This window comes from Cryptomeria japonica, chromosome 2 (genome assembly GCF_030272615.1).
Source record: "Cryptomeria japonica chromosome 2, Sugi_1.0, whole genome shotgun sequence".
NCBI lineage: Eukaryota > Viridiplantae > Streptophyta > Pinopsida > Cupressales > Cupressaceae > Cryptomeria > Cryptomeria japonica.
In genome coordinates, this window is record NC_081406.1 from 428,347,699 (window position 1) to 428,491,877 (window position 144,179).

Consider the following 144,179-nt stretch of genomic DNA (forward strand, 5'->3'; position numbering starts at 1 on the left):
ATAAAAATAATAATTTTTTTTTTTGTCTTTGCTGCTGTGAGCTATTTATTTTTAACAGTGAATGTTTTAAAAAAATAAAAAATTAATTTTTTTGAAGTCTCCGGGAGACTGGCGTTTTTTGACTGTGTTTTACACAGTAAATATTTTTTAAAATAAATGAAAACCCACGTGGCGGGGAATAAACCCCCACCACGGGGAGGTAGGGGCTGCTACCATGGTAGCGGACTGCTACCAAATGGTAGCAGCGTTGCCAATGGCAACCGCTTGCTATCTTTTGGTAGCAGCGCTACCATGGGTAGCGTGAGCTCCCAAGGGGAGGGGCCCACGTGGAGGTCCATGTGGGTACCCTTCCCCCCCTTTTATGTTATTTTAAAAAAAAAAAATGTTTTTTTAATTTTTTTTTTTAATTAAAAAAAAAATATAATAGTTTAATATAAATTAAATGTTAAATTTTAATAAAGTTTTAATTATGATTAATTTGGCATTAATTATAATTTAAGATTAATTTGATATTAATTAATTGTATAATGGTATATATACGCTAATTAATATTCAGATTTCATTTTATGATTAATGCATTTTTTTCTACTTAAATAATTGAATTGCTAATTTCGCTATTAAATATTAATTTGTTATATTTTATTAATCTTGGATTAATAAATATATACATTAATTAATAGTTAATTTGGGTATTTGTCTTATTGAGGAAGTATCTTTTTGGAAAAAGATAGAATATTACTTTAATTGGAAATTTTTTGAGATAAAATATATTTTTAGTTGGTAAGCTTTAAATAGTACATCATTCAGGAATATATATTATTTGAAGATTCGAATGTTAATAGGTCATCTGGAAATGTTAAAAATGAATATTTTTGTCGTTGGACATTATGAATTTAAACGATATGCTATTGGTATAATTGGAAATTTAATTAAGTATCGTTTGAAAAAATTGTTAAGTTCTTGATGTGTTCATTTAGTAAAATAAATGGTTTAATCATACTTTTCCTCTATTTAGGGAAATAGACAAATGGTACTATTGCAATTAAGGTATTGTAATCACCTGGTAATGATGATTTCCTGTTAGTGTATTTTGGAAACTTAGATCATTTAGAAAAATTGATCGACATTTAATGTTTAAACCAATTTGGTAAAAGATTGTATCTGCTGGTTATTGCCTATGCGAGTTTAATTTCTGTATTCGCTTTTTCTTAAGTAATGGCAAGCCTTTCTTTGTTTGATTGGACCCTATCGTATCGTTGATTTGGGTACCTATTTCTATCCTCAATCTCGAGTTGACTGTTATTTTGTTGTGGTGTTGTATTGGTCATATCCTTTATGTGGGTGTCGAATGATGATTTGTGGTTGACCATAGTTGGTCAGGTCTCTAGTTAGAGTACCATTAGTAAGTGTACCTCTTTTGAGTCATGTTTGACCAGATGGATGTTCCCTCCTTTTTGAACTCTGTTTGCTTGACCATGTGTATTCCTTGGTTTTGAGTTCGTCTGAGTATAGTCTAGTGTCGTATGGGAAAGTGGCTTTTGATTGGGGGCCGCGCCCAAAGTGGTTGTTGGGTAACCCATCGAAAGTGAGTCTAATAAGTGATAACCTAACTGTAGATTAGAATATTAATCTCTAAGTAAGATAATTGTGCCTCACATATGGGACGAGTGCTAACACAGACTCGACATGTTGTGAGAAGGCCTGAAATGGAAAACCATCATTCTTGTCTTCACGAAAGGATGTGTGGATCCACATGAGGCTTGGATGGACTGGAGGTTCGGATTAGGTTGCGAGGGTAACCTAGTGTATGGGGCCGGAACCCATGAAGACCTACCATGGTAACCATACCAAGTTGTGTGATGACACTTGTCCCTACCTTCGCTAGTTTGTGGTTGTATTGTCTTGATAGGAGCACGTTTGTGAAGTCATCCTGTTGTCTATGCCCTTGTGAGTACCTGGTTTCATGTTAGACCTTGGGTGGTGATGACTTAGTTTTGCTGATGCTCTAGTGGACCTTTGTATTTGCTTGATTAAGTTCAGTTGGATCCTTTTGTTTTCAGGGATCATTTATGTATTTATTGATCGATGTGGTCGTTTGTATATTGGTTATGTTTCACCTTGATGGCAGGTTTGTAAATAATGAGAACCTCATGTATTCTCAACTTTATTGATTATCAGAGGGGTCTTGTAGTTGAGCAGACCCGGAGATGTAGCCCTTTACGAGTGAACTCTGAGTTCAACTTGGTGTTATGTGATGCTTTTGCTCTTAGGTTTCATGTTTAGTGTTAGCATGTATGAATGACATTTTGATAGAATGTATAAGTGGATGAGATGAAATTAATTTTAAATGCATGTATGGAGTCCTCTCTTAGATGCAATAAATTGGATCATGAATGAATGTAGCTTAGTATAATGGAATATATTATGTTATTGTTAAGGAAATTAAGTATACATGGAAAGAACTCATTAGTTTATGATGAAATTAAAGTATGTTATTAAATTAGATGCATGGCTTATATTTTAATGAAAAGTATGAATGAAGGGTATAGATAAATCTTAATGGATGAACCTTATATTGTGATCTATATTTTCATCTATCTAAAAGAAATTATCCTTGTTTAAGAATTATCTCGTTATAAGATAATCATCTTATTGGATTTATTAGTGTGAGTTAAGTTAAATGTGTAATTAAGTAATCATGTTGGGAAACTCTGTAGGTGTTAGATGATGTCTTCCACTATGTAATCTAAATTTTGATATCTCGTTGTATCTTAATGTTGTGTTTATCTTTAAAAAAAAAATTATTGCACTCTACTCTTGTGTTATGGTTTAATTTCTTCGGGGTTTCCTAGCGGGGCATTACAAGAGGTAATCTATTTCATCTCAATCCTAAAGTTAGCAACTGTTTGATTGCAAAATTAGATGATAGCTGGCTTTGGCATAGGAGATTTTGTCATATACATTTTGACAATATTGTTAAAGTAAGCAAGTCTAAGATAGTAAGAGGTCTGCCTCAGTTAGACAAACCGGTTAATGCTCTTTATAAAGAATGTCAGCTAGGAAAGATGACTTCTTCAACTTTCAAGAGAAAGTCCTTCTCAGCAGAGAACTTGTTAGATTTGGTTCATATAGATCTATGTGGACCAATAAGAACAAGAAGCATTCAAGGTGATAGATATTTCATGATCTACACTGATGACTGTTCAAGGATGATGTGGGTCACATTCTTGAAGGATAAGAATGAAGCTTTTGGTAAATTCAATGCATTCAGAGCCTTAGTTGAGAAAGAGAGTGACAAAAAGATAAAATGTCTAAGAATGGATCAAGGCAGTGAATTTACTTTTGTGGAGTTCACTAAGTATTGTGATGATAATGGTATGAAGAAGCATCTTTCTGCACCAAGGACACCACATCAAAATGGTATAGTAGAAAGAAACAGTCGGTTAGTGGTTGAAGGTACTAGGAATATGTTGATACAAGGAGGTGTAGCAAAAACATTTTGGAAAGAAGCTGTAAGTACAACTGTCTACACAATGAACCAAGTTCTTGTGAAAAGAGGTAAGGACAAGACCCCATATGAATACTAGTATGGGAGATCACCCAATGTTAACTATTTTAAGATATTTGGAAGCAAATGTTTTATTAAAAGAGGTGATTACATAAGAAAGTTTGAAGCTAAGAGTGATGAAGGCATATTTCTTGGCTATTCCACCAAGAGTAAGGCCTATAAATGCTTCAACAACCAAACTCATAAAATTGTTGAGAGTGTTGATGTTCGTGTAGATGAATGTCTCGAAGTTTTAGATGGTACCAGTTCTGAGAAGAATGATGAAGATCCTTGCATTTTACTTTTGGAACCTGAAACTATTAAATCAAAAACCGGCAAAGAAAATATTGATGTACTTGTTCAACCGGAACAAATAAATTGAAAAGAAGATGATAATGAAGAAGTTGAACCTGAAGAGAATGATCATATTATTCCTAGGTATGTGAGACTAAATCATAGTCCTGAACAGATAATTGAAGATAAGGATGTCAGTGTACTAAGTAGAAGGAGAATAAGAGATAACTCTTGCATGATCTCCACCTTTGAACCTAGAAGTGCTAAGGAGGCATTTGGTGATGATCATTAGGTGAAATCTATGGATTAGGAGTTGGATCAAATTGAGAAGAACAAAACTTGGACCTTGGTACCTCGACTGGTAAACAAGAATGTTATAGGTACTAAATGGGTGTTCAGAAACAAGTTAAATGAAGATGGTGTTGTAGTTCAAAAGAAGGCAAGACTAGTATGAAAAGGTTATGTGCATGAAGAAGGAGAAGATTATGGAGAAACTTTTGCACCAGTTGAAAGATTGGAAGGTGTCAGAACATTACTTGCATTTACATCTCATAAGAAGTTCAAGGTATACTAGATGGATGTTAAGTCTACATTCTTGAATGGGATACTTGAAGAAGAGGTTTATATAGAGTAGCCTGATGGTTATGCATTGATAGATAAGGAAGACATGGTATGAAAATTGCATAAAGCTTTGTATGGATTAAAGCAGGCACCCAGAGCATGGTATGAATGACTTCATACTCATCTGATGAAGATAGGCTTTGCTAGAACCAGTGTTGACAACAACATTTATCTCAAGTCTGAAGGAGATGAAATACTGGTTAGTGAAATATTTGTTGATGACATTATATTTGGAGGTAATGATGACATGAGTAATTGTTTTGCAGATGAAATGAAGAATGAATTTGAGATGTCATTAGTAGGGGAAATACAAAATTTCATAGGCTTATAGATACAACAGATGAAGAATGGTATTTTCATTACTCAATCCAAGTATGTGAAAGAGGTTTTGAAGACTTTCGGTATGAGTGACTATAAACCAGTTGGAACCCCAATGGTTATAGGTTGCAAATTTTTCATGGAAGATGCATCTAAGTCTGTAGATGGAAAGCAATACAGGTCAATGATTGGCAAATTACACTATGTTGTTCACAGTCGATCAGATATTGGCCATGCAGTTGGTATTGTTGCTAGATTTTAGAAGAATCCAAAGGAGGCACATCTGATGGCAACCAAGAGAATTTTTAGATATCTGAAAGGTATAGTTGACTATGGGTTATGGTATTCATATGGTGAAAATTTTAATTTGAAAGCATACACAGATGCTGATTGGGCAAGAAATATTGATGATCGGAAGAATACTATGGGTGGAGCATTCTTTCTAGGAGGGAGGCTAGTTTCATGGAGTAGTAAAAAGAAGATTTGTACTTCACAATCTACTGCTGAAGCTAAGTATGTAGCAGCTTATATGAATTGCACACAAGCTATGTGGATGAGGAACATTTTGGAAGGTTTGAAGATGGAAATCTTAGAACCAATAAAGATTTTGTGTGATAATAAAAGTGCAATAAACATTTCAAAAAATCTTGTTTTGCATGTAAGGACTAAGCACGTTGAATTGAAATATCACTTCTTGAGGGAAAAAGTTCAAAGTAAAGATATTGTCTTGGAGCATGTTTCTACCAAGGAGAAGCTTGCAAATATCTTTACTAAACCTCTGCCTAAGACCACTTTTGAGTATCTTAGAAGTCAATTGGGGTTGTCCCTCTTCATGAAGTTAGTTGAGCATGATGCTGATTACATCAGTCCCTGAACCACTTGCAGAATTTTACATGGATTGATGAAGAAGTGGATGTGTTCCATAGGGGGAGCATCAAGTTGCAGAATGATGTTGATGCACAGTGAGAGCAGAATTACATTTTTTTTTACTCACTTTGGCATTGATGTCAAAGGGGGAGAATAATTATGTGTCTAATAAGGTGAACCAATGGTGGGTTGAAGACAAACAAAGCAAGGTGAATACTTGGTAATGTAAACCAGGATTCCTATTCACCAATCTCAGTATCAATCAGAGGAGTTGATAATTGTATTGCCATCAATGCCAAAGGGGGATATTGTTGGCATTTTGAGTTTGTTGGTATTTTGCATAGAGATTGCATTAATGATATATTGTCATTGATGTCAATAGAAGTGTAATGGTAATCATGTTATTGCTGATATTGTTGTTTTTTATATTGGCTAGTAACCAGTAAGAAAAGCTTTGTGGAAGATGTTGTAAACCGGTATGTAAAGTTTGTAAGTTGAACTGGTCAACCGGTGTAAAGGGTTAAACCTTTCTATGCAATGTAGCCGGTAAACCCTATCAGTTGTTAAACACTAACCAATCAAGTTTGTTGGTTTATTATCTAATGAGCGTTAATGATGGAGACATGTGTGATCATTGTATGAGGATAAGCTCAAATTATTTTGGCATGTTTGTTTTTGTCTAGGGAAGGAGCAAAGAGGATTGCATCTAATGCGCAGTACGTGATGAGTTACAAAGTCTGATGAAGCAGTGATCATGGAGCAGTTAGAATTTTCTTGAAGAATGTGAAGAGATTGTCATGACTTCTAAAGGTCAAGATTGTACTGACTTGTTTGTAATATCGATGATGAGAATTAGGTTTGTGTTGTGTTAATGACCTAATTGATTTATATTTAAGGTTGATGAAGTTGTTTGTACAGGTTGTTGGCAAGATTGATAGAAACCTATTGAGTGTGTAGTTGCCTAGCCAATGAATGGATCTGCACTTTGAGTGAAGGAAGATTGAAGCTTAGAAGGATTTGATCAAGCAAATGTAGTGCTACTCAGATAGATCAAGAAAACCTGTTGTTTTCTAACAATTAGAGTAGAAGTGAAATCCCTTAACCGGGTAAGCTCTAACAAGATTGGTTACTCATTAAATACTCTAACAAAGTGGTCCATTACCTTGGATTCTTAAATCTTCCAGCGAGGTTACTCCTAACAGGGTATTGTGCTTTTCATCAAGGCATATTTGTAAAACCCTTAACCGGGTGATTCCTAACCAGGATTAGTTCTTAACAGGATTTATTGTAAATCTTTAATAGGCTTGGCTCCTAATAGGGCAAACTTTAGAAGAGTTCAGATAGCTATCCTTGTGAGTCTCATCTCACCGTGGTTTTTACCTATTTGGGTTTTCCACGTATAAACATTTGTGTCAAGTGGTGAAAATTTTTGTGGTTATAATCTTATTTGTTGATTTGGTTAACTTCTGATAAGGCATGATAACTAGAAGCATTGAGAGATGAATATGTTGAGTTATGATTAAGCATTGTTGATGTTTACAAGATTAGAGTTTTTTACTGTTAAGTTCTTATAATAGTTAAACCGGTTGATGTCAAGTATTCTTATGAATATTGATCTTGACTAAGATATGTTTACTTTGATTGAATTTGAGTTTAGGAACTTTGTATCAATTTTTCAATATACTGATTCACCCCCCCCCCCTCTCAGTATTCTATTGGATACTTATTCCTTCATCATACCATCAGTCCTTAAATCTTTCAAATAGCCTTTTGTCTTTGTTTTGATCATCTTGTGTGGCTACTATCGCTGGTTTAGACTCTTTTTTAGCTTTATTCTTTTTGGATGAGGCGTGTAATGTTAAGATTTCTTCCACCTTAGGTTTATAAGAACCTAAGTCTATCTCAAGAAACAATATTTCATTGTTTTCCCCATATTCAGTGATCGTTAATTTGAGCTTTGGTGTATTGTTAATCCTTATCAAATTTGGAACTCCTTTCCATGGCAACACATATGAGAAAAGTCAGTGGAGATATATTCATTCAATTTTCTCAACCAATCTCTACTCAGGAGCATCCTATAACTATTTGGGATATCAATGACATAAATATTGATACAACTCTATACTCTAGGGTTCGGTGCTAGCTACATGTGAATACTATTTAATTCTCCAACTATAGGAACTTTGGTTTTGTCCAACTAGGTGACCTTTTTGTTGGTTCGTGTGGGTCTCACTCCTAGTTTCTCACACATAGCGAGAGGCATCATGTTGATGGAAGCACCAAAGTCTTCTAAATAGTTATGTATAAGCTTCCCAAATATTCTGACTGATAATAAGAATGGAGGGGGCTCATCTTTTCCCTGGTAAAGGACCACTAGATGTTTTACTTGATCGCTAACAAATCCTTGTTTTTGTGAAGTCTGTGGGAGCTCATTTGTCAAAATCTCTTCCTCTTGGAATATATGTGTCCCCAAGAACTTCCTCTAGCATGATATCTTCTTATTTTGAATTCCCTGATGATATTTGTACCATTCCCACAAAATTAGGAGGTTGTTGTTGTGGAGCATCAATCGACATTTCTTGTATATCTTGAATAACATTTGTGTTCACCAAAGCATTGGATACATTTATGTTTGGTATGTTTTGTGAAGTACTCCTTGGGGCTGCAACTTCAATTAGACTATTTAGTAGTATCTCTCAAATCTCTAGAATTTCCATTAGCTCGAACAAGGGCAAATTGACCTTCATCTTCTTAAATTCTTTTAGTACGTATGAACTTAGTCTCTTCAACACTTCTTTGGGGTGACTTTGTGCTTGAGCTTGTGACTATCCAACCTGAGGGGTTATTTGTTGTCTTTGTTCAACTGGTGGCATTGTAGCTTGTCTCGTCCCATTTTCTTGGAAATTTGTTGATGATATTTAGGTGAATCTCTTGGAAGAGATGACACATCAATAGCATTTGGATTTGGTGGAGTTTGAAAATTATTCAGAGGAATGGATGTGGTCAAAGGTTCATTTTGGTGGACATTCCTTTGATACACCTTGAGTGGATTTCTAGACATTTGCTAAAATGCTTGGACTTCTCTGGTACCTTATACTAATACACTATTATTTAATGGGGGGAAATTAAAACCATTAATTACAACTGGTTGGTATGGTGGAACTTGAGTTTCTAGCCTAGCTTGATACTGTGAAATATCCACTAGGCCATTTGTGGATGCAGGTGGGAATCTTTGATTAGGTTGGTAAGGCGCATATTCTTTGACACTCTCAAGAACAAGGGCTTGGTCATATATTGGTGTGGGGACCAAATTGTTGGCTTGGTTGGCATAACTGATATAGTTAAAGACTCATGACTGAACCAATAGAGGATAGAAGACTATTTGTGATGAAGAGGTCGAGATTTTGTGATTAGATGACCTGATCAGTTATTTGTTTTGTTATTGATGGAAAATGATGTTAAATGATTTTAAATAATGTTTCTTGATGTTTGGTTTGTCATCTAAGTGATTCAGTCTACCAAAGACAGAGTTTACTGACATTTTACGGAAGATTGTGAAATAGGACTTTAACCGGTATATGTAGAGATGTTTTACTTGAAGTGGATGATTGGTGATGATTGGTGATTTGCGGTTTGAAATATAAGCTTTTATCATGGTAATGAGTATCTGACTGGAACTACATCTTGTGATGACTATCGAAAGGCATGTTTCTAATTTATAATGAAGTTTTGCCAAGGTTTAAGAAGGGTTTTAGAACCAGTGATGAAATCATCAAACCGGTAATAAATTTTGGTATGGCGGTGATCGACAACAAGTTCACATGTTGATGATAACGCAACACAAACTACATGAAATGTTTGAAAGATGTTTTGGCATGTTTGGATAGAAAATTTCTTGGGAATGTGCAAAGTGCTTAGCAGAGTGAGCTAAGGGTTTGACTTTGTACTTGATCGACTTGTCGTGATGAATTATGATCATTCAATGATTGATATTGATTTGTAATTGATTGTAATGATCCACATGATGATCTTTAATGAGTTGTAAATATTTGTGCTAATCTATGATATAATTTAGGGTTTAGTGGTCGACCTAGTGGAAAGCATTGTTTATGCTAGTTTAGTTGATGTTTATTGTGTCGATGATCTTAGAGAAGAGTATGAAGCCATACCAGAGAAGAGTGAGATCTGCCTGAGAGTTATAGATAGTGAAGCATAACTGGATCTGATTTAGCAAGCTGAGAAGTGCAAGTAATAGATCACTTTTTCACTGTTGTTCTCTAACAATTACATCAGATTAAATTCATTAATCGGGTAGGTCTTGATAGGCCTTAATCTTGTAAATCCCCTAACAGGGTAGCTCTCAAAAAGAGTGGTAAATCATCTCATGAGGTTGATCCTAACAGGTCATTAAGCTCCTAACCGGGCTACACATCTGAATCCCTTAACTGGGTGACTCCTAACAGGGCGTGTTGTAAGATCCTAACAGGGCTAAGCTCCTAACAGGGCATACTTCAAAAGAGTACAAATCTTTGTGGGTACTAACTCCCACTGTGGTTTTTCCCTATTTGGGTTTCCACATCAAAAATATGGTGTTCATTTGTGGAATTATTTTCATGTGATGTTATTGATTATCTTAGTTTATTCATTATTTTTTAATACACCAGTTATAGCAGTTTATCAGAGATTTATTAGTGATTACTGGTATTGTTTAATGAATTGGCATATGTGGTAAATGAAGTTAGATTTATTGTAAGTTTGATTTGGGTTTAAAGTTTTAAATTGGTATTAATATTGAATTACCCCCTCTCAGTATTAACCAGATCCTTATAGGATTAACAATTGGTATCAGAGCATTGGTCTTCTATGTGAAGAAAGCCTAACCACTTGAGGGAAAGATTCTGAGGTAGTCAAGATGATGAAGAAAGAGGGTCCTAATTTCAACAAGGATAACTACAAGATCTGGAAAGGCAAAATGAAAATCTACATCAAAGGTCTTGGTTCACAATATTGGAAGAAAATTGAAACAAAATATGTTCCTCCTACTACTACTCCCTTGACACCGGATGAACTCAAAGAGAAGCAAGATAAAATGCAAGCCTTAGAAGCTATTGTTAGTACTTTATCTAATTCAAAATATATTGATGTTCAAGGATTGGAAACTATAGGTGAGGTTTGGGAAAAGTTAGATATATTCTATGGAGGAGATGAGCATGTTCAAAGAGCTAAAGAGGAAAGCTTGAGAGGAAAGTTTGATGATATGAGAATTCGTGAAGGAGAAAATATTGCACCGTATGGTCAGAGAATCAAAGAAGTTGTTGGTGGCATAACGAGTGTTGGAGGTAAAATGGATGATGATGCAATAGTAAGTAAAATGCTTAGAACTCTTCAACCTCAGTATGCTATAAGAGTATTTGCAATCCAAGAACTTAGATCTTTTTCAAAGAATAAGGTAACTATTGATTCAATTATTGGTAAGCTTACAACTTTTGAGTTAAACAATTTTGACAATAATGTGACAAAATCTATTGAATCTTCCTTTAAAGCTTATGTTACCGATTCATCTGCTAGAAAAGGAAAAGATATATGTCAAAATCATGAGTGTAGGTCAAGTCATGGAAGTTACCAAGGAAATGAAGACAATGAAGATCAAGTGATGGAACTTGAGGCGCTATTAGCAAAAATATTTCCAAGAGGCACTGATAAGTATAAAGGAAAGAAACCTTTGAAGTGTTTCTCTTGTTGTAAAATTGGTCATATTGCTACTAATTGTCCTAATGTTGACAAGAAAGAGAAATTTAGAAAATATAGAGGAAAGGGCAAAAAGCAATGTTATGTTGCAGTAGATGAAGGTGTGACCGATGAGGAGTCTAAAGATGAAGATGATAATGAGGAAATTGTGTTTGTAGCCATGAAGGAGGAATTGACAGATGAAAAGGCACTGGTATCTCATTTGGAGAATAGTGATGAATGGATTATAGATAGTGGCTTCTCACACCACATGACCAGAGATAAAAGTAAGTTCATAACCCTTGATGAATTTGATGGTGGTGTTGTTAGATTTAGAAATAACTCTCTGTGCATGGTGAAAGGTAAAGGTTCAATTTCTCTAAATGGGAAGAGTAATGTTGATTATGTGTTTTCGGTTGATGGTCTAAAGAATAGTCTTTTAAGTGTTGGTCAACTCAATGATACATGTTATTTGCTTGAGTTTAAAAGTGGAGTATACAAATTTATTGGAGGTAATGGTGAACTGATTGCTATCGGGAAGCAAACTAGAGGTAACTTATTCCATTTGAATAGTAATACTAATAATTGTCTGGTTGCAAGAATGGAAGACAATTGGTTGTGGCATAAAAAGATGTTGTCATGTTAATTTTGATAATTTGGTTAAGATAAGCAAGTCAAGTGTTGTAAGAGGATTGCCCCAACTTATTAAATCAAATAGTCTGATATGCAAAGATTGTCAAATTGGTAAGGTGACCTCTATTTCTTTCAAGAGAAGAATTGTACCTATGAGAATATTCTAGATTTGGTACATACTAATCTTTGTGGTCCTATGAGAATAAAGAGTTATTATGGTGATAGGTATTTTATGATTTTTACCAATGTGGGTGACATTTTTGAAGGAGAAATCAGAAGATTTTTTTTAAATCACTTAAAGCTCTGGTTGAGAATTAAACCCATAAGAACTTGAAGTGTTTAAGATCAGACCAGAGAAGAGAATTTGCATTTTATGAATTTGCTAAGTATTATGATGAACAGGGTATCAAGAGATAGATGTCAGCTCCAAGGACACGACAACAGAATGGCATAGCAGAAAGGATGAACAAAACAATAGTTGAAGCTACTAGAACCATTCTATTACAGGGCAATGCACCTAAAATATTTTGGAGAGAATCAGTCAGCACTGATGTATACACTTTAAACCAGGTACTAGTAAAAAGAGGTAACAAGAAAACACCCTATGAGATATGGTATGGAAAAACTCCTTGTGTAAGTTATTTCAAAAAATTTGGGAGTCAATGTTTTATTAAGAAAGATAATTACACTAAGAAATTTGATGCAAAATCTGATGAGGGAATATTTCTTCGTTACTCTACTAAGATTAAGACATATAAATGTTACAACAAGAAATTAAGAAGATTATTGGAAGTGCTAATGTGAAGGTAGATGATCTCTTTGGAAAGTCAGAAGGTACCAACAGATCTGAGCCTGAAAAAGGTGATGAAAAACTTCTAATTATTGAACCGAAAGCACAAAATAATGAAGAACTAGCAAATAGAGAATTAGGTGTTCAACTGGTAAGTGATGACAGCGATGAAGAAAATGAAGAACAAGAAGAAGAAGAAGATACAAAACCAGTACCAATATTGCCCAAGTATGTCAGATTAAACCATTCATAAGAGCATATAATTGGTGATAAGAATGTTGGTGTGTAAACAAGGAGGAAAATAAGAGAAAACTCTTGTTTGATATCTCCAATTGAACCCAAAATAGTAAAGGAAGCACTAAAAGATGATGATTAGGTTAATGCAATGAATGAAGAACTAGATCAAATTAAGAAGAATCAGACATGGTCACTTGTTCCTAGACCGGAGGATAAGAATGTAATTGAAACAAAATGGGTCTTTAGGAATAAGTTGGAGGAAGAAGGAAAAATTGTAAGAAACAAGGCAGGGTTAGTCTGCAAAGGATATGCACAGGAAGAAGGTGAGGATTATGGAGAAACCTTTGCACTGGTTACTAGATTAGAAGGAGTGAGGATGATGCTAGCATTTACTGCATATAAGGGATTCAAAGTTTATCAAATGGATGTCAAATCAGCCTTTCTAAATGGGATTATATAAGAAGAAGTCTGCATTGAACAACCAAATGGATTTTCTCTATCAGATGATAAAGACATGGTGTGTAAATTGTATAAAACACTATATGGTCTAAAGCAGGCACTGAGAGCATGGTATGAGAGATTACATGCACATCTGATCAAAATTGGATTCCAATGCACCAGTGAGGACAACATCATTTATTTGAAGACCGATGGAGACAAGATGCTGATAGCAGAAGTGTTTGTAGATGACATAATTTTTGAAGGAAATGATGATTTGTGTATGGATTTTTCTAATGTAATGAAAAAGGATTTTGAAATGTCTCTAATCGATGAAAAGAAGTTCTTTATTGGGTTACAGGTCTAGCAATTAGATGGTGGCATCTTTATTTGTCAGAGAAAGTATGTCAAAGAGGTGTTGTAGACATTCAGCTTGGAAGACTGCAAACTGGTACAAACACCGATGGTGACAGGCTGCAAGTTGTCCAAAGAAGATGATTCTCCCATTGTTTGTGAAAAAGAGTACAGGTCTATGATTGGTAAGTTGCACTATGTTGTTCCTAGTAGGCCGGACATTTCTCATGCTATTGGATTAGTTGCCAGATTTCAGAGAGAGCCTAAGGAGACACATTTGGTGGCAGTGAAGAGAATTTTTCAGTATCTCAAAGGCACAGTAGACTATGGTTTATGGTATCCTTATAAAGGAGATTTTAATTTGGATGTCTTTACTGATGCAGATTGGGCAGGTAATGTGGATGACTGGAAAAGTACAATCAGTGAAGCCTTTCTTCTTGGTGGAAAATTAGTGGCATGGACGAGCAAGAAACAAACATGTGTTTCTCAATCTACAGCTGAAGTAGAGTATGTTGCTGCATCCATGAATTGCATGCATGCAATATGGATGAGACATGTGCTAGAAGGATTCAAAATAGATATGTTTGAACCTGTGACTATCTATTGTGATAATAAAAGTGCAATAAATATTTCTAATAATCCTGTACTTTATGCTAGAACCAAGCACATTGAATTGAAGTATTGTTTTCTAAAGGAAAGAGTTCAATAAAAACAGATCAAGATGGAATATGTGAAGAGTAAAGATCAGATAGCTGATATCTTTACTAATCCCTTACCGAAGTCTACCTTTGAGTTTCTTATAGGAAAACTAGGGGTTAGACACCTACACCAGAAGAACTAGAATGATGGAGAGGCATCAATCCTGTGGACCTAATGTTTATTCTTTATTAAGGATTGATGAGGTGCAAGCTACTCCGTAGGGGAGCAACTCAGATGTAAAGTTTTGATTTAATGATCTGGTATAATGATTGGATATAATGTTCTGATTTGATTAGTAGAGATGATGTTGACAGAAGATCGATGATGCACCTACACCTTTGGCATTGTTGTCAAAGGGGGAGAAGAACAAGATTAGAGAAGTTGGAGAAGACAAACGAAGGAGACCAATAGATGATATGATACCGACAACAAGTAGCAGTGATAATGTAATAGTGATGGTGTTGCAATCTGACTGGTATATCTGATTGGTGTTTCCATCAATGCCAAAGGGGGAGATTGCTGGCATGATTGGCATAACTGATATAGATGAGGTGATACAGTTAAAGACTGATGACTGAACCTATAGAGGATAGAAGACTATTTGTGATGAAGAGATTGAGATTTTGTGATTAGATGACTTTATCAGTTATTTTTATTATTGATGGCAATTGATGTTAAATTATGTTAACTGATGTTTCCTGATGTTTGGTTTGTCATCTAAGTGATTCAGTCCACCGGAGATAGGATTTACCAACAATTTACAAAGACTGTGAAATAGGACTTTAACTAGTATATGCAGAGATGTTTTACTTGAAGCGGATGATTGGTGATTTGTGGTTTGGAATATAATATTTTATTATGGTAATGAGTATCTGACCAGAACCGCATCTTGTGATGACTATCAAAAGGCATGTTTCTAATTTCAGATGAAGTTTTGCTAGGGTTTTAGAACTAGTGATGAAATCATCAAACTGGTAATGATTTTTGGTATGGCGGTGATCGACAACAAGTTCACGTGTTGATGATAATGTGGCACAAACTGCGTGAAATGTTTGAAAGATGTTTTAGCGTGTTTGGAGAGCAAATTTATTGGGAATGTGCAAAGTGATTAGCAGAGTGAGCTAAGGGTTTGACTTTGTACTAGATCAACTTGTCATGATGACTTATGATCATTCAATGACTAATATTGATTTGTAATTGATTGTAATTGTATACACATAAAAATGGCTATGAGAAATTAAATAAATATTTTATATTTATTTAATAATTATTCTTCTATTAAATAGTTAATTTGAAAAGATTAATTTATTTAATTCATTTCATTTCCTTCTATTAATTAATTTAATTGAAACATTTTATTAATTAATTCGTTATATCCTTTTCCTCTAATCAATTAATTAAGTATCTAATATTTAATTATTCCTCTAATCAATCAATTAAATATATAATATTTAATGGTTACTCTTCTATCCTATAGTCTCAAATATTAAATAATTTCTTAACTATTTAATCCCTTTTCCAACTCACCTTCCATCTCCACTTCATCTTTAAATTGTCAACTCATCCATCACATGGCTAAATTAATTCAACAAAATTAAAATAAATAAAACAATTATTAGCCACTTATCTCCAACTTCCAAAATAAATGAAATATTGTGTACATACACATATTTCCTAACCTTCTTCTATATTCTCTCCAACATCCCTATATCTTAGGAGGACTTGAGTCCACTTGTCCTCTCATTCCTACATCTTCTCCAACTATCCTATATTCTCTCAAGTCTTCCCCTCAGTCAAGGTGAGATGAGTGACACTTTTCTTCTCCTTCCCCCTTTCTCTCAACCTTCAACTTCTTGCTCATAGCCATCCAATCTGCAAGATTTGATCATGACCGTTGATCTCTGCCACCTAAGCTCATACACTCAAAAATCTATAAAAAGAGGTCTCTTAAGCCATTTTGAAACTAATAGAAAAATGACTAATAGCTAATTATATAGTCATCTAGGAGTCTTCATTTTGCATCCGTAAGTTTGAGTTTGAAGCAAATAGAATTTTAGAGTTTTGAGCATAAATCATTTTCATAACATTTTAGCTTAATATCATTTGCATTATCATAGTATCAGTTAACTATCAGTCCATTCTTCATATGCCATCTTGGAAGTTACCAGTGCTTGTCTGAGAGAAAATCATCTGCAACCAGGAACAATGGAGTTAGGACACAATGAGACATAAATCATGAAGGTAATAATATTTTTATTTTATGTTTATTTCATGTAGTTTCATTGGTTGAGTTTGGATTTCCTATAGCATTTCCTTTGTATTTTGTGAAACTAATATGTTGCAGGTAGTATTTTGAAGATGAAATTAAAGTCAACACAGTAATGATCCACATGATCATTTGTAATGAGTTGTAAATATCTATGATGGTCTATGATGTAATTTAGGGTTTAGTGGCCGACCTAGTGGAAAGCATTATTTATGTTGGTTTAGTTGATGTTTATTGTGTCAGTGATCTTAGAGAAGAGTGTGAAGCCATACCAGAGAAGAGTGAGATCTATCTAAGAGATGCAGATAGTGAAGCATAACTGGATCTAATTTAGCAAGCTGAGAAGTGCAAGTAACAAATCACTTTTTCATTGTTGTTCTCTAACAATTACATCAGATTAAATCCCTTAACCAAGTAGGTCTTGATAGGCCTTAATCTTGTATATCCCCTAATAGGGTAGCTCTCAAAAAGAGTGGTAAATCCTCTCATGAGGTTGATCCTAACAGGTCATTAAGCTCCTAACCGGGCTGCACATCCAAATCCCTTAACCGGGTGACTCCTAACAGGGTGTATTGTAAACTCCTAACATGGCGTACTTCAAAAGAGTACAAATCTTTGTGGGTACTAACTCCCACTGTGGTTTTTTTCTATTTGGGTTTCCACATCAAAAATATGGTGTTCTTTTGTGGAATTATTTTCATGTGATGTTATTGATTATCTTAGTTTATTCATGATTTCTGAATACACCAGTTATAGCAGTTTATCAAATATTTATTAGTGATTACCAGTATTGTTTAATGAATTGGAATATGTGGTAAATGAAGTTAGATTTATTGTAAGTTTGAATTGGGTTTAAAGTTTTAAATTGGTATTAATACTGATTCACCCCCCTCTTAGTATTAATCGGATCCTCATAGGATTAACACAACTCATATCCTGTCACTGGATGATCCTTTGTATTTCTTTTCTCATTCTTAAAAATATATGTTGCTACTTGAAATTCAGGATAATTTAATTTGGAAATGTTGATCAGTGTTGTACAGTTTGCACCATCTTGATAATGTTGCTTTGGCCAATAACACCTTATCAATGGGATGATTATCATCAACAAATTGATTATCTAAGGGAGATGGTACAATATCATTGATGGGTCCAATATTCAATGTTTTATTTTGGAATCCTTGATTGTTATTCCAGAATCCTTTATTATTCCCTTGATAATTCTGATTTTCTCTTTGGTAATTTTGATTCTCTTTGGTATCTAGAAGAACTTTTACCTTGATAATTCCCCTAAGTTGACTGATAATTCCTTTGCATACTTTGTATTTGATTGTTCTGATTTCTCAAATATGTGACGTTAGTTGAAAATTTCCTAACTTGGCCAATTAATTCTTTCATTTTATCCTTCTCCTCTTGATTTTGGACTGAGGTCATTGTACTTTGAGGATATTATGGCTGTGAGGGTGGTGCTTGAGAAATAGGCCCTCATGGGTGAAGGACAGATTGATTATTTGGAGTAGGAATTAGATTGATCATAGGAGTATGTTGATCCAACACTTGATTGATATCTTTAATTTAATTTTGGGCAACAAGAATTCCCAAATAATTGAGCAGCCTTGAAATAGTACCTACTCCCAAATCATTGCTAATTGTAACAACTACAAACATATGCTTCTTTTAAATTGGTTGGGACCGGATTCTTTGACTTTACAAACATAGCAATAAGACAGTCTAAGGCCACATAATATACTTTTAGTGCTTTAGCATTATCCAAGTTGTAAGGATCTTGCAACCTTGTGGAATCTATTGTTGAAAGTGTTGATTGGTTCATGCAACTATCTTTTCACTTCCATAAATTATCTATATAGATCCATTGGAGAAATTAGCACCCTGAATTTCTCTAAGAATGCATCCTTCATTTCTTGCCAATTGTCAATAGAATTAGCTAGCATATGGATACACCAATACAAGGCTTCTTCATCAAAAGTATAAAGGAATAATCTGCAGGTGACATCCTCTTCTTGGACATCTCTATTCTGGAGGAGATATTAAAAAACTTAATATGTTCCTCTGTATTGTGGCTCAAATCACCCCTTCGAAACTCGGAACAAAATTGTTTTGGGTCCTTTGGCATGTTATGGTAAACTGGTAATGACCATAGGTGATGCATTTGTTGGATACCATGCCATTGGAATGTTTGCCTGATATACTCCTACTTGTATTTGTTGAGCAAATGGTGGTGGAGATGCTGATGTCGATACTATTTGAATTGGTGTGACTTGCATTGATGTTATGTGAACTTCTGGGAGTGGGGTTTCTAACACCAGGATTTCTTGAGTATCTCTTGGAATTCAAACCTCTGAGGTAGGTGTTTGAACACAAGCTTGAACAATGGAACAAACTAGAATTATCTTCTTCAATAGGTATCTCTTCCCTTGATGAACCTTCTTCTTGACTTATCGCGGCTATTATTTTCCTTTTGTTGGTTTTGGTAGAAGACTCTAATTCTACAAACTTTTTAGATGAACGTGGAGTTGATCTTAGGAGTCTTTGGAACTTGCCTAGTGAAGGGGAATTTGTGTGATCCAGGATGACTTTGCTTAATCTTGTCAAGGTGGTGCGGGAGAAAGTTGAGGAGATGGTTCAATGGTTTGTGGTGGTAGCAAACTGTTCTCTTCGTATTTCAGCACCAATACTGTAGTCACATAAACCTGTCTAGTTTAATTAAATGAACATTTTCTATTTATTTGATTAAAAAATCCACTAAGCCATCAGTTAATTAAATTAATATTTAATTAATTCATCTTCAAACATTCTCCTATTAATTAAATAAATTATTCAATTTATTTTAATTAATTCATTAAATCAAATTCACAATCAATTAAATGAATTAATCATATTTATTCAATTTAATCCCCCTTTCCTCTTTTAAATAAATTAAATAAAACATTTATTTAAGTCATTTATCCCCCCCACTTACATTTTCCAACAAATGCAACTTGCACACATTTATTGAAATTAATTAATTTATTTTAAATAAAATTCCTATTTTCCCTCACCCACCAAATCCACTTGCATTCCTAAACCCCCTTCTAGATTCTTCTAACCCCTTCCTAATTAGCCTAGTCCATCCCCTAATTATTGTCACATTCCTAAGCAACTTGGAGTAACTTCTCAAAGACTTCAAAGTCTTTGAAAAGCATTTAATGCTTTGTGTGTTCAACAATTTAACCTCTAAAGCCTTTCAAAACCACTAATGGCTCTTACATGACCATTTATGGCTCTTACATAACCATTTATGGTTATTTCAACTTGCACTCATTTGTCTCCTCAAGCATTTATTGCTTTGACCATGGTTATCCTTTTTGCCTTTGCACAAGAGTTTATCCATTGGATAAAAGCTTTATTCTTTGAATAAAGAATTTATACACTCAACCTAACTGTCATGCCCAAACTTTTGGGCACGAACGGAATAATTTTTTTTTAAAAAAAATACATAACTTAATTACGATTAACTTAAATTAAAATAATGCAACTCTAGTTTGGTCTTAACTATATTTTGCGTGAATTAGATAAGTAATTTAATTTGGTGATAAAGTTAACTAAGTTATAAGCGAGCTAATGTTTCCCAAAAATAGTTATCACTAATCTTCCATTAATAATTAATTAACTCTCATAGCAATTAATCTCCAGCTTAATATACGATCTTTAAAATTAAATGTCTAATAATCTCTTAATGACTAATTAATCCTTGGCTTATTTTAACATTACGAATAATTTACCTACCACTTGACTAGAGGGTCAAATTAATCCCATAATAGCATTTGTGCCCTAAAATCATATTAATGAAGGCCAAGATTATTTTAACTTCTAAAGCTTCCCAATGCAAGGGTGATTGTTAATATTCCTCCCTGGCCCTAACTCAAAAATAAATAAATCTAAATCAACTCTTAATTAAAAACCCAAAAGAAAACTTTTCTTAATTTTATAACTAACTAATTTGATTTCCAATGAATATAGGAGTTAAACTATATATATATATATATTTGTGTGTGTGTGTGTGTGTGTGTCCTTATGAAGATATTCCAAGAGAAGGGGGGGGTTTTACTTTATTTTATTAATTAGCCCCTTTTTAAACATTCCCACACACATACCTATTTTAAAAGTCTAAATGTGTTTTGCCCTAACTCGAAAATAGGGTTAGGGCATGTGTGTAAAACAACATTCACAATTCCCCTTTTTTTTTTTTTGCGTGTGTGCTATTTGTGTATGCTCCCATTCTTTTTGTGTGTGTGTGTGCAAGTGTGGACACAGCCGAAGGAGGGAGCGGCGCCCATTTTTTTGTTTGGGGTTCATGGCGGCACGCAGGGCTGAACCGGACTGGGTTCATCATTTTCTTTGGCATGGCGGAGGGTGGAAGGGAGTGGAGGAATGGAGAAGACGGAGTGGGGGGTGCCAGCAGTGCGGGGTACCGCGGGCTGCGGACAGCGCCACCCGCAGGCTGCGGACTGCGCCGCCCACAGTCTGCGGGTTCCGCAGGCTGCGGACTGCGCCGCCCACAGTCCGTGGGTTCCGCAGCCCACAGTCTGCGGGTTAATATAAAATGCAAAACCCCTCTTTTTGGGTGTTAAAAATAACATGCGAAAAACTATTTTTTTTTTTATTTCTTTATATTTATATATATATATATATTTTCATATATATATATATATATATATAAAATAAAGGTAAGAAGTATATATATAGTTTTATGGGCAGATTTTCACATAAAAAGAATGACTGATATATATTTATATATAAATATATATATATATATATATATATATATATATATATATACATATATATTTATATTTTGAATGACTTATTTAACAAGAAGATTATTTTTTTTCTCCTCCCTTTTTTTTTTGTATTTTTAAATCTGTTAATACATCTCTGTTTGTTTTATAAGCATATTTTCAAAATAATGAAGAAGATATATATATATATATATATATATATATATATATATATATATATATATATATTTGTATATTACCCTTTTATAACTCATTTGGGCAAGCTTGAGAGATTATTATCCTTGTATATCTTCTAATGCATGCAAGAATTTCTTACTACTTATTGCAGATTGAATAATGGGGAAAAATATATTCTTTTATTTTCTAAATAAGGTTGAAATAACATATGTTGAATATTCCTATTTTTTTTTTTGTTTAAGATCTAACAATCTGCAACTATTACCTACAATGCATAGAAACTTAAAATATATTCATTCTTCTTGTAATCAAATTAACTCTAAGAACTAAATGCTAATCTTTCCATTTTGATCCATTAAGCTACTATCTTATGATTTGTTTTCTGTATTAAATGGAAAAATAATGACAGTTTTCTTTTATTTGCAGCAGCATAATAACATAAAGAACATGTAGTAATAAATTACATTTATTTGCAGAATTTATAAAAATGCATTTACTTCTTTTTTTTTGTAAAACATGCAGATTTAATACATTGCTTCTTTCTTTTGCAAAACTAACTAAAGTAGGAAAGATATATATATTTCTTTAGCAAATGTAGATACAAAGTAAATGTGAATACAAATGGGTTTGAAAACCCAACAATATTTTTCTTTTCATGGTAATATGAATAAAATCACTACACTTCTTTTCTTGAAAATAAATACAACCTAGCTCACATTCCCCCTTTTTTTTTTTCTTATACAAGCTACAACATTGAATACATTTCTTTCTTTTCCTTCAACACTTTTCTGCAACACAAAATAGCAACAAGCTCTTTATTCTTTCTTTTCCCATCCCAAGCAACCTGCAATAAAATACAACTTTGACCATGGAGAGCTCACCTCCCAGCCTAGGCTTACTAGAAGCCACCCCCAAGCTTGGAGAACCAAGCACTAGACGGGTTACAAGCAAGCAAACAACACAAAAAATAAGCAAGCACTCAACATACATCTTCCCATCCCAAGCTACACTTTCACCACACTTTGTGATGATCATTCTACGGGTGGAAGTGGACCAAATACCATTGGGGAGATTGCAAGCCAAAATACAACTCAAGCCACCTCATGGCAATACAAATGCAACAAAATATACACCTCCATACCTTATGCCCCCCAAAGGCTCAAAGGCCATATTTTCTCCCCTTATGACCCCCAATGCATACATAAGGCTATGCAGCAAGGGTCACAAAGGACACCCTTGAGATCACTCTCCATAAGGAGAGCCTCTCACCCAAGGCTGTCATACTTCTTCCACCCCAAGACCCTCCTACTCTCCCAAGAGTAGGAGATCTTGGACACTCCCAAAAACAAGAACACAAAACAAAAAGAACATAGAAGGAAAACTTACATTTTCTCCTACAACAATTTACATATACACAACTTTTCAACAAGCATTTCTTTCTTTAAAAAAAAACAACTTAAACAACATAAACAAAAGAGGAATATAGAAAACCAACCTTATTCTGCCAATAGGTATGTTAGATTTTGTTGGGGATGAGCTGCCCAATCCACACAAACTTTTCTCCAATCTTTCCCAAAAATTCTATTCTACAACTAATTTTCAAAACAAGTGCATAATCTCCAACAATGGAGAGTGGGTGATTACTCACTAAGTCCCTAATCCTTGCCTAAGAAGGCCTCTCACACACTTCCCAACCCCTTGGGTGAGGTGAGAGTTCCCATTGGTTGCTCTTCCCAAACTCTTACACATTACTAAAACTGGAAAGGGAAAAGGTGAGAGAAGATGGGGAAGAGAGTTTGACATCAAAAGGGAAGGTTGTCTATCCTAGGAGGAACTTTCTAAGTTGAATTTTCGTTCACCTTAGAAAAACCACTTTTTCAGGTGACTAAACAGTCACATGGGAGTAGTCACATGTTTCAAACTACCCCTAACCCATAGGTATACCCTTTGGACCTTTGGAAAAGCCCTAAAACTGACCCTAGGAGTCCTTTTAACCCCTTAGAAACCCAACTGAAGTTTACCTACGGGTCAAACTTGAGTTGACCACTCCTAAGGCTCCCTACCCAAGGCAAATTTGGGACCACACTCATGTGTTTTGAATGGCTTTGGTAGAAACAAAACTCCCTCCAAGAGACAAGTCAAAATCAATGACACAAATCAGCACGTGTCAAGTGACACAATAAAAATACAATATAAAAATCACACATGGAATTTGTCTCTTGTAGGATTACACATATACATAAAAATTAATTTTAACACTCATGCATCATACACTTCACAAATAAAATACATTACAAACGGGGTGTTGTCTCTCCAAATAGACAACCCTTGGCTTAACAAACGTACATTGGTCTAAGTTTGGTTCTCCATATAAATTCCATGGTCACATGGATAATTTTCCTGTGCATCTCAATTAACACATTAGTAATTCCAAATAATCACAATTATACATTATTAAATACATGGATTTCATTGCACATCAAACACTCATACATTGGCAACAATAATTCAATATCTCATTCAATGAAATTCGATTTCACATAAGCAATTAACATAATTCTCAAAATTGAACCATTCATAAAATAAGCATCATTTTTCTATCATCAAAATGAAGTCCTGCAATTCCAATAACGACAATCACCATTTCAAAATAATTCTATTCTAGCAACATATAAAGTTTGATAATCATCATGCATAAAATAAAGCATCAACATATGTCAATGTGATCCAAATCATGGAAATCATATAGGTTCTAAATCCATCAAGCATAAATAAAGCATCCAAAATAGTCTCAATATGCAAATAACTGAAAATGTAAAACTGAGTCGGGGTAGGGCCTCACACCCTCCCCCTCTAGGCATGAACTTCCTCCTAGAGTTCATAAAAAAGGTGGGGGTACTGTGATCTCATACGTGCTGCATCCTCCCATGAGACTGTGACCTCATCATAGCAATCCCACTAGACCCTAACCTGGTCCAGCTCTCGACCTCGAAGGCCCAACGTCCGGCGTGCCAAAATTTGAATGGGCTCCAAAGCTAGGTGCCCATCCGACTCCACCTGCAAGGCATCCCAATCTAGAATATGAGACTCATCATAGATATACTTCCTCAAAACTGAAACATGAAACACATCGTGGATGTGTGACAGGCTAGGTGGCAATGCTAGATGGTAGGTAACTGGTCCTATCCTCTCAAGGATCTCAAATGGTCCTACAAATCAAGGTGTGAGCTTAGAACCCTTTCCATATCGGATTGGACTCTTATGCGGTCGCACTCTCAAGAAGACTCTGTCTCCAACCAAGTAGCTACGATCTATCCTCTTTGCATCTGCATATATCTTCTGTCTATCCTGTGCCTCTCTAAGACGCTGCCTAATCAAATCCACCTGTTGCTCCATATCCCGAACTATCTCTGGACCAATAGCAACTCTGTCCTCTATGCGGTCCCAACTCAATGGTGTCCTACAAGGTCTGCCATATAATGCCTGATAGGGTGGCATCCCCAAGGACGTGTGATGCCCATTGTTATAGGCAAACTCTACTAAGGGAAGGTACTCTTCCCATCTAGTCTGGTGATCCATGACATACATGTGAAGCATATCCTCTAACACCTGATTAACTCTCTCTGTCTGGCCATCCGTTTCCGGATGGTAGGTTGTACTGAAATTGAACTTGGTACCCATAGCTGCTTGTAATGCCTTCCAAAAGGAAGATGTGAAGAGGGAATCCCTGTCAAAAATGATCTTACGTGGAACACCATGAAGTCTGACAATGTCTCACAAAAACACCTGTGCTACTACTGGTGCTGTGAAGGTGGTACGAACTGGTGAAAAGTGAGCCACTTTGGTCAACTTGTCAACCGTCACTAAGATGGCATCATGGCGACGAGAGGACATGGGGAGACCAATGATGAAATCCATGGATATAGTATCCCACTTCCACTCTGGTATAGCATGAGATTGGAGCAACCCACCTGGATGGCGGTGCTCCACCTTGACTCTCTGACACTCAAGGCATCGGGCTACCAACTCGGCAATAAGCTGTCGCATTCCTGGCCAATGGTATAATTCCCTCAAGTCTGCATGCAACTTCTTGACCCCGGGATGTGTTGCATAAGGAGCTCTATGAGCCTCTGTGATAATGAACTCCCGCAATCCCCCGGAAGAAGTTACATAGATGTGTCCTCTATGGTGTAATAACCCATCGGAATCTAAGGAATAATCCACATATTTCCCTTCTAAAGTTTCCTGAGATCGTATAGCCTGACGAACCTCTAAATACCATCTGTCCTCTGGCAACTGCTGCATGATCTGATCTCTCAAATCCGTGCTCATAGACATGGTGTATACCTCATGACATCCCCTACTCAAAGAATCTGCAACCACATTTTCTTTTCCTTTGATGTAGTGAACGTCAAAATCATACTCGCACAAGAATTCCATCCATCTCCTCTGACGTGCATTAAGATTCAGCTGAGTGAATATGTACTGAAGGCTCTGATGGTCTGAGTGCAACTCAAAATGATGACCCAAAAGGAAATGTCTCCATCTCACAAGTGCATGCACTACTGCTGCAAGCTCAAGGTCATGAGTAGGGTAATTAAGCTCATGAGTCTTGAGTTTCCTAGACTCAAAAGCTATAGCTCTGCCACCCTACATAAGGACTGCTCCTAAACCCTCTAGGGAAGCATCTGTGCAAACCATGAAATCAGCTGAAGGATCTGGTACTACCAGGATAGGTGTGGTAGTAAGTGCCTTTTTAAGTTCTTGAAAGGCCTTCTCGCACTTCTCCGTCCACTCAAATTTCTTCCCTTTGCACTGAAGAGAAGTAATAGGATGAGCAACTCTAGAGAATCCTTCAACAAAACATCGATAATAACCTGCTAAGCCCATGAAGCTCCTAACCTCTGTCACACTGGTAAGCACTGGCCAATCCATAATGGCTCTGATCTTCGATGGGTCCACTGAGATCCCATCACCGGATATAAGATGACCAAGGTACTTGACCTCTGTTCTAAAGAAAGCACACCTCGACAAACTGCCATACAACTGATTAGCCCTCAAACACTGCAAAACCTCTCTCAAGTGCTCCTCATGCTCCTCCTCATTCTGTGAATAAATCAATATGTCGTTGAGAAACACAATCACAAAACGGTCGAGGAATGTGTGGAATACTCCATTCATGAGACTCATGAAAACTGCTGGGGCATTCGTAAGACCAAATGGGACCATGGTGAACTCATAGTGGCCATATCTAGTGCGAAATGCGGTCTTGTGGATATCGCTATCCACTATCCTCAACTGATGGTACCCTGACTTTAGATCAATCTAGGAAAATACTTTGGCACCCTGAAGTTGGTCAAATAAATCATCGATCCTAGGCAACGGATAATGGTTCTTGATGGTTACTTTGTTCAACTGACGGTAATCCATGCACAATCGGAGAGATCCATCCTTCTTATTTACAAAGATAACTGGTGCACCCCAAGGGGATACACTAGGGCGAATGTGGCCCTTCTCTAGGAGTTCCTCAAGCTGTATCTTGAGCTTATTAAGCTCATTTGTGGTCATTCTATATGGTGCTCGAGAAATTGGTTCGGCTCCTGGAACAAGGTCTATATGAAAATCAATCTCTCTACGGGGCGGCATACCTGGTAACTCTGAAGGAAATACATCTGAAAATTCTTTAAGGATAGGATGGTCGTCAATAGATGGTTCATTTTCCTCTTCTTCTTCTCTATCACTAATGGTGATGGCAAATAACTGACATCCCTTTCGTATGCTCCGCTTAAGCTGCATGGCGGAGATCATATGAAGGGACACGGGTCTCTGAATTCCAGTGATCACTATGGGAGAGTCATGATCATCCTCACACGATCCTTTTCAGGCGACAATCCATCTTGGCTCTGTGGGCATAAAGCCAATCCATGCCAAGTACGATGCCATAAGATCCGAGTGGTGTAACTCTAAGGTCTACTAAGGTGGTGGTATTACCAATCTGAAGCTGACAACCCTTAACCTTTGATTCCACTGACACTCTAGCCCCTGAAGCTAATTCCACTTCCCAACTAACCTCTTGTCTAATTGCCACTAGCCCACAACGCTCCACAACCAATGGAGATATAAAAGAGTCAGTAGCTCCTGAATCAAATAATATAGATACACTGCTACCTCTGATCATACCTGCTACCTCAATAACCGTGGCCTGATGCTCTGCTTGGCGGTTGTCAACCGCTGCGAAGACCCTATGGGACTTGCCCATATCCCCAACTGTCAGCTCTGATGCTGCCATCCTCTGATTTCCTACCATCTGACCCTAAGGACACTCTCTCGCCATGTGTCTCATGGCTCCACATGTGAAGCAAGCGCCACGTGCCTGAAACTGCACTCCCTGTGGTCTGGAGAAAGACTGTCCCCCTGTCCTACTAGAACCACTGTACCCACCTCTGGAAGACTGCTGAGTCCTCACTGGAGGTGTGTAAGGAGCCTGAGATCTTTGATCTCACCTCTGACCCTGTGACTGTCACTGCTTGGGCTTTGCGCCCTGCTGACTCTGTGGAGGCCTTTGCCTCTAGTTTTGTTGTGACTACTGCGGAGGAGGGGGTTTGGAGAACCCTAATGAGTGTCTATTGTTACCTTTCCAATGGGGTTTCTGAAACCCATAAGTCTGTGGTGTAGGGTTACAGTTTTGGAACCGATCCTTCAAGTCCTGTGGTCTGACCTGAATCTCCTCGGCTATCAAAGCCTTCTCCATGGCAACCCGAAGGCTCCCTAGAGCGGCCATCCTCACTGGTCCTGCTATGCTAGAATTCAATCCTCTAATAAATCGGTTGACAAGAAGCTTCTCATCTTTCAGGTAGTCTACATACGGCAAGAGTTCAAAGAACTTGTTCTCGTACTGGGTCACTGAAAGACCCTTCTGCTGGAGGTCATGAAAGTCATCCACCCTACGCTGTCTGAAATGCTCTGATAAGTACCTCTCTCTGAATCTCTCTATGAAAATCTCCCAAGTGAGGGTCTCTATCTCTAAGCCACACTTATATTCTTCCTGTCTCCACCATGTGGAGGCTGTTCCTCATAGTAGGTGTACCGTTGCACGTGCTTTTAGATTGCTCTCATAAGAGCGCAATGCAAAGCACCTATCTAGGCTTAAAAGACATGTCTCTACTTCTACCCCATCGGTAGATCCCCCAAAAGATGGTGGCTGAAGACACATAACCTCTCTGATTAGATCCCCTGGATCCCGGCATGCCCTCTCAATATACACTGGTGCTACGGCTGGAGGTGGTGCTGGTAGGTGAATGGACTCGGGCTCATGCCCAACTTGACTCTCTACGGGATTAGGAGGTGGACTCCTACTCCATTCCCGTTCTACTATTCTATGGCTCCCTGAGTTTTGGTTCTCAACATTATGATCTACTACCGGAAGCCTATCCTGAACTATGTCAATCAAGTTCTGTAGAGCTACCAAGATGTCTCGGTTTGGGTCAACTGATCATTCGGGAGGAGCTGCTGGGTTCACTTCCTGAACTGATTCCTCCCTAATGACCTCTTCACGTGCCATGCGTTCACGCCTAGGGCCTCTACCACATTTGCGAGCTTGTAGCGTAGTTGGAGGCATCCTTTTTAAGAAAATAAAATAAAATGAAATAAATAAATATTCTAGGAGAAATATTTTAGCTAATTTAAAAATGAATATAATAAAATTGAATGTAATTTAATTAATCAAATAATTATAGCGAAACGTAATGGAGTAAGGTTCCTAGTGTTGGTAACCTTGCTCTAATACCAAAATGTCATGCCCAAACTTTTGGGCACGAACGGAATAATTTTTTTTTAAAAAAAATACGTAACTTAATTACGATTAACTTAAATTAAAATAATGCAACTCTAGTTTGGTCTTAACTATATTTTGCGTGAATCAGATAAGTAATTTAATTTGGTGATAAAGTTAACTAAGTTATAAGCGAGCTAATGTTTCCCAAAAATAGTTATCACTTATCTTCCATTAATAATTAATTAACTCTCATAGCAATTAATCTCTAGCTTAATATACGATCTTTAAAATTAAATGTCTAATAATCTCTTAATGACTAATTAATCCTTGGCTTATTTTAACATTATGAATAATTTACCTACCACTTGACTAGAGGGTCAAATTAATCCCATAATAGCATTTGTGCCCTAAAATCATTTTAATGAAGGCCAAGATTATTTTAACTTCTAAAGCTTCCCAATGCAAGGGTGATTGTTAATATTCCTCCCTGGCCCTAACTCAAAAATAAATAAATCTAAATCAACTCTTAACTAAAAACCCAAAAGAAAACTTTACTTAATTTTATAACTAACTAATTTGATTTCCAATGAATATAGGAGTTAAACTATATATATATATATATATATGCCTATAAATTTTATATGTGTGCTTATGAAGATATTCCAAGAGAAGGGGGGGGGTTTACTTTATTTTATTAATTAGCCCCTTTTTAAACATTCCCACACACACATACCTATTTTAAAAGTCTAAATGTGTTTTGCCCTAACCTGAAAATAGGGTTAGGACATGTGTGTAAAACAACATTCACACTTCCCCTTTTTTTTTTTTTGTGTGTGTGTTGTTTGTGTATGCTCCCATTTTTTTTTTTTGTGTGTGTGCAGGTGTGGATGCAGCCGAAGGAGGGAGCGGCACCCATTTTTTTGTTTGGGGTTCATGGCGGCACGCAGGGCCGAACTGGACTGGGTTCATCATTTTCTTTGGCATGGCAGAGGGTGGAAGGGAGCGGAGGAAGGGAGAAGGCAGAGCAGGGGGTGCCAGCAGTGTGGGGTACCGCAGGCTGCGGACAGCGCTGCTCACAGTCTGCGGCTCCCGTAGGCTGTGGACTGCACCGCCCACAGTCTGCGGCTCCCGCAGGCTGCGGACTGCGCCGCCCACAATCTGTGGGTTCCGCAGGCTGCGGACTGTGCTGCTCACAGTCCGTGGGTTCCGCAGCCCACAGTCTGCGGGTTAATATAAAATGCGAAACCCCTCTTTTTGGGTGTTAAAAATAACATGCGAAAAACTATTTTTTTTTTATTTCTTTATTTATATATATATATATATAAAATAAAGGTAAGAAGTATATATATAGTTTTATGGGCAGATTTTCACATTAAAAGAATGACTGATATATATTTATATATAAATATATATATATATATATTTATATATAAATATATATATATATATTTATATATAAATATATATATATATTTATATATATATATATATATATTGAATGACTTATTTAACAAGAAGATTTTTTTTTTTTTTTCTCCTCCCTTTTTTTTTTGTATTTTTAAATCTGTTAATACATCTCTGTTTGTTTTATAAGCAGAGTTTCAAAATAATGAAGATATATATATATATATATATATGTATATATATATATATATATATGTATATATATATATATATATATGTATATATATATATATATATATGTGTATATATATATATATATATGTATATATATATATATATATATGTGTATATATATATATATATATATATATATTTGTATATTACCCTTTTATAACTCATTTGGGCAAGCTTGAGAGATTATTATCCTTGTATATCTTCTAATGCATGCAAGAATTTCTTACTACTTATTGCAGATTGAATAATGGGGAAAAATATATTCTTTTATTTTCTAAATAAGGTTGAAATAACATATGTTGAATATTCCTATTTTTTTGTTTGTTTAAGATCTAACAATCTGCAACTATTACCTACAATGCATAGCAACTTAAAATATATTCATTCTTCTTGTAATCAAATTAACTCTAAGAACTAAATGCTAATCTTTCCATTTTGATCCATTAAGCTACTATCTTATGATTTGTTTTCTGTATTAAATGGAAAAATAATGACAGTTTTCTTTTATTTGCAGCAGCATAATAACATAAAGAACATGTAGTAATAAATTACATTTATTTGCAGAATTTATAAAAATGCATTTACTTCTTTTTTTTTTGTAAAACATGCAGATTTAATACATTCCTTCTTTCTTTTGCAAAACTAACTAAAGTAGGAAAGATATATATATTTCTTTAGCAAATGTAGATACAAAGTAAATGTGAATACAAATGGGTTTGAAAACCCAACAATATTTTTCTTTTCATGGTAATATGAATAAAATCACTACACTTCTTTTCTTGAAAATAAATACAACCTAGCTCACATTCCCCCTTTTTTTTTTTCTTATACAAGCTACAACATTGAATACATTTCTTTCTTTTTCTTCAACACTTTTCTGCAACACAAAACAACAACAAGCTCTTTATTCTTTCTTTTCCCATCCCAAGCAAGCTGCAATAAAATACAACTTTGACCATGGAGAGCTCACCTCCCAGCCTAGGCTTACTAGAAGCCACCCCCAAGCTTGGAGAACCAAGCACTAGACGGGTTACAAGCAAGCAAACAACACAAAAAATAAGAAAGCACTCAACATACATCTTCCCATCCCAAGCTACACTTTCACCACACTTTGTGATGATCATTCCACGGGTGGAAGTGGACCAAATACCATTGGGGAGATTGCAAGCCAAAATACAACTCAAGCCACCTCATGGCAATACAAATGCAACAAAATATACACCTCCATACCTTATGCCCCCCCAAAGGCTCAAAGGCCATATTTTCTCCCCTTATGACCCCCAATGCATACACAAGGCTATGCAACAAGGGTCACAAAGGACACCCTTGAGATCACTCTCCATAAGGAGAGCCTCTCACCCAAGGCTGTCATACTTCTTCCACCCCAAGACCCTCCTACTCTCCCAATAGTAGGAGATCTTGGACACTCCCAAAAACAAGAACACAAAACAAAAAGAACACAGAAGGAAAACTTACATTTTCTCCTACAACAATTTACATATACACAACTTTTCAACAAGCATTTCTTTCTTTAAAAAAAAACATGTTAGATTTAGTTGGGGATGAGCTACCCAATCCACACAAACTTTTCTCCAATCTTTCCCAAAAATTCTATTCTACAACTAATTTTCAAAACAAGTGCATAATCTCCAACAATGGAGAGTGGGTGATTAGTCACTAAGTCCCTAATCCTTGCCTAAGAAGGCCTCTCACACACTTCCCAACCCCTTGGGTGAGGTGAGAGTTCCCATTGGTTGCTCTTCCCAAACTCTTACACATTACTAAAACTGGAAAGGGAAAAGGTGAGAGAAGATGGGGAAGAGAGTTTGACATCAAAAGGGAAGGTTGTCTATCCTAGGAGGAACTTTCTAAGTTGAATTTTCGTTCACCTTGGAAAAACCACTTTTTGAGGTGACTAAAAAGTCACATGGGAGTAGTCACATGTTTCAAACTACCCCTAACCCATAGGTATACCCTTTGGACCTTTGGAAAAGCCCTAAAACTGACCCTAGGAGTCCTTTTAACCCCTTAGAAACCCAACTGAAGTTTACCTACGGGTCAAACCTAATTTAACCACTCCCAAGGCTCCCTACCCAAGGCAAATTTGGGACCACACTCATGTGTTTTGAATGGCTTTGGTAGAAATAAAACTCCCTCCAAGAGACAAGTCAAAATCAATGACACAAATCAGCACGTGTCAAGTGACACAATAAAAATACAATATAAAAATCACACATGGAATTTGTCTCTTGTAGGATTACACATATACATAAAAATTAATTTTAACACTCATGCATCATACACTTCACAAATAAAATACATTACAAACAGGGTGTTGTCTCTCCAAATAGACAACCCCTGGCTTAACAAACGTACATTGGTCTAGGTTTGGTTCTCCATATAAATTTCATGGTCACATGGATAATTTTCCTGCGCATCTCAATTAACACATTAGTAATTCCAAATAATCACAATTATACATTATTAAATACATGGATTTCATTGCACATCAAACACTCATACATTGGCAACAATAATTCAATATCTCATTCAATTAAATTCGATTTCACATAAGCAATTAACATAATTCTCAAAATTGAACCATTCATAAAATAAGCATCATTTTTCTATCATCAAAATGAAGTCCTGCAATTCCAATAACGACATTCACCATTTCAAAATAATTCTATTCTAGCAACATATAAAGTTTCATAATCATCATGCATAAAATAAAGCATCAACATATGTCAATGTGATCCAAATCATGGAAATCATATAGGTTCTAAATCCATCAAGCATAAAATAAAGCATCCAAAATAGTCTCAATATGCAAATAATTGAAAATGTCAAATTGAGTCGGGGTAGGGCCTCACACTAACCTTGACCTTAACTCCTAAGTTAACTCTCAGGTCATGTCAAGCATTTAAAGCTTATTCCCTCTCCTCTCAACCTATCTCACATTGACACTTGTCATCTTGGGATTGGGTTGAAAGCCTTCACATGGATTGATTATCATTCAATCCTGACCCTTGTTGAGATTACTCAATCTCAACTATCCATTGCTCCATTTTTCCTATAAATAGAGCCCATTTCTTCATAATCCAAATCCTGAAAACTTGTATGCATCTAAGTTATAGAGAATTTTAGAGAGCATTTAGCATAAATCACTAATATCTTGTCATTTTGGTTTAAAATAAATCATTTTAGCATCATGGCATCTAGTATTAGCTTTTTATTCACATTTAGAGAAAATACTTCAATCTCAAACCTCCATAAGCATCCATAGTGCAAAAAGTTGTTGAGAGCTACACTAGTTTGGAACTTGGAGAGGAGAGGAACAAAGGAGAAGGAGCTAAGAGCATGTTAGGAGGTATTTGGAGATGCCTCATCATATTTACTTTCCTAGTTAAATATTCTCTCATGCTTTTAGTATCTCTTTTGATATGTCTGCTTAGGTTAATCTTTGGTTGAATAACACTAACTTTAACACTTGTTTCTTGTTGTTTGTGTGTGTTATACTACCACAGGTTTTCATCTAACTTGTCAGTTTTGCAGAGCATCATTTGGTGAACTGGACGTGAATCCAAGCACCCAAAAATAATTTTTTTAAAAACCAACTAACATGTTTGAATGTTGAGCTTGACACACAGGTCGCGCTTTAGTAGTTTTGATAGTGTTATAGCACTATTGCAACTTGATATTATAGCGCTATTATTTTTACAATAGCACTGTTATCTTAAGTTTGACGCTATTGACCTTTATTTAGCGCTTTTGTAGCTTAAATAGCGCTTTTGTGCTTGTTCTGGTGCTTTTGCATGTGCTATCAAATTTTTTCTTTTAGCGTTTTTGTCTCTGTATTAACTCGTTTTTGTTAAATAGCACTTCTATTTTCACACAGACTAGCGCTATTGTAACAAAACATTGTAAAAAAGATCTTGTAACTGAAAAAGTGATTTTTTTAGGCTTGTGGAAGCCCCCCCTAGGTTTGGATTTTACTAACCATTTGTTTCTTGTGCAGGTCTAAACTAACTCCTTTAAAAAGAAAAAAATTGTTTTTGGTGCTCTAAAATTGAACAAAAGCAATTTTTCATTTCTTGCAAGCTAGGATCACTTCTTTTTTGGTGCTCTAAAATTCAAAAAAAAAAAAAAAAAACTTTGTTTCTTGCAAGTTAGGCTTAATTTTCCTTTTGGTGCTTAAAATCAACAAGGCAAATTTATTTCGTGCATCAAACTAAAAATTCACAATCAACACTTCCATTTTGGTGCAAATAAATTCATAATTAATTTGTCTTACCTTGCAAAAATGATTTTTTTACTTCATGCAAACGTGTTTCAAATTAAGTTGACCAGGATTTCAAAGTTCTAGTTTACTCAAACATTTTGCATTTGAAGTTAAAAAGAACACCATAATTTTAGGAGCAACATCTCCAATTAGATAGAAAATCATTGCAATGACAAGTTAAAATGAACAAGTGAATTTTGTTTTTGGCACACTTGTGCAAAAGAGTTGGTCGAGTGGTCCTACTTCTAACACACACTATCCTCTCCCTTGGCTTTCATGGTCCTAGGTGCAAGAGAAAAGTGTTAGTAACACTCAAATTTTTATCTTTTTAAGAGAGGCATGCCAAGAGACACATCACTCTTGGGAATGACCTCGTGCGGTAAATCCTTCGAGCTGCTATAGAAATCAGGTGAGAGTGAAAGTTGTAGCCTTGGGTATAGCTATTCCTACAGTGTAACTTGCCAAAAGGACAAATGGGCCCCACCACAAGTTATAAGGCTCTTAAGTGAGTCACTATAGAATGAACTTATGTCTAAAGACATCAAAAATTACTAAACACCTTTAAGTAGTAGCCCACCCGTTCTATTGATTAAGGATATTTGTGATATAATTTAGTGCAAGAGCATTTATGGTTTTGCTCCCAAGATACTCACCATACATATTTCCTTGAGTAGAACATAGCTTTTTGAAAAGTCACTTGTGGCTTGATGAAAGTGGTGACTCCCCCATCATAGGGATCATCTATTTGTTATGCTCGTGCAATACTTAGTATATCACATCCTTACCTGCCACAGCGGGATTCATAAGGTATGTAGTACCAAAGTTGAAGAAATATCAAGATGTGGGCTGAATTTATCGCAACTGACCATTTGACCTTAGGGATACAAAGTGTTTGAAGTGTTTTTGTTTTAGTCAAGACCAAGTGCAAATTGAGCCGACTTCAGGCTTTGGAAAGAAAAACACCTAAAATACACTTAAAAGGAAAGAGTCATAAAAAGTCCAAGGATTGGGTTGATCTAGACCCATACTCATTTGTGCCTTTAAAGGCAACATTCTTGTGTTTGTGTGCTTGCTTTGTTTTCTTGTCAAAGAAATATCATAAAATCCAAAAATCAGAACAAGTATTCATCCAACCAAACATTTTTCAAAAAAAAAAACCCAAAAGATCAAAACCAAAGAACAAGAGTATCAAACTATATGACCATTCTTCACATCTTGAGAAAGAAGAATCTTCATCAACACATCAACTTGAAAAGAAGACCATTGAGCTCAAAGGCTTTGATCAAAAGGAGGAAATTCTTCTATCTAAATAGACAAATCTTTGTCTCTCATAGAGCTTTTTTACGTCACATGCGTCTATACCTTCAAGGCAAATCAAACGAATTTGATCCAAAATTGAACCGCAGAGCTTTTGTGCAATATAGAGCTCTAAGTTATCACAAAAACCAGGGAGGCAAGATCAATCCCAACTTCTTCCCAGACATTTGTATCACATAAAACGTAGCTCAAGAAATGCCACCAACGCTCGAAAGAGAAGAGGTAGAATTTGTTCCATTTGTGACACAAAGCTTTTATTGAAGTTAAACATTTCATCCATTTCTCACCTTCATGTCATCACTTCATTTCAATTCTCTATTACTACTTACTAAGATTGCCATTAGTCTTATGTTTAAAGTTATTCTATATATTCTAGTCGGTTACTTCTACCGAATCTTTCAGTCGGTTATAGAAGAAAGTAGTCTCAAAGCGTAGTATACACCAAACACTCTACCGAGTAACACTCTATGTCTACCGAGCAACAAGAATGATATACCGAGTGAAATGTGTTACCAGATTCACTGAACCTGGACATATATGGGAAACGTGTTACAAAGATCAAGGAACAAGTAACCGTTATCACATTGGAAATTGCACTTAAAGATTGTGTATGATTTTGAGGTCATCTAACCAATGAAATATTTTGCATGGTTATTCATTCGAGAAATCATGTTTGTAAGATCGAAGCATGGACCAGACCACCGACATAAGAGATCTATTTATACAGCATGAATTCAGGATTAGATAGATGTGCAAGTATATATGTGCATGTGTGTGTGAAGCAAGACATATACAAAAAGGAAAATCATGAGATATCACAGAGTGTTATGACTATTACAGTTGGCAGAGAAACACAGAGGTCACCGAGAAGGATTTCAGAAAATAGTCAAGGAACAAAGTAAATAGAAGGGTTTACCAAGTTAATATATGGATTATCGAGGTATGTTATAAGCAAGGTAATCTTATTTTGAGCACATAGAATCTGCTATAACATTCCAGATGTAAAGTTGTAGATATTTGTAAAGATTTTATTGTAATATTTTGAGTTGTAAGAAAAACCTCTAACAAGGTAAAAGAATCCTTTAGCAAGGTAGATCTAACAGATCTTGATACTCCTAACAAGGTAAGCTATCAGAAATAGCTAAACATTTATCTCTAACCAAGCAACCTTTATTATTGCAGTAGTGAAGTTGTGGGTGTCATCCCCACTGCAGTTTTTCTCTCTAACCAAGAGTTTCTGCGTAACCAAAATATATGTGTTATGGAGTGAATCATGTATGATTGTTATTTATTTGTTTCAGCATTATATTATGTTACTGCACTATTCAGTTTATGCTTAATAGTAAAGTTATTGTTGAAGAAATTTTTTGAAGTACTGATTCACCCCTCCTCTCTCAGTACATTAGCTTTCCATATTGGGCCTAACACTCTCAAAACATTAAGAGGTTCTTGTCCTAAATTCTCTTTTGGATATTGCTTGAAATCAAACACAAACAACAAATCACTTTTAGATTGTTTCTACATCTAGGATAAGCTCATCCTAAGAGACATATCTACGCAGGTTAAAACTAGTCTATGAGCGAATCCTCTCATTACTAGGTAGTTAAGTCTGTAACACATCTCAAATTTCTCTACACCTTATCACATCAAACCTTATCAAAACACAACAAGCAATTCAAAGAAATAATTTTGGTCACATCTACCTTTAAGTGCTAGAGATCCACATGCAAAACAATTCACCAAACATCAATCTTTCATTTCATCAACAACTCATCATCATTTTCACCCAACTTCAACAAAAAGTTATAAACAAAATGGCTCATACCCGATCACAGTCAAGGCAATGAGAAATAGAAATTGAAGAAGAAGAGGAGGAAAATATCAATGAATTTCAAGAAGCACTTGGAGGGAATGCAAATGACAAAAACCCAAGTACTCCTACTCTTGCAACAATAGAAAGGGCTCAACACAACCCTCTCTTTAACAGATTTTTTGACGAAATACTCAGGAGCAATGCGGATGCTCACTTTTTAAAGCTTGCTCAAGAAGGAGCCAAACTCCCCTTTGACTTTGATCTTGCACAACTAAGACAAGCATCAGAATGACAAAGTCACAATGAGGAAGAAAGAGGTAGAGATCACATCAGGTATAATATTCCTCAAGGTAACCCACCACCACCTCCTCCTCCAAATGACATAGAGATGTTGTGGCAACAAGTTGAAAATCTCACCCAACAACTTCATAGTGGCGTAAAGACTAATCAATTTTCACTCAATGACATTTGTCCCTATCCCTTTGATAGGAATCTTTATATGCCACCTTTTCCACGAGGGTTTGAAACACCCAAGTTTGAAAAGTATAGAGGAAAAGGAGATCCTCGCGATCATGTCAAATAATTCCATTCAGCTTGCCTCAAAGTGGCATACAAAGATACGTACCTCATGGGCCTTTTTCCCCAAAGCTTGGGAGGAATAACCACATCATGGTTTTCCTGATTACCAGGTGGCATTAGGACATTTGAAGAGTTAGTCCAAAAATTCTTGGCACATTACTCACACAATATTGAACGTGATATCACCATGGCTGATCTGTGTAACACTAAACAAAAACTAGGTGAACTATTCTCAATCTTCCTACAATGATGGCATCAAATGTCTAGCAGACGTTCTCTTCAATTGCCTGAACAAAAACTAGTGGAAATATTTATTTCCAACTTAAACGAAGAAACAGAATTTCACCTTGATGTAAAAGACACCGATTCTTTCAATGACATGATCACCAAAGGCTTGAAATGTGAGCAGGCCCTCATCAAGAAAGGAATTATCAAAATATACAATGAAACAAAGGATGGCCCTCACCCACGCTTCAATAGTGACAAACCAAGCTTCTGGAACAAAAACAAAAATATTGTTGACGATGGGATTGTGGATGCAAGAACTATCAAAAGTGCACAACCTATAGTATGATTTGTAGGACAGAATCCCCCACCTCAGACTAACATAGTTGCTCCTCCAAATCAAGGCCGCATCACATCTCAAGATGAACCTAGACTAGGTCAACAAAAAGCAAAGTGAACATACACTCCCTTAGGGGAACCCATCGAAACAGTATTATGACAACTAGTTTCTCAAAATCTAGTAACCCTACCTAAAACATCAAATTATGAACCTCAAGTCAAACCTTCATGGTGGAGGGATACTAAACATTGTGATTTCCATCAAGGAAGAGGACATAAGACAAGCAATTGCCACAGATTGAAAGATCTCATTCAGGATCTTATTGACTGAGGTGAAATCGAGATTGAAGGACATGACCTAAAGACAACGAACAATGATCATCTTATGTTTAAAAATCCACTTCCATCACAAGATCAAAGGGGTCTTTCCACTTCCAAGAGAAACACAAATACCACCAATTATACACAAGCTGTGTATAATTATACTGTGAATCACCTATACGATGCCAGTGAACAAATTGCAACTATAACCATCAAAAATACCAGTTCCACTTGCAATGTTGTTACACATCACAACAAGATTACTATAAAAGTAGCTCCACAAGGCACCCCATCTATCCCAAAGTAGTATAACCTTGTGGAATAGTTAGACAAAATGCCTGCACTGATATCTATCTTAGAGCTATTGCCCCTATCTCCATCTCATAAAATAATCTTGGATCAAGCTCTCCAAGAGGCGTCAGTCCCTGCTAACTTGAATACAGATCAGTTCCAAGCCATGGTTGGAAATCTAAGATCATCACCTTGTCTCACTTTTTCCAAAAGTGACAACTCTTCCTTCCAGCAACCTCATAACGCCTCACTACACATTGAAGGGTTTATCAACTAGCATAGGATCAAGTGAGTCTTGATCGATAATGGAGCAAGCCTGAATATCTATACTCTATGATTAGTCATAGCTTTGGGATATGCAATTGAATCAGTGGATGCCCGCAAGAAGATCACAATCAAAGCCTATGATGATGCAGAGCGTTCATCCAAAGGAGTTGTGGTACTACCAATCCGAGTGGGCCCTGTGGTGAAACACATTATCTATCAAGTCCTGGACCTTCCTCCGCTATACAATTTATTATTAGGAAGACCTTGGATACATGCCATGCAAGTTGTTCCATCCACCTACCATCAGTGTATCAAGTTCCCACATAACGGTGTAGAGATCACAATCCTGGGCGATGCAAATCCCTTTGCATATTGTCATAATATAAGTCATCAACCAGAGATTACCATTCCCAACAATAGAGAAGCCATCTCCTCCACCTCATATGTAAGTCTAGCCTCTCTTGCCAGTTCAAACACCACTATACCTAAGAAAGAAAAGCTCAAGATGAAAATAGCAGAGGAAGGTCCTGGGGAATACAATTTGAGCCAACTCTTTTGTGTGGGACAAATGCCTACTTCTCCTAGAATGCATGGTAAACCTCAATGGTTACTTCAAACACCACTGATCAAGCCAGCATGTACTTTGACGCCTTTCATCCTTGGAAAGAGTCAAGAATAAGAAACCCGAGATGAGGACTTAGCAGAATGGATCTATAAAGATCCCATCACCACCAATATTCCACAAGCTAAGCTTCCTACATATCAGTATGGAAAAGGCCTTCTCATTATGTAAAGAATGGGTTATGATGGTCAAAGTGCTTTGGGACCTTGCAAGCAAGGAAGACATGAACCGTTGTAGCCGAAATTAAAACCCAAGGATAATACAGGACTAGGCTTTCGAAAGATCTTTCCTAAGCTACGATTCAAAGGAAAACCCAACAAACCTCTATATCAACCTATTACAAAGAGGTCACCTTTGATTATAAAAGAAACATCAAACACCATAGCAACTCCCCCAGTGAGGCCAAAACTCCCATCACAACCACCTACAATACCCATCATCCCACCACTCAAACTAGTGATCCCATCTGTAGCAACAATAACATCAATAGCACCGTTAGCAGCAACAACTATATCAAAACCCTCAACAGTATCTACAACACCAGCAGTTCTAGCAGAAGTAGCAAAATCAACACTACCAATGCTCCCCGTATCGGATTCATTGATCCCCATAATCCTTCCTGCAGCACCGATCATACCTGCAGTATTTAACTCACAAGACATCCCAGTATGGTATAGTAATCGGATACTAGAAAGTGACTCAGATACTGACTCACGTGAATGGGAATTTGATTCCATATAGCTTAATACTTCAGATGAGGAAGGAACATCATTACCTCCACCTTGCAAAGACATTATTGTTTACAGAGAAGAACAGATAAAGACCTCTTGGGTTCTTGAGCTGGAAACATCTTCCACAGACCCTACGTCACATCCTATGCCAGATTCTGACAGGGAGAGTACCATCAATGACCTTCACCATAATGTCTTGACCCTCACTGACACATCTAACGAACTTAACCTAATCGATGAGGTAATGCCCATTATCCATCTTGAACTCATCGAATGGAACCAACCTAATCCCCCATGTCTTGACCATTTCCAAAATGATGAGGCAATCATTGACTTCTTGGAGCTATGGGATAACATACCAAGTGGGGATCACAAAGCTGGATTCACCATTGAACTTAATAGCACATCATACTTCGGGGTAGATACCAAACCTTTCAACTACAAAAATATAACAATAAAACATGGATCTTCCTGTGAAAACCACACTATGGCATTGTTTGATCCAACAAAAGTAAAAAGAAAGAGCATATCCAATGGTGAAAACCTCTCTGAGGTGCTAGAGGATGAAAGGTTTAACATTCTCCCTGCTAGTACATAACAAGAATATTCATTGATTCTCATCGAGGAAACAAAAGAATACAATGTGAGGACTCCTGAAACTCCTCACCACATACATCTGGCATCTCTCCTAACTCCAGAGGAACAACCTAAATTTGTAGAGTTATTTCAAAAATGTCAGATCAACTTTGCATGGTCATATGCAGACATGCCTAGGCTTGATCCTGATTTAGTCATGCATCACCTCACCATAGCAAAAGGAGCCAAACCTGTCAAGCAGAAGCTTTGTAAGATACATCCTCAGATTGTAGTACTCATCAAAGAAGAACTTAAGAAACTCCTGGATGTTGGTTTCATTAGACTAATTGATTATGCAGATTGGATATCCAATGTTGTGCCTATTGGCAAACCAAATGGGGGCATCTGTATTTGTACTGAATTCAGAGATCTAAATAAGGCATATCCTAAGGATGACTTTCCCCTACCAAATATCAACATCATAGTAGATCTAACAGCAGGACATGCCATGCTTTCACTCATGGATGGCTTTTCAGGATACAATCAGATAAAAATCGCACCAGAGGATCAACATAAGACAACCTTCAGATGTCCATGGGGCACATACTACTGGAATGTAATGCCTTTCAGTCTCAAGAATGCAGGAGCGACCTATCAATGAGAAATGACCACCATCTTCCATGACATGATGCATACTATAATGGAAGATTATGTTGATGACTTACTAGCAAAATCACTCACCAGAGAAGGTCATCTAGACATATTAGAAAACATCTTTGATAGACTGGAACAATATCATGTTTGACTCAACCCAAAGAAATGTGTCTTTGGAGTAACCTCAGGGAAGCTTCTAGGATACATTGTCTCAAGCAAAGGTATTGAGGTTGATCCAGCAAAAGTCAAAGCAATCATGGACATGCCACCACCAAAGAACATCAGTCAGCTAAGGACATTACAAGGACGGCTTCAATCCATCTGAAGATTCATTGCACAACTGGCAGATAAGTGTCACCCCTTTACACATCTGCTACACAAAAACATCCACTTTCAATGGGATAACAGATGCTAGCAAGCATTCCAGATGCTTAAAGACTATTTCATGAATACACCATTGTTGATCCCACCAGATCCAAGCAGACCTCTATTACTCTATATATCAGCAACAAATACGGCATTGGGTTTACTATTGGCACAACACAATGCAAAAGGAAAAGAGTGTGTTGTTTACTACATCTCTCGCACACTGGTTGGCTATGAACTCAATTACACACCTATTGAGCGAGCTTGCCTAGCAGTAATCTTGGCAGCCACTAAACTAAGGCACTATCTATTGACACATAAAGTATAGCTGATTGCAAAGATTGATCCACTCAAATACATACTCAATAAAGCAGCATTGACAGGCTGCTTGGCCAAATGGGTGATGATTCTCAGTGAATTTGACATCGAGTATGTGGACCGTAAAGCTATCAAAGGTCAAGTTATTGCAGATCAGTTGGCCGATGCACCACTCATAGGCGATCATCCTCTCATTTCCAATTTTCTAGATGAAGAGATATTCATGATCATAATAGCACAACCATGGAAACTATACTTTGATGGTTCAGACACTAGGCATGGCTCGGGGGTAGGCATTCTGTTTATCACACCTCAAAGTGACAACATCCCGAAGTCTTACAAACTCACATTTCCATGCACAAACAACATAGAAGAGTATGAGGCCTTGATCATAGGACTCAGGCTAGCCATACAATGGAAGTTACAATAACTACAGGTATATAGCGACTCCCAATTGGTCATTCAACAAGCAAATAATGAATATCAGACTAAGGATGACAAACTCATGCCATACAAGCACATGGTGGACAAATTAAAGGCATCATTTACCACTATCACCTTTGAGAAAATACCAAGAGATCAGAATCGAGTTGCTGGCGCTATGACTACCATTGCATCTCTCCTAGATCTTCCACAGAATTCAACACGCTACGAGTTCTTGGTAGAATAGCTTTGGATCCCTGCTTATGATATCCTCGAATCCGAGATGATATGTTGCCTTATCGGTTTTGAATCCCCATGGCACGGTGAGTTCTATACCTGCCTCCACGAACACACACTTCCTCCTAACCAATCGAATAATCAACGTAAAACCTTCATTCGCCAAACCGCTCGATACACCATCATTGCCGAAACCCTATACCGATGCAGTCTTGATGGTACTCTCCTTTGATGTTTGGAACAGGATGAGATAACAAAGGCCTTGGAAGAGGTACATGAAGGAATTTGTGGGACTCACACAAGCGGTCGGTCACTCGCCATGAAACTCTTGAGCACTGGATACTACTGGCCATCTATGGAAAAAGACTCCTACTACTTTGTTAGAAAGTGGAAGAAATGCCAAGTTCATGGAGACTTGATACATGCACTAGCATAGGAATTGCAACCCATCACAATACCATGGCCTTTTTGTCAATGGGGACTTGAGCTTGTGGGTAAAATCCATCCATCTTCATCCAACGGCCACAAATTCATTATTACCACCACCGAATACTTCACAAAGTGGATCAAAGTTGTTCCACTTACCCAAGTTACAGGCAAGAAGATCGCCTCATTCATCCTCAATTATATCATTTGCCGGTATGGTGTACCTATGTCTATCATCACAGATAATGATCTTCCTTTCAAAAATCAGGATGTACGTGAACTCTATGAGAAATTTCAAATCCAACACCGCTTTTCCACTCCCTATTACCCACAAGGCAATGGTCAAGCCAAAGCATCAACTAAGAACATATTGAGGATCCTAAAGAAGACAGTCAATGATGCCAGTCATGATTGGCATGTTCAATTGAATCCATCACTATGGGTGCATCGAACTAGCATTCAGACCCCTACAGATGCAACTCCCTACTCATTGGTCTATGGTGTAGAAGCTATTTTACCTATTGAGGTTGAGATACCATCACTATGGGTTTCCTTGCACAATCTCATCAATGATAAAACATACAGAGTATCCCGTCTTCAGGACTTAGAGCTACTTGAAGAGAAAATAATAAACTACATACAACCACCTCAAAGCCTATCAGCAACGCATGAGCAGAAGCTATAATCATCGGGTTAGACCTCATACATTTGAGGTAGGTGATCTTGTTCTTCAAGATAATCCTCGTAACCAACCCAACCGAGAACATCAAGGAAAGTTTGAATCAAATTGGCTGGGTCCATATGTTATCACTATTGTATTTGGGTTAGGGGCATATCAGTTGGCTACTTCAGAAGGAGAACCGCTAGCATATCTGATCAACAGCATGCACCATTTTTGGATACAATCACGACCAAGTACTCTGATACATCAGCAGTGCATCATGCAAAAAGTATAAATAGCCTTGCATTCATCTATCATGATCATATCATCGTCATTACATTTAGTTGCATTTGCACCAAGTACATTTCATATCATTTTAGTTGTTTAAAATGCATATAGTTCATTATCATTTATTAACATTAGTCTTCTTATATCATTTCATCATTGCATAATCATGATGTTTAGATTCATTCATATAAACCAATTGTCCTTGATTGTATTAGCCATTTACTATGCATTCATTTAGTGTCAGTTATCAATTATCATTTTATCATCCTTTATTATCCTTTATCATTTACCGTTGCATACATTCATTTATCTATTCATTAGTTAAAAAGTGCATTTATTCATCCATTATTAGTGTCTTATTATACTCATTTTAGGATTCATTTAAATTGCATTCATTATCCCTTTTTAATTGCATTAAGGTGCAGTTATTAACCATAAGTTGCATTATCATCACATTATCATTTTACTTAATCATATTTGGGCATTTGGAATCATAAAACCATTTGTTTCCAACATTGGTTCATACATTATAAATATATGCATTCATTTAGAAATAATTATTTAAACATTTGTACTTTACATTTGTTTATCCATGTTACATTCATTTTTCACCATAAAGATGCATATCCATAAAAAGAGTCATTCATTCAAAGCATTGCATTAACATCATTGCATATCATTATCCCATCATTGTGCTAATATAAAGTACAAACTACTATCTATACCATCATAAATCATCATTTTGTTATGCATACATAACCATCATGACATTGCATACATCAGACATTCTATCCCAAAAACCATCAAAAGCACACATACATTAACCGACATCCACATGTTAGTATCCAACATCATACAACATGCATATAGACATCATATAAGCATAAATCATCATAAAAACATGCATATAGGAATCATCTCATAAACACATACATATAGAAAAGTACAAGGAACCCTCTAAGCATAAAATCCATACATATCAACATGCATATCATCACAAAAATATGGGATCTCCTCATATATATCATCTCATGTATCAGAGTACAATGAAGTCTACAAAATCAGCTACCAAGAGCCATCCAAGACATAGTCCAAAATGACAATATAAATACATGCATACAAAATACTCTCTCAGATGCCACTCTGACTAGATGTTGCACCACCATCACCACCTGCTCCCCCACTAGTCCCTACACCATCCGACCTATCTCTCCGTGGAGGCCCCATCAAACCCCCACTGGCTCCTGCACCACCTGACACCTCTCTCCATCATGGACCCATCACACCCCCACTGCTCTGCATCCTCTGAGACCACTCTGACCTGGTCTGCCGCATCTGGGAATAGATCAGTGCTCACTGACTAGCTGGCACCACCTGCTCATATAATCCCCACCAATACTCTATCTTGGCCTGTGCTTGTCCAAACTGTCTCATCACCTCCCCAATAGGACCCTGTGCTCCTACTCCAACCCGGACTCTCTCCTGCAGCTCTGCTAATCTCTCCACCACACTATCCCTCTCCCGCAACACTACAGTTAGCTCTAACTCTCGTGCAAATAGCTGCACATCTCTCACTACAACCTCCGCCTCTAGATCCTCTACCTATGTCTCGGCTGTTGTCAGTCACGTCTGCAAATATGCTAGCATATGATCCTGTAGATCACCACCCCCTGATGCTCCCTCCCCTGTATCCATAGGTGCCTCACCTGTAGCTCCCTCTCTAATGGCTCCCTCCCCTCTATCCATCGATATCTCCCTCTCCATACCTTGGCCACCTAATCTGACTCCTCTCGGCATCAACGGTCCCTATGATATCCATAGTGGCAATCCACCTCTCCCTCTCCATTGGACCCAACCACCTAAGCCACCTCCTCCTCCACCATCTCCTCCTCCTCCTCCTCCACCATCCCCCCTCCTTCTCCTCCTCCTCCTCCACCTCCACCATCCCCCTCCCTCATCCACCTATCATCAGTCCTCGACCTCTTCCCCTCCTCTATCTTCATCCCCTCTCCTCCACAAAATCAAGAATCAGCTCTGTCAGATCTGATATTCGAGGAATCGGATGAGCCGCCATATACTGCATATACTCCTCCGATACCCCTGCATCTACCACCCTCGGCTGTATATCCCATGGCCTTGCCTGAAGCATCTGGAACTTTGCCAATGCTTGATCATAAGGAAGTACTGGCCCCCATGCATATCTCTCTTGGACCACTCTGGCATACTCTCCTGATCCCCTAGGTAATCTTTGCTACTGCCCAAACTATCTCATCACTGTGCCCGACACCTGTCTCTCTACATCATAGCATGTCCTCCCAATAAGGAATTGGGTCATGAATACATATGGAAATGCCTCTGCATCATCCTCCCAGGGCTTGTACTCAATGTAGGGTCTCCAAATCACTGCATCCAGATCATCTAGCGCCCGCCGCCACCACTCTAACTTCCCTAGGTGGGGCTGACTCATCATATCACTGTACATAAACATATAGGGCTGGTCAACTACCTGGAATCTAAGACTCACTGGTCACGTCACTGGTAAGTGCTCCCATGCCCATATATGCAGCAGCGTCACTCCCACTACCAAGGAGCCTCTCCTGCGGTACACTACCTCATGCATCTCCAGATACATGTGCGCTAACACGCACTGTCCCCAGGCCAATCGGGTCCCCTCTATCATCATCTACTTTATAACCTATCCCCAATCAATGGCCAGACCATGTGATCGTCTATCCAGATAGAGTAGCCCTCCCACGATCCCAGACAAAACTGCTGGTAATGGCTCATATAGGGTAGCGATATCCTCCCAGGCTAAAGAACCATCATCAATATACACGTCCTCCTTGAAGAATCTCTGCACCGCTAGAGTCCCTCATGATCTATCATATGTGACCAGCTCACCCCGAATGGGAATATGCAGGATGTGCCACACATCCTCCAGTGTCACAGTCATCTCCCCCTGTGCTAAGTGAAATGTGCATGTCTCACTGTGCCAGCACTCTGCCAAGGCTGTAATCAAACCATGATTCATCCGAATCACGGGCATATGCATCACATCATACAACCTAGTCATTGCAATACAATCAATCTTGGCCTCTGTCATTCGATCACGTAGCCCCTATGTAGTCGGATGTCTCTCGTGCAACTGTAAGACATGTAGATCTTCCTGCACACGTGCATCAACCATTATCATCAGTTGTTTTATTTTCAAACTTTCTTAAGTTTAAACCTAGACTATCAATAGATACTTTGATCAAGTATCTTCGGGTCTCAACGGGTAAGCAATCATGGCACACCTAGACTTCAACAGGCATTTATCCTAATGACCTAAATCTCATTAGGGCTGCTATGGTTCAAAACAACTCTCACTTCACATCCCTATCCATCAATCATTGACATCGAGAGATTTTTGTTCACACAAAATGGGGCATCTATTTTCCTAAACAAAAGGGCTATCTTGCAAACAATAGTGCTACTTTCTAAACAATAGCACTAATACCCTAACAAAAGTGCTTAATCAACCATACAAAAGTGCTCAAACTACAAAAGCGCTACCAGACCTATACAATAGCGCTGCCTCACATCAAAAGCGCTCAATTGACCCCTCAAAAGTGCTAAACACACAATAGCGCTCAAAAATCCATACAATAGCGCTCATATTTTCACAAGCACTCAAACAATAGTACAATAGTGCCATTGCGGCACAAAAGTGCTAATTCATTGGACAACAGCGCCAAAACATCGTTTTAGCGATATTGTCCTGACTCAACTTGGACTCAGCGAAAAACATGTGAAAAATGCATAAAATTCAAAATTTCAAATTTACCTACCATTGGTCTGTAGTCCTCTGGCCACTAGAAGTGACGAACTCGCTCAAATCGGTGCTCTGCAATGGGTACCGGCATCTTGACTGCTGCTCGCTCCTCCAAAATGTCACTATCAGAGCTCTAGTTTCACTATGGTCGCGGATTCAAATGACCTTATTTTCACCCCTTTCTCCCCATATAAACCCTTCGTCGTACCCCTAACTTTCCCCCGCTCATCGCCGTGGTCCCCATGAACTTCCCGAGCCTCCCATTTCTCCATTTTATCCCCGATTTCTTCTATTTTTCACCAGTATTACTAAATTCTTCTCTTCTATCAACCTGTCAATTTTCATTCTTTTTCGAGAGATCGCCCAATTTTTTGAAATTTATCGGCCCATCCCTCGAGGGGGCATACCACCCACTAAATTAACATTTATGGGGCATTTCTTCGCACCTATTTTTCTTTCTTTGAAATGACGCGATAAACCGCACCATCTCAAAGAGGGGCAAATGTAGTCACATAAATCTGTCTAGTTTAATTAAATGAATATTTGCAATTTATTTGATTAAAAAATCCACTAAGCCATTAGTTAATTAAATTAATATTTAATTAATTCATCTTCAACCATTCTCCTATTAATGAAATAAATTATTCAATTTATTTTAATTAATTCATTAAACCAAATTCACAATCAATTAAATGAATAAATCATATTTATTCAATTTAATCCCCCTTTCCTCTTTTAAATAAATTAAATAAAACATTTATTTAAATCATTTATCCCCCCCACTTGCATTTTCCTACAAATTCAACTTGCACACATTTATTGAAATTAATTAATTTATTTTAAATAAAATTCCTATTTTCCCTCACCCACCAAATCCACTTGCATTCCTAAACCCCCTTCTAGATTCTTCTAACCCCTTCCTAATTAGCCTAATCCATCCCCTAATTATTGTCACATTCCTAAGCAACTTGGAGTAACTTCTCAAAGACTTCAAAGTCTTTGAAAAGCATTTAATGCTTTGTGTGTTCAACAATTTAACCTCTAAAGCCTTCCAAAACCACTAATGGCTCTTACATGACCATTTATGGCTCTTACATAACCATTTATGGTTATTTCAACTTGCACTCATTTGTCTCCTCAAGCATTTATTGCTTTGACCATGGTTATCCCTTTTGCCTTTGCACAAGAGTTTATCCATTGGATAAAAGCTTTATTCTTTGAATAAAGAATTTATACACTCAACCTAACCTTGACCTTAACTCTTAAGTTAACTCTCAGGTCATGTCAAGCATTTAAAGTTTATTCCCTCTCCTCTCAACCTATCTCACATTGACACTTGTCATCTTGGGATTGGGTTGAAAGCCTTCACATGGATTGATTATCATTCAATCCTGGCCCTTGTTGAGATTACTCAATCTCAACCATCCATTGCTCCATTTTTCCTATAAATAGAGCCCATTTCTTCATAATCTAGATCCTGAAAACTTGTATGCATCTAAGTTATAGAGAATTTCAGAGAGCATTTAGCATAAATCACTAATATCTTGTCATTTTGGTTTAAAATAAATCATTTTAGCATCATAGCATCTAGTATTAGCTTTTTATTCACATTTAGAGTAAATACTTCAATCTCAAACCTCCATAAGCATCCATAGTGTAAAAAGTTGTTGAGAGCTACACTAGTTTGGAACTTGGAGAGGAGAGGAACAAAGGAGGAGGAGCTAGGAGCATGTTAGGAGGTATTTGGAGATGCCTCATCATATTTACTTTCCTAGTTAAATATTCTCTCATGCTTTTAGTATCTCTTTTGATATGCCTGCTTAGGTTAATCTTTGGTTGAATAACACTAACTTTAACACTTGTTTCTTGTTGTTTGTGTGTGTTATACTACCACAGGTTTTCATCTAACTTGTCAATTTTGCAGAGCATCAAATACGATCAATGATTTCTTCTCCTTCCTCAAGAACAAAGCACATTCGTTGCTAATAGGCATAGCCTCTTTTTTATTTGCTAGAGTGTATAATTTTGAGAGGACGTTCTCTTTCTTATCATTGAGACTCAAGTCTAGTTGTACTATAGGGTCAGGATCTCTACCTAGTCTAGGAGGAGTGATTGGTAGTCCCATTTTTCATCATTTCTCTAATTGAGTGGCTAATTTCAGAGAAATTCATTGTATATCTCTATGAATCTATTGTTGGAGGGCCAAAAATCTTTGATCCTTAAAATATTTTTTGATTTTTTCTTCAATTTTCCAGCCTCTCTCTTTTCTTCAGCAATAACATAGCTTACTTGTCTGAATTGAGTGTAGTCTGTCTTTGACTTCCAAGCAAGCAAACACAATCGATCGATAATGTTCATCTGGTGTAGTCATGGTTCTGGTTGCTCAAAAGGTATGTCAAAAGGAAACTGATGCGACAACACCATATTGCTTCATGCCTACTATTTCAACTTGTGAATAATTAATTATAGAATCTTCACGCCAATTTGTGTTGTGTGTGGAAAAAGTTCTGGATAACTATTGATATGATCTCAAGTTGACAATAATCAAGACCTCCTTATAGCACCAATTTATGGTGGTGTACATTTTATCATATACTGAACATTAGAATAAAATACCCCAAGGTTATTCTATCCTCTTCTAAAAAACCACCGCTTATGCTAAGATTGTAAGAAGATCATATGGCGATTCCAAGGTCTATATGTGCGAACAAGTGACTTTAGTGGGATAGCTTCTTGGGTAGTTTATGCTAAAAATGTCAATGGGGACATATTCTTATCAGCTGGTATCATTCACAAGCTGGACTTAAGTAGGTTTAACAATTTATGCTCTATGTTTTTTATTTTTTGATTTAGGACTTAAAAATAAATAAAAGAGGATAGTGTTTAGAAATTTTAACTAATTCTAGGAACTCAAGAGACGGTATAGACTGGATGAAACTAATAACAATACTATGTTTCACCACACTTGGGACAACTACGCAAAGTATGTGGAATCTTCTAGGATCATGCTTATGATTTTCACACTTAGGAATAGTACCAACGGTTGAACAATATTATTCCAAGTAGAAGTTAAACATCCACATTAAGGGCTTAGGCTAGCTTTACACATTGAATGGAAATCATCCATCCAAAGAAAGTATGAGAAAAATATCACCAATCTATACTATCAAATCTATCATTCATCTAACAATTTCAAAGCAAATAACTTAAGCAAATTTAGTTTGTGCTGAAGGGAATATACAACCATGCAATCATTTAGAAATAAAAATATTTCCAGACAATACTGCTAATGAACTTTTATTACTCAAATATCTCTATGCAACAATTTCATAAATCTCTCCACAATAAAATGAAATGAGAGAATGCGTTTATTTAGAGTTTCTGAAAACAAATGAATGGCTAAGATCAATCTAAGATCAATGATTCAGATCAAGGCAATCTAACCCTAATCAAAGTTTCCCAGAATAACACCTAATATCAACTACAAATGAGACAAGTGGCACAAGATGCTATCTTTTAGGATTGCACCCCCTTCTTCTGATATTAGATGAACCTGGACACAATCTGGTAAACTTCCTCCATTGTGACATGTGGCAACATGTTGATCCCAAATTCTAATCCTTTCAAGTCATTTGCACATAGAGAAAAAGTGATTTCCCAGTCAAATTCTTGTTTCTGAAAAGCATCTATGATGGACAAGAGGTTTGATGCCTTAATCAAATTGCTTTTCAAGACTGGTCTTGTGATGGCAAAGAAGATGTCTTATGTTCTTGACCTTTAGATTCTCCAACTACATTGCCCTTTCTCAGATAGTTTCTTTCCCAAATATCTCTGCAACTATAAGAAAAATCTTGTCCTGAATTGCCTTTATCCATTCTTCTATTCTATCAGCATCAACCTTTACCTTTCACAATACTTCATTTCATGCAACCAGTGTCCAATACAAACTGTTGAAGGCATAGGCAACCTCTGCTTCAATTATTTTTCCATCAACCAATTCTTGTGGTGGGACTCCTTTCAGCTCTATAAGGAATGAGATAATTATATCTTGGATATCCTAGAAGTCAGCCCACACTTCTACCATGTTCACAATCCTAGAAAAGTAGAGAAGAGGGTTGTTCATATGTTGATGCTATTCCTTCCATGAATGTGGTTGCTTCTTTTCTTGTACTTTCCATCCAATCTTTGGTCTCTCTGGTTGTCACCGCTTCTTCCTCAGAACCTTTAATTGTGTCTTGTGAATTCAAGAGTGGGAGAGCTTCTGGATTTTCTTGATGAAGTTGCTTAGTAGTCAAATGTTGAATGTAATCTTTCAGGCGCTAAACTTCCCTCTTGTACTCATTCTTATTTCCTTCTTCCCTATCGAGTCTTGCCTTCATGGAAGCAATTGAATTATCCAAGTCTTATTTTATTTGAGTCTTCATTCTTGGTCCCAAGTCATAGGTAGTAATATCATACTCATGGGGACCAATATCTCCCTTTTCCTTGTCTACCTTTGGTATTGCAATTTATACTATCCTACATCATGTTTCATCTCTCTGGATGGTGGAAAACCTTCTCACTAGCTTCTTTACTGCAGTTTTATCTAATCTAGCTAAGAAATCATCCATGTCATCTTCTTCTTGTTCTTCTACTACTTGTGTTTTTACTTTCAATCTCTCCCTCAACCAATCAGGAACAATGGGCTGCTCAATGCTTTCTACTTCTTGGTTGCTTTCTATACATGTTGTAGACACTTAAAATAATTATTTTAATTATTTTTAATTCCTCACATAATTAATTTATTAATTAATTATGCAAATTCTAATTCTCCTCAATATTAATTAATTATAATTAATATTGTCACTATAGTATGTGATTGATTTATTTAATAAATCAACCCTTCTTTTTATTCTTCTAAAAATTAAATCTTCTCAAATCCTCCTCTTAGCTAATTAATTTCAATTAATTAGTTAACCTACATGATTCCTACAAATCATCTTCCTAATCCATCATTAACCTAATAAATTCTTCTAGAAACTCCCTAAACTCACTTAACCTTATTCTTCTAATTTTTAATTCCCTCCACTCATTCTCTCTCCTAGTCAAATCCTCCTACAAATCTTATCCCACCTAACCTTTCCTCTAATCCCCCTCCTAATGAGTTTCTAGTGGCTAACCATCATGATAAGCCACAAAGTCAACTCCTTGTCCCTTCCATCCAACTACTATCCTTAAATGCTCTTTTCCTAGGTGAATGTGAGATTTTTCAAAATCTCACATTCGTCTAGGCATCTCATCTCCCAAGGAATTTTTAATTCCTTCTTATTCCTCCAATCCCCATGATCATCCCTTTTTGAAGAATTTTAAATTCTTCCTCCCCATTCTTCAAGGAATGTCCCATCCATTGCTCTTCTCAAGGCACTTTGGGAAGGCTTCCCAATGTACCTTGAGGAGTGTGGAGACAAGAAATGCCTTTAAGGCATATCTCTTGGTCTCCACACCCTCTCTTGGGCCTTGTGTGAGCTCACAAGAAATCCCGACCCCCCATCTTGGGTCAATCCTAGCCATCCATTTTTCCTCTCCTCTTCCTATAAATTGATGAATCCATCCCTTCACTTATCATCTCCAAGTTTAGTAAGCTTATGCTGTTAGTTTGAGCCTATAAAATCACCATTGCATCCTTACCATGCCAAAATCATCCCTCATCCACACTTAGTCATCTCATCCATATCATTCCTCAAGATCCATTTTTATTCAATTGTGCACAATATTGGAGAGCCATCCACATCAAGCAAGCAAGGACCAAATCAACATCAAGTTGGAGGCACATTGGGCACACTTCAACTCCATCTAAGATCCATCCGAAGGAGAAGGTAAAAAGGTTGTGAGGTATATGCATCTTATTCATGTTTTCATTTGATTTGAGTTATGTCTTTTCATTTCATGTGTTTTGATGTTTTATTTGCATGTTTACTATCTAATCTGCTTCACTCTCCTTTTCACCATCTTCACATGCAATTCCCTAGAGAGCGGAAATCATTCACTCTTGAAACTCTCCTTCAACATCCATTTCATTTTTTGATTCTAGGATTTTTTTGTTAGTAGGAGACGGTGGTTGTTCATCTTCTTGATGGACTGATTCTATATTCTTTTCATGGACTCGAAAAGGAATTTCTATTTCTGCCAATGACTAATCAATGGGAAATACATCTATGTTTGTGGATGTGGAAGAATGAGATGGTTCCACCCTTTGTTTCTTTTGAATGGGTCCTTCATTCATAATTGTCTTTCCATTAGTTTTTGAGGAACTTCCCACTTCTTTTTGTTTTTCTCCTTTATTTTGTTTGGCACCTTGGGAAGCTTCAGTATTTGAGGAACATTCTTTTGCTTCTCCCATAAAATTATATGTCAATTTTATATTTCTTCTTCTCAGCCTTTGAATCTGATAATCAACCCACCAATGTGAATAATTTTCTGTTGGTCGCATTAGGGTAGCTATGTCAACATGTTCAAGTTTCAACCATTTGATAGGAGGGATAGACGCATCCCCATCAAAGCATAGCTGAATGCACTCTTCACTTTATTCCACTTGATCTAGCATAGGGAAAAGTTTAACGATCCTGATTAAACAAATTGGCAACCTAGACCACATCTTTTTCTTCACAACATACTCATCAATAGCATTTTCCCAATAGTCTTCTATATCCACTTTATGCATAAATATTTCTCCATTCACTGATTCAATATTGTTGCGAGGATCAAAGTTTTCCCTAGATTGGTAAAAGGTAAAAGAGTACCATTGCATCTCCAATCTAGTTGTTTTAGCTGCTTGTGTTGAAGGACAATATTTTAACAAGTTTCCAATAAAGAATGAAAAAGAAATAGTAACATTTTGTCTTATTCTCTTGAAGCTCTAACATGATTCTAATTGTCTAAGAACTTCCAATAGAACCATCTTGTTGGTTGGAGAGATTGGAAATCGGTAAGGACATCTAGTGAAACCTTAGATTCTGATATAAGTGAACTTTGGAAACTAGATAAATTAGGATCCGTACTTGTTGATTAGACTTTTTGATTTAGGGGAGTCTTTTATGATTACCTCCTTGCAATGTTCTTGTGATATACATGAGGAATGCATCATTCACCCATTTGAAATGACTTTTCTCCTTGAGCTATAGCTGAGGATAACAATCATATGGTTAGAATTCATTCTCACCACCTTCAACTGTGCCTTTGCAAATTAGTTTTGAATATCTATATGTTGTAGCCAATAGATAGACTATGTAAGAACTCATATAAAATATCTTCATCATTTCCAAGTTCATCAACTCTTCATGAAGATTATGTGGGACCAATTGAATAACTTGGTTCCTGAGGTGATTTCATCTATGAAATAATACATCCATGTGTAGAATAGTGTACCTTTTGGGCCACCCATTATTTTGTTCAATAGCAGGATAATATCACCATATTCTTCCTTGAAGTAAGGAAGCAACAGATTCTTTGTCCCTTTCCCTTGAGGTCTTTTATGATCTAACCAAGACCTGTTAACATTCACAACACAAATTTCAAACTAACTATCATAGACCCTCTTGGTTTGCTCCTTGTTCTTATATGTGGCCTTACTAGGGATTGGTATGCCAAATATCTCTTGAATGGATAATTCTGAAATATTAGCTAGGACTCTTCCATTTGGTGCAATTATCTCTCTTGATTGTGCATTATAGTGCAAGGCACATTCAACTATTAGCTCAATGCATTCCTTGGCTGGTGGAAATCCAACTACCTGGACAATTCCATTGTGCATCATTTTGCGAGCAATAGGTGTAGGAATGTGTCCATCGTGCTCATACATTATTTTATTAAATTCATCTAGATCAACATGTCCGAGTTTTGTTTCAGTGATGTTCTTCCATTTGGATTTGATCTTGGATTTAAACTGTGCTCCCTTGTTGGCAAACTTCACCGGTGGTGTCATGCCCAAACTTTTGGGCAAAATGGAACAACAATTTTTTTTTTATTTATTTTTTTTAAAAACAACATAAATACACTAAAAAATCTACATTAAAAAGTGGAATGAATAAGTTTTGTCTTAACTAAAGGTTAACTCAGGATTAAATAGAATGGTTTCCTAAAGTTAATTTAATCAACTCCATCATTATAGCGTCAACATTTAGAGTAGACTAATTATTCCCTAAAAAGGGTTGTCATCACAACTTAATTAATTAATTTCCCCTAATTAAAATTCTTCAAATAGAATCAAGAGATATTAATTATCTCAATAGTATTTAAAATACTCAAGGCTAAATAAAATAATGTTAACTCATATAAAAATAATAATTAATTGAACATACGCGATTACGCTTTTAAATTAAACTAATAGAGTTAACTAAATCAAATACAATACTAGACTAATAAATTCATTTTATATTAAAGTCGAATTTCAAATCCCCATAGATATTTAAATTTTAACTATTAAATATTTGGCCAACAATGACCTCATAGGTTAAAATTTTAAAGTATAAATTAAAAAAAAAACATTAATAAAATTTTCAAAACAATTTTGACCCAAATAACCATATTTAATTAAATATGTAAACTAGCTTATATATATATAATTATATATGTGTGTGTATACTTACACACATTCTCCTAAATAAAGTCTATATTAAGCACTAATTTTACCCTAGTCAATTTAGAAGTTATGTATTTCTATATATTGACTATAGACAAATGGGGGAAAATTCTTTTCAAATTTTGAAAAGAATTCCTCCTCATTTTATTTTATTTAATATTTTAATGTGAACCCTAAGTAGGGTTGATATATCTTTTATAGAAACTCTTTTCTTTTTATCTTTTATTTTCTATTGAGCTAACCCTAACCCGAAAGTGGCTTAGGGCTACTAGTTCTTTTTTTTTTTTTTTTTTTGTGTGTGTGTGTGTAGGTGAAAGAGGGAGAACTAGGGCCAAAGAAGTTTCATGGAGGACCGAGGATAGAATGGCATTTTTTTTTATGGAGGTCATGGGGTTGTTTGGAGGGAGGTAGCAGCAGGTTTGATAGGGAAAGCAACGGTCGCTGCGGGTGGCCACCCACAGGACGATCGCGGCCCACAGTGGCGAACGAGACTGCCCCTGTGCGTTGCGGCCCATAGTGCAGCCCGAGCTGCCCTGTGGACGCACCCATAAAGAGCTCGCGGGCTACATGGAAACCCTCATTTTTCTGTTTATCTTTTATTTATTTATTTCAAGTTAAAAATAAAAATAAAAATACTCATATATATATATATATATATATATATATATATGACTATGTGAACATGCAGATATATGGAATGAACTAGAAACATAAAATTTTCACATATTTCATTTCCAGAATATAATATATCAAAGAGGTATATATATACATCTAAAAATGGTCAATGCTTGTGGAGTCATATTTTAATATTTGTGCATTGCCTTATTTTAGGGTTTTTGTGTCGCATTAACATTTCTTCTATGTTGCTCACTTGGTCTTTATCATTTGGGAGCATCAAGTCCTTCTTCTGCATTCCTCATTTTTATTGCTTTCGAATTAGGTCTTATCATGTCGCATCAATGTGCGTGCTCATTTATGATCATTTTGGACATTGTCAATTCTAATCGATGATAGAATTAGGGTTTTGTCCTCTTGTCAATCTTTCAATCATCTTTAGCTTGTTAGTAATCATTTGTGATTATCAACTTGTCAATCTCATCATTTTGCGATCGATTCATCATCGATCCTTATCCTTGTCAATCTTGTCATTTTGCGATCGATTCATCATCGATCCTTGTCCTTGTCAATCTTGTCATTTTGCGATCGATTCGTCATCGATCCTTGTCATCTTCAATCATGTCAATTTGGATCGATTAGTCAGTGTTCCTCATCAATTGGCACCTATCAATTTGATCTCCTTGTCAATCTTGGTCAATTTGTCATTGATTTTTGTCAATCAATCTCAATCATTTATCAACATTGGTCCTTTGTCAGTCAGAATCATGATTGAACCTACATTAATTTCTTAATGTCTTGACCTAATTCCTTGTCCTCTTATTTCTAGGGTTTTATGATTTGTTCATTTAATCCTTTTCTTCTTCTTTGTGGGTTAAATAAATCTATTTATTTAGTCCTAGGTCTCTTTCATGAATTAATTAATGGATGAAAACCTATTAATTAATTCACCTAATTTATATTTCATCTTTTTCCTCAATTTTCTAATTTACTAATTTCTCCTAATTTCTAATTTCTATTTCTATTTCAATCTTGTCATAATTTGTCATAATGTTGCCATTCTTGATTTGAATTTTCTTTCAAATCTCTTCATGATAATCTTGTCCTCTCTCCAATTTGTCTATAAATTGGATGAGTTGCTTCAATCAAATGGATCAATCAATCAATCACATTTTCGAGTAGCCTTATGCTGCGAATTTCATCTCTCAACAACTTGCTTTCTACTTGCATTTTGCACTTGTAGGTGAGATCAACATCAAATTTGAAGGTGAAAGAAGAACAATGGAGCCACATGAAGGAGATATTTGCGTTGGTTTGCTTCAGTTTCATTCAATTTGAATATCTTATCTTTATGTCTTCATTGATTGGATTAGGATTGCTTTCATTGCAGTTTTAGGTTTTGTGATTGTCCTAGTTGCTATTATTTTGATGCTTCCCAATTTCCTGATCTACATTTTGGTGAACCCGACATGAAATAACCCCTTTACCATGTTTTGAGTGCTTTTGAGCTGTTTGCAAGTGAAAAACTCAAGAAACAGGGCGACTTAGAGCTTTCTGGGCACTTTTGCATTTGTATTGATGGGTTCTGTGCCTGTGTTGAGGCATTCTACGCCTGTGTTAATACTTCTGCGCCTGTGTTAAAAAAAAAAAAAGAGTTTTTACTTGCAAATTTGTTTGTTTTCATTCTGTTTTCTGCATTCTGGTTTTTCTTTGGTGCTAATTCTCTGTGTAGCATCTTGGTGTTACGTGTGACGAAGACTAAAAATGCAACTACTAACGAATCTTATGCAGGACATGGTCAAAGACTCTCATTAAAACATCTTGCTTGCAATTTTTAAAGTAGTTACACATTTCATTTCTTAAAGGTTAATGAACACCATGCATGCTTTGTCTGTTTTTAATTTGATTGCATTTTTTAACCCTTAGAACTGGGCCTGCCTTCTGATTTGCCTGGTACTTCGCACAGACATTGGTGAGAGGGAACAACCCAAAGTGGTGACAGGCTAAAGCCAATCTCTTCCGAACCACTCTAAATAACTGTGGATGCAACGAAAGTTGTAGACAACGGGTGTTGGAATGGTATTGCGACAATTTATTCGCCGGATCAATACCCACCCGAACGGATGCCCTTACTAGAATCTCTTGTTTTTAGATGCCAAAATCCTTCTATCTGTTGGCTTAGGCATTGTGATACATGCATGACAAAGACACCTCTCATGTACTCCTCAATTAGAGATAGCAAGTTCTTGGGAAGTGATGCCCCTTGAACTCGAAGCTTGGTATGCCCGAGAAGTGAGTGCACTGTAAGGGGGAGCCAGTGCTACCAAGCATCTAGCTATCCGGCTGAGTGTTGTATTTTATGGTTAGAGGATTCAAAAGATATTGCCCTTGCCAGCCATAGGATTTTTTGTGAATGTGCTTGATTGTCTTGAGTCAAAGTCAAACAAACATTTTGTCTTCCGTGATTGTCAAAAGTTAAATAAAAAACAAACTTTCAAAAGTGCTCATAATCAACTTGGGTTTTCAAAATCAACAACCTTCAATTCAAAACAAAATCCAAACAGAAGTCCAAATTTGTCCAAGTATTCATCCAACATTTGAACATGGCTTGTCAAAACATTGAATATCTTTGTTTCAAAATTCATGTCACTTTAGCCTAGGTTTTGCATAGTCCAACTTAGGTCCTAGGACATATTGTCATTTCCCTTCATTTTAGTCCTTTTCATTGCAAGCATCCTCATTTTGCACTTAGGTTCAAAATCATTTCCCTAAGTTTGCATTTCATTGTCATATCTAAGCTAGATTTCCATTTAGGTGACATTCGTGCATTAGCCTTGTCATGCTAAAATTAGGTCTTGCCTAGGTTGCATTTTGCATATTCCAAGTCATTGGTCTTCGCATATCCTTATCATTGTATTGTCATCTTGTCTTGGCTTCCTCTTGTCATATCATATCCTAAGTCATTGTCATAATCATTTCCTTCTTGCATTTAGTCTCAAAAATTTGGTTTGTCAAACTTGAAAAATCAAAACTTTGGATGATACCCTAAGTTGTTGTTAGGGAGTCTTGACCTTGTCTAAAATTTGTCCTTTCATTAATATCATTTTTGTCAAACCTAGCTTAGTATCCAAGCATATAGGTGAGACATTGTCAATTTGTCCTATTGTCATTTGGTCCTTTGTCCTTTAAGGTCTTGGCTTCATTCCAACTTCCCAAGGTTGAGTCTTTAGGTTTGCATTCCAAAAAGTTTATCCAAATCTTGAAAAACAACAAAAACATAGGTTGCATTCTTTCCATAGATTGCATTTTCATTTATTTAGGTTGCATTTAGTTGCATATCATACATCATCCTTTTAAAATCAAAAATCCCAAAAACATTGCATAGTGACATGTCTATTGAAACAAGGTTCCAAGCACCAATGATGCAACAAAGTTTGACATATCAACCGACAATGCAATCGAATTTTAATCCAAGGCAATCACAATTATATCCAACCCAACAACAAGTCAATATCGGTCAAACTTTTTATGATGAAACAGGGCTCCAAATACAAAAACTAGAGGAAAATCTAGTTCGAGAAAAAGAGATCTTGGAACAAAAAGTGAAAAACAGTGAGAAGATTAGATCCCAAATGTCCAAAACATTTTAAAATATTCAAGGTCCAAACCCAAAATTTGAGCCAATTGATGTAAAAGCTCTTATTGAACGATCAGACATACCAACTCTCATCTCTCAAATAGAGATGATGAAACAATTTCAAAAAACAAGCACAAATTTCAATCAAGTCCCAAACCAAAATTCATTTGGTCAAATTTCATTCAATCAAATCTCGAATCAACAACATTTTCAACCATCACAACCAATTGTTCAACAGTTCCAACATATACAACCAACACAACCAATGGTCCAATTTCAACAATATGTCCAACCAACTATACAATGTCCACAAATAGTTCAACCAATGGTGGAATATCAACAAGTTCAATCAACATATCAATGTCAACAACCACAACCAAACATTCAAAAACAAAATTTGCAACATGCACCAAGCCAAATTTTGAACATGTCAAACCAATTTGATCAACATCTAGTTCGAAATCAAAACATGACATCAGACCAGAACCAACTCCTTTCCAAACAAGTTCAAATTCCAGATACAACTATGTCAAAACCTCGAAAGAAAGGTGGCCTTATTGCAAGGATCTTAAGGAAATTACCAAGTGAGTTCTTTGAGGAAGATCAAGATAATACACTTATGTCTAGCAATGCCTCATCCCCCCACAAACAAATTGACTCTCCAGTGGCATCTATCCCTACACCTTTAGAAGTTTCACAAGAACCTTCCATATTATCCTCATCAAACAATACACCCAAGGATGAAATTATCCAAGGGCTATCCATAATTGATTGCCAAGATAATCCAATTCATGATGCACATCCTTGTCATGTTTCAGAAATACAAGACCCAATGCCACCATGCACTTTATTGCCATTACCTGTTTTAGAGGACCCCATTTGAAGTCCCTCTTCCTCATGTTCAAGCATTGATTCCTTGCCAGAATCCATCACAAATGTTCAAAGTGCATTTCCTTCATGCCAAAACATTGATCCCTTGTCAGAATCCCCCATGCATATCCAAAGTCCAACCCCATGTCAAGAGGATAATTTAGAGCATGAAGAAACGTGTCTTAAAACAGATCAAGATCAAGATCCTGAAACCTTATCATCCCATCCAATTGTTGACCAAGACCCCATGTTCCCAGACACTCACGATGATTCACTTATTCCTATCAATTCTATCCAAGAACACAATGTCCTTTCAAATCCCATTGACATTCCACTTCCTAAGAAAGATCAAGATATCCCTGCCATCCTTTCCGATGATCCCATTAAAAGTCAAGAGCAAAGCACCTTTAAAAAGGATTCCAATGATCTTCCTCCTTGTCAAGATCAAATCATTCCTTCAGATCCTCCACAAGATCCACTTGTTCCTCCATCTCCACGTCTTAATACTCTATATACACTCTAAGATCGCATTTCTTTTGATGATCCCATTATTTCTCCCATTCCATCTCTTGAAGAGTCTGTCATTGAACCATGTCCACTACACAATCCTAGCCCCCCTCATGATCCTAATCCCCCTCATGATTCTAACGTGTCAGTGCAAGATGTTCATGAACCCCCTATATGCACAATGGGTTCTTCCTCTTTGGTGCAATCCAATCCACTTCAAGATCTCATTATTTCTCTCATATCATATCCACCTCATAATGGACTCGCATCTTCTTCCCAAAGAAAAGAGTATCCTACAAGTCAAGATATTCATAAAGGAAAAGGAGTAGACCTTCATGAGAAAGAACCCCTCCATATCAAAGAAGATCTTAAGGGTCATGTCTACACAACTCATTCTCAAGACATTGGTATCCCTCCATCAAAATCAAAACATACACCTTCCCCATCATACTTTCTAGCCATCTTAGGTCCTTATATCCCTTTGTCCTCTATGCAAGGTTAGCAAAAGGTACACATCCTTGAGTAAATTTCATCCATGCAAAAGACCTCCACTTCATTCCTATCCATCCATGCATTCCTTTCCCCCTCCAAGCAATTTGGATGCCAAGGATAAAAGTCATAAGTCTAGAAATCCACATGTATTCAAGGAGCAACATGTCCAATATAATCAACATGTCAAAGCAAAGAAAAATATGATCCAGAAAGAAAAGGAAAAATCCAAAAGGCCACAAAGGCCCATTGCTCAAAAACAAAAGTCAAAATATATATGGGTTCCTAAATCCCTTGTGCAAGTAATGCACTACAAGGAACCACAAAAGCATGAAAAATCAAAAACCATGTGGATCCCTAAGCAGCTTCTTGAAGCACAAAAGGAAAAATCCAACTTGGCATCCAAAATTGCTATTCCTCCATCCAAACCTCTCAAATTTGTTCCTCCGTCACCTCCTTCTTCCATTTTGGGTCCTTATGTCCACAAATCCCTAGCTATTCCTTCATCAAAATCTCCATATCCAAAACCCACTCTTCCTCCATTAGTCCATCACCCCTCAAGGTGTGTGCCAATTTTGATCTTGCCTTCATTTCCATCCACTAAAGCCCAATTCTTCCAATACCCTATCCATTATCCAATGCATATTTTTCATCCTTCGATCCCTTTGATCCAATCATTTACATAAATCCTTGCCTTAGTTTCATCTTATTTTCCATGTCCTTACCCCACCAACATCTTTGAGCATACTTTTAAAGGTCATGGTCCATTTTTTTTTAAGGCTACTATCCAAACAAAAAGATGTTTGAGTCCTTCTTCCATCCCCTATCATGTGTCCATTTTTGACTAAAATGTCAAAATACAAAAGAAAAAGTGAGAAAAAAGAAAAAGAAAAAGAAAAAAGTAAAGCAAAAATAATTCGTCCACTGGTGAAAACCTAGAAAACAGGCACCTTGGGCAAGTACCGTGATGAAAACCTGGCAAACAGGCATCATGTGTAATCTATGAACTTCTTGCACACCACACTTGGGGGAAGGTTTCCTCCTTCATATCCTATTGCCCTTCATTATCCTATCGAACCCCTATCATTACCCTCCATTATCATATTGTCCCTCCTGTCCATTTCCTCTTTCCACCTTTGATCTTGACAAGGTTGAGGATCGTCATGAGCATCATGCATCTTGTTTGCAGCTTTTAGTCCATCATAGCTTTTGGTCTTTATCCATTTGCTTATTACAACCTTTCATCCATATTCCCTAGCTTATTGCAACTTTCTACCACTATCCCTTAGCCTACCTTGACCTTCAATCCATGTCCCTTATCCATTCTTGGTCTTGCTTATCCTATCCATATCTTATCACTATCCATACACTCTTTTTCATTCCTTGATCTTGATCTGACATAAGGACGCAAAATTTAAACATGGTTTCAAAAACCTCTTGACATGTCCCTCATGCCATGTTCCTGCTTTACATTGTCATATCCAATCTTTTGTCCCATCACGCCATAGCCCTTGAAAATTGCATCCGTATTGTCTCCATGATAAAAGGCCTTTGTCTTCCCTCTATCCACCAACATTTCAGCAAGCCTATTTATTCACCTGTCATATTCCTTGCCTTGCTAGACACTAGGGGCAAAATCATGAAAAAATCCCTAAAAATCAAATAATGTCCTGAAAAAAAATCCCTAAAAATCAAATAATGTCCTGAAAAAATCCCTAAAAATCAAATAATGTCCTGAAAAAATCCCTAAAAAGTCAAATAAAGTTCTAAAAAAATGAAAAAAAAAAAAAATTGTAAAAAACTCAAAATTCCTACAAAGTGAAAAACATCAAAATCCAAAAACAATTTCTTTGGCATTTTGCATTTTGTCAATAAATGGTTCCCTTTGTGCATAGATAGATCGCTGAGCATACATCCAACTACAATTAATCAAACATTGTGCTTTAATGAAATCACACATTAACAGATAAACTATTCAACCAAGCAAGCATTCAACCTGATCACAGTTGTCACATCAATCAAAATAGCATCAACATTACCATTGGTCCTTGTCAACATTATCATGGGTCTTATATAGGCTGTGGTATACTTGAAACCAGACGGTGTCTTGTCTTCGACAGGGTACCGCATTCCTGAAACCAGACAGCATGATCATTCTTGTTTTCCACTTTTGACAATGACGATCAAACTGTTTGTTTGACTTGGTTGAATTTGTGCATCTTATCTTTTTACTAATTTATCTTTGGCTTTGATCATGTTCCTATGTTGCTCAATGATGTCACTGTGTGATTTAGAGTGACCGAGATGGTTCATGGTCCCTTTCCTTTTTTGTTGTGTTTGTTGTTTGTGGAATGTTTGTCACAAACTAGGGCAACTATATCATTGGGTGTCTGTGATAAGTACGTTCGCTTTGTGAATGCCGCACATACCTCGACCCTTGATGTATGCACCCTAGGATGCTTCACTCATTCCTTGTGTGTGATGTGTCTATCTTTTGCAAAAGGGGTTGCATTCCAGCTCTGGCCTTCAATGCCATGATGCTCTGCATCCGCTTTGCTACAATAAATAAAGGTTTTCACCTACTTATGTGCATTTGTGAAAGAAAGTTTTCCTTCATCTCTAACTGTCCTTTGTCTAATTTCTTCTTACTAACATTTCTTCCATCAGTTTGGGTAGTCCGTTCGGTCTAGTTCTCCGATCTCCAAAAACATAAGCTGCATCCTGCATTCATTGATTAGTACATTTGCATTATATCAAGTCCATACAAAAGCATTTTATCCATTTCATCTTATAAATGCATCCAAAAACATAAACACCATTCATACATGTTCCAACGATAGTACATAGACAGTGCATAAGACATCCATACATGGAACGTAAACATAAGCCATAACACATTGCATCCCATCATATAGCTGCATATCATATCATATATCAAAACAATATCGAAGTACAAAATTGGACTGTCTGTCCTAAGTATGACCCATAGGCTGAGTACATAATGTCAAACTATATATGTCTCTGTCATAAGGAGCACATGCCTCTATCACTGGGTGCTCCCTCTGTCCTCCTCATCCTTGCTATGTCTCGAGGATGAAGCCCCTCCTGTCCCTGGTCCTAGCTGTGGTGGTCTCCTAGGTCCACTCACCCCCATGCTGCTCACTAACCTCTGAGAGTGTGGCCTTCTCTCTGTCCTCGATCGTGACCGATATGATGCTGCTCTCTACTCTGGTGGAACCGCACTCTCATATAGAGTCCTCAAATGGTGCATCTCATCTCCTGCCTCTAATAAAATCTATGCCATCTCACGTGCACTAGCATCCCTAATCAACCCAACATACTCGGTCACTCTGTACTCTACTTGTTGTGCCTGGGCTATCACTGTATCTAGAGCCTCTGTCAGCCTGGTTATCTCTATCCTCAAGAAGACATTCTGTCTCTCCAATGTAGCAATGTGATCATTCAGACTTGCTATGGTGGCCCTGCATATCTCCATCTCCTCTATGCTAGCTATCTCCTGCCCTATGGGTATATCCTGCAATGACTCATGATCTACTGGATCTGGCTCATCTCTCTGCATGAACCTAGGACTTTCCTCTCCTTCATCGTCCTCCTCAGCCTCATCCTCGTCCTCCTCATCCTCATCCTCATCCCCCTCATCCTCATCCTCCTTATCCTCATCTCCCTCATCCTCATGATCTCCCTCATCCTCATTATCTCCATCCTCATTATCTTCCTCCTCCTCTCCAGTGAGTGGGAAGTCCTCCTATCTCCTAGGTATTGGAATATCGTGCAAACCATCACTCATACTCCTCTGTCATCCCGGCATCTACAACATCTAATCTCCAATCCCACTATCTCTGCTATAGCTGTGTGAAGTTGGTATATGCTATGTGTGGCTGAATCATCCTCCCCCACTGACTCGTCTCTCTGTGAGATCAAGCAAAGTGTGCAGTCCCTATTGATACATCCTGCCTCTCTCCAAATTGTCGTCTGACTCTCTCTGGTGATTCATCTTAATCACTCTCTGGTGATTCACTGGTCATCCAATCAGGTATCTCTCCTGTCTGCAATATGGTACTCATCACTATCATCTGACCATCTAGGGCAATCATGATATGGCCTCCATGTGAAATCTCTCAATCTGTCTAGCTCATGTTGCCAATACAATATGTATCTGAAAGGACCTTGTCTCAGCGTTCCCCCATAGCAATATACATATGGTTGATGTGGTACTACCTATCTCTCTGCAATCGGCCGACATATGGCTATGTGCTCAAATGCCCATACCTGTAAAAGTGTGACCCCACAACTCAAAGTCTATACCCTCTGATATGCTATCTGATGCAACTAAAAATATAGCATGGCAAGCACACATGGTCCCCATGCATATACAGTCCCCTCTATCGCCATCTACTCTAGCACTCTTCCCCATCCAATACGGAATCCATGTCCTCATCTGTCACCTGCTAACAGGCATGCCATAACCACTGCTATCACCACATATCGCTAATCATACTCTGCTGCCATGGTCTCCTAGCGGATCTCCCTCTTTATGATATCAAGGTCATCTACGTCGCACTCGAATAATCTGCACAAAGAATCTCTCCCTGTCACTGGGTCATACACCACCATCTCCCCATGAATTTGAATGTGGAGGATATGCAACACGTCCTCTAGTGTCACAGTCGCCTCTCCAGTCGGAAGATGAAAAGAGGAAGTCTCTGAATGCCATCACTTGGCCAATGCGGTGAGAAGTCCTATATTTGCCCTAATCTCGGGCATGTATGTAATATAGTATAATCCAAGTCCTACTAAGGTATCTTTGTCTGTACTCCTGAGTTTGTGTCGTAACATGAAGCAGTCGGGTCTGTTCTCCCGCGCGATCAATGGATACTATCGACTCTGCATCACAATTGGGGCACAATTTGTTAGTTTTAGGGTTTTCTCCTAAGGGCTGAATTTCCTTGTTTCATGCACCAATCAGGGTTTTTCTTATCTATTTTGACCTATCCTACCCTTATCCCTCTTTTCGAGATCATCCGCGAGTTGCTTTTGGTCAAATTAGTGTCCTAAGTGCACAATTGCGCTTGTGTACCCTGTCTTGCACCTATGCAGCATCAAGTTGTGCCTATGTACCTTACACAGGCGCAAAACCTATTTACACAGGCACAAAATGTGCCCACACAGGCACAAATCTGCCTTTTTCCCTCCCCTGTGGGCCCCACAATGTCCCACAGTCAAGCAAAATTCATGAAATTGAACATATGGGTTTTTGAGCTACATACCACTGTTCTGCGTCATCCGGTCATTTGTAGGTGCATACACGTTCCCCAAGGTGATCTGCCATTGGAATGTTCACCATCTCTCTGCAAGGGTCCTTTTCCTGAGCAACAACTCCTCCACTTTGGCCAGTGCAAATGAACTCTTTTCATTCTCCTTGTCTCTTATATAGATTTTTGTCATTACCTAGATGGACGTGCATGCTCTTTATCTTATGATGGTCACAGTCTTTTGCTTCTTCCACTGCTTGTAATTTGTGCATCCGACCTCTGATTTTTGATCCGTTCGAACCAATCATCTTCTATCATTCTTATCGATCACTTGGCCTATTTTCTAGATTTTTTCGGCCAATTCCTTGAGGGGGCATGCATATGTCATTGTTATTGTCTAGGGCATTTTCATTATTGTTCTTTGAAACAACGCTTAGAATTGCATTGTCTCAAAGAGGGGCAAAATGTAGACATCTAAAAGTGGTCAATGCTTGTGGAGTCATACTTTAACATTTGCGCATTGCCTTATTTTAGGGTTTTTGCATTGCATTAACATTTCTTCTATGTTGCGCACTTGGTCTTTATCATTTGTGAGCATCGAGTCCTTCTTCTGCATTCCTCATTTTTATCGCTTTCGAATTAGGTCTTGTCGATAGCAATCTTCAGTCATAATTTTGGTCGATCTTATCATGTCACATTAATGTGTGTGCTCATTTATCATCATTTTGGATATCGTCAATTCTAATCAATAATAGAATTAGGGTTTTGTCCTCTCGTTAATCTTTCAATCATCTTTAGATTGTTAGTAATCATTTGCGATTATCAACTTGTCAATCTCATCATTTTGCGATCGATTCGTCATCGATCCTTGTCCTTGTCAATCTTGTCATTTTGTGATCAATTCGTCATCGATCCTTGTCCTTGTCAATCTTGTCATTTTTCAATAGATTCATCATCGATCCTTGTCATCTTCAATCATGTCAATTTGGATCGATTAGTCAGTGTTCCTCGTCAATTGGCGCCTATCAATTTGATCTCCTTGTCAATCTTGGTCAATTTGTCATTGATTTTTGTCAATCAATCTCAATCATTTATCAACATTGGTCCTTTGTCAGTCAAAATCATGATCGAACCTACATTAATTTCTTATTGTCTTGACCTAATTCCTTGTCCTCTTATTTCTAGGGTTTTATGATTTGTTCATTTAATCCTTTTCTTCTTCTTTGTGGGTTAAATAAATCCATTTATTTAGTCCTAGGTCTCTTTCATGAATTAATTAATGGATGAAAACCTATTAATTAATTCACCTAATTTCTATTTCATCTTTTTCCTCAATTTTCTAATTTGCTAATTTCTCCTAATTTCTAATTTCTATTTCTATTTCAATCTTGTCATAATTTGTTGTGCATTTTGCATAGAAACTTGTCATAATTTGTCATACTCCTTGCATAGCAACTTGTCATTTGTCATAATGTTGCCATTCTTGATTTGAATTTCCTTTCAAAACTCTTCATGCTAATCTTGTCCTCCCTCCAATTTGTCTATAAATTGGATGAGTTGCTTCAATCAAATGGATCAATCAATCAATCACATTTTCAAGTAGCCTTATGCTACAAATTTCATCTCTCAACAACTTGCTTTCTACTTGCATTTTGCACTTGTAGGTGAGATCAACATCAAATTTGAAGGTGAAAGAAGAACAATGGAGCCACATGAAGGAGATATATGCATCAGTTTGCTTCAGTTTCATTCAATTTGAATATCTTGTCTTTATGTCTTCATTGATTGGATTAGGATTGCTTTCATTACAGTTTTAGGTTTTGTGATTGTCCTAATTGCTATTGTTTTGATGCTTCCCAATTTCCTGATCTACAATATATATATATGCCTATGTGTATATTTATATATAAAGGAAGCCCACATAATATTGTTTTTCTTAAGAGGTCACAACAGCTAGATGAGAAATCTAAAGACATTAAACTTAACTCTTATTAATATAAATATATATGTATATATATTGGAGAATATATATATATATATATGTATATACTTATATTCTTAAATGATTTACTCAGCATTTCCAAGCTTATAGTAGGATGTTTTCAAATAAATAGAATAGGATAATTTTTCTTTCTATCAAAATACATAGTTAACTTTTCATTTAAAATAACTAGATCTAAGTTTGTTTACTTTCTACTATACATGTAATTTTAGATTAGGAAAAATATGATAGTTTTAGGATTTATTTACAGCTGCAACTAACTATTTTAAAAATCCTCTAATCAATAAACAATAAGATATAATGCAGTATTAATGATAACTCTAAGATATCTATTTATTTTTCCTTTGCATCTGAACTATAGACTTAAGCAAATATTTCATTTCTATTTAAAGTGACTACTTTATTAACATATAACTTTGCATTTCTTTTTTTTTTATAACACTTAGAAACATAATATAATATCATTCTAAATCTTTTTTTTTAATTTAACTATAAACATAAATAAATATTTCTTCCCTCTTAATAAAAATACTGCACTACTAGCATTTAGATAATTTCTTTTCTTTTTCTTGTAGAATAACATAAAAAAAAATGAAGCAACTTTAAATCTACATCTATTTCCCCCCCCCCCCCCTTTTTTTTTTCTTTTTCCTTTTCAAAATGCATTCAAATTTGCTTATTTAATAGAAATAGGATGCAAATTTGTTCCCTTCTTTCTTAAGCAATAAATAGATATAAAGGAATAAATCAAATTATTTTTTAATTTTATTTCTTGTAATGAAACTAACAAATAAATATGTTCATTACATCACGATCCCGTTCACAAAAAAGTAGGGAGATTACAAAGTCAAGCCTCTCATTTCTACCAAATGAGGGCTTACCAAATATATTTACTTTTCTTGCAACTAAATACAATACAAATATAGGATCAACCATAGCTTCCTTTCCATTCTTTTCCCAAGCAAACCTGCAATAAAAACTTGTAGGTTGTGACCATGGAGGCTCACCTCCCAACCTAGGCTTACAAGAAGCCACCCCCAACCTAGGAGAACCAAGGCTAAATGGGTTACAGTCAAGCATAAACACATAAGCAAGAAGAAAACACAACACAACACTCCCAACCCAAGGATGAACAAAGTCACTTAGTGACTATAACTTGTGGGCTGAAGGTGGACCAAATACCTAGAGGAGAAATCTGCAAGTAGAATAACATATTGTCTTTGATAGGCTTCCAAGAAGAGTAACCACAAGTTCCAAACTTGTCCCAAAAATTCCTTATGTCCCCCAAGGCATACAAGCCAACAAAATCCCCTTATGACCTCCATTGGATAAACAAAACACTATGCAACAAGGGTCCCATAACCCCTTGTAAATCACTCTCTTCCAAAGTGAGCCTCTACACTCATAGGTTGTCAAACAACCCTTCACCCCAAGGCCACCCTACCCTCCCAAGGGTGAGTTTGGCCTTGAAAACACTCAAAAAAAAAACTCAAAAATCACAATAACAAAAGGAAAGAACACATAGGAAAGAACTCAACATCTTCCTAACACACCAAGATATCAACAATGAAAATAACTATAACAAGTAATCTTTTCAAAAATACAACAACATACATGAGCTAGAAAAACAACCAACCTTAAATCTGCCAAAAAGATGTTGAATCTTGTAGAGGAGCTACCCAAATCCACTGTCTTTTCCCCTCAAGACTTAGCAAAAAATCTTCCAAAAACTTACAAAAACTACTCAAAAATATAAGTCTCTAAAAATGGAGAGTGGGTGATCAAACTTCTCCCTCCCAAACTATTCCCTAAGAAGACACTCCTCACTCTTTCCAACCCTCTTGGGAAGGGTGAAGGATGTTCATAGGTTGGTCTTCCCAACACCTTACAAACTCTCTAGCTAAGGCACCTCAAAAAGGTAAAAAGGAATGGGGAAGAGCAATGACACTCATGAGGAGGGTTATTTAACCTAGGTAGGCTCCTCAAAAGTTGAAATTCGGCCAACTTGGAAAACTCAACTTTTGGGGTGACTAAACAGTCCCTAGGGAGTGGACATGTGGCTAAATTTGGCCTTCATCCATAGGTACATCATATCACCTACTAAAAATGCCCCTATCTTGACCCTAGGAGTTAGTTTAACCCTCTAGAAACTCACCCAAAGTTTACCTACGGGTCAACCCTGAGTTGACCTTTCTAATGGCTCCCTATCCAAGACTTCCTTGGGACCATACTAGGATAATTGAAAAATTCATTGGTAAAACAAATATCCTCCCAAGGGATGTGCCATTTCATACTCACTTTACAACGCATGTGTCAAGTGACACCACAAAAGAATTACACATCACTAAAATACACATGGCAATGTCTGATTTTTTGAAATTTATAAATTAAACAATTTCCAATTTAAACACACATCCAAGCAGAACATTTACAAATTAAAACACATTTACAAATGAGGTTTTGTCTCTCTAAATAGACAACCCCTTGCTTCACAAACACACATAGGTCTAGGCTTGATTCTCCGAATAGTTTCCATGGTCACATGGAATAATTTTCCTGCACATCTCACTTTGCACATTAGTAATGTCCAAAAATCACATATAATATTATCATATGAAAAGAATACAATTTAGACATTGCATACAATTTCAATTATAATAATCAAGTTTTCAATTATCTAATAACATCCACATAAAATAATCTACTAAATGGAATCATCATAATCATCATGGAATTAAATCGTTTATAGAGCATGCATCCATAATTTTTGAGCATCAAAACAAAGTATTGCAAATAAAAGTAAATGACATAATCATATCAATGTTATCCAAACACTAGATCATATAAAATCTATGTCCATAATGCATCAAAATATAGTATCAATAGCAGGTCTAACATGAATATAACCAAAATGCTATGATGGCTTAGGGTAGGGCCTCACACCCTCCCCCTCTAGGCATGAACTTCCTCCTAGAGTTCATAAAAAAGATGGGGGTGCTGAGATCTCATCTATGTTACGTCCTCTCATGATGTCGTAACCTCATCATAACAATCCCACTGGACCCTAACCTGGTCTAGCTCTAGACCTTGAAGAGACAACATCCGACAAGCCAAAATGCGGATGGGCTCCAAAGCTAGCTGCCCATCCGACTCCACCTGCAAGGCATCCCAATCCAGAATATGAGACTCATCATAAATGTACTTCCTCGAAACTGATACATGAAATACATCATCGTGGATGCGTGATAGGCTAGGTGACAAAGCTAGATGATATGCAACTGGTCCTATGCTCTCAAGGATCTCAAATGGTTCAACAAAGCAAGGTGCGAGCTTAGAACCCTTTCCATAATAGATTGGACTCTTATATGGTCACACTCTCAAGAAAACTTTGTCCCCAACCATGAAGCTACGATATATCCTCTTTGCATATGCATATTTCTTCTGCCTATCTTGTGCCTCTCTAAGGCATTGTCTAATCAAAATCACATGTTTCTCCATATCATGAACTATCTTAGGACCTATGGCTACTCTATCCTCAATGTGGTCCCAACTCAAAGGTGTCCTGCAAGGTCTGCCGTATAGAGCCTGAAAAGGTGGCATCCCCAAAGAAGTGTGATGTACATTATTATAGGTAAACTCTACCAAGGGAAGGTACTCTTCCCATCTAGTTTGATGATCCATGATGTACATATGGAGCATGTTTTCTAATACCTGGTTTACCCTCTCAGTCTGTCCATCCATTTCTGGATGATAGGTTGTACTGAAGTTGAGTCTGGTACCCATTGCTGCCTGTAACGCCTTCCAAAAGGAAGAAGTGAAGAGGGAGTCTCTGTCTGAGATAATCTTGTATGGAATGCCATGAATTATGACAATATCCCGCAAGAATACCTATGCCATTACTAGTGCTATGAAGGTAGTCCGAACTGGTGAGAAGTGGGCTACTTTGGTCAACTTGTCAACTATCACCATGATGGCATCATGATGACATGATGACATAGGAAGACCAATGACAAATTCCATCGATATAGTATCCCACTTCCACTCTGGTATTGCATGAGACTAGAGCAACCCACCTGGATGGTGATGCTCCACCTTGACTCTCTGGCACTCAAGACATCGGGCTACTAGCACAACATTGAATTACCGCATACCTAGCCAATGATATGATTGTCTCAAACCTGCATGCATCTTCTTAACTCTGGGATGTGTTGCATAAGGAGCTCTATGGGCCTCCAACACAATGAAATCACGCAATCCTCCGGAAGAAGGTACATAGATGCACCCTCTATGGCGTAGTAGTCCATCAGACTCTAGTAAATAGTCTACATATCTCCCTTCCAGAATCTCCTGAGATCGCACTACCCAACATACCTCTAAATACTACTCATCCTCTGGCAACTGCTACAATATACAACCTCTCAAATCTGTGTCCATAGACATGGAGCATATCTCATGACGTCTCCTACTTAAGGCATCTGCAACTACATTCTCTTTCCCCTTAATGTAGTGAACATCAAAATCATATTCACATAAAAACTCCATCCATCTTCTCTGACGAGCATTAAGATTGGGCTGAGTGAATATGTACTGTAAGCTCTGATGATCTGAATGAAGCTCAAAATGATGACCCAAAAGAAAATGTCTCCACCTCACAAGTGCGTGCACCACTACTACAAGCTCAAGGTCATGAGTAGGGTAGTTAATCTCATGATTCTTAATTTTCCTAGACTCATATGCTATACCTCGACCCTCCTGCATAAGGACTGCTCATAATCCATCCAAGGAAGCATCTATGCATACCATGAAATTAGCCAAGGGGTCTGGCATAACAAGAATAGGTGCACTAGTGAGTGCCCTTTTGAGATCCTAAAAGGCCCTCTCACACCTTTCTGTCCACTCGAATTTCTTTCCCTTTCACTAAAGAGATGTAATAGGATGTGCAACCCTAGAGAACCCCTCAATGAAGTGTCTGTAGTACCTTGCTAGACCCATGAAACTCCTGACTTCTGTCACACTAGTTGGCACTGGCCAATCCATAATAGCTCTGATCTTCGATGGGTCAATTGAGATCCCATCACTGGATATAACATGCCCTAGATATCTGACCTCAGATCTAAAGAATACACACTTTGATAGGCTGCTATACAACTGATTGTCTCTCAAACACTGTAATACCTATCTCAAGTGCTCCTCATGCTCCTTCTCATTCTGAGAATATATCAATATGTCATTGAGGAACACAATCACAAATCAGTCAAGGAAAGTGCAAAATACCCCATTCATGAGACTCAAGAATACAGCTGGAGCATTTGTAAGACCAAATGGGACCACGATGAAGTCATAGTGGCCATACCTAGTATGAAAAGCAGTCTTGTAGATATCGCTCTCTACAATCCTCAACTGATGGTACCTTGACTTCATATCTATCTTAGAAAATACTTTGGCACCCTAAAGTTGATCAAATAAATCATCGATCCTAGGAAAGGGATATCGGTTCTTGATGGTCACTTTGTTCAACTGCCTGTAATCCATACATAACCAAAGGAATTTGTCCTTCTTCATGAAGATGACTGGTGTGCTCTAAAGGGAGACGCTAGGATGAATGTGACCCTTCTCTAAGAGTTCCTCAAGCTGCATCTTGAGCTCATTAAGCTCATTTGTGGTCATCCTATATGGTTCTCTCAAAACCGGCTTAGCTCCTAGTACAAGATCTATGTGAAAATCAATCTCTCTGCTAGGTGGCATACCAGGTAGCTTGGAAGGAAACACATCTACAAATTCCTCAAGGATGGGATGATCATCTAGGGAAGGATCCTTCTCATTCTCCGCCTCTCTATCACTGATGGTGATGGAAAACAACTGACATCCCTTTCACATGCTTTGCTTAAGCTACATAGTGAAAATCATACAAAGTGACACGGGCCTCTGAATCCTTGAAATCACTATGGAGGTACCCTGATTGTCCAAACACTCAATTTTTTTCTGGCGACAATCCATCTTGGCTCTATGGGTGTATAGCCAATCCATGCCAAGAATAATGCCATTGTTGGCAAATGCACACTCCAATGAGAAACTATAGGTGATTGAAGGTATTTTCATTGATGGCAACCTTGCAATCCTATGATACCAGTAGGCACCGACACTGGCAGACTCAACACCGGCACACAAATCACCAGCACCGAAAATATTGATCACCGGTACCATGTCTGACGGGAATTTTGTTTAAATGTATTTTGTATTTAATTGTAAAATATTTTGTAAGCTGACTTGGTGGATTGTAATATGACTCATATATGTATGAGATCATTGTAGATCATTTAGAAGAAGTGATAGATGGAAGGATTAATGCAGACCTAATATGCGAATTGTATGGCAGATATTGGATAAAGGTTTATGTATGTAGCAGAGCTTAAACCAGTACTGAATCTAGCATAGTAGATACTGATCTGAAGCAGTACAAGACATTGGATTTGTATAATCCATTTTTGTAAGTCAGTGAGACTTCTTTTGTAACTAAGCAGTGAGCTCTAGGCACTTGGCCTTCCTGCATGTGCAGGCCCCTATTGTAAATAGTAATATTCCCTTATTGGCCAGTAAGCGAATATTTTGGGTCATAAATCCCACTGAGGTTTTTCCCACATCGGGTTTCCTCATTAAAAATACTGTGTTATGGTGTGTCTCTTATGTTGTGATTATTTCTCTTATTTACTATATTATTTTTGGTTTACCGGTACACAGTTTTGATATTATTTTCATGTTATAATTCAAATAAATTCTTATACCGGTCAGATACTGATTGACCCCCCCTCTTAGTATCTTTGGGAATCCTAACAATTGGTATCAGAGCTGCTTGGTCCTCTATTTTCAAAATCCTAACTTGAGGAAGATCTTGACACTGGTAGAGATGAAAAACTTGAGAAAGCAATTGGAAACAACTCTTTCGGACTATGATGCAAAAAAAGTGAAGAATATCAAACTTGAAGATGATCTGAAGGCTACATAGGATATTATTCAAGGACTTAAAGAAAATTTCACTATAGCAAGTAATAAGAGAAGATAACTTTGTGAAAAGATGCACAATGATGAAGATGAAAAAGAAACTCTTAATGATCTGGTAAACAAACTGAGACAAGAAAATAGTACAGTGAAGAATGAGATGCAAGATATGACTATGAGATTTTGTAAAGAAACTGAAAATCGGAAGAAGAATTTAGACGACTTGGTTAGAAGACTAAATGATGCTGGAAATGAAAACACAAGATAGTCATGAAAATGATATGTTGAAGACAGATTTGATGCATACACAAAATGACATAACTCAACTCATGAGACAGAAAGGAATCTTGGAGAATGAACTAGCTATTGCAAATCAACACAAAGAAAAATTCAAGAAAAGTTCAGAAGAACTTGATGACATGCTGAAGAATCAAAAACCAAATGGTGATGCCAATGGCCTTAGATTTGAAGTTGGTGAAAGCTCCAGTATTGCAAACAATCATGATCATAGTAAACCGATAAGACAACCTAATGATTATAGATTTAATGGGAAATGCTTTAACTATAACAAGTATGGTCATAGAGCAAATCAATGTATATCTATAAATTATCAGAACACTTATACACCCACCGATCAATGTTCTAAATGCAACAAAGTTGGTCACAATTCAGAAAATTGCAGAATGAATGTAAGATGTTATGTGTAAGGACCCACTTGTCCTAACCCTAGTTAAACCAAACTTAAACTCACTTTTTTAATTAAAAAATAAATTAACCATTATTGCATATGCAAAAGCAATGATTATCAACATGAAAGTAATAGATAAGTAACTGAACAACCATGCAACTCATAAATAACATGTAGAAATTAAATGTGCATGCAAAAATAACAAACTAAAATTACGCATGAGGACCGAATAGAATGCAAACCATAATTAGTTAAGATGTCAAGTTATGTGTGCACATGTGTAGCGTAAATCGTATGCATGAAATTATTACAAATTAAATTAACATGCAAAAATTCATAATTAAATAATCTACCAGATAATTAAATATGACCATGCATGCATGCGTAAATGAAAACTAATCTAAGAAAGTAAATCATGCATGTTAGTGGGTTAGTATGTTAGTAGTTTTTTCTCTTATTTTCTTTGTTAGTTACATTGCATGGCGACTTCCTATCGCTTTACATCAGGTTACCTTATAGGTCCTTTTTCATAACTTCTACATGCGACCATTCTAGTCTTTACAATGAAATAAAATACACATCTTTAATTATTACATAAAATTTTATCTAGAATCTCTGACTTTCTCTGTCTCCAGATGTGTCGCCTCTGCTTGACCTGGATAACCTCCTCTCGTAAACCGGATGACAGACATATGACCCAAGCATTTTATCTGCCCAACCAAATGAAGTACAAGCTTCTCGGTGCTCTTGATAAGCTCTCGTCCCTCACGACGGAGTATCCTAGCAAGTCGGTACCAACTGGCAATAAAGGAATCCTGTGCAATCATGTAGAACTAACAACCCATCCTGGTTGAACTAACTACATGTGTTATGGTAGGGAGAAAAATAAATAAATAAATATGATGGCCATCATTACCCTATTGGGGAGGTGAAGAAAATCACCCTTCCCTGGTTAGCCCATAAACAAGCACTCTCGTTCCATAATCATCCCTCATAGACAGAAAAATAATTAACCCTCCGCAGATTAATGTCAGAATAATATTATTATATGTTTTCTTTATAAATTTTTATAAATTTTCCCTTTATAATATAATTTCCTCAAATCAAAATTAAATTTTAATATTTTCAATAATTCTAAATTAAGAATCTCTATTTAAGTTAATATAATATTTAAAATCAATTCCTAATATATATTTATTAATATTTTTATTTCTTTTATTCTTTTCTTAAAAATTCTTAAATCAATCTTGAAGTTAGAATTTACCACTATCAAGACTTTTCAAATATAGTCGTAATGTTTCAGTCGTTTCTTAGAAACCTAGATTCCAATTTCTCTAAAATTTTCACAGTAATCATAAATATTTAAAACGCAAAAACCCAGTAAATTTCCCCAAAACCCAATTTATACTTTTTAAGATACATCGAGAAGATGGCATTGACAACACAACTGACATATCAAACAAACAAGCATTAAATCCATAATATCCAATTTTTAAAGAAAAAGATCAAATTAAGACTCAAATTAAATATGAAAAATAGATGAACCTGGCTGTGAGAAAGAAGAATTCCAGGCGTTTCCCAAATTTCAGACAATCTCTTCAATCTACCTTGTCGACTTCATAGAAATCACATGAATCAAGAAGCTCAAAAAGAATTGGAATGATCAAATAAGAGTTTTATCCCTATATTTATAAATATTAAATTCTCTAAAAATAAAATTTAACTGATTGCATGATTAAGTTCTAAAAATAAAACCAAATTTTTAATTATAAAATGTATGATTAGAACTCACAAAATAATTCTTAAATTAAATCACAAATTTGTTAGCATGATTTTAAAGATTTAGTTTTAAAGAAAATAATCTACTAATTTAATTATTTAGATTTCATCATGCCTTGCATGTCGTCTATATTTTTAGCACATAATTTTCCCTAAATTTAGTATCTTACTATTTACTCATGCATTGTATCTTGCATGTCGAAAATATAATTTATAATCTTGATTATACATATATATTTAAATTATTTTATTAATTAATATTTTAATAAATTTCTTGAATTAATCCCTTTTTTTTCTAAAATTAGTCCTCTAATTATTTACAAGATGTTATCTCTTTAAATAGCTTTTATTTATTTTATAATTTAATTATCAAATAACTTATATTTTTTTAATTACTCACTTTTAAATAATTATATTATAATTAATTTCTAGCTTGATTGTAATATTAAATACTTGTATATTTAATAATTTATCCTTATTATTATTTTATTTTAATTTTAATTATTTTATTTTATCATTTTATATTAAACTCCCTAATTTAATTTACTAATTGCTTGTCTAATTGGGTACTTTGCACAAGGTTCCAATACTTAGGTTGCTACTAGCGAGCTAGAAAAACCCCTCCTCGGTCATATGTCTGCCTTCGACGATTATCCTGCAACTTACTCCAACTCAAAAAAAGGTCATCAGATCATGATAATAAAATGCATTATTCATATTATTAGGTTTAAAATCTAATTAAAGCATTAATATCATTAATGATCATAATTGAAAATAATACTTCATCATCATTAAATAATGATATTATAAAATAACTGACCATCATTAATGTCATTAAACCACAAAATACCATCTAACATCATGAAAAAGCTAATCAAATAATTACGTAAAATGTCAACAATATAAGTATCTGGCATAGTAAAGTAAATCTAACTAGGGTCTAAGTCGAGTCGTGACATTATGTTTGTGGAAGATTTGGACATCTATCTAATCAATGCAGTACACAACCCGATATAGAATATGGGAAAGCTATTCAGAAAAAACAATGTGACTTGTTATGCTTGTAACAAGATTGGACATATTGCTAAATTTTGTAGAAGCAAGACATCACTAGCAAATAACAAAGGACCCAGCTTGAAAGGTAAAGAAAAAGTTGAAGAGGTAAAGCAAGAATTCTCAAAACAATGGATCAGAAAGTTAGATCAGAATGTTGATGGGAATACTCCTCCACTGGCAGAACATAGTAGCACTCCACCGGCAGGAGACTCTTCATCTAACTGAAGGAAAATCCTTTGGGGGTTTAGCAACAAACTGAAAAACATGTTAATATACCCTCAGTTGATGGTGAGAAGTTGAATTACTTCTTTACCGGTGGATGAGTTAAGTTATGACTTAACCAACAAGCACTAAATGTTGTAGTTGGAGAAAATAACATTATAAAGTAAGTGTTTTGGCTCTTTTTTCATTCACCGAACATTCAAATCTTCGAGAGCGTGAAAATTCCCGAGCGAAGGCATCCTTAGCGAAAAAGTGAAGCAATTCATCCAAGCACTCATCCTTAAGGTAGATTGAGGTATTTATAACTATGGATTCCTCATCCACTCTTGAATTTATTGCAAACCCTACTGTGATTGAGGTTATCAAGCGCCCTAGACCCGTATTCAAACTTGTTCCCAAAATAGCGAAGAAAGATGATACCCTAGGTGCATTTTCTCAAATTCCTAAAGGAGTAGTTTATGCAAAGGATCCTAGGATATACATACATTGTCATATAGAGGAATTAGGAGATGAAGAAATCAAGAATATGTATAGGACTATTTTATGTGATGAATCTGGAAATATCAAATCGAAACATAAGATAGTGGAAACCCTAGGTTTTACTGAAATCCTTAGTATCCCAGATTTTCCCAAGGATGTTATAAGGATTGTGCTAAGAAGAGTTCATGGAAAATTATTTTGGTTGGATTCAATTCATAAGATCACAAAAGAAGCGGTTAAGGTAGTAATAGGGTTACCTTCTACCAGTAGCAGGCCCGACAGAACTAAAAAGGTCTCTAATGACACAGTAATGGACCTAACCAGCGCAATATTTGACAATGGATCACTTAGAGTCAATGATGTAAAGGACATAAATGTTAGATTTGTCAGTATGATTCTTGGCTATAAAGCCACACATGCAAATAGGTTAAACTCAGTATCTAGCTTGTGTATTAAAAGTGCTTATGACTTAGTGAACAACAATACTAAGATTGACATCTGTGAATGGCTTAAAGATGAATTGATAGACAATATGAAGAAGATCAAAAGAGATAAGAAAGGAACTTTTAGATTTGGAAATTTGCTTGTATGTTTGATGTTGTACATTACTAAGGAAGTACCCGGTATTGGTAGAAAAGACTTTGGCTTTGATATACCGGTAGGAAAGCAACTATTGGATACATTAAACAACATGGGAGAAAATAGAGAGAAAAATATAAATGAACATTTTCAAGCACTAAAGGCTCGAATGAAGACAAGAACTAGGCTGTCTCAGGCAATTGTAGATAAATATCAAAAGGAAATATGTTTTGTAATCAAGAAAGATGAAATCTGGATGGAGGCAGTTGTCCCTAGGACTATCTGGGTAACTGAAACGGGATATGAAATAAATGATAACATAATTGAAACTTATGCAAAAGCCCTCCTTGAAGCACCAAAGGAACCATTTGAGAAAGTCTTTGGAAATGTAGAAATAATTGAAAGTGGTATTCAATCATAGAAAAGAGTTAAGAAAGTTGAGCAAACAGTGAGGAAGGGAACTAGACAAGCTAAAGCTATTAAGGAAGATGTATTGAAGCAAACTGGTATCAAGGAAAGTGATTTGGAAGGACTTCAACTGGAAACTCATCTTTAACCGATTGCAACTTCTTTTGAAAGTGATATACTAGCGGTATTCAAAAGGGTAGAAAGAAAAAGAAAACACTCATCGGTACCATCACCCACACCTAGGACAACAAGACAAAAGCAACAGGCAGTTAGACCTCTAGTTAAGAAGTTAACTCCTAAGAAAAAGAAGGTAAAACAAGACATTGCTCCACTAGATAAACTTTTAAGTGAAATAACAGAGGATGGAAAGTTGAAAAATATTAGCAAACTGTATAACACACTTTCCACTGATGACAGAGAAAGCATAGAAAATAGTGTAATCTTACACTTGGACATATACAATAAATTCTTGATGGAAATTGTTGATGAAATACCCACTAATCTCTACAGAAGACTAGAAGCTAGAAGGGTAGATATTGTTGAGCTGGATAAGCAAATAAAAATTGAGAAATTACTTGCAGTTCACCCAGTGAACTCACCTGAAGAAATAAATCAATTAATCAGTGAAGCGAACTGGACAATATTTTCAACTGGTCACCGACATGTAGCACTGATGGCAGGAAGAATGAATGATATTTCTGAAGAGACTACAGATCAATGGGACATATTCTTTGTTGAAAAGGAGAAATAGGAAGAACTTAAATGACCTAAGACTATCAGAGTCTATCAAAAAGATAGGAATAGGGGGAAAGGTAAGGAAGGTGGACCTCTGAACCTAAAAATAACTGATAACATACCCCCACCTCTTTCTGATACTCCACTGGTAGAAACCATTGACAATCAACCAGCTACATAGAGTATGGAGACTCCTCAAGAGGATACAAATCCCGAGTCTAAAGTTTTGTACACTATGAATATAGATACCCAAGAGGTAAACATTGTGGTGGACAAAGAGACCACTGAGGACAAGAAGAAAGATATGGCTACTGAGCCACTGATTGCAGATGTTGAGGTTGGAGTTAGTGATACTGAAAATATAAGCACAGAAAAACCTACTCAGTTAGAGAAACCGACACTAGGAGAAACAATTTTGGATTTCAAGAAACTGTACAAAGACACCTGTAAAACTAATATTTTGACAGAGAACATAGATTCGGAGATCAGCAAATCTCAAGAAGACATTAACAATATTGCTGACAATTTAATAGGATCATCAGATTCATTTTTGGAAATTGAAAAGAACATTGCATATCTTGAAGAGAAAATTGAGAAGTTGGAAAAAGACAAAGAAAAGATAAAGGTTAAGGCAAAGGACTTAAAATGCAAACTAGGCCCTAAACTAGATTACCTCATTTCTTTAAGAAAAGAAATTTCTGAGGCTCTAGTTCCCGGACTTAAGACACCGAAAGAGAAAATGCACATACTAACCGGTACAGTTCAGAGAACAGAAGAAGCATTAAAGGATAGTAAAATATTTAGCAACAGTTTAGAACTTGGTATTGGCAGATCTTTTCCAGATTGTCACCCCCCAGTTACAAGTATCTAGGCAGGAACCACACTCCACTGACAATGAATGACAACCTTTGTCATTGATGTCAAAGGGGGACTAGTGGAAATGAGAAAAATGATCAGAACAAAGACATCACCATCTCAGGGGGAGCATACATTTTTGACAACATAGTTTTGGTAAGATATTTTGGCAGATTCTTTTTGGACAACATTTTTGGACACTTTTTGGGTTTTTCTCATGAGTGTTGCCATCAATGCCAAAGGGGGAGATTGTTGGAAAATGCACACTCCAATGAGAAATTGTAGGTGATTGAAGGTATTCTCATTGATGCAAACCTTTCAATCCTATGATACCGGCAGGCACCGACATTGACAGACTCAACACCGGCACACAGATCACCGACACCATGGCCGACAGGAATTTTGTTTAAATGTATTTTGTATTTAATTGTGAAATCTTTTGTAAGCTGACTTGGTGGATTGTAATATGACTCATATATGTATGAGATCATTGTAGATCATTTAGAAGAAGTGATAGATGGAAGGATTAATGCAAACCTAATATGCAAATTGTAAGGCAAATATTGGATAAGGGTTTATGTATGTAGCAGAGCTTAAACCGGTACTGAATCTAGCATAGTAGATGTTGATCTGAAGTAGTACAAGACATTGGATTTGTATAATCCATTTTTGTAAGTCAGTGAGACTTCTTTTGTAACTGAACAGTGAGCTCTAGGCACTTGGCCTTCTTGCATGTGCAGGCCCCTACTATAAACAGTAATATTCCCTTATTGGCCAGTAAGCGAATATTGTGGGTCACAAATCTCACCAAGGTTTTTCCCACACCGGGTTTCCTCATTAAAAATACTATGTTATGGTGTGTCTCTTATGTTGTGGTTATTGCTCTTATTTACTGCATTATTTTTGGTTTACCGGTACACAATTTTGATATGCTTTTCATGTTATAATTCAAATAAATTCTTATACCAGTCAGATACTAATTCACCCCCCCTCTTAGTATCTTTGGGAATCCTAACAATTGGTATCAAAGCTTGGTCCTCTATTTTCAAAAGCCTAACAACTTGAGGAAGGTCTACTAAGGTGTTTGTACTCCCAATCTAAAGTTGGCAGCCCGTAACCACTGACTCAACAGACACTCTAGCTCCTGAAGCCAACTCCATTTCCCAACTAACACCTTGCCTAGATGCCACTAGCCCACAACGGTCCACAACCAATGGAGATATAAAAGAATCAGTAGCTCCTGAATCAAACAAGATGGAAACACTGCTACCTCTGATCATACCTGCGGCCTCTATGATTGTGGTCTGATGCTCTGCCTGGTGGTTGTCAACCACTACGAAGACTCTGTGGGACCTAACCATGTCCCCAACTATAGGCTTTGAACCTACCATCCTTTAACTGCCTACCATCGAACCCTATGGACACTCTCTTTCCATGTCTCCCATGGCCCCACAAGTGAAACAAGCACCTCATGTCTGAAACTGAACACCTCGTGGCCTAGAGTATCCTTGTCCTCCTGTACTGCTCGAACCACTGAAACCACCCCAAGAGGATTGTTGAGTCTCTACCAGAGGTGTGTAAGGACCCCGTGATCATTGGTCATGCCTAGGACCCTGTGAATACCATTTCTTGGGATTAAAGCCCTGCTGACCCTGTGGAAGCCTTTGCCTCTGATTCTATTGTGGCTGTTGTGGAGGAGGGGGTTTAAAGGACCCCGATGAATTCTTGTGGTTACCCTTCCAATGGGGTTTCTCAATCCCAAAATACTGCGGTATAGGGTTTGGGTTCTGATGTCAATCATGCATGTCTTGCGATCTACCCTAAATCTCCTCTGATATCAAGGCCTTCTCCACCACAACCCGAAGGCTCCTTGGAGCTGCCATCCTACTGGTCTTGCTATCCTGACATTCAATCCTCTAATAAACCAGTTGAAGAGTAACTTTGCGTCCTTCAGGTAGTCAACGTAGGGTAAGATCTCTAAGAACTTTCTCTCATACTGGGACACAAAGAGACCCTTCTACTAAAGGTCATGAAACTCATCAATCCTACGCTACCTATAGTTCTCTGATAGGTATCTATCCCTGATTTGCTTTGTAAAGATGTCCCAAGTGACAGTGTCCCCAGCTAAATCATTCTTGTACTCCTCTTGCTTCCACCATGTAGAAGTCATCCCTCTCAGAAGGTGAATGGAAATCCGTGCCTTCAAATTGCTCTCATAGGGATGCAATTTGAAGCACCTCTCTAAACTCAAAATCCAAGCCTCATCCTCTTCCCCATCGGTAAATCTTGCAAAGGATGGTGGATGAAGACGTAGAATCTCTCTGATCTAATCCCCCGGATCACAAGGTGCTCTCTCAAAAATAACTGGTGCCACTACTAGAGGTGCCTCAAGTAGATGGACCAACTCAGGCTCATGCTCAACTTGAGCCTCTATATGGTTAGGAGGTGGACTCCTACTCTGCTCCCTAACTGCGGATCTATGACTCCCTAAATTCTAGTGCTCTGCTGGACGATCTACTGTTGGGAGTCTATCCTGAACTATTCCTATCAGGTTTTGAAGTGCAACCAAAATATCTTTGTTGGGGTCAATCAGTTGTTCGGGAGGAGCTTCTTGATCCCCTTCTGAATCTAGCTCATCCCATACAACATCCTTGCATACCATGCGAGCATGTATAGGACCCCTATCGTGCTTACGAGCTTGTCACGTAATTGGCGGCATCCTTAATGATCAATAAAATAAAATAAAGTAAATAAATAAATAATTAACAATTCTTAATGAAAATAATATGAAAAGCAAAACATAATGGAGAAAGCTTCCTAGTGTTGGAAACCTTGCTCTGATACCAAAATGTCATGCCCAAACTTTTGATCAAAACGGAACAACAATTTTTTTTTTTTTTTAAAACAACATAAATACACTAATTAATATATATTAAAAATGTTAGGTCCTGGAGACAACTGAGAGGGGGGGTGAATCAGTTGTCTAATAAATTCAACCAAAAATAACTTAACCAAAAATTTAATATCGGTAAACCAAACTTTATGCCAGTAGACAGTCTTAACAGTTAATAGCAATACCGGTAAAGATTAATTCATGAAACAAAAAGACAATAACATCCACAACACATAACACCAATGTTTGTATGTGGAAACCCTGTAAGGGGAAAAACCACGGTGGGAAGCCTTACCCACAATCAAATGATACTACTACAGATAGTATGTGTTTACAATATGGATTCTACACATGCAAAAAGGCCAACTGCCTAGAGCTCACTGCTCAATCACAAAATGAGAGTCACACTGACTACAATTGGATGGTTAAATCCAATGATAATGTACTACACAAAATACCATCTTCATATGCTGGATTCAGTACCGGTGTAGTTCTGATTGCCTTTATAAAACCCTCCTTCAATCTTCAAATGATGTCTGTGTGTATAGCTCTGCTTATTTTTGCATATACTCTATTACAATTCTTCTTCCCAATCGCATATCGATCTTACAAATAAGATCTTACATATATATCATAACCTAAGACCAATTGAATAGGTCGGCTCACTAAAAGATATTACAATAAAATCAATATCTGATGCATGATGTCAGCTCAATGCATTTACAATAATAATAAATCATCTCCATAACATGTTGTGTTGATCTAGAGTAGGTAAGTCTGTTAGTGCTTAACCTGGACCTATTTGTCGGTAACAACAAATATGCAAACCCGAATAAAAAGTTAACCAAATCTCCAAAACAAAGTGATATAATAATGTCTTCAACATAACCAACTAGTTTCCAAGTCTTTCCAAGTTCCGGTGAACAATATAATCTGTCGGTGAACCAAATACCAGTGTTTTGCATAAGTCTCTGTCTTGCCGGTGAACATAACCAAAAACTCCAAGTGCTGATAAGTAATGATAGGTGTTGACATCAATGAGAAAACCATATCAACATATCCAAAATACCAACAATCTCCCCCTTTGGCATTGATGGCAACACAAGATAGAAAAACCATCAAAGTGCCAAAATAGAAATGCCAAAAACCAAAAAAAAACCAACAATCTCCCAAAGAGATCATTAACTAGAAATAAAAAATACATAATATCATCTCACTCCAAAGTAATAATCTCTCTCCCTAGGAATAATATGTGTTATCCATGTGTTTTTCCAAATCAATCTCTCCCCCTTTGACATCAAATGCCAAAGCAATACAAAACCAAATACAAAATACCAATTCATTCAACTACTTCCCCTGAGAAGTAGCTCTCCTCATCAAAGCCAGAATAAAAAGATTTCTCTGTTAATTTTGTTGGTTGATGACAAACATCAACTGTTTAAGTCTCTATCAGTGGGGGTAGGACTCCAAGTTTCTCTTTGAGATACTCAAATGTTTCCTTAGGCAAAGGCTTTGTAAAAATATCTGCAATCTGCTCTTTAGTATTCACATAAACCAATTTCACTTCTTTTGCTTCAACATTCTCCTTTAGAAAGTTCAATTTGATAAAAACATGTTTAGTTTTAGAGTGAAGTACCAGATTCTTTGATATATCAATTGTTGTTGTATTGTCACAGTAAATAGTTATAGGTTCCTTGCAATTTACCTTTATGTCCTTCAAAATTTGCTTGATCCATAGTACCTGTGTACAATTAGTTGTTGCTGCAACATATTCTGATTCTGCTTTTGATAAACTTGTACAACTCTATTTTTTGCTCAACCATGAAATTAGTTTGCTGCCAAGAAAAAATGCTCCGCCGATGGTGCTTTTTCTGTCATCCACATCTCCTGCCCAATTAGCATCTGTGTATGCATATAAGTCAAAATTTTCATCTCTAGGATACCATAAACCAAGATTTGTAGTGCCTTGTAGGTACCGAAAAATCCTTTTCTATTGTTGATTCATGATTTTCTTTAGGATTACTCTGAAATCTTGAAAAAATATATACTGCATTCATAATATCAGGTCTTGTTTGTGTCAAATACAGTAAACTTCCTATCATAGATTTGTATCTAGTCGGATTAACAGGTGTAGATTCATCCTTCATAGATAATTTATCATTTGTAGTCATAGGTGTGCTTACCAGTTTACAATTCTCCATGCCAAATTTCTTTAGTAATTCCTTCAAGTACTTAGATTGACATAGGAATACACCTTTATCAATCTCTGAAATCTGCAATACTAAAAAGAATTTATCTCTCCAATCATAGACATTTCAAATTCTTGCTGCATTTTGTTAGAAAAGTCTTTACACAAACCATCTTCTCCTCCAAAGATTATATCATCAACAAAAACTTCAATAACCAAGATGTCATCATTAGTTACTTTGTAGTATAGATTGTTGTCTGCATTACCTTTTATGTAACCAAGCTTCAAAAGATATTTGTCCAATATTGCATACCAAGCTCTAGGAGCTTGTTTCAATCCATATAAAGCTTTCCTTAACCTACAAACCATGTCTTTGTTATCTGTCAAAGAAAATCCATCAGGTTTCTCAATATAAACTTCTTCTTCAAGATCTCCATTTAGAAATGTACATTTAACATCCATTTGATATACTTTATAGTTCTTGTGTGTTGCAAAAGCCAATAAAAGTCTTACTACCTCAATTCTAGCTACCGGTGCAAAGGTTTCATTGTAATCAATTCCTTCTTTCTGAGAATATCCCTTACACACCAATCTTGCTTTGTTTCTGATTACCATACCAGCTTCATTAATTTTATTTCTAAAAACCCATTTAGTTCCAATTACATTTTTGTCTTTAGGTCGGGGAACTAATGACCAAGTGTTATTCCTTTCAATTTGTTCCAATTCGTCTTCCATTTCTTTAATCCAATATTTATCTTCACATGCCTCATTAACTAATGTAGGTTCAATTTGAGAAATAAGACATACCTCCTCATTTGCCAATCTTCCTCTAGTCATAACTCCTTGAATTTTTTTTCCAATTATCTGATCTTCAGAATGATTCAATATTACATACCGGGGTGTTTTTGCTTGTTTTTGTTCTTCAGTGACTGTTGAATCTCTAGATGATGTCAGTGTAACTGGATCACCATTCTGTACTAGTGTATTCACAATAGGTTCATTTTTTATTATCTCTATTGCCGGTTCAGAGTCTGTGTACCTTGAATTTCCTCTAAATTATTCATCAATCTTCACATTTGCACTCTCAACAATTTTCTGCAATCTCTTGTTAAAACATCTATATGCCTTTCTCTTAGATGAATAACCATGAAATATTCCTTCATCACTTCTAGGATCAAATTTGCCAATATACTCATCTCTTCTAATATAACATTTACTTCCAAATATTCTGAAATATTTAAGAGTAGGAGTATTACCAAACCATAGTTCATGTGGGGTCTTACCGGTTTCTCCTTTAATGTGAACTCTGTTGAATGTATAAACAGATGTATTGACCGCTTCTCTCTAGTATATATGAGGTAGATTCGCTTCTGATATCATACTTCTAGCTGCATCCAAGATAGTTTTGTTTTTCCTTTCCACAACTCCATTCTGTTGGGGTGTCCAGGGTGCTGACAACTGTCTTTTGATCCCATTCACTTCACAGAATGTATTAAATTCCTTAGATGTGATCTCACCTCCTTGATCTGATCTCAAACATTGATTTTCTTGCCAGTTTCATTTTCTACCATCACCTTGAATAGTTTGAATTTCCCAAATGTTTCAAATTTTTTTTTGAGAAAAGTAACCCAACACATTCTAGAATAGTCATCAATGATTGGCATAAAATATCTATCTCCTTGTATACTTCTAGTTCTTGCTGGACCACATAAATTAGTATGAATTAAATCAAGAACATTGTTAGACTTCTCTGGAATACTCTTGAAAGATGATCTAACTTGCTTTCCAAATTGACATTCCTTACATACTGGATTGTGAGGTTTAACAATCTTAGGTAAATCTCTAACTGCCTCAGTAGTACTGATTTTCATAATGCAATCAAAATTTACATGACAAAGTCTCTTATGCCATAACCAAATTTCATCAATATGTGCAATCAAACATGCTTTCTCATTATTGTTCAAATAAAAGATATTACCTCTAGTCTGATTACCGGTTGCAATTTCCAAACCAGTTCTGTTTAAGATTTTGCATTTGCCATTCTTGAATTGTAACTGAAATCCTTTCTCAACTAATTGAACAACACTCAAAAGATTATGCTTCAAACCTTCAACATAGTAAACATTATCAGTATTGTGCTTTCCATTGAAAGATATAATGCCTTTTCCTTTGATCGAATAAGCTTTGTCATCTCCAAATCTTACTAGACCTCCATTGTATTCCTGAAAGGTTAAGAATTTACTCTTATCTCCAGTCATATGATGTGAACATTCTGAATCAATAATCGATTCATCCTTATCTTCAACTTTAGCTATCAGGTCCTACTCTACCGGTTGAACAGTAGGTGTCGGTTGATCTTTTGTTATAGCAACAAAATCCCATCCATTGTCTGTTGGATCCTCATCAGAATCATCAGTAACTCCTTCATCAGCATAATAACAATATCTGTCTCTATTCTTCTTGAATTTGTATTTCTGATAGTCAGGGTTAGGCTTATATGTTCTTTTAGCTTCTTCTCTTAATCTTGCATGTCTATCAGGACATCTAGATGTCATATGACCAATCTTATTACAGTTAAAACATTTAAAGGGTGCTTTACCTTCATACTTACTTCCAATAGGACCTTTAGGCATTTTCCTTGCAAATAGTGCTTCAAGTTCTTCAAGTTCATTTTCTCTCCTACTTTCTTCAAGTTCTCTTGCATAGAAGGCTTTCCAATCAGATTTATCAGAAAATGATGATGATGTTGCAGTTGATGATGATGCCTTGAAAGCTAGATCTGTCTTGATAGTAGCAACATGACCAAATTCCTCAAGCTCAAAAGCTAAAAGTTTTCCAACCAAAGTGTCTCTAGATACTGATGCATTAGGCATTATTCTCAATTCATTTATATCAGTAACTTTCATTTTCTATGCTGGTGGAAAATATCTTAAAACTTTAGAAACAATCTCATCTTCACTTGAGGTTCCTCCACGACATTGTATGCCCAAAACAATTTCATTTACTCTTTCCATAAAAGCAGAAATTCTTTCATCTTCTTCCATTTTCGGACTTTCATACCTGACCCAGAAGCATTCAAGTTTTGCAATTTTGACTATGGAATCTCTTTCATTCAATGTTTCTAGTTTGTCCCAAATAGCTTTTGCAGTAGATCTATCTGACAATCTCATGACTTGATGATCAGATAATGTGCTCAAAAGTGCTTCTCTTGCTTTGCAATCATTTTCTTCATCTTTTCCCAAGTTTGGTGGATTAGGCTGACCAGGAGTAGGAGAAGTATAACCATTATTTGTAACCTCCCATATATCCTTTCCAATGTAATTCAAGTGTGTCTCCATCCTGATCTTCCATATGCCATAGTTAGTTCCATCAAGTTTTGGACTATCCTTCCTGAAATAGTTGGTAAATATTGGATCTCCTCAAGCTATTAAACTTCTGCAAAAAGAGAACTAGGCTCTGATACCAATTGTTAGGTCCCAGAGACAACTAAGAGGGGGGGCGGGGGGGTGAATCAGTTGTTTAATAAATTCAACCAAAAATTAATGCTTAATACCGGTAAACCAAACTTTATGTCGGTAGACAGTCTTGACATTTAATAGCAATACCAGCAAAGATTAATGCATGAAACATATAGACAATGACATCCACAACACATAACACCAATGTTTTTACGTGGAAACCCTGTAAGGGGGAAAACCATGGTGGGAAGCCTTACCCACAATCAAATGATACTACTGCAGATAGTATGTGTTTACAATATGGATTATGCACATGCAGAAAGGCCAGTTGCCTAGAGCTCACTACTCAATCACAAAATGAGAATCACACTGACTACAATTGGATGGTTAATTCCAATGATAATGTACTACACAAAATAGCATCTTCATATGCTGGATTCAGTATCGGTGTAGTTCGGATTGCCTTTACAAAACCCTCCTTCAACCTTCAAATGATGTCTGTGTGTATAGCTCTGCTTATTTTCACATACTCTATTACAATTCTTCTTCCCAATCGCATATCGATCTTACAAATAAGATCTTACATATATATCATAACCTAAGACCAATTGAATAGGTCGGCTCACTAAAAGATATTGCAATAAAATTAATTACAAACAAATCAATATCTGATGCATGATGTCGTCTCAATGCATTTACAATAATAATAAATCATCTCCATAACATGTCGTGCTGATCTAGAGTAGATAAGTCTGTCGGTGCTTAACCTGGACCTATTTGCCGGTAATAACAAATATGCAAACCCGAATAAACAGTTAACCAAATCGCCAAAACAAAGTGATAGAATAATGTCTTCGATATAACCAAGTAGTTTCCAAGTCTTTCCAAGTGCCGATGAACAATATAATCTATTGGTGAACCAAATACCAATGTTTTGCATAAGTCTCTGTCTTGCTGGTGAACATAAACAAAATCTCCAAGTGCTGATAAGTAATGATAGGTGTTGACATCAATGACAAAACCATATCAACATGTCCAAAATACCAACAAAAAAGTGGAATGAATAAGTTTTGTCTTAACTAAAGGTTAAATCAGGATTAAATAGAATGGTTTCCTAAAGTCAATTTAATCAACTCCATCATTATAGCATCAACATTTAGAGTAGACTAATTATTCCCTAAAAAGGGTCATCACAGCTTAATTAATTAAATTAATTAATTTCCCCTAATTAAAATTCTCCAAAAAGAATCGAGAGATATTAATTATCTCAATAGTATTTAAAATACTCAAGGCTAAATAAAATAATGTTAACTGATATAAAAAAATAATTAATTGAACATATGCGATTATGCTTTTAAATTAAACTAATAGAGTTAACTAAATCAAATACAATATTAGACTAATAAATTCATTTTATATTAAAGTCAAATTTTAAATCCCCATAGATATTTAAATTTCAACTATTAAATATCTGGCCAACAATGACCTCATAGGTTAAAATTTTACATAATACATTTAATAAATTCCATTAATTAAAATCTCCAAAAAAAAATTGACCCAAACAACCATATTTAATTAAATATGTAAAATAGGCTATATATATATATATATATATATATATATATATATATATCTGTGTGTGTGTGTGTGTGCATGTGTACTTACACACATTCTCCTAAATAAAGTCTATATTAAGCACTAATTTTACCCTAGTCAATATTAGAAGTTATGTATTTCTACATATTGACTATAGACAAATGGCGGAAAATTCTTTTCAAATTTTAAAAAGAATTCCCCCTCATTTTATTTTATTTAATATTTTAATTTGAACCTTAACTAGGGTTGATATATCTTTTATAGCAACTCTTTTCTTTTTATCTTTTATTTTCTATTGAGCTAACCCTAACCCGAAATTGGGTTAGGGTTGCTTGTTCTTTTTTCTTTTTTTTGTGTGTGTGTGCGGGTGAAAGAGGGAAAACCAGGGCCAATGAAGTTTCATGGAGGGCCAAGGATAGAATGGTATTTTTTTTTACAGAGGCCGCAGAGTTGTTTGGAGGGAGGCGGTTGCGAGTTTGACGGGGAAGACGGTGGCCGCTGTGGATGGCTACCCACAGGACGGTTGTGGCCGTGCCTGTGGGTCGCGGCCCACAGTGGCGGCCAAGGCCACCATTGTGGGTCATGACCCACAGTGGCATCCGAGACCACCTTTGTGGGTCACGGCCCACAGTGCGGTCTGAGCTGCCTTGTGGATGCACCCACAGGGAGCTCATGGGCTACATGGAAACCCTCATTTTTTTTGTTTATCTTCTTTTTTATTTCAAGTTAAAAAATATTTATAAAAAATACTCATATATATATATATATATATATGACTGTGTGAACATGCAGATATATGGAATGAACCAAAAACATAATTTTCACATATTTCATTTCCAGAATATAATATATCAAAAAGGTATATATATACATATATATACATATTTATATATTTATATGTATATATGCTTATGTGTATTTTTATATATAAAGGCAGCCCACATTATATTGTTTTTCTTAAGAGGTCACAACAGCTAGATGAGAAATCTAAAGACATTAAACTTAACTCTTATTAATATAAATATATATGTATATATACTTATAGTAGGATGTTTTCAAATAAACAGAATAGGATAATTTTTCTTTCTATCAAAATACATAGTTAACTTTTCATTTAAAATAACCAGATCTATGTTTGCTCTTTCTACTATACATGTAATTTCAGATTAGGAAAAATATGACAGTTTTAGGATTTATTTACGGCTGCAAATAACTATTTTAAAAATCCTCTAATCAATAAACAACAAGATAGAATGCAATATTAATGATAACTCTAAGATATCTATTTATTTTTCCTTTACATCTGAACTATAGACTTAAGCAAATATTTCATTTCTATTTAAAGTGACTACTTTATTAACATATAGCTCTGCATTTCTTTTTTTTTATAACACTTAGAAATAGAATAGAATATCATTCTAAATCTTTTTTTTTGTTTAACTATAAACAGAAATAAATGTTTTTTCCCTCTTAATAAAAATACTGCACTACTAGCATTTAGATAATTTCATTTATTTTTCTTGTAGAATAACATAAAAAATAAAATGAAGCAACTTTAAATCTACATCTATTTTCTTCTTCTTCTTTTTTTTTCCTTTTCAACATGCATTCAAATTTGCTTATTTAATAGAAATAGGATGCAAATTTATTCCCTTCTTTCTTAAGCAATAAACAAATATAATGGAATAACTCAAATTCCTTTTTTTTATTTTTTTTATTTCTTGAAATGAAACTAACAAATAAATTTGTTCATTACATCACGATCCCCTTAGCCTCTCATTTCTACCAAATGAGGGCTTACCAAATATATTTACTTTTCTTGCAACTAAATATAATACAAATATAGGATCAACCATAACTTCCTTTCCAATTTTTTCCCAAGCAAAACTGCAATAAAAACTTGTAGGTTGTGACCATGGAGGCTCACCTCCCAACCTAGGCTTGCAAGAAGCCACCCCTGAGCTGGGAGAACCAAGGCTAAATGGGTTACACTCAAGCATAAACACATAAGCAAGACGAAAACACAACACAACACTCCCAACTCAAGGATGAACAAAGTCACTTAGTGAATATAATTTGTGGGGTGAAGGTGGACCAAATACCTAGAGGAGAAATCTACAAGTAGAATAACATATTGCCTTTGCTAGGCTTCCAAGAAGAGTACCCACAAGTTCCAAACTTGTCCCAACAATTCCTTATGTCCCCCAAGGCATATAAGCCAACAAACTCCCCTTATGACCTCCATTGCATAAACAAAACACTATGCAGCAAGGGTCTCATAACCCCTTGTAAATCACTCTCTTCCAAAGTGAGCCTCTACACTCATAGGCTGTCAAACAACCCTTCACCCCAAGGCCACTCTACCCTCCCAAGGGTGAGTTTAACCTTGAAAACTCCCAAAACAAAACTCAAAAATCACAATAACAAAAGGAAAGAACACATAGGGAAGAACTCAACATCTTTCTAACACACGAAGATATCAACAATGAAAAGAACTATAACAAGCAATCTTTTCAAAAATACAACAACATACATGAGCTAGAAAAACAACCAACCTTAAATTTGCCAAAAGGATGATGAATCTTGTAGAAGAGCTGCCCAAATCCACTATCTTTTCCCCTCAAGACTTAGCCAAAAATCTTCCAAAAACTTACAAAAACTACTAAAAAATCTAAGTCTCCAAAAATGAAGAGTGGGTGATCAAACTTCTCCCTCCCAAACTATTACCTAAGAAGACACTCCTCACTCTTTCCAACCCTCTTGGGAAGGGTGAAGGATGTTCATAGGTTGGTATTCCCAATACCTTACAAACTCTCTAGCCAAGGAACCTCAAAAAGGTAAAATTGAATGGGGAAGAGAAATGACACTCATGAGGAGGGTTGTCTAACCTAGGTAGGCTCCTCAAAATTTGAAATTAGACCAACTTGGAAAACTCAACTTTTGGGGTGACTAAACAATCCCTAGGGAGTGGAAACATGGCTAAATTTGGCCTTCATCCATAGGTACATCATATTGTCCACTAAAAATTCCCCTAACTTGACCCTAGGAGTTAGTTTAACCCTCTAGAAACTCACCCAAAGTTTACCTATGGGTCAATCCTGAGTTAACCTTTCTAGTGGCTCCCCATCCAAGAATTTCTTGGGACAATACTAGGATAATTGAAAAATGCATTGGTAAAACAAATTTCCTCCCAAGGGACATGTCATTGCCAACTCACTTTACAATGCATGTGTCAAGTGACACCACAAAAGAATTACACATCACTAAAATACACATGACAATGTCCCTTTTTTTGGAATTTATAAATGAAACAATTTCCAATATAAACACACATCCAAGCATAACATTTACGAATTAAAACACATTTGCAAATGAGGTGTTGTCTCTCCAAATAGACAACCCCTAGCTTCACAAACGCACATAGGTCTAGGCTTGATTCTCCGAATAGTTTTCATGGTCACATGGAATAATTTTCCTGCACATCTCACTTTGCACATTAAAAATTTCCAAAAATCACATATAATATTATCATATGAAAAGAATACAATTCAGACATTTGATACAATTTCAATTATAATAATCAAGTTTCTAATTATCTAATAACATCCACATAAAATAATCTAATAAATGGAATCATCATAATCATCATGGAATTAAATCATTTATACAGCATGCATCCATAATTTTCTAGCATCAAAACAAAGTACTGCATATCAAAGTAAATGACATAATCATATCAATGTTATCCAAACACTGGATCATATAAAATCTATGTCCATAATGCATCAAAATATAGTATCAATAGTAGGTCTAACATGAATATAACTGAAATGCTATGACGGCTCGGGGTAGGGCCTCACAGGTTGTTCCTTGGTCATACACTAAAAAGCAAATGAAAAAATTAATACTTTTTTCATATTTTTAATCTTCATTTTTGAAAATTTCACTTTCATCTTATTAAAAAGGTTAAGTTTCTTTGAAAAATCAGACTGAAAGTGAAGGGTTTGGACAAGAAATTGGTAAAATTGAGGAAAATAAGACAGAAATGTAAGAAAATTTAGTCAAATTGAATCTTTGAATGACTGAAATATACCTTCTATTCTAAAAATCTGTCTTAAAATCAGAGAAAGCACTCAATTTCTTGACCTCTAACACTTAGAAACTTTTCACCTCTTTAAAATTTCTCTTCAATTCTCTCCAACTTCTCAACCTGAGTAGTGAATTGTGAAATGAACTGGTTGAAAATATATAGAGTCTAGGATTGTTAAACTTAGAAGTTTTATTTTTTATTATTATTATTTTTGTGTTTTTTTGTGTTTTAATCATTCCAAAATAGAAATTTATTATTTTATCTCCAAATTTATCTTTATCAAGGAATCTTCTAGAACTTTCTTTTAATTTCCAAAATTATTGAATTTTTGAGAATATTTCTAAGAGTTGAAAAATAATCCTTGAAAAAATACAATCTTGATTCTAAAAATTAATTAAAAATTTATTTCATGTGTCAAAATTAGTGTCTAACCCGTGGTTGGTTTCATGTGCAATTTGTGAAAATTTGTCTTCTTTTGGTATGTCAAATTGATTGTTTTAATGTTTGAATTTTGATCCCTTGTCAGGCATCTTCACATATTCCATTTATGCCTAGATGATTGGAATATCTATGTTTGATCAAACTTCTAAGGGTTTGGACAATGTGCTTTGCAATTTTTCCTTATGTCTTGGGATCTTGCTTGCCAATTTGTGTTTTTCTTTCTTTTAGTTTGTCTGAAACCATGAATTTGAAGGTGTCTTGACATCTTTATGTCTTGCAATAGGGTTTGTCTTGGAATAAATTTGTTTCAATCTTCAGTTTCCATGCATTGGCATGCTTCATGCCAATTTGTGTTTTCTCTTGAGCTTGGAACATTCTTGGACAATCATCTTTGGCGAATCTTCATCCTTTATAGGAAAACTTTTCTTCTTAAACCCTAGGTAGGAGTTTGATTAACTCATTCCATCTTTATTAAATGCAGATCGGAGTTTAGTAGTGTTTGGACATCATTCCCCATGTCTTGGTGAATTTGGAAAGAGTTTGGACAATCATATGTCTTGTGTTTCAACTTTATTTCATTCTTTATTCTATCATCTTGGTTCAAACCTGACTGATTTTGTGCCATCTTTTAATTTTCTTTCATCTTTTATAGATCAACTTGAAGACATGATCTACTTGGACAAGGTCTTGATTATGGTAGGGCAGAGTTTACATGTCCTTGGATATGTTTGTCTTATGTCTTCTTCATGGTATACTTGGATAGTCTTTCCCTTTCAAGGAGGAATTAGATATGATAAAGACATGGTCTTCTTTGTAGGCAAACTTAGAATATGCTAAGACATGCAATTTCCATTGTTTTGTCTTTGTCCTCAACAAATATTCAATCTGTTGTCTATGGTGAACTTGGATAAGTCTTAGATATGTTGAACTTATTGATTGTTTCCTTGTACAACAGTTAGACAATTTTGTTTGGCTTTCAAACCCTTGGATATGCTTATTTCTTATCCCCATGGTGGATTTTTTTATTTATGTCTTCATGGATCGGATTTTGGAAGTTTGATTACCATATTCTAATTGAGTTTTATTATGCTTCTCTTTATGCTGGCGAGGTTTGAAGTTGTCTTTCCATATTTTCAAACTGCATATCAAAGTTCTATATATCCTTGAAAATCTTTGCTTTTAACTTGTCTTAACCTTCTCCATACTTCCCTGAGGCTACAAACTTGGATTTTTCTTGGCAAGGAAAACTTTGGAGACATTCTTCCAAATTGTTCATAAGAAAAATTGTTCATGCCAATATTTAATGTCATTATGCTCTTGGCAATCTTGATATGATATACTTTATATGCTTTCTTTCCTTTCTAATTCAGCTAACTTTGGAAGGTTATAGGCTTCATCTCTTCAACTTTACTGAATTTGAAACTTTCTAGACATGTTTGCTTGGTTGCCTTCATGCTTTCATCCTTCCTTAGGATAGGCAAAATTTGGAAGAGGTTTATGTTGGCATAATTAATGAAGATAATGATGGGGATATTGTTGGCATATGGAGATGTTGATTAGATGAAGATGACCGGTAAAGTTTATGGAGATTGTTGGCTAGATGATGATGATATAGATGTAAGTTATTTGATGACTTTATTTGTGTTGTCATTGATGGAAACCATATTTTCTTAGTCATCTAAGTCATCTAGACCTACTGGCATAGCCTAACCGGTAGTGGAATCAATTGACAACAAGGCAAACAAGAACATAGCGATGATCAAGTGACTGGTACAAACAATTAGTGAAGAGTTAGATATTGCAGTTTTACAGGAGTGTTGAAGATAGGAACATTCACCTATGTTCCAAAATGCATTAGCAGATTCAGTGTATTGAGTGAGTTATGATTGACTATTGTGAACTCTGTGAAGAAGAATGTATACTAGTAATAGATATTTAACCAATAATGATTTAAGGTTTGGCGGTGGATTTTATCATGATCTTAACTTAGTGATCACATGTCAGAATCCGTGTGTAATGATAAGATTGTATTTAAGCACGTACAAGGATCAGATTTCTTGGGAAACAACAAAGTGCTTAGTAGAATGTGACAAGGGTTTGATTGCTTATCAAATTGATGTACGGTGATCATTCAATGATGGAAATCATCTAGAAATTTGTTGTAATGCTCTGTAATGTAAATTCATTGTATCTTGTTGTTGTAATTAGGGTTTGTAATCATCCTAACTAAAAAATGTATTTAGGTCTAGTCGGAGAAGGGTTTGAGTGTCGGTAGTTTGAGAGAAGATATTTCCGAACTAGATTGAAGTGTCTGCATGTGTGTAGAAGAGTTGTACTGAAAAGGATTTGTACTAGCAAGCAAGGAAGTGTTGTGATCAGATTATTTGCCCTGTTGTTCCCTAATAGGTACAACAGTTTGAAATCCCTTAACTTGGTAGATCCTAACAGGTCTTATATTGTAAATCCCTTTAGCGAGTGACTCATTAACTTGAGTTTGAAATCCTCTAACAAGGTTACTCCTAACAGGGTAGAGCTCCTAATAGGGCTAAGGTAAAATCCCTTAACCAAGTGACTCCTAACAGGGTCTGCTCTTAACCAGGATAGGCCTTTAATCGGGCGCATTCCAAAAGAGTGCAAATATTTTGTGGGTACTAATTCCCACTGTGGTTGTTCCCATTTGGGTTTCCACATGAAAAAATATTTGTGTTCATATGGTGGTTGCATTCTTGATTTGTGCATTTGATATCTTTACATTGTTTGCATAATGATGAACACTTGAGTGAATGGTTTGGTAAATCTACTTATGAAGATTGTTTGAGTAGTTACCGATACATTTTTTTAAGTATTGCAGAATTTTCTTACTATCGATACATACCCCCCCCCCTCTCAGTAGTTACCGGATCCTCATAATAATAGTTTAGACAAGCTTTGATTTTCTTTCTTTCTTTTATTCCCTCGCCTTATCTTTATTTAACTTGAGCAAAATTTAGAAAAGATTTATTGTTTTCTTCTAGAATGTGAACTTGGAGTTTCTTTGCCTTGGATTTAGATTTATTTGATTTCTTCTAGAAGGTGAACTTTAGGAAATCTTTTCATCTTTGCCTTAAAATGTCATGTCATCATGGTTTAAATCTGAATCCAAGTGTTCTTTTCTTATTAGCTTTATTTACTAATATCTTTTGTAACTTGGAAGCTTTTTCAATGCCATCAATATTTTATCCACTCTTGATTTATTCCAACATGGCAAGTTGGAAGCTTCTTTGATATGTGATATGCTTCATCAACTTCTCTTTATTCTTTCCTTTGTCAAGAAAATTTTAAAGTGCCATGTCATCATTTTTTCTTTAAACATGTCATTGCCAACTTGGAAGGCTCCTAGGCGGACTTGAATGATGTTTAGACATGGTGGAGTTCAAGAGTGGCTTGCCATGGCTTGGCAGACTTGGAAAAGACTTTACCATCTTTATGCTTTGTTGCCTTGGACAAACCTTGGACAATCATCTTCCAACTTGCTTTACACTTATTTTCAATTTGATTTTTCTTGCTTAACCTCAAGTAGGAGTTTGACTAACTCTTGCCATAAGTTAGTTGACTATAGGTAGAAGTTTAGCAAGTATCAGACCATTTTGCTTGATCATGAGGTGAGTCTTGAAGACTGTTAGACATCCTTGTGTATGAATGAGCTTAACCTTTGGTAGGAGTTTGATTCACCACTGCCATGAGTTAGTTAACCCTTGTTAGGAGTTTACCAAGTGTCAGACATTTTTGCTTGGACAACTTCTTTATGCCTTGGCGAACCTTGACTGGTCATTTTCCATTTCACTTGTCTGACTTTGAGCCTTGGCAAACTTGACTGATCATCTACCATTTTTATTTCTTTAACTTAGGTGAAATTTTCAATGCGTCATCTCTCAATGTTACCTTTATACTTGATTAGCAGTTTATCTAGAACGAAACCCTAATTAGGGTTTCCACTTTTCTTTTTGCACTTGGAAACCTAATTTTCAAAATCTGAGAACATGGGTAGTAATAGTTTTGTATGAAGATCAAAACCCTAATCTCAAAAAAAAGAAAAAAAAAACTTCTTTTTAACACTTGAAGGCAAAAAATTTTAAATCTGAAGACATGGGCAGGACTGATATGACCACAAAACCCTAATCTCAGAAAAAAGCAAAAATTGGAAGCCCTTCTTTTTATACCTAGAGACAAGATTTTCAAATTCCAATAACATGGATAGTAATGAAATGACCCGAGGAACAAAACCTATATGCCACTCTCAAAAAAGCAGAAAAAAAAAAGAAAAAAGAAAAAAAAATCTCAAAATAGGAAGTTTTTAGAAATGACCCAAAGCAATTGTGATCCTCATCCTTCAGAGCTTCTAATCACTTTGGCAATATTCATACATGACTCTGAGCATGATTCCTCAACTTGGCTCGGGATGACCTCAAAAACTCAAACTCAAAACTTTCTTCAAAAATGAACTTATGAAACTGCAAAGCTAGGACAAAACCCTAAAAAACAAAAAAATTGGGATCCCCATCTGTGATGGGGAAATGTGTTAATTAGGTCACAAAAGGATCCTACACACAATGAGATAATACCCCATTAGGAGTAAGTATAAATATTACAATGGGGAATGCAGATGCATTCATGCACACTATCTAGAGCTCACTACTCAAATCACAAAACAAGAAGTGCTACAACTCTTGAGAAGGATCACTTCCTTACAAAAAGGATTTAGATTACATCCAGAGGATCATGAACTAATAAAATAGTATATTCTCATGTCTGGTTACAGTTCCAATTAAACACAAACTCAAAATCTACTCTTTCACACTTCTTCACACTACTTCATACTTCTCCTTTTCTACTGAAAAATAAAATCATTGTTTGCACATGTAGATATATCTCTTACATGAATATTACATATATTTATACAAATCATCAACCTATATTTCAAGTTTGGCTAAACCCTTAACACAAATTACAAAAAAATAGCCTCACATGCTACAACAATACATGTAGACCAAAACAATGTCGGCTAAGACATAGTCTGGACCCAAACCAATACTGCAAACAAGAAAGACCTCCAAATATTGCACCTCGAATATATCCAACACACTAAAATCATCATGAATGTTGCATAACACAAAAAACACCACTAGATCAATAAAATGATCAACAACACACACAATGATCAATGCAGACCATCAACATGGATAGAACACAATCTAGAAGAATCTAAAAGCAACATGAATCACCACAACAACAACTGCAACATCACCACTTACTAACATCTTCATCATCATTGTACTGAACCTTAAGAACACCGGCTAAATTGACTGTCAAACTAAAATATTCACTTGTGGACCTCAAAATCATGAACAATTTGAATTGATGACACATGAATGTCCCAAACACTCTGGTGAATCCACAAACAAAGATATTGCAATTTTGGAGCAATACGAAGCATCAACCAGAATAACGAATAATATGAACAACTGAATATCAACCACAGTACCGAATCACACAACTCGATCAAATCAGCAAGTGAACCTCTAAAACTTATGTTGAATCAACTAGAGATAAGTATCTCTAAACCCATTAAATTGCAACAACACATCTATAACACACTATCCAAACCAACTCATCCAATCTAACTACAACATAGGAATACACAGAAGAATATGTTGACATCAATGACAACACAACATTTCAGCAAGCTTCTCAACAATATCCAACAATCTCCCCCTTTAGCATTGATGGCAACATATGGATGTGAAAAACAATCAATAAAGAAATCAACAACCAACAATCTTCCATAATTCTCAACAATCTCCCCCTGAGATCAGCACATGATATAGCATATTTTCACATGCTTCTCTCCCCCATAGGGTTTTTCATATGATTTTCTCCCCCTTTGACATCAATGAAAAAGGAACATAAAAAAAAAATCTTTATTCTCTTCCCCTTTACCAGATAATCTCTCCCCCTTTGAACAAACTCACTAATTTGAATGTTTGAACAAGTGTGTGGTTCAAACACTAACTACTTCACCTTAGTAGTAGCCTCACTTGTCAATCCAAATCACAAGATATCTTTGCAAAGTCCATCGGACTAATGCAATTCCATGCATCTTAGTTCTCATCAAGAGGTGAAATCATCCCTAGTTTCTCTCTAAGATACTCAAAAGTATCTTTAGGCAAAAGCTTCGTGAATATATCTACAATCTAGTCCATTGACGATACATACTCCAATTTGACTTCCTTCTCATTCACCTTCTCTCTCAAGAAATGAAACTTGATCAATATATGCTTAGTCTTTTAATGCAACACTAAATTCTTACAAATGATTATAACACTTAAATTATCATAGCATATAGTAGTAGGCTAATAAAAAATAATTGATATCCTTCAACATCTACTTGATCCAAATCACCTAAGTACAATTGCTAGAAGCAACAATGTATTCATATTTTGTGGTGGACAAAGATATAACATTCACCTTCTTACTCATCCATGAATCCAATCTCTTTCCCAAGAAAAATGCACCACCACTAGTATTCTTTTTTGTCATCAACATCACCTGCCCAATTAGCATCAGTAAAAGTACTCAAACTGAAATCATCATCTCTAGGATACCACAAACCAAAATCAACTGTCCTTTCAAGTATCTGGAAATTCTTTTCACAACTACATGAGATTCCTTAGGATCAGCTTGAAATCTAGCAACAAGACACACATCATTCATAATATCAGGTCTGGTTTGAGTCAAATATAACAAACCACCAATCATAGATTTATATCTAGTCTAATTTTCTTTTGGAGAATCATCATCCTTTGTCAACTTACATCTAGTCACCATAGGTGTACCAATAGGCTTTGCATCATCTAAACCAAAAATAATTTCATTTCACCGATCATAGACATCTCAAACTCATTATGCATATCATCAACAAACTTATTGTACAAACCATCATTTCCACCAGAAATAATATCAACAAAAACTTCACCAATCAAGAGGTTATCATTATAAATATTGAAGTACAAATTACTATCAGTAGTACCTTTATTGAATTAAATCTTTAGCAAATACTTATCTAATCGGGCATACCAAGCTCTTGGAGCTTGTTTAAATCCATACAGTTCTTTCTTCAACCTACAAACCATATCTTTATGATCTGTCAACTTGAAACCATCTAATTGCTCAATATAGACTTCTTCCAGTTTACCATTAAGAAAGGTTGACTTGACTTCCATCTAATAAACCTTGAAATATTTGTAAGTAGCATAAGCAAGAAATAATCTAATAGATTTAATTCTAGATACCAGAGCAAAAGTCTCCTCAAAATAAATACCTTCCATCTAAGAATAACCTTTACAAACAAGTCTTGCTTTATTCCTAACAACTTCACCTTGTTCATTCAATTTATTTTGAAATACCCATTTAGTTCCAATTATAATTTTTATCCTTAGGTTTGGGAAAAAGAATCCATGTACTATTCTTTTCATTCTGATTCAATTATTCTTCTATTTCTTTAACCCAAATTTCATCTTTACATGCTTCATCAACATCCTTAGGTTCAATCTTAGAAATGAAGCAATACTCTTCAGCAATCCTTCTCCTAGTCATCACTCCTCTATTCTTATCTCCTATGATCTGAATCTCTGAATGATTTAACCTTACATACCTGGTAGTCTTAATATTTTCCCAATTCTCAAATTCTTGACTTCTTTCTTCTGCACTAGTACTTGCACCTTCACCTTCATTCTCAGACATTTTTAGAGCAATTTGAATTTGATTCCAGGTCTGCACTTGCTTTCCTTTATCTACACTAACATCCCGATCATCTGAATCATATCCACAAGATTTGATTTTCTTCTCATTTCCTTCATCAACCTTCATATTAGCACTTTTGACTATCTTTCTCAATCTCTTATTACAACACCAATAGGCCTTACTCTTAGTAGAATAACCAAGAAAGATTCCTTCATCTCTTTTGATATAGCATTTAGTACCAAAATTTTTAAAATATCTAACTATAGGAGTATAAAAAAACCATAACTCATAAGGAGTCTTCTCGGTATCACCTTTGATATGTAACCAGTTAAAGGTATACACTCCAATACTTACAACTTCTCTCTAATAGATATGTAGAGCATTTCCTTTAATTTTCATGGTTCTAGCAACTTCTTGGATTGTCTTGTTCTTCCTCTCCATAACACCATTCTGTTGAGGGGTCTACAAAGCACATAATTGTCTCTTCACCCCATGCTTTTCACAAAAATAATTGAAATAATCAAAGGTAATTTCACCACCTCTATCAGATCTCAGACACTTCAGCTTCAAACCACTCTTTGTCTCAACCATAGCTTTGAAAATATTGAACTTCTCCAATGCTTCAGACTTCTCCCTTAAGAAAGTAACCCACATCATCCTTGAATAGTCATCAATCAGCAACATGAAATACCTATCACCCTGCAAGCTTCTCACTCTAGAGGGACCACACAAATCAGTATGCACAAGATCCAATATTCCATTAGAATATATTGTTTTCTTTTGAATGAAACTCTTGTCTGCTTCCCTAATTGGCATTCCTTACATAGTGGATTAGAAGGCTTTATAATGTTAGGTATATCTCTTAATACTTGAGTAGAAATTATCTTAACCATGCAGTCAAAATTCACTCGACACATCCTTCTATCCCATAACCAACTTTCATCAATCTAAGTAATCAAATAACTTTTACCAACAACATTCAAGTGAAAGATATTACCTTTAGTCTTTGTACCTGATGCAATCTTAGTTCTAGAGCTACTCAAGATCTCACATTTCCTATTCTTGAATTGTAAGTTATATTCCTTATCATCCATCTGACCAACACTCAAAATATTATGCTTTAAACCTTCAACATATAACACATCATCAATGTTATGCTTACCATCAAGAGAAATAAAACCTCTACCATGGATTGTACCAGCTTTGTCATCTCTAAATATTACTACACCATCATCATATTTTTCCATACTCACAATCTTACTCTTATCACCTGTCATGTTATGAGAGAAACCACTATCAATAACCCATCCATCTTTCTCTTCAACCTTAGAAACTAAGGCTTTCTCTTTAATAATGCAACTAGTAGAATCAACAATCATCAAATCATCTTCCTTTATATCAATGAACACCCACTCATCTCTTGAATTTCCTTTCTCAGACTCATCATCTGTCACACCTTTATCATTAGCAAAATAACACTTCTTTTGATATTTAGATTTAAATGGATTTAATTGCTTCGTAGAAACTCTTTCTGGACACCTTAAGGTAAAATTTCCTATCTTATTGTATGAAAAATATTTGAGAGGCAACTTCCATTCATACTTCCAGCACTCTTAGGCAATGTTCTAGCAATTAGGGCTTCAAGCTCTTCAATCTCTATTTCTTCTTCTTAAAACTATCTCATCTCCTTCTTATATTTGGATACTTTTGTCGAACTTTCTCCCGAATCATATTCCTGCTTCTTAGACACAGTAACTTTGAAAGTAGATTTAGATTTAAGAGGGGCTTCACCAAACTTGCTCAACTCAAAAGCAACAATCTTACCAATCAACATGTCTCTCATTACATCTGTCATAGTCTAAATCTCCTCAATACCAGCAGCCTTGTTCTTGTAATTAGGAGGCAAGGATCTCAACACCTTAGCAACAATCTCAAAATATTCCAATACTCCACTGGCACATATGATGTTCAACACTAGCTCATTCACTTCCTGCATAAAGGAGGTAATTGTTGGTTATTGTTGGTCATTATTGTTGCTAGGATATGTTGTTGTCATTGATGTCAAGATATTCTTGTGATTTGATCCAGTGATTACAGATTGGGATGATTTTTTTATCCGATTTGTAGTGTTGGTTTGCCAATCACTATTTTGCAGAGTCAGGTATATCCTCTAGTATATTCTAATGTGATCAGATCTAGTGTTGAGATTTTGAGATATTTCCTAGGATGGTCTTGTGTATCTTCATTTCAGTTGGATCATGATGTGGTGCTCCGCAAGTTTTCTTTGTGACAATTGTTGATTGGTTGTGTTCTTGATCTTTTAGATGTTGACTGATGAAGATTTGAAAAGTGTTGGTGCAGTGGTTCTGGATGATTCTAACATGCTTGCTAGTGTTTCTTAGTCATGTCCTATTTTTTTTGGCGATCCGCATTGATTATTGTGTAATTTTTTGGTGTTTTCTATTAACCGGTGATGATTTGCATGTTATGCAATATTTCTGGTGGTGTAGCGTGTTGCGATTGATCTTGGTGTGATTTCTGGTGGAGTTGTGCATTTGGGAAATTCATTTAGGATCATGTTATTCTATGTAAACCATTATATTGGTCTGGTGGTCAATCTTTGTATCGTGTGATGCAATTTTGTAATTGACGATTGAGGGTTTAGTCGACCTTGTTATCAAGGTTGATGAATTGTATATATAGGTGATATAGTCATGTAGTTTGGGTTTTGATGTTGTGTCTACATTATCAAACAGAGGTTTGTGTGTGATCAAGTGATTTATCCTTCCTTGTTGATTTTGTGGTGAGATTAGTGTTGCAGGGCAAACATCTGTGCTTAACCGAAACTGTAATCAGGCATTTGGAGATGCTATTCTTTCAGTTTATTTCTTCCGGATTGTAGTTTGAATCGTATTGTAAGTCAGTGAGGCTTCCCTGAGGGTTGTAGTCTTCCAGACCATTATATTTGAGTAATGAGCTCTAGGTAGTATTCCTGAATGCATGTGCATTCCCCATTGTAACATTTTCACATACTACTGCAGTATCATCTTACTGTAGGTAGGTTACCACTGTGGTTTTTCCCTTAATCAAGTTTTTCATGTCAAAATCTTGGTGTTGTGTATTGTGTTGTTAATTTACCTATCTGTCTTATTGTTTCAATTGATCATATCTATGTTTTGTGGTTAAGTTTGTTATTTTGGAGAAGACTGATTCACCCCCCTCTCAGTCTTCTCTCTTGGATAATGCTAACAATTGGTATTAGATCTAGATCCTTCAATATAATCTTAACCTCTTGAGGAGACTCAGGATGTCAGCTCAAGGTGTAATCTTTAAGAAGGACAGTCTGAGATTTGATGGAAGTAACTATGCTAGGTGGAAGGACTGGATGGAAGTGCATTTGAAATGTCTTGGTCAAGATTATTGGAAAATTACAAAGAATGTCTATGTTGTTCCTCATAATCGACCATCTACTCTTGATGAGGTTAAGGAAGTAGAATATAATATTAGAGTGAAGGAAGCATTTCTTAGTTCCCTGACTGATTCAAAAATGACAAATGTAATGGGACTTCAAACCGTACATGAGATCTGGGTGAATCTTGAGGTGTTGTATGAAGGTGATAAACAAGTGAAGGTTACTAAGTTATAGAGTTTAAAACGAAAGTATGAGACATTGAAGATGGGAGATCGTGAGAATATACACTCTTTTATGGCTAAGGTGAATGAACCCGTCCTAGGTATCAGATGTGCTGGTGGAACCATTGAGGAAGATGAAATTATTGCTAAGGTGTTGAGATCTTTGACTCCTTCCTATAAGCATAAGGTTGTTGCTATTGATGAGATTCAGAGTGTGACTACTCTGACAAGAGATATGTTGGTTGGAAAGCTTGCTACATTTGAGTTGAGTGAATTTGGAGAATCACATGGAAAGTCTAAGACAACATTTAGAGCATCTGCATCTATATTCAATAATCAGAAATATGATCCTCATGATAAGTGCAGAATATCTAGATATGAAAGAGAGAGAAGAGAGATGGATGAACTTGAAGCACTGATTTCTTGAAGATTGCCTAAAGGTTTTGGTAAGGATGATGGAAAGTTGCCTTTGAAATGTTTCTCTTATAACAAGATAGGCCATTTTTCTTCTAGATGCCCATAGAGAATGGATGGCTATGACAGACATGATAAGTTTGATAAACATGATAGGATTGATAGATATTACAAGCATGAAAAGTATGACAAGCCTTACAAGCCTAACTAGAAGTATAGAAATCATAAGACCTATTATTATGTTGCTAATGAAGGTATTAGAGATGAATAATCTGAGAGAGATGAAGTTGTATTCCTTTCCATTAAGGAAGATGGACCTATACCTGTTGATTCCAATAGTTGTACTATCAAGGAGAAATATTTAGCTACTAAAGTTGAAGAGAAAGATGAATGGGTGATTGGCAGTGGTTGTTCACATCATATGACTAGTGATAAAAGCAAATTTGTAAGCACATAAAGATATGATGGTGGAATAGTCAGATTTGGAGATGACAAAGCCTGCGTGATCCATGAGAAAGGTTCTATTTCTTTTTATGGTAAGAATAACACTGATGATGTCTTGTATGTTGAAGGTTTGAAGCATAATCTTTTGAGTGTTGGATAGATGGTTGATAAGGGTTATGATCTAAAATTCAAGGATGGTAAATGCAAGATCTTAAATGCCTCAAATATAGAGATTACATATGGAACTAAAACTAAAGGTAACATTTTTATTTTGAATATTGGTGAGAAAAATTGTTTGATTGCTCAAATTGATGAGAGTTGGTTATGGCATAGGAGAATGTGTCATGTAAATTTTGATTCAATGATTAAGATTTGTTCTACACATGTTGTTAGAGATATGCCTAAGATTGTTAATCATGTTAATCCAGTATGTAAGAAATGTCAGTTGGGTAAGAAAACAATAATTTCTTTCAAAAGAAAACAATATACATATGATGGATTTCTAGATCTTGTGCATACTGACCTATGTGGACCTACAAATGTTAGAAGTGTGTAGAGGGTGAGATATTCTATGCTACTAATTGATGATTATTCTAGGATGATATGGGTTGTCTTTTTGAAGGAGAAATCAAAAGCATTTGATAAATTCAAGATACTCAAAGCTAAGGTTGAGACTAAGTCTGGATTGAAGGTGAAATGTCTAAGATTTGATAGAGGTGGAGAATTTTGTTTCCGTGACTTCAATTCATTCTATGAGAAGCATGGGATTAGAAGACGATTATGTTCTCCTAGAGCCTCTCAGCAGAATGGAGTCATTGAGAGGAAGAACATAATTGTTTTGGATGCTACAAGGACTATGTTGATTGAAGGGAATGTTTCAAAGATCTACTGGAGAGAATCTATTACTATTTTTGTTTACACATTCAATAGAGTTCACATTAAAGGAGATACCGGGAAGACCCCTTATGAGCTTTGTTTTGGTCATGTTCCTACTGTGAGATATTTAAGAGTATTTGATAACAAATGTTTTATCAAAAGAGATCAAGATATAGGAAAGTTTGATTCTAGAAGTGATGAAGTTATTTTCTTGGGATATTCAACAAAGATCAAGGCCTATTGGTGCTACAATAAGAGACTAAGAAAGATAGTAGAAAGTGCAAATGCGAAAGCAGATGAGAACCATGGGAAAGAGATCAGAGCATGTGGTTATGATGATGGTCAACATATTATTTTAGCCTCTATTCAGCCTAAAGAGCCTAAGAAGAATGATCCAGCAGAGATTGTCAATCCGGATGTTGCTAGTGAAGGAGTGCAGGAACCTAAAAATTAGAACAATCAGAAGACTCTGAGGTATGTAAAATTGAATCATTATGATAATTAGATTATTAGTGATAAAAATAAAGGTATGATGACTAGAAGAAGGTTAGCTGCTGAAAATGTATGTTTGATTTCCAAAGTTGAACCTAAAGATGTTGTTGAATCCTATAAAGATGAAAGATGGATGAGAGCTCTGGAAGAAGAACTAGATTAGATTGAGAAGAATAAAACTTGATAAGTTGTGCCTAGACCTAAGGATAAGAAAGTTATTGGTACTAAATGGGTATTCAAAAATAAATTAAATGAAGCCAGTGAAGTTGTCAGAATAAAGCTAGAATGGTCTGCAAAGGGTATTCACAGCAAGAAGGGATTGATTATGAGGATACTTTTTCTCTAGTTGCCATACTTGAAGTTGTTAGATTGTTGCTTGCTCATGCTACTTATAAAGATTTCAAGGTATATCAAATGAATGTCAAATCTACCTTTTTGAATGGTGATCTTGAGGAAGAAGTTGACATTGAATAACTTGATGTATTTTCACTATCAGATGATGGAGACATGGTATGTAAGTTGAAGAAAGCTCTTTATGGACTGAAATAATCTTCTAGAGCCTGGTATGCTAGACTACATAAATACTTGTTGAAACTGGAATTTAGTAAAGGTGTTGCTGACAACAATTTGTACTTTAAGATAGAAAATGATAACATCTTGATTGTTGAAATCTTTGTTGATAATATAATCTTTGGTGGTGATGATAACTTGAGCATGAGGTTTGCTAGTGATATGCAGAAGGAATTTGAGATGTCTATTATTGGTGAAATGAAATTTTTAGTAGGTTTGCAGTCTGCACAGACTAGAAAAGGTATATTCATATCTCAAACTAAGTATGTGAAGGAATTGTTAAAGAAGTTTGGATTAGATGACTCCAAACCGGTTGGAACTCCTATGGTGACTTGTTGTAAATTGTCTAAAAATGATGAATCTCCTAAAGATATTAAGAGTTTATACAGATCTATGATTGGTGGACTACTGTATCTTACTTAGAATAGGCTGGACATTATGCATGATGTGTGCATGGTTGCTAGATATAAAGCTAATCCAAAAGAGAGTCATCTCACTGTTGTGAACAGGATAGGTAGATACATGAAGGGAACTATGGACTATGGATTATGGTATCCTAGGAATGATGATTTCATGTTATGTGCCTATATTGATGTTGATTGGGCTAGTGATGTTGATGACTGGAAGAGAACTACCAGTGGAGCATTCTTTTTGGGTAATAAGTTTGTTTCATGGGCTAGAAAGAAACAAGATTCAATGTCCTTATCTACTGTTGAAGCTAAGTGCATTGTTGCTGCTAGTAATTGCACTTAGGTACTTTGGATGAAGCAAATGTTGAAGGATATCAAAGTTATTTATGATGAGTCAACTATTATATACTGTGATAATTCCAGTGCTATCAACATGTTAAAGAATCATGTGCAACATTCAAAGACTAAACATGTGTCAATAAAATACCATTACTTGAGAGAGCAAGTTAGTGAATAGAAGGTGAAGTTGGAGTATGTATCTACAAAGGAACAAATAGCTAATATTTTCACTAAACCTTTGCCTGCAGATATATTTGTCTACTTGAGAGACAAGTTAGGGGTATCCACCCCTCCCAATGAGAACTAGATTCATTAAGTTGCATCAATCTGGTGGATTTTAGAGCCTTATCTTCTTATCCAGATTGGTGAGTTCATGTTGCTTTTCTAGTGGAGTAGTTTGTTGATTTGTTTATGTAGTTATAGGGGAGAGAAATTCATGTTTCTATTTTTGGGGAGGGAGTTTGGTTTTCTGTTATGTGAGCTTTGGCATCACTGTCAAAGGGGGAGAGAGATCATGTGAAAAACTTCTTTATAAGTCTTGATCATAGGGGGAGTTTGTTGGAAATATCTTCTTTTCGTTGCATTGATTGTTTTTCACATTCATATGTTGCCATCAATGCCAAAGGGGGAGATCGTTGGATATTGTTGGTCGTTGTTGCTTCTAGAATATGTTGTTTTCATTGATGTCAACATATTTCTATGATTTTCTTTGGTATTACAAATTGGGAAGATTTTTTGATCCGGTTTGTAGTGTTGGTTTGTTGATCGCTGTTTTGTAGAGTCCGGTATATCCTTCGGTATATTCCAGTGTGATCAGATATGGTGCTGAGATTTTGGGATATTGCTTTGGATGGTCTTGTGTATCTTCATTTCAGTTGGATCATGATTTGGTGCTCCGTAAGTTATCTTTCTTCATGACAGTTGTTGATTGGTTGTGTTCTTGAGCTTTCAGACGTTGACCGACGAAGATTTGAAAAGTGGTGTTGGTGCAGCTATTCTAGATTATTCTAACATGCTTGTTGGTGTTTCTTAGCCATGTCCTATTTGTTTTAGTGATCTTCATTTATTGTTGTGTGAATTTTTGGTGGTTTCTATCAATTGGTGATGATTTGCGTGTTATGCAGTATTTTTGGTGGTGTAGCATGTTGCGGTTGATCTTGGCATAATTTTTGATGGAGTTGTGCATTTGGGAATTTCATTTATGACCACGTCATGCTATGTAAACCATTATATTGGTCCAGTGGTTGATCTTTGTATCATGTTATGTAATTTTGTAATTGAGAGTTGACGGTTTAGCCGACCTTGTTATCAAGGTTGATGAATTGTATATATAGGTGATATAGTCATGTAGTTTGGGTGTCGATGTTGTGTCTACATTATTAGAGAGAGGTTTGTGTGCAAACAAGTGATTTATCCTTCCATGTTGAGTTTGTGGTGAGATTGGTGTTGCAGGGAAGACATTTGTGCTTGACCAGAACTATAATCAGGCATTTGGAGATGTTATTCTTTCAGTTCATTTCTTCTAGATTGCAGTCCAAATCTTATTGTAAATCAGTGAGACTTCCCTGAGGGTTGTGGCCTTTTGGGCCATTATATTTGAACAGTGAGCTCTAGGAAGTATGCCTGAATGCATGTGCATACCCCATTGTAACATTTTCACATACTACTGTAGAGTATCTCCTTACTGCGGGTAAATTCCCACTATGGTTTTTCCCTTAACCGAGTCTTCCACGTCAAAATATTAGTGGTGTTTGTTAATTTTCTTATCTATCTTATTGCTGCATTTTATTAGATCTGTGTTTTGTGGCTAAGTTTGTTATTCCAGTGAAGATTGATTCACCCCCCTCTCAATCTTCCCTCTTGGTTGCTGCTAACAGTAATGTTCTCATCTTTTCCCATCTTCAGCATCTCATACTTTCCCTTCAAGCTCTGCAACTTAGCAACTTTCATATGGCTATCACCTTCATACAAAGTCTCTAGATTCTTTCAAATCTCATGAGAAGTCTACAAATCCATCACATTAGTCATCTCAAAATCAGACAAGGAACTCAACAATTATTCTTTAGCTCTGATATTGAATTCATCTTCCTTAATCTCATTCAGAATTGTAGGAGCATTCAGAGGAGCATTATACACATTCTTAGTGATCTTCCAATAGTCTTCACTGATGCATCTCAAGTGAATTACATCTGATTCTTCCAGAGTATAATTCATTTCAATAAATCTTGGACTATCCTTCTTAAAAGAAAAGGTTTCCATATTGGATCTCCTCAAGTGATCAAACTTATTTTGGAGGATCTAGCCCTGATACCAATTGTTGGCAACAATACAGTAAACAAAGAGGGGGTGAATTAATTTTCTCTCAAACTCTACACAACTCAAACTGAAATTCAGATCTGATAATAGACAGTGAAAGCATAAAACAATACCACATCAATAATACACATAGCACCAAAAAATTTGACATGGAAAACCTAGTTAAGGGAAAAACTGCAGTGGGAACCTACCCACAATGAGATAATACCCTATTAGGAGTAAGTGTAAATATTACATTGGGGAATGCATATGCATTCAGGCACATTTCCTAGAGCTCAATTCTCAAATCACAAAAAAAAGAAGGGCTACAAACCTTTGGAAGGCTCACTGCCTTACAAAAAGGATTCAAATTATATTCAAAGGATCATGAACTGATAAAATAACACCTTCTCATTCCTAGTTACAATTCTGATTAAGCACAAACTCAAATTCTACTCTTTCAAACTTCTCCACACTTCTCCTCTACTACTGAAAGATCAAATCATTGTTCGCACATGCAGATACATCTCTCACATGAATATTACATATATTTATACAAATCATCAACCTATATTTTAAGGTGGTCTAAACCCTCGACACAAATTATAAAACAATAACCTAACACACTACAACAATACATACAGACCAAAACAATGTCGGCTAAGACATAGTCTAGACCTAAACCAACACCACAAATAAGAAACACCTCTAAAGATTGTACCTCGAATATATGCAACATGCTACAATCATCATGAATGTCACATAGTATGAAGACCACCACCAAATCAATTAAATTATCAATAATGTGCATAATGACCAATCAATAAAATGATCAATAATATGCATAACGATCAATGTAGACCATCAATACAAATAGAACATGATCTAGAAACATCCACAAGAAACGTGAATCACCACAATAACAACCACAACATCACCACTTACTAGAATCTTTATCATCATTATACTGAACCTCAATAACACTAACTAAACTAACTGTCAAACCAAAAGATTCTCTTGCGGACCTCCAAATCATGAACCATATGAATTGAGGACACATATGAATGTCCCAAACACATCCAAATTTGCAAACAATGATATTACAATTTTAAAGCAATGCGAAGTACAAAATAGAATATCAAATAACATGAACAACTGAATATCAACCACAATACTGGATCATGCAACTCGATCAAATCACCATGTGAACATAAGTATCTCTAAACCCATTAAATTGAAAGATCACATCTTCAACACACTAGCCAAACCAATAGATCCAATTTGACTGCAACACTATAATACACAAAAAATAATGTTGACATCAATGGCAACACATCATTCTAGCAAGCTTCTCATCAACATCCAACAGTTTCCCCAATTGATATTCCTTGCACATAGAGTTAGCGGGTTTCATCAATCTAGGAAGATCTCTCATAGCCTGAGTAGAACTTATCTTGATAATGTTATCAAAATTCACATGACACATTTTTCTATGCGACAACCAACTTTCATCAATCAGAGAAATCAAACATCTTTTACCAACACTATTTAAATGAAATATATTACCTTTAGTCTATGTACGTGATGCAATTTCAATTTTAGAGCTACCCAAGATTCTACACTTCCCATTCTTGAATTGAAGATAATATCTCTTGTTAACCATCTGTCCAACACTCAAAAGATTATGCTTTAGACCTACATACAAGACATCATCAATATTGTGCTTACCATCAAGAGAAATGGAACCTCTACCACAAATTATATGAGCTTTATAATCACCAAACATCACAATTCCACCTTCATAATTTTCCAGGCTTACAAGCTTACTCTTATCACTTGTGATATGGTAAGAGCATCCACTGTCAATCACCCATTCATGTTTCTCTTCAACTTGTGTAACTAATGCTCTTTCCACATTTATACAACTAGTGAAATCAGTAGGCATTGGATCATTTTCCTTGATAGCAATAAACACCCATTCATTATCACTTGAACCTCCTTTATCAAATTCATCATCTGTCACACCTTCATCAACAACATAATAACATCTCTATTGAAATATAGGTTTGTTAGGTCTTGTCTTAGGAACTCTTTTTGGACACCTTGAGGCAAAATAACCTATCTTATTGCAAGAAAAACATTTAAGATGTAATTTGTCTTCATACTTATTGGCTCCTTTGTGTAATATCTTGACAATAAGGGCTTTAATCTCCTCATGCTCTCACTCTTCTTCAATTTCCTTTCTCTCCTTCTCATATATAGACACCCTTGAAAAACTTTCTCCCAAATCATATCTTTGCTTATCCTTTCCGAAAATATTAGCTTTGAATGAAAATTCAACCTTAGGAAGAGAATCACCAAACTCACTCATCTGAAAGGCTAAAAGATTACCAATAAACTGTTGGCATTAGATAGTCATTGATATCAACATTCAAAGGACGAAGATGTAGAGATGATAAGTGCCACATAGAGAAACATAAAGACCAAGCGCAGTTGCAGAAATGTATAACACATCGTGTTAGTCACACATAGTTACAAATATAAGGAAAGCATGGAGTGTATGCATTTGGACAAAGAAGACACCAGCCAAAGTGTGGTGAATGCATTGGGCATGTTGATTTGAATTAGACAAATTATGATTGAAGTTTGACTAACATCTTGTCTTAGTTGTACTCTACTGCATCGATTTGCACATAACACACTATGTTATCACCATCGCTATTTTGTGGTCAACTCTCTCCATTGACCAAAGGCTACTACAATAGGAGAATGGAGATGTGCATAGCACATAGGTTGTGCATAACAAGCAGGTTGGAGATACACATAACATGCAGGTTATCACTATTCATGAAAGGTGACATAGGATATCAATAACATGATAGGTTTTCTCTCCTGCAGCTAAAAGGTTGGATGAGTGGTTACCATGTGGGAAAAAATAAACAAAGAGAAAAGTGGCCAACGTTATCCCACACTACAAAAAGTTAAGTTGAAAGGTCACGTGGGGTAACAAACATGAAGAAATGCACCCTGCTATCCAGTACCCCTACTATCCCGTGATGACAAAGATAGAAGAAGGATGACCTTTGCGAGATAACATAATAGTTAATAAGTGGTAGCCCTCGCTATCCCATATTGAGAAAAACTTAAGAAATTTGGGCTTGTGGGATAAGAAAATCAAAGTAGATAAAGGCATCCCGCCACCCTGCAAGGGTATGTAGGCCAAACTGAAACTAGTGCAGGATAGAAAATTCAAAGGGGAAACAGTATCCCCCGCTATCCCACGCCAAGAAAAACTAAAAGAAAAGACAAAGGGAAAACAATATCCCTCATTATCTTGTAGTGTGGAAAAGTGAAATGCGTTGGTCGTGCGAAGTAAGAAAGAACAAGTAAAATGATGCATCCCGCTATCCCACACCATATAAAATGGGTGAATGATGATCTTGTGGGGTAACACAAGGTGAAGGGAAATATGGAGCCCGCTATCCCATGACATCAAAGATTGAAGGCTGGGAGCACTGCAGGTTAAGATAAAATGAAGAAGAACAAGGTTCCCACTGTTGGCAACAACAATGAAGGAAAACTGAGAGGGGGGTGAATCAGTTTTCACCGGATTAAACAATTTAAGCACAAATTCAAATATGATCAACTATAGCAAGAATAAAGATAAACATAATAATAAAAACACACATAACACCAAGGTTTTGACATGGAAAACCTAGTTAAGAGAAAAAACATGATGGGAACCTACCCACAATAAGATGATACTTTGCACTAGTATGTGTAAATATTACAATGGGGAATGCACATGCATTCACGACTCAAAATATGATAATCCAGCAGGCTACAACCCTCAAGGAAGGTTCACTACCTTACAATAAGATTCAAACAAAAATCCAATTTATATGAATTGAAAGAATATCATCTCCAAATGCCTGATGATAGTTCTAGTTAAGCACATTTGTTTGCTCTGCAACTCTCTACTCAACACTTCACACTGAAAGATGAATTATCTTTTTCACACATATACCACTATCTGAAAATGTAGATACAAGACCTAAAAACCACTGATATCCCAATTACTTGAATATGACACCCATTTATACAAATCATCAACCTTGATTACAAGGTCAGCTCAACCCTTAAGACCTAATTACAAAATTACATCACAAGATACATAGATCAACCACCAGACCAATATAATGCCATTTCCGATATAGCATGGATCCAAATCAAATCCTTGAACATGCAACGCCACTAAAAATCTCACCAAGATCATCCACAACAAGCTACACCAGGGAAAATGTCACATAACATGAAGAACATCACCAGACCCATAATATCCTTAATAATGTGCACAATGATCAATATGGACCAACAAAATAAATAGGACACAATTAGGAAACACCAACAAGCATGTTTGAACCATCCACAATAGTTGCACCAACACCACTTAATCAAATCTTCATCAATCAAAATGTTGATACTCAAGAACACTCAAACAACAATAACTGGGACTAGAAAGATAACTTGCAGAGCACCAAATCAAGAACCATTTGAATTGAAGATACACCTGAACATCACAAACACTTTCCCAAATCCGCAACTCAAGATATAATCATTCCAAAGCACAACAAATCAAATACCAGAACACTGCAACATGAAAAACCAATCCTCAAACCAGAATCATAACTTGATGAGATCACCAGTTAGAATCATGAAACCAACAATGAATTAAGTATCTCTAGTTGATTCAATATATCAAACAAATAAACCAACCAGATTAACTCTCTGCAATTCCCATAACACTACAACACAGGAATACATTGACATCAATGACAACAACATATCCTAGCAACAGTAATATCCAACAATCTCCCCCTTCGGCATTGATGACAACATATAAATGTGAAAAACAATCAATACAAAGAAAGAAATCAACACCAACAATCTCCCCCTGAAATCATGTATATAAAGCTTCCAAAATAAGGTTGTTTTTCACATGCTTCTCTCCTCGTTTGACATGAATGCCAAAGACACATACAGATCATTATTCTCTCCCTCTAAGAAGAACAATTTCTCTCCCTTAGGATAAACTCACACATCTGAATATCTAAACCATACACTTACTACTCCCCCAAAGCAGCAACACCCACTCATCAATCCAGATAAGAAGATACAACTATAAAGTCCACTGGATCTATGCACCTCAATGCATCTAGTTCTCATCAAGAGGGGTAAAAACCCCTAACTTATCTCTTAGATATACAAATATATCTGTAGGTAAAGGCTTAGTGAATATATCTACAATTTTGATCCTTTTTAGATACATAATCCAATTTGACTTCTTCCTCACTGAATTTCTCCCTCAAGAAATGATACTTAATTTATAAATGTTTTATTTTAGAATACAGTACCAGGTTATTATAAATATTAATAGCACTTGAATTGTCACAGTATATAATAGTAGGCTCATCATAAATAACTCTAATATCCTTCAACATCTACTTTATCCAAACTACCCGAGTACAATTGCTAGCAGCAACAATGTATTTAGCTTATGTAGTAGATAAAGAAATAACATCTTGCTTCTTACTTTCCCAAGAAACCAACTTCTTTCCCAAAAAGAATGCTCTACTGGTAGTGCTCTTCCAATCATCAACATCACCTGCCCAATCAACATCAATATATGCACATAACATGAAGTCATCATTCTTCGGATACCACAAACCATAGTCAACTGTTCCCTTCAAGTATCTGAAAATCCTCTTCACAATAGTAACATGACTTTCTTTAGGATCATCTTGAAATCTTGCACAAAGACAAATATCATGCATAATATCTAGTCTAGTGTGAGTCAAGTATAGCAGTTCACCAACCATAGATCAGTACAAGGTCTGATTAACTTTTAGAGATTCATCATGCTTAGACAACTTGCATCCAGTCACCATAGGAGCTCCAACAGGTTTGGAGTCATCTAACCCAAACTTCTCCAATAATTCCTTTACATAATTAGATTAAGAAATGAAAATTATTTTATCTATCTGTGTAATCTACAATCCTAAGAAGAATTTCATCTCACCTATCATAGACATCTCAAACTCTTTTTGCATATCATCAACAAACTTCTTACTCAAATCATCATCTCCTCCAAAAATAATATCATCAACAAAAACTTCAACAATCAAAATGTTATCATTATCAACCTTAAAGTATAAATTACTATCAGCAGTACCTTTACAAATCCCAACTTCATAAAATACCTATCCAGTCTAGCATACCAGGCTCTAGAGGCTTATTTAAGTCCATACAATACTTTCTTCAATATGCATACTATGTCTCCTTCATCAGATAATGAAAATCCATCTAGTTGCTCAATATAGACTTCCTCTTCCAAATCACCATTCAAAAAGGTTGACTTCACATCCATCTAATACACCTTGAAATTCTTATAAGTACCATATGCAAGAAGTAATCTAACAACTTCAATTCTAGCTACTAGGGAAAAAGTATCCGCATACTCAATTCCTTCCATCTGTGAATATCCCTTATAGACCAATCTTTCTTTTTTTCTAACCACTTCACTGGATTCATTCAATTTATTTTGAAACACCCATTTAGTACCAATCGCATTCTTGTCTTTAGGTCTTGGAACAAGTTCCCATGTATTGTTCTTTTCAATCTAATTCAATTATTCTTCCATAGCTTTTATCCAATTCTCATCTTTACAAGCTTCAACAACATCTTTAGGTTCAATCTTGGAAATCAAACATATCTCTTCAGCAATAATCCTTCTCCTAGTCATCACACCTTTATTTTTATCACCAATGATCAGATTTTCTGAATGATTTAATCTTACATAACTCAAAGTATTCTGATTACTCTATTTCTCAAGTGCTTGAACTTATTCACCAAAAACAACAATATCTGGATTAACTATCTCTACCAGATCATTCTACTTTAGGTTCTTAGTATGAACTTGCTTTGAAATAACATCCTGATCATCAAACTCATATCTGCATGCTCTGATATGCTTCTCATGACATTCATCAATGTTCACATTCACACTTTCCACTATCTTTCTTAAACTCTTATTGTAACACTAGTAGGCTTTTCTCTTAGTAGAATATCCCAAGAAGATTCCTTCATCACATCTTGCATCAAACTTTCATATATCCTCATCTCTTTTGTTATAACATTTGCTTCCAAAAATTCTGAAATATCTAACTGTAGGAACATGACCAAACCATAACTCATAATGAGTCTTACTGGAATCACCTTTTATATGCATTCTATTGAATGTGAATACAACAATGCTAACAACTTCTCTCCTAAAGGTCTACGAAACATTCCCTTCAATCAACATAGTCCTAGCAGCATCCAAAATAGTTTTGTTCTTCCTTTCAACAACTCCATTCTACTGAGGGTTCTAGGAGTAGATAATTGTCTTCTAATATATGATTTTAACAAAATAAATCAAACTCGCCAGATGTGAATTCTCCTCCTCTATCAGATCTCAGACATTTCAACTTCAATCATGTCTCAGTCTCCACCTTAGCTTTGAATATCTTGAATTTCTTCACTGCTTCTGATTTCTCCTTTATAAAGGTAACCCACATCATTCTAGAATAGTCGTCAATCAATAACATGAAATACCTATCACCCTGCAAGATCCTCACTGTTGTAGGACCACACAAATCAATATGCACAAGATCTAATAATCCATTAGATGCATACAACTTACTCTTAAATGAAATTCTTATTTGCTTTTCCAAGTGACATTCTTTACATACTAGATTAGAAGGTTTAATAATCTTTGGCAAATCTCTAACAGTTTGAGTAGAACTTATCTTAATCATGCAGTCAAAATTAACATGACACATCCTTCTATACCACAACCAGCTTTCATCTATCTAAGCAATCAAACAACTTTTCTCACTAGCATTCAAGTGAAAGATATTATCTTTAGTTTTAGTTCCTGATGTAATCTCTATACTGGAGGCATTTAAAATCTTGCATTTATCATTCTTGAATTGTGAATCATATCCCTTATCGACCATCTGTCCAACACTCAAAAAGATTATGTTTCAAACCTTCAACATATAAGACATAATTAGTATTATGCTTATGAGAAATAACACCTCTACCATGAATTACACAAGCTTTATCATCTCCAAACCTTACTATACCACCATCATACTTCTCCATATTCACATATTTGCTTTTATCACCTGTCATATGATGTGAATAACCACTGTCAATTACCCATTCATCTTTCTCTTCAATCTTAGCAGCCAAATCTTTCTCCTCAATAATGCATCTTGTAGAATTCATTGGTACCAGATTATCTTGATAGAAATAAATACAAATTCATCTTTTGAATTCCCACTCTCAGAATTTTCATTTGTCACACCTTCATCAATAGCATAATAACATTTATTCTGATATTTGTACTCCTGGTAAGGTTTATAAGGCTTATCATACGTATCATTCTTCTCATATCTATCATGCTTATCAAATATATCATTCTTATCATACTTTGACATCCTTTCAGGACACCTCAAAATAAAATAAAATGTCTTATTACAAGAAGCATTTTAAAGGTAACTTCCCATCATACTTATCAGCTCCCTTAGGCAATCTCTGAGCAATAAGTGCTTCAAGATAATCCATCTCTCTTTCCTGTTCTCCCATCTCTCTCATTTCTCTTTCATATCTGGAAACCCTAGATGAACTCTCTCCTAAATCATACTTCTGCTTCCTGGATACAAAGGCTTTAAATGCAGTCTCATATTTACCATGTGATTCTCCAAATTCACTCAATTCAAATGCAACAAGCTTACCAACCAACATGTCTCTTGTCACAGTGGTCATAGTTTGGATCTCATAAATAGTAAACTTTAGATTTGTAACTAGGAGGCAAGGATCTCAATACTCTAGTAACAATCTCATCTTATTCAAGAGTTCCAATGATACATCTGATGTTCATGACAAGTTCATTCACTTTATCCATAAAGGATAATATGTTCTCATCTTCTCCCATCTTCAACATCTTATATGTTCCTTTCAAACTCTATAATTTAGAAACTTTGACATGTTTATCTCCTTCATACAAGGTATCTAAATTTTCCTAGATCTCATGTGCAGTCTACAAACCCATCACATTAGTCATATCAGAATCAATCAGGGCACTCAATAGTGCTTCTTTAGCTCTTATGTTATGTTCAATATCCTTGATCTCATTTGCAGTAACTGAAAAATTCTGAGGAACATTGTAGGTATTCTTTGTAATCTTCCAATAGTCATCTCCAAGATACTTCAAATGACACTCCATCTAGTCCTTCCATACAGTGTAATTGCTTCCACCGAATCTCGAACTCTCTTTCTTGAAAACATAGGTTGTTGTCTCGGATCTCCTCAAGTGGTCAAGCTTCTTCCAAGGGATCTAGCCCTGATACCAATTGTTGGTAACAAAAATGAAGGAAAATTGAGAGGAGGGGGTGAATCAATTTTCACTGGATTAGACAATTTAAGCACAACTTCAAATGTGATCAACTACAGCAAAAATAAAGATAAATATAATAACAACAACACACACAACACCTAGATTTTGGCATGGAAAACCTAGTTAATGGAAAAACCATGGTGGGAACCTACTCACAATAAGATGATACTCTACAGTAGTATGTGTAAATATTACAATAGGGAATGCACATGCATTCAGACACACTACCTAGAGCTCATTGCTCAAAATATGATAACTCAGAAGGATACAACCCTCAGGGAAGGTTCACTACCTTACAAGAACATTCAAACAACAATCCGGTTTATATGAACTAAAAGAATAACATCTCCAAATGCTTGATGACAGTTCCAGTTAAGCACATTTGTCTTCTCTACAACTCTCTTCTCACCACTTCACACCAAATTATGAATCCACTTGTTTGCACATATGCCACTCTCTAATAATACAAAAACAACATCTCACAACCACCAATATCCTAATTACTTGAATATGACACCCATCTATACAAATCATCAACCTTGATTACAAGGTCGACTCAACCTTTAAGACCTAAATATAAAATTACATCACACAATACATAGATCAACCACCAAACTAATACAATACCATTGATAACATAATATGTACCCAAATCAAATCCTTGAACATGCAATGCTACCAAAAATCTCACCAAGACCATCCGTAACATGCTATACCACATAAAATGTCTCATAACATGAAGAACATCACCAAACCCATGAGATCCTCAATAACGTGCACAATGATAATGTGGACCAACAAAACAAATAGGATACAATTAGGAAACACCAACAAGAACGTTCGCACCATCTGCAATAGCTGCACCAACACCACTTAATTAAATCTTTATCGATCAATACGTTGATACTCAAGAACACTCAAACAACAACAACTGGGACTAGAAAGATAACTTGCGGAGCACCAAATCATGAACCGTCTAAATTGAAGATACACATGAACATCCCAAAAACTCTCCCAAATCCATAACTCAAGATATAATCATTCTGAAGCATACTAGATCAAATACTAGAACACTGCAACACTAAACACTAAAAAACCAATCCTTAAACCAGAATCATAACTCGATAAAATCACAACTTAGCATCATGAAACTAACAATGAATCAAGTGTTGGATATTGTTGCTGCTAGGATATGTTGTTGTCATTGATATCAACATATTTTGGTGTTGCAAAAGAGTTGTCTGGTGTATTGGTGATTGCATTGAGATTATATGAATGGTTTATCTATTTGATGCTCATATACTTCATTCCTTATTTGTTTCAATGATCTGAAAGATTTCTTGATCATATTATTTGGTCTGGTTTGTAGTTCAGCCTTTCTATGCAGTGGTTGGCAGAGTTTGGTATTTGCTCTGGTGATCTTCAGTATGATTATATCTTTGGTTGTGAATTTGGGAGTGTTTTGGATGTTCATGTGTATTTTTAATTCATATGGTTCGTGATTTGGTGCTCTGCAAGTCATCTTTCTAGTCCAAGTTGTTGTTGTTAAGTGTTCTTGAGTATCAACGTGTTGATCGATGAAGATTTGCATAAGTGGTGTTGGTGCAGCTATTGCAAATGATTCTAATGTGCTTGTTCGTGTCCTATTTATCTTGGTGGTCTGCATCGATTCTTGTGCATGTTCTTGGTGATTTTGTTGGTCTAGTGATATTCTTCATGTTACACGATATTCTTGATGGTGTAGCATATTGCAGTTGATCTTGGCGAGATTTTGGTGGTGATGCAAGTTTTGGAGATCTAATTTAGGTCCATGTTATGTTATATGTGTCATTATATTGGTCCAATGGTTTGTTTATGTATTATGAGAAGTAATTTTGTAATTGAGGTTTGAGGGTTTAGCCAACCTTGTAGTCAAGATTGATGATTTGTATAAATAGGTGGTATAGTCATGTAATTTGGGTATCAGTGTTGTGTCTGCATTATAAGAGAGTTGTGTATGTGGTGCATAAACAAATTTATCCTTCGGTGTGGTGTATTAAGAAGAGATTGTTGCAAGGCATACAAATATGCTTAACCAAAACTGTCATCAAGCCTAAGGAAATGTTATATTTGTAGTTCGGGTAATCCAAATTGTAGTCCAATCATTATTGTAAGGTAGTGAACCTTCCCTGAGGGTTGTAGCCTTCTGGGTATTCTTATTTTGAGCAGTGAGATTTAGGTAGTGTGCCTAAATGCATGTGCATTCCCCATTTTAATATTTACACATACTACTCCAAAGTTTCATCTTATTTTGGGTAGGTTCCAATCGTGGTTTTTCTCTTAATAGGGTTTTCCACGTCAAAATCTTGGTGTTATGTGTTGTGGTATCATTTTTCTTATCTCTTTTGTTGTTGCTATTGTTTAGATCTAAGATTGTGCTTAAAAATTATGATCCAGTGAAAACTGATTTAATGGAAGCAATTATACTATTTGGAAGGACCAGATGGGAGTTCACTTGAATTGTCTTAGAGATGAGAATTGGAAGATTACAAAGAATGTCTACAATATTCCTTTGAATGGATCAGTTACTTCTACTGAGATCAAGGATGTTGAACATAACATAAGAGCTAAGGAAGAATTGTTGAGTTCCTTGACTGGTTCGAAGATGACTAATGTGATGGGTTTGCAGATTGCACATAAAATTTGGAAGAAACTGGAGACTTTGTATGAAGGAGATGCACAAGTTAAAGTTTCTAAGTTGTAGAGCTTGAAAGGGAAGTATGAAGCATTGAAGATGGCAGAAGATGAAAATATATCAACCTTTATGGCTAAGGTGAATGATATTGTCATGAATATCAGATGTGTTGGTGGAACCCTTGAAGAATATGAGATTGTTGCTAAGGTGTTGAGATCATTTTTGCCTACTCACAAACATAAAGTAGCTTCTATTGATGAGATCCAGAGTGTGACTACTATGAATAGAGACATGTTGGTTGGAAATCTTACTGCATTTGAGATGAGAAAATTTGGAGAATCACATGGGAAATCTAAGACTGCATTCAGAGCCTCTATATTTGGGATGTAGAAATATGATCTGGGAGAAAGTTCTGATTGGATATCTAGATTTGAAAGAGAAAAGAGAGAGATGGAAAAGAAAGAAAGATAATTGGATTAAATTGAAGCCCTTATTGCTCAGAGATTGCCTAAAGGAGCCGGTAAGTATGATGGAAAGTTACCTTTGAAATGTTTCTCTTGTAATAAGATAGGACATTTTTCTTCTAGGTGCCCTGAGAGAATGTCTAGATATGATAAGCATGATAAATTTGAAAGGCATGATAGAACTGACTAGAATGATAGATATGAGAAGCATGATAAGTATGATAAGCCCTATAAGCCCTATTGGAAGTACAAAAATTAGAACAAATTTTATTATGCTATTGATGAAGGTGTAACAGTTGAAGAATCAGAGAATGGGAATTCAAAAGATGAGTTTGTATTTCTTGCTATTAAGGAAGATGATCCGATATCAGTGAATCCTAAAAGTTGCATTGTTGAGGAGAAAGTTTTAGCTGCTAAGATTGAAGAGAAAGATGAATGGGTGATTGACAACAATTATTCACATCATATGACAGGTGATAAAAGAAAATTTGTAAGTATGAAAAGGTATGATGGTAGAATAGTAAGATTTGGAGATGACAAAGCTTGTGTGAATCGTGGTAGAGGTTCTATATTTTTCAATGGTAAGAATAATACTACTATGTCTTGTATGTTGAATGATTGAAGCATAATATTTTGAGTGTTGGACAGATGGTTAACAAGGTATATTATTTGCAATTCAAGAATGGTAAATGTAAGATCCTAAATGCCTATGGTATAGATATTGCATCAGGTACTAAAATTAAAGGCAATATATTTCACTTGAATGCTGGTGAGAAAAGATGTTTGATTAATTAGATTGATAAAAGTTGGTTGTGGTATAGGAGAATGTGTCATGTTAATTTTGATTACATGTTAAGGACAATTTCTACTCAAGTTGTTAGAGATTTTCCTAAGAATGTGAAGCCTACTAATCTGGTATATAATGAATGTCAGATTGGAAAGTAAACAAAAACTTTATTTATGAGTAAGTTATATTCATCTATTGGATTGCTAGATCTGGTTCATACTGACTTATGTGGTCCCACTAGAGTGAGAAGCATGCAACGAGAGAGATATTTCACATTACTAATTGATGACTATCCAAGGATGATGTGGGTTACCTTCTTAAGAAATAAATAATAAGCATTGGAGAAATTCAAGATATTCAAAGCTAGACTAGAGACTAAGACAGGATTGAAGCTGAAATGTCTGAGATCTGACCGAGGAGGAGAATTTACATCAGGAGAGTTTGATACATTCTATGAGAGGAATGGAATTAGAAGAAATTTCTCTGCTCCTAGAACCCCTCAACAAAATGGAGCTGTTGAAAGGAAGAACAAAACTATCTTAGATGCTGCAAGGACTATGCTAATTGAAGGAAATGTTGCACAGACCTTTTGGAGAGAAGTTGTCAGCACTGATGTTTACACATTCAACCAGGTGCATAATAAAGGTGATTTTGGTATGACTCCTTATGAGCTATGGTTTGTTCATGTTCCTATAGTTAGATATTTTAGAATCTTTGGAAGTAAATTTTATATCAAGAGAGATGAGAATATAGGAAATTTTGATGCAAGATATGATGAAGGAATCTTCTTGGGATATTCTACTAAGAGCAAGGCCTATTGGTGATGTAATAAGAGATTGAAGAAGATGGTTGAAAGTGCAAATATGAAGGTGGTGTTGGGACTCATTAAAATTGAGTCAAGATTAGAGGCCCATTTCGAAAAATTTGCTCTGCATGTCAGAAAGTACCTAAATGAGTCAGTTTGAATGGCCTAGTTGGAGAGGGGGTAAAGTGCAGCCAGTTGATTTTCAAGGGGTAAGGCTTGGGAAACTTGTTACACACATTTCATTTGGCCTATGCAGTGATGTACAACTTTTAGAATTTAGTTCGGATAAGTTTGTGAGGTACCCATTTCAAGGGGTGAGCTGAAAGTGCATTTTAGGCACAAATGCAGATTTTATTGAGTAGCCTACTTTGAGTGATTATATCTTTTTCCCTGTTGATCATCATGGAGAATTTAAAAATGGATTCAATTTTATGCATAAATGTGAGTTATCCTACAAAATTTCAAGTCTTGATGAATCCATTTGCTCAGTTTTCAAAGCCAAATCCGTTTGCAGTTTGTGTGTTTTGACAAGTCCCTGTTTCGACAGCTAGTCGGAGCCCTGTCTTGCATAACTGTAAAAGTTGCCTCAGTAAGTGTTATGAAAAAATGTTTGTTCTAAGCTAATGTTAATGTAAATGATGAGCTATGTTTCAAGTTTCAGGATCCTACCAATTCGTTTAGTCGTTTTGCAAAAGGGTTCATTGAACTATCATTTTCAATCCTCTGCACTTTCAGTGTTATATCAGTTAATGTAGCCATTTTCATGAGCGCACCATTTGCACCCAGTCAGGCTTTTGGTCAAACTGAGAATTCATAGATTTAATATGTACTTCAAGGTACCTGTGTTTCAAATTTGAGGGTCTATGGAGGTTGTTTGATATTTTTGAGAAAGGCGTCATGTGTTGCCAGAACATTGACTTCATCAGGTACGCAATGTTGACAAAGCCAGTTGGTCATTTTCACCGATTAATATCTCTTCGATCAAGAGTCATTTTGAGAAACCGTTTGGTAGAATTCATCCTTGTATATTAGAGTACACACCTGTCGGATGGCGAGATCCAGAAAGGTGTTTTGATAGGTTTGAAAATTACGTCTTCACGATTAAATGCGAAAATGTGGCGTAATCGCCTGAGGGTTACAAATTTCAGTCTGATGATCTGAAAATGATGCCGATCATTTCCAAAGGTGTGTTTGAGGTCTGTGAGGCATTTCAGAGGTCAGTTGCACGAAAACGAAATTTCTTTTAGTCGGACCCACTTTGGGGCCCGACCTGGCCTATGCCCATGCATTGTTTTTATTGGCGATGTTTGCTTACTGGGGGAATTTCAGAATATTCAAATAATGATGCAATTCACAAGTCACAATCAAGTAAATTTCATATGGGTAGTAGTCATTGAAGATTCAAGGTAAAAGACACTGTGAATTCGAGGTTTAACAATGTAGCTCAAATGAAGGAGATCATGTCTTGTATTTCTACAAGCCCTTCACAGTCCATTCAAACCATCAAATAGAAGCTAGATTTTGACCGAAAGAATAGTGAATCTACAAGATAGTTTTAGTATGAACAACACCAAAGCCTTGAAAATAAATGACTATTGACTTAGGATAGTTTTTATGGTAAGAGTCTCAAGCAATGGCATTGATTAGTAAGTTGTCAAATCGCTGCCAAAAGACACCAAATCATAGCACTCAAATTGTAGCAGTCATCTCCAAAAGCGTTCAATTGGTAGCTGTAAAGTGTAGTTGCCATGACCCTTGCCTAACTCCTCTACATGGCTTTGAATGGGCATGGAGTTGTTTAAAACAAATGCTAACAGCAAATCATTAAAAGCTAAAAAGAGAATGCTATTGGCAAGTATAAATCCAATCTCCCTCCCCTGCTGCATGGAAGTGACAACAATGGTTTTAAAATTCAGCAAATAGCTTTTGGCAGGTGTATGCCCAATCACAACGATTCTGCAGTGGTATCCTCCATTATGTAGTCTCCTATCCTTCCTTTCCTCTGTGTGACATGTAAAAAGGGGAGCAGCAATTAGAACATTCAAGCAAATGCATTGAAACTGCAACATCTTCCTCTTCCCACGTGAAGCTCCAACAGATGATTGAAAACCAATTAATTCTCCCTCACGTGGCATGCAAAGCAGTATGAAATTCTGATCAAGTGCATTGGCATCATCCTAATTTTCAGCGTGGTTTTTGAATGTGTTTGGCAAATGAAAATATGGCATTCCAAACAAATGAGCTTCAAACAACAGTTTAGTCTCTTGCGTGGAGATTGGAGAAGGAGTTGCAGGTACCAACAGAACCTTCAGTGATAGAGGTGAGGGCAGTGTCAAAATTATGAAAAACCAAAAAAATTTCAAATAAACTGCAACATCCTCTTTCACATGGATGATGAAGGTGCATAACTTGCGTTGGCCTCTGTGGTATCTCCTCCCTGTGCGTGGAGTGGTGTTTTAAAAACTATAGAAACCTCCAACAAATGCAATCAGCACCCCCCTCTTTCACATGGAACATGAAGCACAGGCTCACGTGATAGCTGAAGAAGGTAGATGAACTTGCAATTCAAATTCCATTGGAAATTTTGCCAGGCTTAATGCATTTTCCCTGTGCGTGGTAAATAAAATTAGCAGCAATTAAATCATGGAGGTAATGAAAAGGGCTTTAGAAATTTTTCAAACAAATGCTTCTGTTAGCATCTTCTCCCCATGCATGGTGGGTAATGGAATGGTTTAAAATCGAATTCCAAGCAAATGCAAAAGAAAGAGGCCATTAAATTCTCAGGCACAACCTTAAAAACACAGTTACAGGCAAAGTCTTTTGTCCCACATTGACTGGGAAATGGTTCTTTTTGGTGTTTTTAAGTAAATCTCCACTAATGTAATGTGTCAAAGCCATCAAGGCTTTTGACGGACGGTGCCCGTTGAGCGCCCAAGGAAGACCCCACGCGCATGGGGCGTAGATCCCAAGGCGATCGAGAAGGTGACAGATGGTGACATGTGGACCCCACGCAAGCACACTTCTTGAGGTAAGAGGACAAATTTTGCATTGAAAGGCCGACTTAACCAGCAAGCAGGTTTAGAGAGGATCGACGGTCGGTGCGACTTCGCGAAGGGGAGATGCACGAAGGTTAAAGACTGGGAAATGGCGAAAAGAATCTGCAAAAACTGAACAGGGTAAAGATCATGCAGGTTTCATGAAGATCGACGGTCCACGCTGCTTCGCAGATTGAAGGTGCTCACCAGTTAAGGTCTGCGAAGTGGTGAAAGGCTCAGACTGAAAATGAAGCGAAAACGAAGCGGTAAAGATCGAGCAAGTCCGGGTTGATCCAACAGTCCACGCGATTTCAGAGCTTGAAGTTGCACGCTAGTTACCGTCTGCGAAATGGCGAAAACCAGGTGGCAGGTCTAGTCAGAGGTCCAGTAGGCGGGTCTCGTCCCAGTGGTGGTGACATGGCGTATAGGTGGACAGACAAACAAGCAGACACGTGGCAGTGATGAGGTGTTAGTTGAGGTGGCGCCCAATAGACCCTGCAAACCAATTAGGTACCGACACGTGACAAAGCGTCTGAGCACAAAAGGGCCAAAAATCAAAGTTAAATGTATATTAAACATATAGTTCAGACTATATAAAAAATGAAAAATTTAAATGATGTGCACACATGAGGAATTAATTCGCTCAGGGCTCAATTTTTGGCCAAAATATGAAGTATTATATGTTTCCGGAAAGCTCTCGGAGTGAGGAATCCAATTATGTAGTCAACTTCAACAAAGATCAGATATTTTGGGAGCAGTTTGGATGGTAATGAAATTCAGTTAGAAAGAGGGATACTTGGCAATTTCTAATGGAGACTTTTCTTTTTACCCTCTCCTTCTTATTCCCAATTCTTCTCATTGTAAGGGTTCCAAAAATTTGGAGAATGGATCCATATTTTCATGGCTTCCAATTCTGAGTTCTTTTCAAAATTGTACAAGGCAATGTCCTTTTCCATAAAATAGAGTTTGATTCATGCTATAGGTGTTATTTGTTGTAGGTTCTTGTGTATGTAAGGCATGCACAAATTCGCACAGAATTTGTCTCTAAAGTGTATCTTCATTTTATTCAAATTTGATTCTTAAGGAGGACCAAGTTTGTCATAAACAATTGTGTTTGTTAGTGTAATGCTTGTTTGTAGGTAATCTTCAAGGAAGATTTTAAACTCTATGAGCAAACATTAATAAAATAGGGTTCATGCTTCTGGATCTGATATTTTTTGTGGATAAGCTTAGTAATGCATTATGTAAGGCATTAATGCAGAAAGATTTCATGATGAAGATGGATTTGCAATGAGTGATTTCACTTATAGTTTGATGTATGACTCTGTTGCCCTTGGATAAGGCACTGATCTTGCAATTAAGGGGGTTCTCAAACCAATTTAAAATCCAATCAAAATATCTTTAGTTTATGTTATGTTTTGAAATGTTTCATCTATCTCATGCTCAAGCATAGTTGAGTTTTATGTGTAGATCTAGCCCATCTGCAATAAACTACTTGTTTTAGAGCCCTGGTGAGATCTATCTATTTATGTTGATGCTGTCATAAGTGTGTAATAAGTTTAATTCTAAGCATCAAAGGTATACTCACCTAGGTTTTGCAAAGCCTGAAGAGTAGAAGGATTCATATCCTTGTCATGTTGTCCAAGCCCTAAGGTTCTTCATAGATTGAATTGGCTACTTCATAGATCAATTGCAAGTGTTCTTGGGTTATCACTTTTGGTGAACAACAAAAATAGCGACTCTGCTGGGGAAGCTGAATAGAAATTGCCTAATTTCATCCAGTTAGTCAGTCCATTGTGTATGCATAGAGTATAAATTGATTTTATGCTGAAGAGAGTGTTTAGTATTCTGGATCTGCAAAATTATATGTTTTCTCATGTTATATATTATGAAGGAGTAACAGTAAATTCATGTTGCTGAGTTGCGAGCAAATCCTTGCAGCTATATGCAAACTTTTCCCCAATTCCTTATTTGGGTGGCGACTCTATGGTTCATATTAGTGCTGAATGTTTGTGCAATTAGTATTGCATAAGGTTTTTATGGTTTTTATATAAGTGTAGAAATATGGGTTATCACTGCTAATGCAGATCTACACAAGAATTCTTCATCATAAAAGTTTGGTATAAAGTGCAGTAGAAAGATATACATAGATGTGGTGTTGATTATTCCCAAATCTATGTGTTGGTGGTCTGGAAGAGTGTTTATTCCAGCATGATTGAAGGAGGAAATAGAGATTTAAACTTGTGTTGAATGGTATCCTGCTGTTGAAAATGTCCTCTATGCAAGAGGTGGTGACTCTCAGGTAAAAGACAGTGCTAAAATATGAAGTAAATCTTCAGATCTACAAGTCTTATAGCTACAAATCTCCAGGTATTTTTTAGAGGTTTCAAATGTAAAGATGTTTGTTCTGAAATTCTAAATGTGTAATGTTGTTTTCCCATTTAGTGAACAACACTAGTCTAGAGGGAAAGAGGAATCACAAAATTAATTTGCATATCTATGATGCTAAAATATCCAGTGTATATGATCTTCCGTAGTATGCAAATTTAGGAAGAGCTTTGTGTCAAGCAAAGTTGTGAAATAGTTTTAGTATAAGGATATGTGCTTGAAGTTTTTATCCAAGATTGTATAATCATTTGCGGGAGTAAGAAGAAGTGTGTAGTGAACTTTTTCAGCCCCAATCTTATCCACATATGACCATGTCTAGTAAACTAGAACAACCATGTAATAGGAAGAGTTTCAGTATGAATTATTATGCTGCTCTAAACTTTGAAGGTATTCTGTGTTACCCAAATCCCATACCCACAAAAATCAAAAAGTATTTGCCCATATTCAGTGGGAAGAAATCAGAATCAGCATGTCAACATTTGAAGAGATTTTCAGATTTGATAGGAGAGTTTGAAATTTGTCAGGAAGATATATGAATGAAATTGTTTGTTCAATCATTGAAAGAGGATGCAAGGGATTGATTTTCTTTTTTGCCAGTGAATTCTATTTCCTTATGGGAGGAATTGATTTCAGCTTTCATGGACCAATTTGATGAAAAGATGAGTGATTATGACTTGTTGAAAGAATTCACTTATATACAAATCAGGGAAGATGAATTGGTACCAACATTTAATATCAGTTTTTCACAAGCTTTGTCTAAAATTTCCAAAAAGTATAAACTTGACGATAAAGTATGTCTGGATGTTTATATGAGTGCATTTGATGAGAAGATGAGTTTCTTATTGAGAAACAAAGAACCCAAAACTTTGTATGAAGCTTTTAACGCAGCTAGGGACATGGAAAATAATTTGAAATTTGGGATAGCCAAGAGATTTGTGTCTGTTGTTGTTTCATGCCAAAGTACCTTCAATGGTGAAATACCATCTGAAGATGAGCAAATCATTCCTTGTCTAGGTGCATCAAGCTCTGCAGTTCCGAATGGTTTTGTTGATGCATGTGTTTCAGATTTAAATGAGAGTCAAGAACCTCTGCTGTTAATGCTAGTTGTCTCTCACAGTAATGACAGAATGATCAGTGGGAAGTGTTGTGAAAATTTTGATACAGAGATAGATATATAAAAGGGATGTGTACCATTTGATTTGTATGCCAGTTATGCTGATTATGTGGCTACCAATTACCAAGTGAATCATGCATTTCTCCAAGATAATATTAATGAAAATAATGATGGTGATAACCATCAATCTTTACATGCTGCTAATGTATTTGATGCTGAAATACCAAATACAAAGGGATTACCAAGTGTTACTGTTTGTGCAAGTGAAAATGTGCAATATGATGAAAATCAGAATTGTTTAGTGCAAACAATAGTTGATCCTCACTTAAACGCTGATAATGTCACTTGTGTTGAGGATGAAGTAAAAGTATTTTCAGATTTCACTTCTTATAATCATGTTGATGATCTTTCTATCTTGAAAGTTATGCACAAGGTTAATTTAGAAAATCTCAATGGTACACATGATGGCAATGAAAATATAGCACACATGGATGGACAAATTTTTACGGAATCTCACATGGAATAGCAAAGTGCAATACAAGTCCAGAAGATTGTAGAACTTAGGAAAGCTCTTGAAGTTGTGGACAAGAAGGTTCAAATGTTGGAGAGCCTTCGAGTTGTTAATGAAGACCTTCTCCAATATGGTGAAGAGAATTCTTCAGAAAAGGACTGTGAATTGAATGCTTGTACACTTGATGAACATGCTGATCTAACAGATGGTTTTATGACAAAAAAATTTAGTGAACATGCTGAAAACTCATCTGATGAAGTAAATGGTAGTGATGTTCATTTTCATTCTTTGGCTGATGATGAGTGTTCTATTGGTGAAGAAGATCAGTTGTGGCAAGATAAGTATGATTATCTTGATTTTCAGAATGATGGTCAAAGGATGAAATCTTATGAATGTGAAACATGGAACACTGAGGATTGTTAAAGCCAAGTTTTGATTTCTTCTTTGTCCAATGAAGATGATTATGTTGATCAAATGGATGGTATCTTTAGCCATTTTACTAATGTTTTATTCAATGTTGATATAGATACAAACCAACCATTTCAGTGCCATAATGTTCATAAAGGGATTGTCCATTTGGTTTCTAACCCTTTGTATGAAGAAATAATTGATCAGCCAAATGCTGTAAATGATGAACCAGTCCATAATACTGATGAAATTCCAAACAATAATAGCATGGGTTGTAAAAATTTACTTCATGATGAAGGCAAGAGGCATGGGTTATGTGATAATTACTTAAGACCATAAATGAAAGTGTTTCAGGTGGATGTAAGCCTGAAAGAGAAAGAGTTACCTGAGGATTTGCTTCAGCCAGAGGTATCCATTCTTTTCCATGAATGGGATGTTGAGAATGCGGAGGTTTTCAGTTTGATAAGAAAGGATAGTATGAGGTGTGATTAGCATAGTGAAGTATCACATCCGGATTGTAATGTTCATGTTCCTTGTTTGCATTAGTTGATTAGTAATGCCCCTCATTCTATGAATTTAAATGATAACAAGGTGAGTGCTGATAGGAATTACAATGTTGAAAATGAGTGTTTTATTTTTCAAGTTCAGCATGATGATGCCCTTGCAAAGGATAGAGTTTAGTCAGATAGTGAAAGGTATGGCAGCTTGTGGGAATGCCTCTATGGTGAGTTGTCTCATGATTTTGTTTTTGTTGAAGTAATGTGTGATTATAAAGTTTAAAATCAGACAAAGGGCATGCACACTAGCTATTTCAGCAGTATGATGGTAAGGTTTGATTATAATGATTATGCTCAGTTGTTACTGGAAGGTGCCTTTGTTTGGATCATGATATCAAGAGATGAAAATGAGATTTTTGACAGAGGTAAATGTTGAGGAAGGTGGAGCATCTTATGATCAGTTATAAGTATGTTTGCACATCTTGTATAGTTGCTTTGCTTTTAGTTGTGTGGTTTTCAATAAAGTGCCCTGTTGTTTGGGTAGAATAAGGATGCCTTGTTTTTGAGAAGAGAAGAAGAATGATCCATTTTTGGGTTGTCTTCTTAACCATTGATTCTATGTTCTTGTATATCAGAGTACACACCTATCAGATGGCGAGATCCAGAAAGGTGTTTTGATAGGTTTGAAAATTACGTCTTCGCGATTAAATGCGAAAATGTAGCGTAATCGCCTGAGGGTTGCAAATTTCAATCTGATGATCCGAAAATGATGCCGATCGTTTCCAAAGGTGTGTTTGAGGTCCGTGAGGCATTCCAGAGGTTAGTTACATGAAAACGAATTTTTTTTTAGTCGGACCCACTTTGGGGCCCGACTTGGCCTATGCCCGTGCATTGTTTTTATTCGCGATTTTTTCTTACTGGGGGAATTTTCAGAATATTCAAATAATGATGCAATTCACAAGTCACAATCAAGTAGTGTTCATATGGGTAGCAGTCATTGAAGATTCAAGGTAAAAGACACTATGAATTCGAGGTTTAACAATGTAGCTCAAATGAAGGAGATCATGTCTTGTATTTCTACAAACCCTTCACAGTCCTTTCAAACCATCAAATATAAGCTAGATTTTGACCGAAAGAACAGTGAATCTACAAGATAGTTTTAGTATGAACAACACCAAAGCCTTGAAAATAAATGACTATTGACTTAGGATAGTTTTTATGGTAATAGTCCCAACCAATGGCATTGATTAGTAAGTTGTCAAATCGCTGTCAAAACATACCAAATCATAGCACTCATATTGTAGCAGTCATCTCCAAAAGCATTCAATTCACAGTTGTAAAGTGTAGTTGCCATGACCCTTGCCTAACTCCTCTACATGGCTTGGAATGGGCATGGAGTTGTTTAAAACAAATGCTAACAGCAAACCATTAAAAGATAAAAAGAGAATGCTATTGGCAAGTATAAATCCAATCTCCCTCCCCTGTTGCATGGAAGTGACAACAATGGTTTTAAAATTCAGCAAATAGCTTTTTGGTAGGTGTATGCCCAAACACCATGATTTTGTAGTGGTATCCTCCATTACGTAGTCTCCTATCCTCCCTTTCCTCTGCGTGACATGTAAAAAGGGGAGCAGCAATTAGAACATTCAAGCAAATGCATTGAAACTGCAACATCTTCCTCTTCCCACGTGAAGCTCCAGCAGATGATTGAAAACCAATTAATTCTCCCTCACGTGGCATGCAAAGTAGTATGAAATTCTGATCAAGTGCATTGGCATCATCCTAATTTTCAGTGTGGTTTTTGAGTGTGTGTGGCGAATGAAAATATGGCATTCCAAACAAATGAGCTTCAAACAACAGTTTAGTCTCTTGCGTGGAGATTGGAGAAGGAGTTGCAGGTAGAAACAGAACCTTCAATAATAGAGGTGAGGGCAGCGTCAAAATTATGAAGAACCAAACAAATTTCAAATAAACTGCAACATCCTCTTTCACGTGGATGATGAAGGTGCATAACTTGCGTTGGCCTCTGTGGTATCTCCTCCTTGTGCATGGAGTGGTGTTTTAAAAGCTACAGAAACCTCCAACAAATGCAATCAGCACCCCCCTCTTTCACATGGAACATGAAGCATAGGCTCACGTGATAACTGAAGAAGGTAGATGAACTTGCAATTCAAATTCCATTGGAAATTTTGCCAGGCTTAATGCATTTTCCCTGTGCGTGGTAAATAAAATTAGCAGCAATTAAATCATGGAGGTAATGAAAAGGGCTTTAGAAATTTTTCAAACAAATGCTTCTGCCAGCATCTTCTCCCCATGCATGGTGGGTAATGGAATGGTTTAAAATCAAATTCCAAGCAAATGCAAAAGAAAGAGGCCATTAAAGTTCTCAGGAACAACCTTAAAAACGCAGTTACAGGGAAAGTCTTTTGTCCCACATTGACTGGGAAATGGTTCTTTTTGGTGTTTTTAAGTAAATCTCCACTAATATAAAGTGTTAAAGCCATCAAGGTTTTTGACAGACGGCGCCCGTTGAGCGCCCAAGGAGGACCTCATGCATGTGGGCACAGATCCAAAGGCGATAGAGAAGGTGACAAATGGTGACATGTGGACCCCAAGTAGGCACTCTTCCTAACGTAAGAGGGCAAATTTTGCAGAGAAAGGCCGACTTAACTAGCGAGCAGGTTTGGAGAGGATCGACAGTTGGCGCGACTTCGGGAAGGCGAGATGCACGAAGGTTAAAAGCTGCGAAATGGCAAAAAGCATCCGCAAAAATTGAACAGGGTAAAGATCATGCAGGTTTGATGAAGATCAACGGTCCGCGCTACTTCACAGGCCGAAGGTGCTCACCAATTAATGTCCGCGAAATGGCGAAAGGCTCAGACCAAAAATGAAGCGAAAATGAAGTGGTAAAGATCGAGCAAGTCCGAGTTGATCCGATGGTCCACGTGATTTCAGAGCTTGAAGTTGCACACTGGTTACCATCTGTGAAATGGTGAAAGCCAGGTGGTAGGTCCAGTCAGAGGTCCAGCAGGTGGGTCCCGTCCCAGTGGCGGTGACGTGGCGTATAGGTGGACAGACAAGCAAGTGGACACGTGACACTGATGAGGTATTAGTTGAGGTGGTGCCAAGTAGACCCTGTGAACCAATCAGGTACCGACATGTGGCAAAGTGTCAGAGCACAAAAGGGCTAAAAATCAAAGTTAAATGCATATTAAACATATAATTCAGACTTTATAAAAAATGAAAAATTTAAATGATGTGCACACATGAGGAATTAATTCACTCAGGGCTCAATTTTTGGCCAAAATATGAAGTATTATATGTTTCCGGAAAGCTCTTGGAGTGAGGAATCCAATTATGTAGTCAATTTCAATAGCGATCAGATATTTTGGGAGCAGTTTGGACAGGAATGAAATTCAGCTAGAAAGAGGGACACTTGGCAATTTCTGATGGAGACTTTTCTTTTTTCCCTCTCCTTCTTATTCCCAATTCTTCTCATTGTAGGGGTTCCAGAAATTTGGAGAATGGCTTGATATTTTCATGGCTTCCAATTCTGAGTTCTTTTCAAAATTGTACAAGGCAATGTCCTTTTCCATAAAATAGAGTTTGATTCATGCTATAGGTGTTATTTGTTGCAGGTTCTTGTGTATGTAAGGCATGCACAAATTTGCATAGAATTTGTCTCTAAAGTGTATCTTCATTTTATTCAAATTTGATTCTTAAGGAGGACCAAGTTTGTCATAAACAGTTGTGTCTATGAGTGTAATGCTTGTTTGTAGGTAATCTTCAAGGAAGATTTTAAACTCTGTGAGCAAACATTAATAAAATAGGGTTCATGCTTCTGGATCTAATATTTTCTGTGGATAAGCTTAGTAATGCATTATGTAAGGCATTAATGCAGAAAGATTTCATGATGAAGATGGATTTGCAATGAGTGATTTCACTTATAGTTTGATGTATGACTCTATTGCCCTTGGATAAGGCAGTGATCTTGCAATTAAGGGGGTTCTCAAACTAATTTAAAATCCAATCAGAGTATCTTTAGTTTATGTTATGTTTTGAAATGTTTCATCTATCTCATGCTCAAGCATAGTTGAGTTTTATGTGTAGAACTAGTCCATCTACAATAAACTACTTGTTTTAGAGCCCTGGTGAGATCTATCTATTTATGTTGATGTTGTCATAGGTGTGTAATAAGTTTAATTCTAAGCATCAAAGGTATACCTGCCTAGGTTTTGCAGAGCCTAAAGAGTAGAAGGATTCATATCCTTGTCATGTTGTCCAAGCCCTGAGGTTCTTCATAGATTGAATTGGCTACTTCATAGATCAATTGCAGTGTTCTTGGGTTATCACTTTTGGTGAACACCAGGTGGATGAGTGTATTCGTAAGAAGATCAGATAATGTGGTTATGATCGTGATGATGAAGATGTTGTTCCTAAGCCTATGCAGACTGAGATCTGGAAGCAGATTGATCTGGTGGAGACAATTAATCTGGATATTTCTTCTACTGGTGAAGAAGTACAAGAGCCTGAAAAATC